The sequence below is a fragment of the Balaenoptera acutorostrata genome, chromosome 2, assembly GCF_949987535.1.
Source record: "Balaenoptera acutorostrata chromosome 2, mBalAcu1.1, whole genome shotgun sequence".
Taxonomy (NCBI): Eukaryota; Metazoa; Chordata; class Mammalia; order Artiodactyla; family Balaenopteridae; genus Balaenoptera; species Balaenoptera acutorostrata.
In genome coordinates this window covers 3263166-3377350 of record NC_080065.1, presented here as the reverse complement: position 1 = coordinate 3377350, position 114185 = coordinate 3263166, and the positions used below count along the sequence as shown (strand labels likewise).

The window sequence follows — 114185 nt, the reverse complement described above, 5'->3', positions numbered from 1 at the left end:
TGATGTGTGGATCTGCTCACCACGTGAGCCGCTCACTCAGCCGTCACCAGGACAGGAGTGACACACGGTTTGCAGTACTTGTGCCCACACTCGCAGCCACTGTGACCCACTCTGTGAGCACAAAAGCCAGCCATTGTCTGACCCACAGACCAAGGCACATGCTCCGTCCACTCACTGCAGGAGTGGTTTCATCCAGAGCAGGCTGGCCAGTCCAGACTCCACAGCCCAGCCAGCCCGGCATCTCCAGCTGCCTTAACAACTCCCCTGGACCGCTGGACCCAGATCTGATTCCCGGCTGCAGGGCCAGAGGCTGAGCCGGGGAGAGCAGCTCTGGACGGCCCCTCGACACAGTAGACAGTAAACCTGCAGGTGGCCAACCTCTCCTGGGCCGGCTCTGCAGCCGGTGTTTTCTGGGATTGGGAGGCAGGCTCTCTGTGACCGGCACAAGCTGAGCACAGCATCGTGAAGGTTCCAGGCCGGACATTTCAACCTGAAAGACTGTGTTTGGTCTGTGACACGGTGTTATAAACCCTAGTACTGTGGATACATTTCATAAATGAGAATCCTAGCTGTTCTTGTCATTGTAAAACAGAATGTAAACAGTCTTATGAATGTATTTCCTTAGGAAAACTTGTAAAAATTTTTATTAGGAAAGAATTCTTATTTATTTAATACCGAACTTTGGCCTACTTTGTGGTAGGCCATAAAGTACACAAATTTAGGGGTCACTCTCACTTCTGTATTTTCTTGAAAATAATTTTGTTACAGTGCTCACATACTGTGTACTATTGATCTCTATTGTTAAAGGAGATTTAGTGGAGAAATTTCACTGAAACTGGAATTGGAATGTATTTTAAGCTATGAGTGGTGAAGATTGTGAATGCTAATTTTGTGAATGTAGTCTAGTCAAGCTTTGTGTGACCCGAATCACAATCCGCGTGCCTTATCAAAGTCCCGCCCCATGTGCTGTCGGCAGCGTCTGGGCAGCGCCCACCACAGACCCTACAACAACTGCTTGATCAAGTCCATTAAAAACGTTTCAAGGCGTTTGGGAGAAAACTTTGTTGACAAGTGAGAGTTCATGTCAAGGAGGCTTTAAGGAGCCGTCTCTGGCAGGCGGACTGTGTCCTGGCCCTGAAGTTAACGCGGACGCGCCTGTGCGTGCGTGCGTGCGCACCCGCGTGCGCGTCGGGGTCAGGGGTAGCGCAGAGGCTGCGGCACAGCCTGGGCCCTGGGGGCCAGTCCCTCCTCAGCAGAGGCTGGACACGCGCCACTCTGGCTTCTGGGGCAGGGGCAGCCCACCCGGCCAGAGTGGGAGGACCGAGCACCTGTCCCAGGCGTGGGCCTGGGGCTGAAAAGAGGTGGGTGGGGACAGCAGGGTCCAGAGCCTGGGGGGCAAGGAGGCTGGTGGGGGAGGCAGCAAAGTGGGCGGACCCACCCCTACATGTCCTGGGGGACCCCGTCCCCCAGGTGGAGCGGCCCGGAGCTGTGGGTCATCTCCTGCAGGTCATCCTTGGGGCCTCCCTGCCAGAGACAGCCTTTGATTTTGATAGTTAAAATTTTTAGTTTTACTATATAAAAAGAAAACAGCAAGTCCAATGGAGTCCACAGACACTGTTTCCAAGAGGAGCCTACCCAGTAAACTTACAGCCCTTTCCATGTTGGGGGAAAGCGGACTCCAGCAAGGAGGGGGCTCTGTCCTGCGGCTCCCCTCGCTCCCCGGGGTCAGAAAGTATCACAAAGCACGTGGCTTCAAACAACACTTACCGCAGGGAGCCGGCGATCAGCTGAGGGCAGGGCTGCGCCGCCTCGGCCGCTTCAGCCTCCGGTGCTCCTAGGCGGGTAGCAGCTTCACCACAGCCCTGTCTCCACGTGGCGTCGCCTCGTCGGCACAGGCACGTCTGCTTAGGGCCCCCACCCCACTCTTCCACATCAGCTGCCCACGCAGGAGGGTGCGCGGGGCAGCTGGAAGCCCCCGGGTTGCCCCCCAGCCCCGACTGACTTCCTCGGGAAAGGAAGAAACCCCCTGCTTCCGGGCTCCGTCGTGGGGTGTCCTTGTTACGGCAGCGTGGACTGTACGTGGGCAGGTGCAGGGGGAGAGCACGCGTGGCAGTGCGACAGACACACAGGGCCAGGCGCCCCTCTCCCCTGCTTTTTGGAAACCCGCTGAGTAAAACTGAGAGTTGGAAATATCCTGACTTCAAAGACACTTTTCGACTGAATGGCAGTGTTTATATGGAAAACCACCCGAAGACTCGGTGAGTCTGCCACGGCCTGACAAGGTGAAGCTGCCTTCCGGCGTGGGCCGCAGGCTGTCCGTCCTGGTACACCCACTTCCCCCGCCGGGCACGTGGCAGCCTGATCAAGAGGCAGGCACTGGCCTCCGGTGTGGGTGCCTGCTAGCCTTTCGCCCAGTGACCTGGAGGTGACCCTCCCCTGGGTGCTGGTGTGGACGCCACCGCCCACCCACCGGGACGTGGCCCTCCCCACACCTCCCAGCACATCCTGGCCCCGCTGGAACACGGTGGCATCTGGCATTCAGCTCGGGGCCCACCATCGCACAGGTGTCCCCAGCAACCGAGGGCCCTGCCTGCCCTGTGGTGCCACTGTGTAATCAGAGCAAGGACAGCACAGGTCACTTGGGTCTGCAGCTGTGAAGAGTCACCCCGGGGATTTATTCCAGAAGTAACTCAGAGTGAAAACTCTCTCAGCCAGTGGAAAAATAAATGTATCTTCATTATCATAAGGGGCAATGACTAACGACTGTTAACACTCGACTTTATTAATTCAAAACCCGTGTACTGAGCACCGCTACCTATTAATTCAAAACCCGTGTACTGAGCACCGCTACCTACTAGACACTAAGTCTCGTCATGCAGGGAACTGGATTAACGTGTATGTTAAGACAGCACACTGGCAAGAAACCTGGAGGAAGGTCACGTCTCTTCTGAGCAACGCTAGTAAGAACACCCTAATGTCTCCATTTAGGTTTTGATTCTTCCAAGAAAAAAGTCCCACCTGTGAACTTTTCACCCCTCGTGAGGAGGAAATCAGAGCACAGCATCCACTCTTCCGTCCTGAAAGCCTGTGAGGAAGGAACTGGAACCCTCAGAGCAGCCCAGCACCGCACGCGCCACGTCCTGCACGGGAGGAGGAACGGGGCGAACGCTGGAGCCAGCCCCGTGGCCCCCTCAGAGCTCGGCTGCAAGAAACCTGTCCAGCGGGGCAGCAGCGGGGGTAGGGACCACACGGGGCTCACTGGTTACTCAGGGCGCGACTCTGCAATTCACTTGGTGGAGAAGTGAGATGGATTTGCAGGCAGCGGGGATTCACCCGCCACACCCAGCCGGTGGCAGGTGTGCCCCATGGGAGGGAGGAGGGGGGAGCAGTGCGCCCACCACACCCCAGCGGGCTGGCTCATCACCAGGAAGAGACCCTCATGGCGGGAAGCCCACATTTCCCAGCAGAAGTCCAGACTCTTTACTGAGCAGCAGTTTCAGAAGTGTGTACACAGCGCAGAGGCGAGGGGGAGCTTCTCCAGAGACAAGGCCGCCCCCAGGCACGCAGCTGACGCCCGGGGTGGGGGCGCCCCGCCGGCTACTTGAGGAGCTTGGCCACGTTCAGGCTGGGAACCGCGATATCCCTGAAGATGGGCACGTAGTCTGGACTCGCCTGGGCCGGGCCCTGCTCCAGCGTCTCGATGATGGTCTGCTTCATGTCCCGGCTGGCGTCCCCCCGCACGGCCAGCAGCGCGCCGATGTGGTCGTCCCTGGGCGGGTAGGGGGCATCAGGGTGCAGCCGCGGCCACCCAGCCTCCGAAGCAGACTCAAGCCCCCCGGCCCCCGACTGGGCGGCAGGGTTCCCGGAGGTTCACGAAGGCTGGGGGGTAGCCGGCACCGGGGGGCCCCTTCCCTTCCCCCACACGCAGGAGGGGCCCGGCTCCGTTCCTCGGCCCCACCTCGACGCGGCACAGAATCAGCCTCCAGCAACCAGTCTGCTCGGCCACCTTCCCATCGGCGCCCCGAGCGCCAAGTGTGGCCTGGTGACGCCCGGGAACCATGACCCGCGGTGGGGCCGGCAGGCACCGCTGTCGTCTCTGAAACCCACTCTGCCCGCATCGCCGTCCGCCCGGCGTCTGGGGTCCTCGCGGGAGCCCGGACCCACCACACTCACCCGGGAGGCTCCCACCTAACGCCCGGGGCCCTCCCTCTCCCCAGCGACCTCAGGAATGACCCTGCTGCTACCTGATGTCTGGGTATTTGCTGACCAGAGTCGAGACCTCCAGGTAGAGCAGAGAAGGGTCCGTGAGCTTAATGACTTCGGCAACGGCGACGATGGTGTCACAGTGCCCGTCCATCTCCTCACCAAACCCCTGCAGGACAGAGCACAGGGGCTGAGCGGGCCGCTCACCGGGGCCTCCGTCACGCCCTCTGCGGCAGAGGCCGCCAGGCCAGCAAACCCCTCCGGACTCACTCCCGGTGGCGAGCGGCCCCTCTCTGAGGGGCAGGGGCAGCGAGCGCTGGGGCTAGAGCTGCCACCGCCCCCCAGCCCCAAGGCCACGCAGGTCTACACACAGACCGGCTCACAGGAGACCAGCAGCGGGGCGCTCGGCTCCCGACGCGACTGGCCCCGGGGACCTGGCCCGGCCAGGCGCACTCACGGACGCCAGCTTGCAGAAGAGAAAGCGCAGCTGCTCGGCCTCACGCCCCATCCGCTCGGCGCCCTCCTTGCGCTCCTCGGCGCTCCGGAACGAGATGCGCTTCTGCAGGACGGCCCGCAGGTACTCCTGCACCACGCGCCGGTGCGCCTCGGTGATCATCCGCTACGGGGCACACGGAGAACGGGGTCAGCCTGGCACGCGGGCCCCAAGGCGAGCCCAGGTCCACCGTGCACGGGCCAGCGCGCTCCTCCCCCTTTCTCATCGATACAAATTTTAGAGTCAACAAAGGAAGCACACCTGAGCCTTTATTACAAATTCTATTTTAGAAAATTGTAGCAGGTTCACCGTGTTTCATGTCTGGGACACGGGCAGATGCAAAAGCCGGTACTGCCTGGACACCTCGGATGCTCAGTCCATTCCAGAAAGCCCCGAGAATAAAGCGCGCCGCGGGGACGCCCACCTGCAGCCCCGCCAGGCGTGTCGTGCTGGGCGCGGACCCGCTGCACAGCAGCGTCCCATCGGGGGCGAAGGGGCAGGTGCCAGCGCGGTGCCCGCTTCACTGAGACCCGTCCGGTGGCTCACGGGCCCCCCCGGGGGATCCGGGTCTATTTTCCTCGCCCTGCCCAACCTGCACGCGTCTCTCAGCTTCTCAGCCCAGCAGTGTGGGGGGTGGGTTCAGTGGGAGGACTGGGGACCCTGGGCCAGGCCCCTGCTCTGCCCCTCACAGGCTGAAGGGCTCCACACACATCACACCTCGTGCACAGAAGGCTAGTCAACGACCAGTCTCTGGAGATGGTGTGACGAGCTTCCGGGAAAAGAGGAGCCCCGAGTCCACACGTCTGGGGAAGTTTTGGAGAAGGCCGTGGTTTCCTCGGGAGCCCACCCTCAGGTAGAGGGACACCTGGCAGTCACCCAAGAACACGCGAGCACGACTCCGCTGACACAAGGCGCAGCCTGAGACCCAACAACAGACATCAGGAGCTCTGTGTACCAGGGAGGCCAGGCAGTGAGGGGGACCCCAAGGGCCCCAAACAAGACGAAGCGAGACGACACCGGCAGCTGCAGGGACCCAGGCGGAGGCTAGGCTCTTGGCAGAGCAAGTGAGACTGCGGGCTCCCGGCCGCTCCAGGAGGCGAGCCACCTGGACCAGGAGTGGCTGAGACACAAGCCCCGAGGACTTCACACACCCGCTATTAGATCAAAGGACAGAATGCTGAGAAACATAAAAGGTGGAACCAAGAACTGTACAAGCAACAAGAAATTCCAAATTGAACAGAGCTGGTCCCACCGACCTCTAACCACCAGAGGCTCCTGACAGCTGTGAAGCGACCAACCAGGTGGATTTAAAACACCTGGGTCCCCCTGCAAGCATCACCTTTAATGGCAGGGTTAGGAGAATGTAAACTTACGAATGAGACAGAGGTGCCCCCGTGCTGGGGGGTCCCAGCCAGGGCAGCGAGACAAAGAGAAGACATGAAGGTACAAGAACCAGAAATGAAATGACACACTGACGCTGCTCACCAATGAGACAAGCATCTACAGGGATGCCCGGAGGACCTGGAGACACGTCCTGAAGTGTCTGCACCTGAGCTCTGTGTGTCAAACCACTCACGCTTCCATAAACCAGAAACAGAAAGGCTGATTTTAAAGCAACAACAGCAAAAACCACCCAAGGCCCTGAGAATTCCCCCGCAGAAAGCTGCCTGAGCCCCAGATGGCAACTGGGGCATTTCACAGGGCCTGGAGGGGACTCCGACGGCCGGGGACCCTGGAGTCTCCCGTGGGCCCTGTGCTGAGAGCCGCCTGCTGGCCCCCGAGCGTGGACGTGAAGAGGGAACTGCCGTTCCTCTCCAGCCTCTCATCAGAGCCATGGCCACAGCCCCACCCGCCCTTTGAGGGGTCCCTGCTGAGGAAGTCCCCACCACCCACGGGGTTCTGGGTCTGCGGCCGTGTCAGCGTGGCCTTGGACAGCAAGGTGCATGCCCCATCACCTCCACCTCTGCCACCTTCAGAGCCTTCAACGTCTCCGACCTGCTTGGGTTCACAAAACCACCCGTGAACTTCCACCCAAGAACTGATGACACCAAATTCTACACAAGATGCCAGGGGACTCAGGCCACATGTGTGCCCCACACTCTTACCTTTCTATATGGCTTTTTAATTCTGGCAAAATCATTAAAATAGTCTTCCACGGTGACACAGATGATGTCTACAGCGTTTGATCCTAACAGCCACTTCTTTGTCATCAGCTCATTGAGATGTTGCTGAAAGCACAGACCACAGAAAACACCCTCATGACGGCCTGTCATCGGGAGAGAGGCACTTGGGGCCACCTTCCTACGCCCACCTGAGGTTCTGATCACAAGAGCGATGCTCACGCAGACACTCTGCAAATGTGCGCTTTGACCGTAAAGACTTCTACGGACGCAAGGGCGGATCTGTGCGCACACATCTCACCTGAACTGACTATACCTGTTTATTGTGTGTATGCTCTGTAATTTGTGTACCCAGTTCTGATGAACATTTAAAATGTCTCATTTTGCAATTATAAAGGATGCTGCACTGAATCTGTGTATTTTTGCAGGTGAAATTCCTAAAACTAAAAGTTATTAGTCAGAAAGTATGCAAACTACAACCTTGACGACTGTTGCCCTCCAAACCTTGTGCCAACTGCCTTCCCATAACTGTACTGATCCCCAGTTCCACACAGAATCCAGGAGTCTCATGCCCTCAGCATCACGTGGTAGCCATGCTCTTAATCCTTCCCGTCCTGGTAAGCAACAGAAATATTCAGTTTTAATTTGGTTTTCTTTGAAGAGCAGTTACGTCTGGGCACTCTGTTTCCTACTCAGGACACGTGACTCCTTTTTCTGTGAAATACTTATTCATGTTCTTTGTCTATTTCTCTATTATGCTGTCTTTTTAAATACACTTTGTTTTCTAAACCATTTCTGAGAAAATTACAGATGTCATGAAATGATACCACCCATCACCCCAGGAGCTCCTTCCCTGCAGGACCCAAGATGATCATGATTCTGTTTTTTAAATACATTCTGGTTTCTGCCAGTTCTATATGATGCTGAGCCATTTTCATACCTTCTGAAATAAACTTACTTGCTCATCACACACCTTGCCTTGGATGTGATCTGAATGCACTTTGTTTATGGCTGTGCTCTGTGCCTCTGCTCAAACCCGAGCCCGGCTGTGTGATGGGCGTGAAGGCCTGCTCGTGCCCTCAAGCAAGAATCTGCTAATGACCGTAACCAGTCTCCTCTCCAATACTAGCTTCTACCCTGTAACCTGTTGAGTGCTCTGGTCTCTAACACTACCCGGAAGGGTCTCTCCTCGACGCCACACCAGGGGACCCGGCCTGCGGCGCCCACCTCCAGGTCCAGGAAGACTTCCTCAAGCAGGCTGCTGCAGCCCTCCTCAGCGATGGCGTCCAGAAGCCCATCCATGCTCGGCTGGCTCAGAGACACGCCTTCTTCCGTGTCATGTTGCAAATACTTTCTTTTTAAACTGACTATGGATTCTCTGCGAGGAGACGGAGGAGGAGACAGAGGGGCCCGGTGAGGCGGCCCCAGGGCCCCCCCTGCCCCGCGGCCCCGGGGCCCCCTGCTCACTTGAGGGTCTGGCAGTTGTTGATGAGGGCGATCATGTACTGCACGTAGCAGTGCGGGTGCTGCCGCTTCCGCAGATGCTCCTCCCTGTACAGCTGCACCTCCTCCTTGTACCTGCGGGACACGCGGCCACGTCAGGGCAGCCTCGCGGCACGGCGCCAACGCGCAGCCCCACAATCACATTCTGCATCGCTAGCATCTGGCCAGACGAGTCTTCAAAAATAAAGGATTCTGGGGGGGGGGGGTGACCTAGGCTAATAGAAGTTGATCAACTAAAAAAGAGCATTAAAAATTAATTTCGTTATCAGGCTTTGAAATATGGCTCAGTGTTCTGATTTTACAAATATTCTGAAACATTTGTAATTGGGAAGGTATTATTTCATCTGACACGATTCACCTAGAAACTCATACAATAGTGTTTGGAACACAATCAAGTGTTAAGATAAAATGTCCTTTTCTGAGACTTTCCCTGAAAATATCAAACTAAAAATAGACTCTTTAACATGTCAAGGAAACAACTGAGATGGCTACACACTTCATTTTTGAATTTATCACGGAGATTCTCAAACATATACGGGAGTACAAGAAAAGCACAACACACTGTATAAATTTGTATGCGTTTTCAATAGACGTTAAGGAAGGAGCAAACTGAAAACGGGCAATTAAAGGGAAGTAATCAAGCATTTATTCCACCTTCTGTCCAATGCATGATTCGGGTAAGCACACAGCTGAGGCGGCTGAGGAAAACATCTACTTTACAGAACGATCCCCACGGGCTGACCAACTCAGGCCATGACCCACGGGTGGACAGCTGACGGGGTTCCCAGCAGGGGTCTGGCCGTCAGCACCCAAGCCACAGGAGCAGAAGCGTGGAGCGCACAGCCCGTGCCAGGTTACGGGCAAACAGGAAGGAAGCACGGAGGAGCCCCACGGCCTTCAGAGCCAGCCTGTGGTGCGTGGGCAGACGGCAGCGTGAGGCCAGGCTGGAGGGCACGGGACAGGAGGGTCTGTGCGTCTCCACGAGCCAGCGCCTGAGCGGGAGGGGTTGCCCTCCAGCGCCACACCGTGCAGGCCTTCTGCCTACCTGGTCTGAACACACAGCTATAACCAGGTGGGTCTGAGACCAGTGGGAAAACCCCAACCCAAATTTGGTGTCAGGCGGCCCCACGGAAGGCTCTTGACAGTTCCGTGTGGTTGACGGCACTGCAGTTAGGGTAGGGGATGCAGGGGATGAAATGCCACAACGTCTGGGGTTTGCTGTAAAGCACAGCTGACCCTTGAACAACGTGGGTTTGAAGTGTGCAGGTTCACTTACACGTGAATCTTTTCAGTCAGCACGCACTGCAGAGCCGCACGAGCCGAGGCTGGCTCATCTGTGGATGCGTGACCACGGCAGGAGGGCCGACCGCAAGCTCACATGTGGCTGTTCAGCCGCACCAGGGGGTCGGCCCCTCTAACCCCCATGTTGTTCAAGGGTCAAGCGTACTTCAGCAGAGCGAGGGGGAGGGGAGCCAGATGAGGCAAGGGGTGGCTTTAAAGGGCAGCTTTTGAACCTGGATGGTGGGCTAAACAGGTTTTTAGGCTGTTCTTTCTACTTCCGTATACGTTTGAAAATCTCCTTTGTGTACAACTTGGGGGGGAGCATCCCTGTGGAGGGCACCCCGGGAAATGGGACAACAGGAAGGCTGACTGAAGGAGGTCCCCAGCTCCAAGGCTGCAGTAGCACCAGCCCACTGCTGAGAACCCCACACCATCACACCCGGGACCCCGGGGGAATGCAACCCATTCAAAAGGCAGATAACAAGAAAGGGCTTGAGTTCTGACTAATAGAAAAAGGTGACTACAGTGAATCCAGGCTTGAATTCTTTTTTAATACTAGCCAGATTAGGATCAACACAGTTTTGCTCTCCATTAAAAAAACAAACAAACAAAAAACACTTTCTAAATTAGCACACTGGCGAGAATACATACCTACTTAAAAAAGAATTCATTTGCTGAAGACACAAAACGAGTACCTTTGTTTTCAAATCTTCACTTATCTGAGCAGCGACTTGAAGGTTCTGTTCGAACATCTAAAAATCGGAGAACTTATGAATTCTGATATAAACTCATGAGCGTGCAGATTTCCCATTATATAAACCCCCCACCTGTTAACTGGTAGTCAGGACAGTCCAAATTCAGAGGAAAAAATGAAGCCAGGTGAAAAGTAACAAAGTTACTCAAACACACAAAACTTTCTTACCAGGTAAAAAAACCCCAGGGAATCATTTCCTAATTACCTGCAAACAGACTGGTCTCCACAGGGGGACACGTATGTTCTCACGGGGAGACGGGGAGACGAGGGGTCCAGGGAGGTCGGGTGTGGCTGGGGTCACACGGGTACCAGGGGCTGGGCTGTGGTTTGTGATGTGGGTTTCTTAAGCACTAGGAGGATGGATACACACTGGAGCTGGGGGCGCCGGACGTGGGAAGGTGGAGAAGGGCCAGAAGGCAGAGCTCACCCCATGTGCTCACGGGATGTCAGTTTCCAAAATAAAGGAAAGGGTGAACCCCAGCATGTCACGGACTAATGGGATCACGCAGAGCCCAGCTGGAGCCCACGCTCCGCATCGGCAGAAGGAGAATGCTCTAGCACGGCTCGGCCCTCCTACCGTCAGCAGTGTTCCTCAAAGGAAGGGGACTAGGCAGGCCAGAGAAGGAGAGCAGACGAACTGTAAGAACACACGATGACCTAGAAACCTGGAAGACTCCTCCCAGAGCACCTCGGATCAGACTCGACTGTGTAGCCTTTACATGGGCATTACATCAGGAAATAAGCAAACTCAAATGTGAGCATCAGACACACATAACATATAATTAGCTTCTGCTTTGAGACCAAAAACCACTAGGAGAACAAAAAACATGAGGTTTTGCGACCGTGGGCAGAACTACTTGGCAAGTCTGACCCTCGGCTCCTCAGATCCAGAGAGAAGCAGGTTCTCTCCGCCGTCAGCACACAAGCGTGCGCACCTGTGAAGCCTGAGGCCCGGTACCTGGAAGACGATGGCGGGCAGTGTCGTCTGGTAGTAGCCGTCCTGGTCGGCCTCAGGTTCAGTCTCTTTCACCCAGTCCTTCTTGTCTGTTTCTAGGGCTTTCCGCAGCCAGGCAATGATGTTCGACTAAGCAGGAGGGAAGAACAACCAGCCTTGGAGTCAACGGGCCGCTCTTCAGCAGAGCAGCTGCAGAAGCAAACACCGCCCCCTGGGGGTCCCAGTCCCCACACAAGAGGACAAGCCACCTCCACGGGCGGGACCCCGCCAGCCTCCCTTGACTTAACCTTCTGGACGACGGTCATGCTGGAGGATGGGCCAGGTCAGTCAGGACAGGGAAGCACGAGACCTACATGCCTCTGGCAGGCCATTCACGGAGACCAGACCCCACGGCCGCTGCCCCAGCCACCCCTGCTTCCCAGCACAGCCTCGGCACCTCCGTCAGAGGCTGCCTGGTGTCAGGCTCCCCGCGTCCCAGGAGCAGACCTGACCGCCTCATCGCACCCTGGGACCCCCGAGGGCACTGGGCGGTATCCCCCCGCCGCCTGCCGCCCTCCCACTCCCGGGCTCGGCGCTGTGAGGCGGGCAGGCGCCACGGCACAGCCAGGACGTCTCCAGACCCAACTTCTCAGAAAGAGCCGCGCGTCCTCGGGAAGCCCGACGGCCAGACGGGTCCCGGCTGCAGCCCGACGCGGCCCACCTGGGACCACGTCCCTCCACTCACAGTCAGAGTTGACATGTAGGTGTCGAGCAGCTCGGAGACCACGTTTGGAGAAAGCAGAGGCTCCAGGACCCCGACGTCCACCTCTGGGGCCAGCTCCACGTTCCCCATCATCTCTGCACTGCGGGCACAGCCAGGAAGGGGAAAGAGGAACCCCTCAGGTGGGTGCTGCTACCCCCCGTCCCAGGGGCCTGCAGGGCAAGGTCTGTCTGCTCCACCCACGGTGCCCCCTGAGGAAGACCAGGGCCTGGCAGGTAGGAGGTCAGAGCTGAGCTGAGCTGGAGAACAACAGACAAGCACTGAATTTGGAAATGCAGGGCACAGGCGCTAACGCCGCTGGTCCAGCAGGAGGACAAGGACCAGAGCGGAGAACACCTGACGCCTGCGACCAAACGCGCGTCAGCAAGGAAAGCGTCCGTGCCTTCAGCCTATGGCGCTGAAGGAGGGAGGGGTGTGAACCAAGCTTCAGAAAACAGTTTTCATCAACAACAGACAAAAGCTAGGTGTGCGGCTGGCTGCCTACACGCCCGAGGCTGATTGCTCAGGTGACTCGCCAAGCGCGGATTCACACTGACAGTCCCGAGTATCAACAGCCTGCCCACCACTCCTGAGACATCCAAGGTCTTCCTGAGTGAAAGAGCACTTCAGGAGATTCTGCAAACATTAACAGACCATCTACAGCTTAGATTACTTCTGCCCAAGAACCTTAACTCCGCATGAAAACATTTCTAGTGTGAAAGCAGTCCAACTTTTCCCGTAAGAAACGCCAATACAATAGGACGTGGTGAGCAACAAGAAGCCGTCGGGCATCGCCAAGGGCAGAAAGATGCTTACAACGTGGTGAGTGAGAAACAGAACCAAGGCCTAAAACCATGCAGGTCACGCAAATGCACAAAGTCTGGTGGCTGGAGCACGGCGAGGGCCCACACCCCGGATGCAAGTCCTGCTCCCCACCCGAGGGCTGTGCGACCCTGGGCGTGGTCCTCCCTGTGCCTCAGAACGAAGGTGATGGTGAGCGGTCTTCCTCGAGGGTGACCCAACGACAGGATCAGGTGATGGCAATGGAGGGCGGCACACAGGAGGCGCCAAGGCCCAGGCCCAGCACAGGAAAGCAGAGAGAGCACCAGCCACAATGAACACGATGTTTTCTTTCTCTTTCTATCTTTCCGTGTTGAAATGTACATATTCTCTACTACAAGCAGCTACCAAAAAACAAACAAACACAGACCAAAAAAATCCTAAAACCTTACTGCTAAAACGGGAAGTTTAATTAATTTCTACACACTAGCGACAAGACAGGCTAGAATAAAACGTGCTTTCCTCTCGCTAGCTAGTCCTAAAAGAATTTCACAATACCCCACCCCTGGCTCGTTTTTCAAACCCTACCTCAAAGTAATGCCTGCACCAAGTGGCTCACAGCCCTTTTATGAAGTGACAAAACCTCAAGGCTGAAGTGCCAAAGGGTAGCTGATTTTCCTCTCATGCTGGTGAGAAGAAACCAGACTCGGGTGGTCAGAAGCCAGCAGGAGCGAGCTGGTGTCTCCTCAGCAGCACGTGACTCTGTGCAGGTCTCAGGACCTCCTGGGTCCACGTGTCCTCATCTGTCCAACAGGTGACAGCACCTGCTCTCTGTCACCGTGAGAAGGCGGGTCAGGACTGCAGGGAACGCAATGCCGAACTGCTCACTACGGACTGAAGAGCCAGGGCACAGGCACCACCCAAATGCAAGAGCGTCCACACGACCACAGGCCGGGCCCGACCTCGGGTCACAGATGGACCAAAAGGAGATGCGTCAGCCAGAAGGCGGCGCCCGTGGGTGCTGAGCACCCGCCCTGAGCAAGAGGACGCAGCAGACATTTAGAAACTGTCAGGATGCTTCACCCCCAGTGTCTATGAAACAGGAAACGCCAGGCATACAGGTGGAGTTACCTGGTGTAAGTGTTTAAGACCCACGTCAGCAGGCTCACGATCTCGTTCGCTTCCAGGTCCTCTGATGCGAGCTCCTGCATCCGTGTGCTCAGAGCCTGGTGGTACACGTTCAGGAGGCTCCTGAAAATCTGGTAACGGGGGGGAAAACACTGCACCATCAGGTTCCTGGCGACGATGAGGTCGTCCAGGACGCACTTCCTTATGATCTCCAGGTGGCGGACGAGCCACATCCTGTCAGACTCCCTGGTGTCCGCCTGTGTGCCCTCAATCCTGGTGGTCACGGTTCTCTCCAGGATGGCAAACATCTTCTCCTTCCAGTTCTTGGGCCTTCCAGGAGGAATAAAGCCAGTTTGTTTTTTTCGGTCAAGTATGCGCCTGTCAATTTTTTCCTCCCTCTCGATGATCCGGACAACTGAGACCAGCAAGGTGGGGTCACGGCGCACGGTGACCAGGGACCTCTGCAGCACCACCCACAGCTGCTTGGCCAGCTCGTCGGACAGCCCCTGCGTGCTCCCGAAGTAGCTGTGGATGAGGGTCATGTCACGCGCGTTCCCGCTGTCCATGCGGTACTGCTCGTACATCAGCCCGTCCCGGGAACACTCCAGGTCCATCAGCTTCCGGTGGGCCTGCAGCAGCTCCCCTTGCTCTATGAGGTCCTGGGTCTCCCTCACGATCTCAGGCACTGCGGGGAAAGGCACAGATGGCACCGTGAAAAACCACACAGAGGGCCATGCAGGACTCCCGGCAGATGGGGACAAGGGTGACCAGCCATCTGTCTCCCACTTGGACAACTGCTGCACTGACAGACTCCATCTGAGTACCTAATTTGGAACTCTGGAGTCTACTGAAGGCACACAACTTCCAGGGAAAGGTGTGAAAGTAAGTTGTGGTTAATACTGGTGCATTTCAGCTCTCAGCACCAGTAGAAAAGTAGCAATTGACTGCAAATGACCAGGAGAGGCACAGGCTCAGAAAGACCTGAGAAGACCTTGAGTTTACATCTCAGCCTGATCCTCAGCACAGACACAGCCTGCAACAGTCAAAACAACAGAAACAATAAACAAAATCAGCATACCCTGGCAAAGAGGAAAATCTGATTTCCAGAGTTACATGTTATTAGATTCTCATGTCCAACGTTCAACAACATCACAAGGCAAACGAAGATGTAGGAGAGAACAGAGATTCAAGGAAAAAATAAACCAACAGAAACCATCCCCGAGAAGGACTAGATGGTGGACTAGACAAAGACTCTAAAGTAAACTCTTAAACGCGCTCAAAGAACTAAAAGAAAACGTGGAGCAAAGAACAGTAACTGAATGAAAAATTTACTTCAGATTTTCAAAGCAGGTTTGATCAAGCAGAAGAAAGAATCAGCAAACTTGAAGACAGGACAAAGGAAATTATCAAGCATGAGGATAAGAGGAAAAACAGACTAGAGAAGAGTGAACAGAGCCTAAGGGGTTTGTGGGTGCACACTGTGGGAGTCCCAGAAAAAGAAAGAAAGATGGGCAGAGCAACTACAGGCATGCTGTGTTTTACCGTGCTTCGCTTTACTGTGCTTCACAGACACTGCATTTTTTACAAACCGAAGGTCTGTGGCAACCCTGCATCAAGCAAGTCTATCAGCACCATTTTTCCAACATCATTTGCTCACTTCATGTCTCTGTGTCACGGCTGGTTATTCTTTCAATATTTCAAACTTTTCACTATGATTATCAGTGTTATGGTGATCCGCGATCAGTGATCTCTGATGTTACTATTGTAATTGTTTTGGGACACCAAGAATCGTGCCCGTATAAGATGGCAAACGTAACTGACAAACGTGGTGTGTGTTCTCCCTGCTCCCCCTGCTCTCTCCCTCTCCTCAGGCCTCCCTATTCCGAGACACAAGAATACTGACATTAGGCCAATTAATAACCCTACAAAGGCTTCTAAATGGTCAAGTGAAAGGAAGAGTCGCACATCTCTCACTTTAAATCAAAAGCTAGAAATGATTAAGCTGAGTGAGGAAGGCCTGTTGAAAGCCAAGATAAGCTGAAAGCTGGGCCTCTTGTGCCAAACAGTTAGCCAAGCTGTGAACGCAAAGGACAGTTCTGGAAGGAAATTAAAAGTGCTACTTCAGTGAACACACAAATGGTAAGAAAGCAATACAGCCTTATTGCTGATATGGAGAAAGTTTTAGTGACTGGACAGAAGATCAAACCAGCCACAACATTCCCTTAAGCCAAAGCCTAACCAGAGCAAAGCCCTAACTCTTTAATTCTGTGAAGGCTGAGGGAGGTGAGGAAACTGCAGAAGGAAAGTTTGAAGCTGGCAGAGGCTGGTTCATGAGGTTGAAGGAAAGAAGCCGTCTCTATAACACAGAAGCACAAGATGAAGCAGCAAGTGCTGGTGTAGGAGCTGCAGCAAGTTCTCCAGAAGATCTAGCTAAGATAATTCATGAAGGTGGCTGCACGAAACAACAGATTTTCAATGCAGACAAAACAGCCTTCTATTGAAAGAAGATGCCATGTAGGACTTTCATAGCTGGAGAGGAGAAGTCGGTGCCCGTCTTCAAAGCTTCAGAGGACAGGCTGACTCTCTTGTTAGGGGCTAATGTAGGTGGTGACCCTAAGGTGAAACCAATCTTCATTTATCATTCCAAAAATCCTAGGGCCCTGAAGAATTATATTACATCTATTCCACTTGTGCTCTATAAATGGAACAGCAAAGCCTGGCTGACAGCACATCTCTTTACAACATCGTTTACTGAATATTTTAAGCCCACTGCTGAGACCTACTGCTCAGAAAAAAAGATTTCTTTCAAAACATTACTGCTCATTGATAATGCACGTGGCCACTCAAGAGCTCTGATGGAGATGTGCACCAAGATCCTTGTTGTTTTCATGCCTGCTAACACAACATCTATTCTGCAGCCCACGGATAGAGGAGTAACATCGACTTGCAAATCTTATTATTTAAGAAATACATTTCGTAAGGCTACAGCTGCCATAGATAGTGATTCCTCTCATAGATCAGGGCAGAGTCAATTGAAAACCTTCTGGAAAGGATTTACCGTTCTGGATGCCATTAAGAACACTCGTGATTCATGAGAAGAGGTCAAAATACCAACATTAACAGGGGTTTGGAAGAAGCTGATTCCAACCCTCGTGGATGGCTTTGAGGGGTTCACGACTTCAGTGGAGGAAGCAATGGCAGATGTGGTGGACACAGCAAGAGAACCAGAATTAGAAGTGGAGCCTGAAGATGTGACTGAACTGCCGTGATCTCATGATAAAACCTTAACACATGCAGAGTTGCTTCCTATGGATGAACAAAGAAAGTTCTTAAGATAGAAACTACTCCTGAAGTTTGAAGATGCTGTGAAAATTGTTGAAATAACAAAGGATTTAGAATATTACATACACTTAGTTGACAAAGCAGCAGCAGGGTTTAAGAGGACAGACTCCAATTTTAGAAGAAGTTCTCCTGTGGTAAAATGCTATCAAACAACATTGCTGCTACAGAGAAATCATTCTTGAAAGGAAGAGTCAGTCAACACAGCCAACGTCACTGCTGTCTTATTTTAAGAAACGGCCGCAGCCACTCCAGCCTTCAGCAACCACTGCCCTGATCAGTCAGCAGCCATCAACATTAAGGCAAGACCCTCCACCAGCAGAAAGATTATCACTCGCTGAAAGTTTGGATGACGGTTAGCATTTTTCAGCAATAAAGTATTTTTTATTTTAGGTATGTACATTGTTTTTTTTAGACATACTGGTATTGCACACTTAATAAACTACAGCACAATGTAAACATAACTTATATTCACTGGGAAACCAAAAAATTCGCGTGACTCGCTTTGCTGAGATAATTTGCTTTACTGAGGTAGTCTAAAAACGAACCTGCATTATCTCCAAGGTGTGCCTGTATTTTAAATAATGGTCAAAAACTTACTAAATTTGATGAAAGACATAAATATAAACATTCAAGAACTCAACAAACTCCAAACAGAAAAAACTCAGAGACCCAACACCGAGACACATTATAATCAAACCATGGAAAGCCAAACAGAGAGAGAGAAATCTTGAAAGCTGCAAGGGAAAAGCAGCTGATCACATACAAGGGATCCTCAATGGAATATCAGCAGATTTCTCTTCAGAGACTTTGGAGGACAAAAAGCAGCCTGCTGGTAATATTCAAAGTGCTAAAAGGAAAAAAAACTGTAACTCAAGAATCCTATATCTGGTAAAACTGTCCCCCAAAAGTGAAGGAGAAATTAAGACATTCCCAAACAAAAGCTGAAGGAGTTTGTGACCACTAGACCTACACTGTAAGAAATGCTAAAGAAGTCCTGCAGGTGAAATGACACCAGACAGCAACTTGAAGCTGTGGGAAGAAATGAAGGTCTCAGTAAAGGTAAATACATGGGCAACTGTAAAGCCAGTATTATTGTAACTTTGCTTTGTAACTCTTTTTGTTCTACATAATTCAAGAGACCAGTACATTTAGAGAAAAAAAAATATTAGTCCAAAGCTAGTACTAATAGAAAGCTAGAATTGCTGTAACTCTGGTTTATAATTCCACATTTTACTTTCTACGTAATTTGAAAGACTAATGCATTTCTTTAAAAAAAGCAACTAGTCTATGTTTTTGGATACACAATGTATAAAGATGTAGTTCTGTGACATCAATAACTGAAAGGAGATGGGAACAGTGTTGTATAGGAGCAGAGTTTCTGTATATTATTGAAGTTACGCTGGTATAAATTCAAATTAGTGTTATAACTTTAGGATGTTAAATGTAATCCCCATGGGAACAAAAAACGATAATAGCTATAGAATATACAAAAAAAAGGATTGAGAAAGGAATTAAAACACTTCACTACAAAAACAAAATCAACTAAAGTCTATAATGCAGAAAATGACAAAATAAGGGCATACAGAAAACATTTGGCAAATGACAGAATTAAGTCCCTCCTTACCAGTAATTACTTCAAATGTAAGTAGATTAAACTCTCCAATCAAAAGACAGAGACTGGCAGAATGGATCAAAATACATGATCCAACTTTACGCTGCCTACAAAAGAATCACTTGAGATCCAAAGACACAAATAGATTCAAAGTGAAAGGATGGGAAAAGTTATTCCATGCAAACAGTAACCGAAAGAGAGCAGGGGTGGCCGTCCTAACATCAGACAAAACAGACTCAAAGTCAAAAAAGGTTATAAGAGACAAAGAAGGAATTTTATATTAATAAGACGTTCAACCCAGTAAGAAGATAAAATTATAAACATTTACACACCTAATGACCATCAAAATATATGAAACAAAAATTGACAGAACTGGAAAAACAGACGGTTCTACAATAATGGCTGGAGACTTCAATACGCCGCTCACAATAATGAACACAACAACCAGACAGAAGATCAGTAGGGAAATGGGACTCAAACCTCATGACAAACTAACTAGATCTAACAGACGTATACAGAACACTTCACCCAACACAACAGCACACACAGTCAGTCCTCTCAAGTGCACATGGGACATTTTCTAGGGCAGACCATACCCTTAGGCATGAATTAAATTAAATCATTAGGCATGAATTCATTTAAACCATGAACTAAATCTCAATAGATTTTAAAAGATAAATATCATACAAAATATCTTCTCTGACTACAAATGGATAAAGTTAGAAATCTGTAATTGACAAAAATTTCACAAATTTGTGGAAATTAAGCAGCACACTCTTAATCAATGGGCCAAAGAAGAAATTACAAGGGAAATTGGAAAATACTTAGAGATGAATGAAAATGAAAACACAACATACCAGAACTTACAGAATGCAAGCAAAGCAGTGCTAAGGGCGAAGTACAGCTATAAACACTTCAGTTAAAAAAGAAGAACGATTTCAAATCAACAACCTAACTTTACAACTTAACTAGAAAAAGAATAAACTAAACCCTCAACTACAATGGAAAAGAATATGATAAAGAATATACCTACATATATGTGTATATATATGTGTATAACTAAACCACTTTGCTGTATACCAGAAACTAACATAAGTCAACTATACTAATTTTTTTTAAAAAGTTCTTAAAAAAAAAAGCTAAACCCAAAGCTACCAAAAGGAAGGAAATAATAAAGATTAGAGCAGGGATAAACAGAGAATCGAAAAACAAAACAGAAAATCAGCAAAACCAAAGGTAGTTCTTTGAAAAGATTAACAATTGACAAATCTTACCTAGATGAACTAAGAAAATAAGAAGACTCAAAAACTAAAATCAGAAATAAAAGTGAGGACATTACTACCAATTCTACAGAAATAAAAAGGATTATAAGAGTACTATGAACAACTGTACACCAGCAAACTGGATAACCCAGATGAAGTGCAGATTCCTAGAAACACAAAACCTAAACCACAAAGAAACAGAAAATCTAAATAGACCTATACCTAGTAAGGGACTTGGGGGGAGGGGGCATGGGGAGCTATCATTTAATGGCTGCAGATTTTTTTTTCTTTCAGTTTTACTGAGATAGAATTGACACAGAGCACTATATAATAAAGTTTCAATTTTGCAAGGTGAAAAGAGTTCTAGAGATGGACAGTGATGGTTTCACAACGATATGAAAGTACTTCATACTGCAGAACTGTGCAATTAAAAATGGTCAAGATGGTAAATTTTACATTATGCATATTTTATAATTTTTCTCCTGTGGAGAAAAAACAGGCTGTGTGCACAACACTACTGAATTACAGGCAATGAGAAGAGTCTGAAGGGAGCCAAACAAGCACAGTATCTTCCCAACAGAAACACACTCCTAACAAAAACCACATCTACATCACAGCCTCATTGTTCATCAAAGGAAGAAAATTATTTTCAACCTCTGTGGATGAACTGGTAACTTTTTGGTCATGTGGATCCAAATGTGGTCATGTGGATGAAAAGGTAACTTTTTGGTCATTTGGCATTAGCTTTACAAGACTGGAAGAAAATGTCAGTCAACAGGAAGTTATAAGAGGGAAATGAACTAAGAAGGCTGGTTGAATGTTATGACGGAGATTCTGGCAGGGAGACGGGACCAATTCCAGGTCGTCAACAGTCACCTAGAGGAGCTGCTTCCAGAGCACCCACCACAGTCGGCAGTGCCATGTCAGTCATGGGGGGACGGAGAAGGGCCTCGGAGCACGGCCCGAAGTATCAGGTCCCGGGAAGCAGAGCACGCACAGAGGGGTGGGGTCAAGTACTCAATAATGCTGCCATCAGACACGTAGGAGGAGGCCAGCGGGACAGGGCCAGGAGCAAGGCCACCCATGCTGCGGGTTTACACGTGGTGGGCGGAGGGGAAGAACTGCACCAGATTACACTCAGGGGTCGAGCAGAGTTCGGAGGAAGTGCAGAAAGAACTCGCCAAGACCAGAGACCAGACACCAGATAAAGGCAGGGAAGGGGTCAGACCATCCCAAGGCTTCCGGCTGGGATGCTGATGACCCCGACAGCGGCAAGGGGACGAGGGGAGGGACGAGCTCTAGGGGGTGGAGCACGAGGGGGCGTGCCGGACACAACAGGGCACCCTGTGCTGGTGACGGCTGACGGCTGACGCTGAGCCCAAACGGGCCCGGGGGCACTCTTCCTCCCGCCGGCGCGGTACCGGAACAGGGTTCTGAAAGGGCCCCTCCCGCGCCCACACCTTCCCCACCAGCCCCGAGGACCCCGCGGCCCGGCTCCCAGGCCCGGCTCCCACGGGGACTGAGACTCCAGGGTGTGCCCTATCCGCCCCCGCCCCGCCCCGCCCCGCCCCCTGCCCCGCCCCGCCCCCACGCACGCTCTTCCTGTCTGGGAACCGCGCCTGTCGTCCGGTTCACAGGGCTGCTCCGCCCCGCAGACCTCGAGCCGCTGCGGCGGGCGGCGCACCTTCATCCTCCAGCGCCTGGCCGGTCCCGCTGGGCCACACGGCAGCCGAGGGAACGGCGCTCACGCGGCGCTTGCTCAGTTACACGTTCCTGTGCCTGTCCTGGCAACTTCAGAACCACAAACGTCCTACTAGCCTTTATTTACTCAACTGACCATTCGCCCGTGTTCAAAATACGAACCTAACTGTGCAGGCGGGAATCACACCTCTGTGCAGGGCGCCGACAGCTGCAACTGCCCTGCAGCACCCACGGGGCAAGGAGACACACACGAGAGTGGTGGGCGCGCGGCCCGGCTACCTGAGAAGATGTTCTTGAGGTTCTCCACGGCGGCGGCGAGCTGGCTGTGCCGCACAACGGCGTCCTTCACGTCCCTGAGGCTCTCGATGGTGTTGATGCTCTGCCTCCAGTCCTTGCTGACGTCGGCCAGGGACCGCTGGATGTCCTGGACGTCGCTCAGCGCGGTGTGGAGCTGGCTGAGGCCCGTGCGCACCCCGTCCAGCTGCGACTGGATCGCGGCCTGGGGAAGACGCGGGGTGGGTGAGCAGAGCCGGGACGGCCACGAGCGGACCTTCCCAGGAGGCTCAGGGTGTAGACAAGAGGCGTTTCAATAGCAGAGAACAGCCAATGCCCACAGACAAGACAATGAAACGCAACAAGGGTTCCACTGATTCATAAGGTAACTGTTCCTTTTTTCCACTGCTGCCTTAGAACAAAACGTTTCTAAAGCTCTGTTGAGAGAACCTCACAACACCCCTCCTCCAGCCCCCTGACCTGAAAACGCGAGGCTCCGCCGCGGGGGCGCCCCGAGCCCCAGGGCCGCCCCTAGGCGGTGCCCTTAGAAGGACTCTCCACACCACCTCTCAGGCACCCCTCGGCTTCCTGACGGGCCCGCACTCGATGGAGACACGGTCAGGAACTGCTCATCAGCTTGAGCGGAGAGGGCTTTCCTGCCATTCGGCCAGAGCCAGACTGCGCTCCAGGACGGCCGGCCCCACGACGCAGAGCTGGTACACCTGAGATTCAGACTCACTCTGAGAGTGCGTGGCGATGCCCGCCAGCGAGCTGCACAGTCAGAACGGAGAGGGCATGAAGCAGCAGCAGCAGGTGGGCGGGAAAGGAAGGGAGAGACAGGGAGCACAGGGGTGGCCGGGGATCCCTTTCACCCACGAAACACTAAGTAGTGCTGAGAAATAATCGACGATTCCAACAAACCACAACAACTGTTAGCTAATCCCACAAGTTCCTAGAACAGATGAAAATTCTAAATAAGGGCTTCCCTGGTGGCGCAGTGGTTAACAATCCGCCTGCCAATGCAGGGGATAGGGGTTTGAGCCCTGGTCCGGGAAGATCCCACATGCTGCGGAGCAACTAAGCCCGTGCGCCACAACTACTGAAGCCCCCGCGCCTAGAGCCCGTGCTCCGTAATAAGAGAAGCCACCGCAATGAGAAGCCCACGCACCGCAAGGAAGAGTAGACCTCGCTCGCTGCAACTAGAGAAAGCCTGCGTGCAGCAACAAAGACCCAACGCAGCCAAAAATAAATTTAAAATAAAATAAAATTCTGAATAAAAACGTAGCGGATCTAAACTATTTTTTTTTCCTTTTTTTATTTTTGGCTGCATTGGGTCTTCGTTGCTGCATGTGGGCTTTCTTCTAGTTGCGGGGAGCGGGGGCTACTCTTCGTTGTGGTGCATGGGCTTCTCGTTGCGGTGTCTTCTCTTGTGGAGCACAGGTTCTAGGTGCACGGGCTTCAGTAGTTGTGGCTCGCGGGCTCTAGAGCGCAGGTTCAGTAGTTGTGGCGCACGGACTTAGTTGCTCTGCGGCACGTGGGATCTTCCTGGACTGGGGCTCGAACCCGTGTCCCCTGCATTGACAGGCAGATTCTTAACCACTGTGCCACCAGGGAAGCCCTAAACTATTTTTTAAATTGACATGAAACTGTTTCAAATTAGTCCAACAGGTCTTTGGCTGCTTCGCTGGTGCAAATGAATGACCCTCATCCTGTCTCAACAAACCTGCACTTACCTGACGCTAATGTTTTCGACTGGAGAGGTGACCTCACTACCGTGTCAGCATGAGAAGTAACCTTCCTCAAACGTGCTCTCGAGTCCTCAAGACCGTTGTGCTGTCAGTCAACTACAGCAGGCCTCGGTCTCGACGTTTTTATAACTACACCAAGTGTGCGTAATTTTAATAAAACCCCCTCCCTCCGTGTGAATTAAGTTGAAAGCCAATCCAAATCATAAAAGATCGATTTTCTTTCTTGCCTCACTCTCACACACTCTAATAAATGTGTTGAGCTCCCCTCCTTCCTGCCCCAGGGCCAGCAGCATGCCTGGTATGCAGTCACCCTACTACAGCATGTGCCAGAATGAGCCAAACAAAATGCTCTCTGGATACACTCTGTAGAAGAGCTTTTAATAAAGAAGAGAAGCTGTTACTCTTCTAGTGTTTTTTAAAAAGTTAAATGGACATTTCTGGGTGCTCAAAAAGGTTGTTCCTTTGGTGTTTTCAACATTCCCCCAGACTTGTCAATCTACTGATTGGCAGTATATTGTTGGAAGGAACGTGCTAAGTCAAGGTAACATTCAAGGCTGCCCCCTTCCACATCATCACAAAGTCCAGTTGTTAAGCAGGAGCCTGAAACTTGAGATAAAAGCCTCTGTCCCGTCTGGGAGGGAAGCAGGTGCCCGTGGCCACTCTGGCCTCATACCTTCAGTCTGGCCTCCACAGAGGCCTTCTTCCGGGCCTCTCTTCGGCGATACTGCTCCACTTTCTCCAGCTGGTCCGGGCGCTGAAGCATCCCAGCAACCCTCTGGACCGCTGTCGCAACAGCCTCCCGGTCCGTCTCCTTCATGGCTACGAAGCTGGCAGAATCTCTGTGCCTGTCATGCTAGAGCCATCCTGTGTCCATAGGCAGAGAGGGAACAGGAGGAGGAAGATGTGTTAGGGAGGTAGAAATGTTAGCAGCAAAACTTACCCCCCTCCACCAACAGTGCTGTTCACAGCGGGGCTCCAATGAGAGCATTCGAGATCATTAACCCAGTAAACCTGAAAGAAAGTTGAACTAGGATTATGAACTCCTCGATAAGCAATACAAACCTGCAGAACACAGTTCTACCTTTAGGCGGAGCAGGGGCGATTACAGGTATAAGATATTAACACACAGACGATGCCTCTATGTGGGCCCCAGACAACTCATCGTATCAGATGTCAGTCTCCAGGGCACTTCTCTCCCCCAGATAGGGCCAATTTCTCATTTCCAGAGCCCTCACACCACCCCTTTACACACGGGGGGCGGGGGCCGCGCCAGGACACCTCGTGAACACGTGGAGGCAGAGGGACAGCGCCTTACCCTCCCTAGCTGAGGTTCCAGCACCCGTCCTGCCATTCCCCTCAAAAACCACTGTCTGCAGTACCCCAAACTCCATTTCCTGCTGTTTAACAGCCCTAGTCAACAAAGGTGAGAGGGCAGAAGGCACTCTGCTCAGGTGCGGTGCACAGGGCACAGGTGCTTGGACACCAAGCACACCTGCCTTCAGCGCCAGCTCCACCAACACCCCAGCCACGGAGCTACGGACACCTGGTGAGCGTCTGGCAGAGGAGGACTGACTTCAGCTACTAGCCGCCCGTCTCCATGCGTGTTTTCTGTGCACAATTCTCAAAGACATTTCTCACCCCTCCCACACACTTTCAGAGCACCACCCAAGTCCGCGCAGACCCCCGAGGGCCCTGCACACGAGTGCCTTTCGTGCCCGCCCACGGAGCGGGGCTGCGGCGCCGTCCCTCCTCGCCCCCTTTCCTGATCACAGGCCCGCGCACAGGGCCGGACACCCCGGGGCGGCCGCGCGTCTCCCCGCCCGCCACCCGCGCGCGCAGCTCTGCACCTGCTTCCTCCCTCCTCGCGCGGCGCGTCGTCGGCCCCTCCGCGGACGCGAGCCTCGCGGCTCGACTCGGCCGCCCCCGGAACCCCACTGCCACCCGCACCGCCTCCCGGCCGCGCCCGCACCCGCCGGAGCCCGGGGAAGGGGCAGCGGGCGGCGACCGCCACCACCGACCTGGCGCCACCCTCCCGCAGCGGCCTCACCGTGCGCGCCGCCGCCGCCCGGAAGTGAGCGGCCGGCAAGCACTTCCGCTTCCGGCCTCGCCACTGGAAGGGTGGGGTCTGGGCGGTCCCGACGCTGCGTGCACGGCGCGCGCTGTGAGTGACCTGGAGGGCCGGCTGCCGACGGGTGCAGCCGAGACTGGGCGGGACCGCGCGACCAGGAGGCAGCAGAGCGGGGCCGCGGAGCGGCGCGGGCGGGCGCGAGCGGACACACACCAAACACACGTAAACTCACACCACAGGCACACGCCACAGACAGAGACAGACCACGCACGTGTAGGCACAGCAAACACATGCACACCACACCCAAGGACACGCACCACCCGTATAGACACAGCACACACAGCAGACACACACCGCACACAGACATGCCACACACATACGCACACGCCACGCACACACACCACCGTGAGCACACACGTGCACACGGGGGCAGGAGGGTGGCGCTGTGTGAGCTCCCCATTGCTGTGGCCACGTACACCAAAAACGACCAGTCAGCTCAGCGGGTCACGTTCCAAGGGCCGGGACTTCAGCACCGTACTGACTGACGGCTGATCCCTCTCTTATGTCATTTGCACCTAGTAATTTATGAAAATATAGCACCAAGCTGAGAAACGAAGAATGGAAACAAAAGTTAAAATTATATTTGAAATTCTAACTGTAAAGGCAGTTTGATCATCCTCAGTGCAAGAGTGGACCAGGGAAAACAAACGACAAAACCCCAAAAAGCCATACTTCCCAGGTACTGGGATCCCTGGGTCAGGAAAGGCCCCCCAAGAACACATAGCTAGGGGCCTGCGCTTCACTTGGGTTTGGTGTCCTCCTCAGCCTAGAAGCTCTCACTGAAACTCACTGCTCAGCAGAAGCAAACCAGGAGCGTTTTTAGAGAGGCCCTCCAACCTTGGCAGGAGTAAAGAAGGGAGCCAGGTGGTTTGCTTCTAAAGCGTCCTGAGAGAACAGAGGTCTTGATAAGCTCTAGCTTAGACTTTGTTAAATATGAAGAGAAAGTGCAAGCAATCCTACAGGGACACTAGGAAGAGAAAAGCCAAAGGATCATACCTAACTAGAAACACAAAGTAAAGAGTACAGATATGTTCAGATATATCAGTTATCAGAACACAAGCAAGTGGGGCTTCCCTGGTGGCGCAGTGGTTAAGAATCCGCCTGCCAGTGCAGGGGACACGGGTTCGAGCCCTGGTCCGGGAAGATCCCACATGCCGAGGAGCATCTAAGCCCTTGCGCCACAACTACTGAGCCTGTGCTCTAGAGCACATGAGCCACAACTACTGAAGCCCGTGCGCCTAGAAGCCACTGCAACGAGAAGCCTGCGCACCGCAACGAAGAGTAGCCCCCGCTCGCCGCAACTAGAGAAAAGCCCGCGTGCAGCATCGAAGACCCCACGCAGCCGGGAAAAAAGAAAAAAGAACACGAGTAAGTGGATTTTAAACCAACCAGTTATTTCTGAGAAAAATATCTAGAACATAAAGGAACAGGTGTGGAGGAGGTTTGCACACCGGCTGGTCCGGGCCGGAGAAAGCTGGTGTGGCAAGATTTAATACCAGGCAAAATGGGCTTTATATCAAAGGCACGGTCAGAGGGAGTCATTTTCTTAAGACACAAAACACATAAACCATAAAGAAAAAGATAGTTTGCCGTGCTAAGATTTTAAACCCTTGTATTTTTTTTTAATTCTTAAAAGACAAGCCATAGGCTGAGAGAAAATCTTTGACGAAGCACTACTATCCTGAATTTTAAAATGACGCCCACAATTCACCAAAGACGGCCAACAAGTGCAGGACAGACAGTAGAGGAGCAGCCAGCGGCGCTGGGGAAGAAACCAGGGCGGGGCTGCCTCCCGGCCCTGACACGGTCCTTAGGGGGGCCGTGGGGCCCCTCTCCTGCCCTGCAGCCGACACGGCCTCCAAACCGTGGCCCAGGGTCGCTTTCACCGGAAGCCCTGCCGTGCTCCCCTCCCTCAGACCTGCCTGTGACCCGCCGCCCCTGCCTGCCCTCATCCCAGCCTCTCGCTCCAGCCCGTAAGCCTCCTCCACCCCTACCCTGGACACTGTCCCTGTCAAGGCTTGGCTCGAAGTCTGCCTGGCCCACAAAACTGCCACCTGGGCTACAGGACGCCAGCTGACCCATCTGTGCAGCACCCGCCTTCCGATGCGTCACAGAGCTTACACGGTTCTTTGGTCCCTTGTCTGCACCCTGTCCACATGCACAGGGATGTCAGCTTCAGCAGCATGATTTCTGCATCTTTTCTTCCCTAATGTGTCCCCGGCACTGTCACAGGGCCTGGTATTCAGCAGGGGCTCAGCAACCAGCTGAGTGAAGGAGGGAAGGAAATGCCCATAAAACAGCTCACTGCCACCTCACCCCTCAGAGAGACGGAGCTAAAACGTCTGACGGTACCAAATCGGTGGGGAGGTGAGACCCCAGTGGGCGCCGGTGGGAGGCTGCTACGGCCTGAATGCTGTGTCCCCCCAGATCTCACATGCTAAACCGACCCCCAGGGTGATGGTGTTAGGAGGTGGGCCTTGGGGGCGGTGACTAGGCCATGAGAATGGGACCCGTTCCCTTCGGAGAGACCTCACAAAACTCCCGCGCCCCGCCACTGGCGAGGACACAGCGAGCAGTCAGCACCTGGGAGCTGGCCTGCGCCAGACCCCACTGCCACCGCAGCCGGGTCTCAGGCTGCCAGCCTCCAGAGCCGTGAGAAGTACGTGTCTGTTGTTGATAAGCCACCCAGCCTCTGGTATCTTCGTTCCAGCGGCCCGAACGGGCTGTGACAGCTGCCTGTGGCGGGACGCCTTTGGAGGACGCCTGGGCAGCCCCTGGTGAGGTGTGAGCAGTCAGCAGCCTCGGGTGTGTCCTCCGTCCCGCAGAGGCGCACTGGGCGGCGGGGGCGGGCAGCCGCTGGGCACGTAGAAGTCTGGGAAATCCACCGCAGATGGGATTTCTGCGGACTGGAAATCCACCCGCAAATCCACTGCAGCAGCAGGCTAGGTGGTGGGAGAGTCACGTGACGGCGTGAGTGTTGTCCAGCCCCAGGTCTCAACGCCGTGAGTCTGAAGAACACAGGTGGGGGGAGGGTGTGGGGACGGCAAGCTGGGCAGGTGGCCTCCAGGGACGGGGAGCAGCCGGCTTAGGCCCGGCTGGCGAGGGCAGCTTGGCCGGGTCTCCCCAGGAGGGACAGGGAGTCACAGAGTAGAGACGGGGGTGTGGCCTGCAGGACGCAGGTGGCGGCCGGCCGGGGCGCGACTGCTGCAGCACCGGCAGATCCAAGCTCTGCATGGGGCACTTGATGCCTGTGCAGGCTGGGGGTGTTCCTTGACCAAACAAAGGGAATGAAAACACGGCCCCCTGGGCCTTGGGAGGGGTCTCCGCCTGGGCCCTGGTGACCTCCCGGCCCTGCCCACACACACCTGTCACCAGGTCCTGGGCAGGGCGAGGCCGACCCCACCACACACGTGACACGGGGCCAGGTGTCTGCTCCTCGCAGGAGAGGTTGAGTCTGGGGTGTCCTGAAGACACCTGGGATGGTCCCCCCCAACCCTCAGTGACGGGCGGGAAAGGGAGGGAGCGCTGAGAAAGCGGCCACCGGCGCTCCTCCTTTGGCCCCGGGTGCACTTGTGCTTTTATTACCGCCTCGTATCTGGTGGTGAAGGACAGTCTTATAAATTAGCCTACACACGCTTTAAAGGAAATAAATTTGGAAAATCAAGTAGACGTTTCCATTTACAGTAAACATGTACTAATGTATGATTTATTTTACATCAATATTGCAAATTTAATACAAACCACAGTATCAGAAATGTATTTGAAAGCTTTCTAAAGGCACTGAGAAAACAGTACAAAAAGTTATATTATAGTGTATCCATTTTTAAAAATTCAACAAGTCAGTCTAGATATTGAAAACTTTTTTCATCCAGTAGAAACTGCAAAAATATAAAATATAATTTGTGTTTATTTCCTCCCTTCCACCCCATTCCTACATCATATTTGATTTTAATATTTTTTCAGCTATATAGACAAAAGCTACAGACAACAGAAAATACAAGCCCGTAATTAGCACTGGTAATGACATTTTAAAGCAGGAATGGCCACATCTGACCTTCTATATTCCATCCTCACCTTCCCCACACGGTTTTTCAGCAGGGGCATGGCTGGGAAATAACAAAGGTGCTGACTGAGGGACGTTTTGTTCCCACCGACCTAGCATGTCAGGACCTGGGCCCCAAGCATGATGGCCTCTCCAGAACGCAAGACCTGCAGCGCTGATGTCCAGATGCTGAATTCTGCATCGCAACGCACGACTTGTCCGCCCACCCACCGTGACCAATTTGGTGCACTTGGTCCTGGGAGAGTGGGTGCATCTGAAACGTTTGGGCACCGTGGCCCTCATGGGCGGGGACAGCTGAATGTCCTTCAGCCTGCAGCTCTTCTTTGGTTACACTGGGATCTGGCTACAGTGTGCAAACATGCAATGGTGTCTCTCAATTCCATCTTTTCGGTCCAGGGTTTTCCCGCTTACGTGTTACGCGCATGCAGCGCACCTGTCTGCTGTACCCTGAGACGGGAAGGGCAGGCGTCACGCTGAGGGGTGCCCCGGTGCATCCTAGCACCCACCCCTGTGCTGAGGGTGACATTGCACAGAGGGAGCTCCAGAGAGGCTGACAGTTACTTTTGAGAGACGGTGCAGGGCTGTCCGCGAGGAGCTGGGCACTTGGCTTGAATAGAAAGGAAGGAGGAAGTTTCCGAAATTCCACCCCTTGTCTTAGGGATGAAATCTGTCAGGTGTGCTGGGCTCAGCGTGAGAACTAAGTAGAGAGGGATGCTGAGCCAGCGGGCAGCGAGGGTGGGAAGAAGGTGGTCCTGACGGGCGCTGGGCTGCCATCGTGACGGGGAGGGGGAGACTCTCGTGAGGGAGGGGGGGGACAGCACAGCACCGATGTCACTTTTGCAAGGCCCCCGGGGGCTGGGCAGAGATGAACAGGCTGCTGGGCAGGGCTCGGGGACCCCAGGAGGCCACAAATTGATGACTCCCAAGCCTGGGCTCCAACGGGTAACCTCTGTCAGTCCAGGGAGGGACCTTCAGCTCCCCCCACGCCCCCCAGGGGAAGCCCCTCCACGAAGCAGGCAGCTGCCTAAGGGTCCAGAAGACCCAGTCCCGCCAGCCCAGTCCTGAGTCTGACAAGGTGACGATGCATTTAGCAGACAGCTTCAGCATTAACTCAGGAGCTGAACACTGACACCCCAAAGCCACAGATGCCGGACAGAAAGACCCTCCGCTGAATGTGGCGGGGCTGCAAGGGGCCCCTGCGCCTCCCGAGACTCCCGGGACGGATGACCACATCCGTAAGGAGGGTCTCCAACCCCAGCACAGGGGGATCTCCCACCAGCTTCCTCCTGCTCGGTGGTGATTTTGTCCCCTGGTGTCGTGTCCTGCACTAACTGCACCCGTGGCGTGGGGTCACCCCGGAAGGCGCGGTGAACTTCGCCCTGAGCCCCGAGCCACCCCTGGTGATTGCAGGTGACCTGCACTTTCCGATTTATTCTTTTGCATCCTAATTTCCTGCGTTCAGAATGTGTTACGTTCACAATTTTTTCTTTTTCTTTTCTTTTTTTTTTTTGGCTGCACCGCACAGCATGTAGGATCTCAGTTCCCCAACCAGGGATCGAACCTGCGCCCCCTGCATTTGAAGCACGGAGTCTTAACCACTGGACCGCCAGGGAAGTCCCCACAATTTTTTCGTTTTTATAAAGCATTACCTGTCTGTCTTGTCTCTAATAGTTCCTCCTGGGATGATGATTGGCGTCTCATTTAAAAACCTGTAGAGAGTCAGCAAGACAGCCGGACAACTGGACTAACTCGTTCCTCTCCCTACATCTTGTACTTCTCTAGACTTCCAAATCCAGACCCCGTAAACTAGGTTGCGTGATGCGGTGAGAGGCAGATGAGCATGAACCACCTTCAGGGCCCCCTGACCACACCAGAGACGCTCGCGGAAGGAGGAACAGGGTGGGATGCGGCCAATCGTCCCGCGGGCCGGCCTCAGCCTGCGCCAGCGCCTCAGGCACACGCTGCACGTCGTGGTCGTGAAGTGCCGGCCCGGTGCTGACAGCCTCTTCCTCCTGGAACTTCTGGACTCCTCCCAGGAACGGGCAAGTGGTCACCTGCCGCTCAATAAGCTTGATTCCCAACTTGCTGTCTCGGCAGTGGGACCCCCAGGGTGAGGCTGCTACCCGAGGTCCACTCGCCGGAGGCGGCGTCGGGGAAGCCGGGAATGGGGGTGGGCGCTGGACACTGCGGTCGGGCCAGGTCGCCAGTCGCCTGCCCTCACTTGCTGCACCTCTCAGAGCACCGAGTGCTGCCCCACCAGGCGGCCCAGCTCGCTCCGGCCTTTTTCTGAGAAGCCGTGTCCCCTTAGAGGGCAATACTGTCACACTTGAGCAGACCTAAGACCACTCTGCATTTAAGAACTTCAGTGGCGTCTGACGAGATACAGGATCTGCTATTGCACGCGCCTCCCTCAGCAAAGTCTCTGCCCCTGCACTGCTATCCCGGCCGGCCGAGGGACGGGCGTCAGCCTTTACGGACGCCTGCTCTACGGCAGGAATGTGCACTCGGGGTCTCTGGGTGGCATCCGTGTCGCCAAGGTGCTCCTGGGGAGTATCCCGGGCGCCCCGCCCTGGCTGTGAGCGGCCCACGGGGGCGAGTCCAGGGGCTCAAGCTTGACCACGGGCGCAGGCCCGGGAGCGTGGCAGTCACAGCCCAGGCTGGGGGGCTGGTGGCCCCCAGCACAGAGGCGGGGCGGAGGCTCCAGGCAGGCGCAGTGTGCGGGGTGCAACGGGGCCAGCTCCCTGCCGGGCCTGGGCTGGGCCCCCAGCAGGCCGGGCCCCAGGGGCGGGCTGTAGAGGGGGTGCCTGGAGTCCGGCTCCGTCTTCAGGTGCATCCTGGTCGGGAAAGTGACCAGCTGTCTCTTGGCCACGTCGCTGGCCCCCAGCCACGCCTGGCTCGGGGACACAGAGTAGCCGTCTGCCGCATCCTCGGACCCGGATTCGCTCTCCATCTTGATGGGCACATCGAGTGACAATACGGGGTTACACGGGGCTCCCGGGGGCATTGGGACGCCTCGAAGCTTGTCCTCGGTGGGATAGCACCCCGCAGGGAGACGCTGCCCTCCCGGCCGAGGAAGCCCGTCCTCCAGGCTCCCCTGAGGGAAGGGGCAGCTGGTGGGAGGGGCAGCCTGGCCCTGGGGGCCATCCCGCAAGGCTCTGCTGGTCCGGCCGGCGCAGGCCCCGGGGGGAGGCTTTGGCTGGTGAGAGCCAGGCGAACTTCTGACGGCGTGGACAGTGCCCTGTGTGCCCGGGTAGGGCAGGCAGGCGCCTCGGGCCGGCGCGGCGGGGAACGGGTCGCCCTTGCCGGGCTCCAGCTTCAGCTTGGTGCCGCCGTCCTGACCGTGTCTCCCCGGCGTCCAGTTCAGGTGCTTCGAGGGTCCCTGTGTCTCGAGGTGGCAGCTGTACGGAAGGACGTCCCTCCGCTCCCTTGGGCAGGAGGGGCCCCTCGGCACCCCCCCTAGTTCCTCTCCTCGCCCATCCCTGCGGGAAGAGACGCCCGTCAGACAGAGCAGGGGCAGCGGGGGCCCAAGGGGAGGCCCTGCCTCACGATGGTGCTGGCCACCTGCCGGGGCTGCTCTGCACTGCCTGTGGCCCTGTGACACGGGGCCAGCCTCCGCCCCTCCTGAACGGGCCTTCCCATGGCCTCCCGGCACCCAGAGGCGGGGTCAGGTGGGGCCTGGGAGGGGAGGGAGGGGAGAGGGTTTCTGAGCAAAGGTGAGCACGGAGGCCGGGTGTCACCCGGGGGTCCAAACCATGGGCAGAGCCACGGCCGTGGTCCCCAGTGTTCCCGGCCAGTCCCCACAGGGGTGACGACAACCTCCAGGGTGAGGAGCGGGTGTGGGCACCCTCTGCGCATCCCTGCATCCCACTGAGAGAGCTTCAGCCGCCGTGGTCGAGGCCGCCTGACGGGTGCCTCAGCCACTTACCCTGCGGCCCCCTCGGGCTGGAGGAGGAGGTCGTGGCCGCCCCGGAGGCACAGGCAGGGGGCCCGGGTTGCAAGCCGGCCCCAGTGGCAGGCGTCCGCGGGCATCCTGAACACGGACAGGCCATTTTCTCCGTTGCTCCTCCCTGTCAGGATTCGGGAAAGGGAGAGTGAGCAGCGCCGGGGCTGGGCGAGCACTCATCCTCAGCGCCAGCGACACATCGGTTCCCCCGAAATGCCCGAGGGGCCGGGCACCCGTCCGCCGCTCAGCCCTCCAGTCGGCATCGCCACAGAACACAGCACGTCTCCAGGGGCACAGTCATTTTACCCATTTCAAAAAGACGAGATGGAGAATTTAACAAGTACCTGCTAAGTAATTGGGTTTTCCGTGCAATTCTGGTTCACAGAGACTTGCGGCAGCTTTTGCTCTGCGAAGGACAGAAAACAGCAAAACAACATGCAGATTAAACGTGTGTCGAGGGCAGAAATTACAACATGACCCGTGTTGCTGTCACACCCAGGAGCAGAAGATACAATACCTCACACTTCTCAAGCCTGTACGGATTGTAAAGCCTTTTCCCAGTTACAGGTTTGCTGAAAATTCCAATTCTCATCACCTTTCAGGCCAATGAAGCACTAATGAATTTCCTTCAGAAAGCAGACATACGCCTAAGATGACTTTCGGTGCATTTGTTTTCTTCTGGATGGTCAGAATGGAAATACAGATTCCTCTGATTTGCAGTAGTTATTTGCGGTCGTTTACAAAGTCATCATGAGCACTAAATTAGCGATGCTGAGCCATCGCCCCAGGGGAGTGTGTGCACACACACACACACACACACACACACGTCTCACAGATCTTATAATCTTAGATCCTAAGGCAATGTGCAACTTATCCTGGGAGATCATATTTTCTTTATATTTCAAAAGAAAAAACAAGGCTCAGAAGCGTTAAGTGACTTGCCTAAAGCTGCCCCTATAGCAGGTACGAGAATGGGATTCAAACCCTGTCCAACTGGCACCACAGCCAGAGCTTCCTGCACTGCAGTGGCCGTACCTCTCCATCTTCTGGGCGTCTCTGTAGGAGCCAGAGACAGAGCCAGAGCCAGAGCCAGAGACAGAGACAGAGACAGAGACAGAGACAGACATGGAGACAGAGCCATGAGGTTGGAGCGTCACCCTTAGCGGGGAAGGTACCATCGGGTGACTCAAATATTTTCTACACGGTTCATGTCCATGAAGGACTAGTCAGGAGACAGATCACACACACAGAACCTGTGAACACTTAGGAGTGAGGGTGTATCACAAAGTCCTGTTCAGGAAAAGCTGTGAAGGACCTGAAATGCCTTCCAGCGACCACGACGTCCCTTCTGGAGCGACCCTCCTGGGCCTCGGGCTCCCGGGCTAGCGCCTCACAGCCTCTGAGCTCAGAAGGGAACGAACATGACGCAGGCACCGAGGCCGGTTCGGAATTCGGTTCAGAGCCGAATTCGGCTCCAGAAAACCTGAAGTCAAGAAAAGCTATTTGCTTCTTTCCTAAACGTTGGCTGGCTCTTCCTCTCTTCCAGTTGTAATGATGTTCTGCACAACGTGTGTCTAGTATTCGTTGCGCGGTCACTCTGGGGGCAGCATCCTAACCCTCACCGCACAGACCCTCGCCAGACCTCCGAGGGACGTGCAGGTGTCCACGCCGCCCAGGGCAGCGGCAGGTGAGCCGGGGAGCCCGCACCCACCGCCCCGGGCTCAGGGCTCCCGCGCGGCCCTGGCTGGGGGTGCCGTCCGCACACCTGCGCTTCCCCGCGTGGCCGCCGGGGGGCAGCAGGGCCTCTAGGAAAAGCGATGGGAGGGGACGATTTTCCCTCCATCCCGTTTGTAGGGCTGGGGAAACATATAGAAGAGGAGAGCTCGTCGTGTGGGGCTCAGTTACCATCATCACGCCAGAGAGCTCGAAAGCAGAGAACTCTGAGACGGCAAAGGCCGGTGGAGGGTATTTCTCCCCAGCGTTAGCCCAGGTGGTGGGGAGAAAGCAGGCGCGGCAGAGCCGTCTCGCCGGCAAGACACGCGTAGGTGTGGTCGAGCATAATCTACGTGCTTTGTCGCACCTCACGTTTTAGTTGCTTCATCAGTTACTTTTACAGTTTTTCCCCGCGGGCATTCTGTTTTTCCTCCCTCCTATTTTACAACATTTTCTACCTTTGAAAAAAGAAGGCATATGTATTTAATTTTTAAATGCTCCAGAAAACTGCTGCCTTAAGGAGCCGGCACGTGCGGGACCCAGAGGCCTTGAAGACATGGCTGCACCTGCAAACCCGGGGCAGGAATGGGGACGCAGGGGGCTCTGAGCCCGGCCATCTGAACGGGCGCTGAGGTCAAAGGGGAACCTGGGTACTGAGGAAGGACAAAGAAGCGGGTTGGAGACTCAGGTCTCCTGACATTCTGCCCCTGGTCGCGGCACAGGGGAGGGTATTGAGGAAGAAGAGAGGCGGACCTCAGACGCCTCTCCTCTCCCCCGGGGTCTCCCTCGCACCACGGGAAACACGGTTTGCACGCGCACAGCATCTTAATCTCTCCCAGAACCTGACCCATGCAACACAGACCTAACCCATTCCGAGAAATTATAGACAGGGATCTCCCAGAAAACCTAACTCTGAGGAGCCAAGAAGACGCGGGCGGGGCGCGATGTGTGCGGGACGCCTGTCTGCAGCGTGTGCCCCAGCGGCGAGCCTGGCGCTGAGGGAGGGCACGCGGAGCGAGGCAGGGAGGCTGCGGTCCGGCCTCCCGTCCCCCGCGGGGGACGCGGGCCCACGTAAGCGGAGGGCTGAGGCATGAAGAGATGCAGCTGCGTCTGGTGCATCAGTGAACAAACATCAGTGAACGGTTCTCTTTTCTCGAATAGTTGCTTCCTACGTGATGCAGTAACTTTAAAAACAACAAGCTTGTCATTGTGTTCCTTGCTGGAAATGAAGGAGGAATAGACAGAAAGCACTAAGTGTGGAGACGCTGTGTCTGGACTACCAGGATGGGACTGCGGCTGCCGGGGGCTCTTACTCACTTCGTGTCCGGCGTGGCCGAGACGTCTACCCTGTGCTTCGCCCTCAGACACACGCCCTGCATCTTCACCGCGGTAGGCAGGGGCGCCACGACGCAGAACAGGGAGAGCCGAGGGGGCAGGGCGGTGCCCGACGGGGCCCTCCTCTTCTGCCCGAACAGGAATTTTAGTTTCCCTTGAAACTGCATCGTCTGGTGTTTCAAAGACAGAAACGAAGGCATGTTCACAGAGTGAATCATCAACGTGGTCAAAGGCCGTGGAACTCACATTCCCGGGGACAGAAAGCCAGAGAGCTCTGATCCCGAGTCTCTAAGGAGCCGCGAACCAACGCATCTTCCACGCTGGCCCTTGGGACAGGCGCTCCCTACCGCCTTTGAATGACTCGGGGTTTCTCTGGCAGCCCCGTAACATCCTCTAACCTTCCAGCGTGTTCTCATGTGTGCACTCATGGGTGTGTGGGTGTGCGAGCCCTCACTCGGGGGCGTGAACGTGCATGGACTTGGCTGGAACCACCAGGCAGCCCCCCAGGAGGATTTGCTGGAGCACATCATCTCTGAGGACTGTTCTACATTAACCCTCCACTTCCAAATTGTCATTCATTGACAATTGTCGTTCATGGTGATAAAACTTAGGGGCAACTTGATTTGTTTATCTGGAGCACGTGGTGTGAGTTAAAAAGCCAGAAAGTAACTTTGGAGTTTGTGATAAAAGAAAATAAAAGATCTCCCTATTATGGAAGAGTTAGTTCACAGGTGACTTCAGGCTGCCCCAGCCCTGGATGGAGGAATAAGCCCACAGGGTGGCTGCACTCTTTCCCTATCCCTCGTCTGTCCATTCGCCCCTCCCTCCGTCCTTCCATCTGTCCATCCATCTCTCCCTCCTTCCACCATCCCTTCGTCTACCCATCCGTCTGTCCATCCCCCCATCTGTCTATGAGTTTACTGGGTGAACAAATGCTTGCAGAGCGCCTACTATGTGACGCGATCACATGACTGGTGGAGCAGTCAGGGCAGTGGTGCTGGGACAGCTTCAACATCCAGCTCTCCAGAGGGAAAAAGCCCTGATTTGTAGCTTTTGACAGTTTCTTCGGTGTAAAACTTCCCACCATGGCTGATTTCGAGCTGCCAACCTAATATCAACTGGATCTCTATATTCCTGAAGTTTCGACAACGGGCTCCCGTGGGCAGCCCCACCTGCCAGGTGTGGACAGGCTCTGCACAGGCGCAGGAGCGGCTATGGTGAGCCCGGAGGCCATGTGACGCCGCTGCCTGCTCCCCTGTCCTCGGCGCCGCCACTGTCCGTGCTGGACCCCTTTCCTGCACGTGCACGTGCAGTGACCAACCTCGCAGTAAAATATGATGAGACACTTTTTAAACTGATTTCTTTTGCTTGTTTCCTCTAATTGGTGCTTCTGACACAGCTTCACTTCAGTTTAGGTTTCGATCTCTGCCTCACTGTACAGTAAAATCTACCTACATTCACGTAGACGGAAAACTATCTTAGTTTCCCACAGAACTGAGAACAAAGTATGATCAAAACAAAAGACTTCCTGGACAACCAACTGACTGCCTGAATAAGAGATGAGCAGCGGGGTGCAGGGGGTTGCCAGTACTTCATCCGCCCCAGCGGATCTCCCACTTCATTCTCACCCACCCGCCGTCACTCAGCCTTGCCGCATCAAGGCTGGACCCTGCGTGCCGCCAGCACCCCCGGCCCCTGGCTTCTCCTGCCCAGCAGCCACTCACTCACCAGGAAGCCTGAGGTGCTGTCCAGCAAGCAGCGCACGCGGCAAATGAAGCATCGCGTCAGGAAGGCCGAGTACTCGGTGGGCCAGCCCGCGGCCCCCTCCTGGGCCCGGAGCAGCCTCCCCAGGACGGCGTCCTCTCCTGGCCGCGTTGGCACAGGCGGTGGTGGTCAGGGAGAAACCGGAAACACACTCTGATAAGCAAGTTCGTAATGTAACAGCAAGCTATCAGCACGTAACACACACGCCTGCCCCAAACTGACATCTGTCCCTGAGCATCCCTCCCGCCCCCACCCCCGTAGAGCCAGCCGCCCTGACAAAGTCAGGTCTTTGCCCTTGAAAACGGCGTTTTGGTACAACCACGTGTGTGACAACCACACGTGGGACTGTTGACCAGTTCAGGGTTTTTTGTTCTGAGCTCTATGAAACTGTGTGTCGGCACCTGGGGGTTGCGTTTTTCTCTAACTTTACAGGGTAAATCATGCTGCTGTGTGAAGGTGTGCTGGAAACTCCTCCTGAATCATGGACCACTTGTGGGGAGATGGGTGGGAGAACCAAGACTCTTCCTCCCCGGCACTGGACCCCAGGTGAGCGCCACCCTGCCCCTTGAGCTCCCGTTGGCTCTGCAATCTCTTGGGCACCTGGATGCCTGCCCTGTGTGTCCAGTGGGCAGGGGCCATGGATCCGGGACTTTGTAGGGGGTCTTGCTCACAGGGGGCAACGTCCCTGAACAGACAACAGTCTCTGGGGGATTTTTTCAGGTAAATCTAAAGTGGGTGAAAGGAATTTCCTGGAAGACATGCATCTGAGGGGGAGTTTGCAAAACCAGAGACAAGTACCGTGGCTTCTCAGCCTCACGCCCACGCCCTGGGGGGCACAGAGCAGCAGCCCAAGACGCAGAAGCACTCGGGAGCCAGAGGGCCACGTGGGGCGGGAGGAGGGTGGGGCGGGGCATGGGAGGAGGTCTCCAAGGGGGGGGCGTCGACACCACATCAACTGGACGGGAAGGAAAGGGGGCGATCCGTGGCTGAGTTAGACCAGGGCGCCCCCAAGACCCACCTGTCTCTGAGAGCAGGTTCTGCCCACACCCAGCCTGGGGAGGGTCCATGGCCCAGTGCAGCTGCCGGCAGAAGTCCTGGCGGTCGTCCACGTGGATGTAGTCGTAAATATTTTGGTGCATCACGTCCGTCTGGAACATGGCAACAGTCATTTTAGCCTTACCCTGAGTGAATTTCCATACTTTATTCCAGTGTTAATAACTGCGAAAATGTCTCATCCATCTGTCAAAGGCAAGTCTCACCTGTGAAGAGAAAGTCCCTCCCCGGAGGACATGACCACATGGCCTGGACACCAGGCATCCGGCTCACGAGGCGCAGAGCCGGGCACACTGCGGGTGCCCCCCAGGCCGGGCGGTGCCTTCAGGGGCAGGTCGGGGACTCAGAGACCAAACGTCACTTGGGGTCAAGATACCCACTTTTCCAAGTTGACTCCAACCTCATCAAGCTGTGCGTTTATGTTTGGTCACTTTCCAGCCTATCTGTTATACGTGAATCACAAAAGTGAATTAGGAAAGCATCCCTGTGAAGTGAGCTGGGGGCCACCAGGTGAGATGGGGGCCGGGCCAGCACCTCCAGGCCTGACCACCACCCCCGGTAGGACGCTGCAAGGACCCACCAGTCCACAGCCCTCTCTCTGGTCCTGGGTCCTCCCACCTGCTCGGGCCCCAAACGCAGAGGCCGACCCACAGGTCCACTCTGGGAAACTGCGGTCTGGGGCACAAAGGCCACTGTCACGGGCTACGAAGACTGGCTTCGGGCTTCCCTGGTGGCGCAGTGGTTGGGAGTCTGCCTGCTAATGCAGGGGATGCGGGTTCGAGCCCTGGTCTGGGAAGATCCCACATGCCGCAGAGCGGCTGGGCCCGTGAGCCACAATTACTGAGCCTGCGCGTCTGGAGCCTGTGCTCCGCAACAGGAGGGGCCGCGATGGTGAGAGGCCCGCGCACCGTGATGAGGAGTGGCCCCCGCTTGCCACAACTAGAGAAGGCCCTAGCACAGAAACGAAGACCCAACATAGCAATCAATCAATCAATCAATTAATCAATAAAAAAATAAATCTTTAAAAAAAAAAAAAAAAAGACTGGCTTCATTAGATTCAACGGTTGCTGTTGTCGGCAAAAACATCTGCGGAGTGTCGATAGATGACGAGCCTGGAGCACGTCTCCCCACTACCCTCTCTTAACTGAAGGGCATCACGCATTACCCGCCTGGGACCCCAGCCCGCCAGGTGCTGTCTGTGACCTCTTCAACTGGTCCATTTCTGAGTTTCAATCACATCTCAACTGGATCACTATACCAACTAGATGGAGGAAGAGTTCCTGAAGGATCAAGACTTCACAAGTGACGTTACCTCCTTAGAAGGTAACAGGTGGCCCCAACCAGAGCGGAAGAGGTGCACCATCTCTCCACAGGCCCCTCCTGTAGCTGTGGCCCCGAACATCTAACGGGCAGCCTCGGGAGGTAGAAAATGAGTATGCTCGTAAGTCGAAGGCTGGGCTCTCTCACCTGTGCGCCCCCCAAGCCCAGGACACTGTTTTCACAGAAAGAGGAGGACCCTGAGGTCAGAAGTGACTGTGGTCCTTGGTCAGTGCTGTCCAGGGTCAGGGAGTCTGGCGTGACGGGGGACCAACTCATGGTGGACGTGGGCACACCTGACTTTCCCTCCTGCTGAGACCTGGTGGCACCTGCCGCACCCTCTGGTTCTCTCCCACCTGGCAGCTCCCACCTCAGCTGGAGGCTCCCACCTCACCTGGCGGCTCCCTCCTCACCTGGCGGGTCTGTGGTTACAAGGTACATCCCATAGCGATGCTCTCCTAATGCGCTTTTGTGATTCAGGCATAACGCATAGTCTGAAAAGTGCCCAAATCATAAATACGCAGCTTCACCACCCAGTCAGGAATCAGGACCCCTACAGCATCTCAGAACCCCTTCCCTCCACCCTCCCCAGAGGCGGTCGTGGCGCAGAACCCCGCACTGCCGGCTGATACTGGATGCAAATGGAGCGCTGTGACCTCTGTGTCACATCACAGTTGTGACACGTCCCCTGGTGCGTGTGACGGCAGTGTTTCAGCCCCACCATCGTGTGGTACTCCACTGTAGGAACATACCACGACTGATTAATCCACTCACTGCTCGGCCCTCTGAGTTATTTCCCGTCTGAGTCTGTTACAGAGGCTGCTGCTGTGTCTTCGAGGGCGTTTCTGTTGGATGCACACCCAGGAGTGGAATGACTGGGTCATGGAGTGAGCAGAGCCTCAGCTTTAGTGGAAAAGGCCAAACAGCCATCCAAAGTGAGCACACGAATGCACACTTCCGTTGTGGCAGTGTGTGAAAGTCCAGTTGCTTTATGTTCTGGCCAACCTTTGGTATTTTCAACACTTTTTTTTTTTTTTTTGAGCTACGGTGGTGGATGCATCATGGTTTCTTTTGATGGCTTTAATTAGCACGTCATGAAGACCAATGAAATTGAACATCTTCTCACATGTTTATTGGTTTTTAGATGTGTGTGTGTGTGTGTGTGTGTGTGTGTGTGTGTGTGTGTGTTGCCCGCTTCTGTCTTTTTCATGAATTTCCATTGAGCTGTCTTGCTGCTTTGTCAGTGCTCTTCATCCTTCTGGACAGGAGTCCTTTCTCGAGTGGATTCCTTGGCAAAAATCTTCTCCACGCCCTGGCCTGCCCTGCTGCTCTCTTAATGGGTCTGACACAGCCTGATTCATCAATCTCTCCTCATGGAGAGGGTTTTAGAGGTTTTGTCCTGTCTATGTACTCTGTCCTCATATACCTCCTAACTCTGCCCTGTTATCTTCTAGAAGCTTCCACCACCCACCCGATATTGACTGTGCATGGTGTGAGGTAGGAGTCAAGACTCATGTTTTTCATGTGGATCCAGTTCACGAAGCACCGTTTACTGACGAGACCAGCGCCCGCCCACCTCTCGGCAGCGCCAGCTTCACTGTAAACCCGCGGCTGCTCTGAACCTCCGCTCTGTCCTATGCGTCCACCTGTTCATCTTCCACCGACCCCACACGTCTCAGCCACTGAGCTCGACACGCAGTCTCGTCTCCGGGATTGTATGTCCCAGGGAAAGTCACACCCCCCACCGCCCCGCGGATGGGATTGCTCGGCCCTCTGCATTCCCAATTAGCTTGTCAGTTTCCTCCCAGAGAAGCTGCTCAGTTTTTACGGCAGTGTTATTAATTAATGTTATTCTATAACTTGATCTGATGTCTTTGTGATAATGACATCGAGTCCTGCGGTCCAGGATATGGCATATCCTTCCAGTTATCTGGATCTTCTTTAATTTCTTTAAATAATGTTTTATATTTTCTGTGTGGAGATACTGCATATCATTTGCTTGACTCATTACTAGGAATTTGGTGTTTTTCCATCCTGCTTTGATGGATGGCATTTTCCCCTCCATGGTTTTGATTAAAGGAAAAAAATTGTGCTGACCTCTGAGTGTTGGATACTTCTCACCATAAACTGATATACAGGCACTGTGATCCAGGTTGTTCTCTGGTGAGTTTTAGCAGGTGACCCCAAGCTTCGCAGAACCCCAGGGCCTCCCTGCTGCCCCGTTTGCCATCTCCACACACCTCAGATGATTCACGAATGGGACGCAAGGTGTGGGTCTGTGGCTTAACGGGCACAGGAGGCAGGTTGACTTGGAGGAGACATCGCTGACTAAGGTGAATTTGAAGACCAGTTACCTGGGGTGGGGAAACCAAGTTGGTAGCAATTAGCGTGGCTGTCCTTCGTCTTTCCTAATCTCCTAGGGTCTGATTCCTACAAACGAGGTCAAGAAAAATAATTGGTGGGAAACGTGAGAAGGAGGGGAGAGAGTAGGTAACAATGATCAAACAGCACAAAACAGGCCCTGCTTTGGTTGGGTCAGGCGGTCTTCATCCTGCCTCTAAACCACCCTTTGCGGAGTTGAGGATAAAAGTATTGATACAACCATTTTCACAAACGGCTCGTTCCAGCAGTAACCATCTCTACTTTCTGTGCAGAGAGGTCGCATATCCACTCTCCATGCCTGTGGATTCCTAACTGCTTCCTTCCACAGGCCCTCACATCTGCCCCGGTTCACACGGGGACAAGCTGCCCCAACCGCTGACCTCCGAGAGAACGGACAACATCTTGAAGCAGCAAACGGCAACAGCAGCTAAAATATACATCGAAAGCCTATCCATTCATCTCAAAGAGTGCTGAAGTGCAGGATACTGAAACGCTGCACTCAGGTTGTGACAGGAAATACCTGGTTCCTGACTTTTTGTAAGGCGTTTTGCACAAGAAGCTTACAATAGCACAAAGCTATTCTAACATGTCCATGAAATATTTTGCATAAACTAGAGGCACGGCCTGATTTAATGGCATTTGGAAACAATTTCTTTATAATAAAAGGCAAAACTTTTTTTTGTTTTCGCTTCTAACGCTTCAGCGGAAATAACCAAGTTCCAAGAAAACAAAAGAGCCAATTAGCAAGTTCAGACCTGGAATCAGGCAGGTCTCCTCTGCAGGGATTTTCCCACGAAGGTCCTACCCGGTGGTAAGACCTTCGAATTACAGCCAAAGGCAGGTGGCTCTGGGTGTCTGGAGAATTCACAGAGCAACTCAGGCGACAGTGATTGGAACGAAAAGAAATTCTGAGCACGCAAAAGGCAGACCAAAGCACGTTTTTCTAGATCCAGATCCCGCACACGACCTCCAGGGGAGCACGTGGAAGACTTCGCTATTTGGGGCTGGAATCCCTCGTGCCCACGGCCTCGCGGAGTCACCAGCCGTCCTGGAGGGGCCGCTGCTCCACGGGACCCCGAGCCCGAGCCTGCACCGCGGCCACGGCCCCCGACCTCGTGCGAGCGCGGCCTCCGCGCAGAGACTGCACAGCGGCGGACCGGGTGGCCCAGCTCCCGCGTCAGGAGCGCCCCCAGCCCCCTGGGGGTCCCGGCCGCGGCCTCGCAGCCCCACCGCGCGGAGGAGGAAGTCGGGCGACCCCGACTCGAAGGGGCGGAGCCGGCTCCCCGAGGCCACACCCCCGAGCCCCCCGCGGGGGCCGCGCCTCCGCCCGCTGCTGGGCCACAGGCCGTGACCGCGCGATCGCTGCCCGCGAGGCCGCCCGGACGGTCCCGGGGCCAGGACAGGGCCTGGCGGTCACTCTGTGCGGGTCCGGTGGCGGGAAAGTCAACCTGGAAACGAGCGTGGGAGGAATCGAAAACGATTCGAACGAGGATTTTCATGGAAATTAGATCACGGGCCCCATCGGCCTCAGGGGCTCAGGCGGACCTCAGTTCTCAGCCTGTCGGGGACCGGGCTCTCAGACCTTGGCTTCCGCTGCCCTCGGCTTCGGGCACCCCCTTGGTGTTCGGCCCACCCGGGGAGATTTTCGTTGTTAACGCCAGTCTGGCCTCTCCCCGCTTCCTCGCTTGGCTCTGCAGATATTTCCCCTCTGCCGGCAGAGGCGCCCCGGCCCCGCGGGGCTGTCCACGGCCCCCAGGCCAGCACCCCTGCCCCAGTCTCGCCAGCGTCCCAGCGGGTGGGCGCCTCGGGGGACTCTCCACCCCCCAGGGGCCGCCGCCTCGCCCCAGCCAGCGGGGGGCGGGGCGGGGGGTGGGGCGGGGGCGTGGTCTCCGCAATGTGCTCCTCCTGGGCGCCGGGCTCAGCCCCGCGGGCGCTGCTCCCCCCGCACGCACTGTGCCTGCACCGCTTTCTCGCTCATCCCGTGTCACTAGGCGATGATCCTTTACACTAAACTTACACTAGTGTAAGTTTGTAAATTCTGTATATTAAGCCGTGCGAATCACTGCACAGGTTCTGCCTCCGGATGTGGCCCTAGGACAGACACTCTATTCGCCGTTCTTCCGGGTTCTGTTTTGTCCTCTCTCAAATCCACCTGTTTTTGTCTTGAATTCCTCAGGGAGGGTGCCAGTGCTGTTGGTCCGCGGCTTCCCCGAGTTGACAACTCTGCCCGGTGAGCTCCCTGCGGAGGGCTGCGTCTGGGGGTGGCCCGTGGCAGAGCAGCTGCGGCCAGTCTTGTGCCCGGCTTGTCCTCAGACCTCAGCTGTCGAAGTTCCAGAGCTGGGAGGCTGCACCACCAGGCTGGTGACTTTGGGTCGGGATTTCTCACGAGAGACTTCTTTTCCTTCCCAGAGGCCAAGCCAGGTCCTTCTTCCTTTCCTGGGACTTGTCATTGAGCCACGCTTCTAGGACCCAGTGTTGGATGGGACTCCATCTGGCTCTGCCCCAAGGTCTGGAATCATCCAAGCTAGGCTGGCCTGGGGCCACGTTCCAGATGAATTATCTGTACACCAACAAGAGCGTTTCCAGAACACACCACGTCCTGACTGTACCTCGTGTCTGGGCTTTGAGACACCAATGCACAGATGAGGACAGGTCCACTGCCCTGGCCCTGACCAGCCTCTCACGGCGAGGAACCCGGGAGGGCAGGCCTCAGTCAGCACAAGTTGCTGCCCTTTAGACAGGGGACACCCAGGGCACTGTCATGACTCTCGCTGTGACCCCGGGCCCTAGATAAAGCTAGGTGTGCAAATCCTCATCTGACAAAAGCTCCATGATTTTTTTTAAAAAAAAAAAAGAAGCTTGATTTTAGCAACATTTTAAACCTTGAAGACAACGCGTGCTTTCAAGGTAACAGAACCGAACCGCAGCAGATAGAGCAGCTGTGTTTACCTGGTGGAAGCCCAGATAGTCCACAATCGTTGCTGACGCGTAGAATATCATCCCTTCCGCGCTTACCACCAGAGCAAAGCCGTGGAGGGACTAGAAAAAACAAAAAATCGAGTTGGCTCCAAGATACATTTGTGAAATCATTCAAAATGAAAAAGTCAAGCATTGATTCTGTTCGGCTTTTCAACCATTTCTCCCCCGTTTTGTGGTCTGTATTCGTAACCTCCAGAAAGGCCCGCTTTTAATTTATTTATGACCATTTTGCAAAAGGTCCCAAGCTAGCAGGTGACACGGGAACTTGGTCACGGCTTATAAGGCTCAAGACTAGGGTTCTTCTTTTTCTAATGATTATCAAATTTATGTTTTATAAAATATACACCATGAGATGACACATCAGTACCTGAAACAGAACAGGGACCTTTATGCCACCTTGTGGATTTCCCCATTCATGCACCCTCCTCTATACCATGTTCTGATTTTTCTAAGAATTTTTATCATGAAAAAATGTTGAGCTCCATCAAGTGCTATTTCTATAGCTACTGAAATCATCACATAGATTTTCTTTAACCTATTAATGTGGTGAGTTACAGTGACAGATTTTCTGATGGTGAAATCATTCTTGCCTACGTAGGGTAAACCTTAATAAGATCATAATTTTTAATATGCTCTTGGAATTGATTCATTTCACTTACAAAATATTCATTTATATTTAAGGAAATCCAGCCTATAAGCTTCTCTCTTTATTTTGGTGTCAAGTATACCTAATCTTCCCTCTTTTTTCATTTTCTGGACCCACTTATTTATGATGAGAATGACATATTCCTTGAAAGTCTGGTTCACCTCACCTCTAAGATCCTCCAGTTTGGGTGCATTTTGGGAGAGATGGTGAGTGAAAGGGGGTGGATTTTAGTACCATGTCAGTTTACTTAATGGTTGTTAGTGTATTCAGGATTTTTTTCTTGTATCAGTTATGGCATTTAAAAATATTTTTTAGTAATGCACTCATTGCATCTTGATTTTAAATTTACTCATGTATGTTATTCACAATATTTTTATGATTATTAAATTTCAGTTATATCTGTAATTGTTGTGGCATGTGCTGTGTTGGGCTCGACTTAAAGTCTCTCTTTGTTCGAAAAGCAGGCCCTCCAGCCCCTCCTGCACAGGCTTCCCAGAACCATCACTAGTGGGGATGCACGAGGGACCACGGCCACTAGAGCGCGTGATCAACGCGCATTCTATCTACCTATCTGTATCTGTCTATCTATCTGGCATCGTCATCATCATTTTGATGAAGAAAACGGCAGCACACTCTGTGTAGGTCCTGCTGAGTGTCACGCACCATATGCGGAATAGCTCTTTCAGTTCTGCATCACCTCCATGAGGTAGGAACAGTCTGATTCTACTGGGCCAATACAGAAGCTGGCGGTAAGGGAGGTTCAGGCAACTGGATAGTGGAGTTCAAAATATTTCAATTTGAATCTTTAACATACAGACATTTAGAGACTCTTTTTTAAAAAGTTTTTTGGCCACGCGGCATGCAGGATCTTAGTTCCCTGACCAGGGATTGAACCTGCGCCCCCTGCAGTGGAAGTGAGGAGTCCTAACCACTGGACCGCCAGGGAAGTCCCCAGACATATAGAGACTTTAACTTCTGTGAAGTTTGTAGCTATCAGCAGTGTATTATAATACCCATTTCCCTTCATTCTTGACCATGCTGGATACCTTTTTCTTTTTTTTTCTAATCTTTGCCAATTTTATAAGTGATAAATTCTCTTACCATCATTATAATTATCATTTCTTTGATTATTAATGAGATTGAAAAAATTTCATACATTCATTGGTAACTTGTATTTCTTCTTTGGTAAATTGCCCGTGCATGTCATGTGCTGACTTTTCTATTAGGGTTTATACATATCAATATCCAAGAGCTTTTAAATTACTGATATTGAAGATTTCTAGGCAGCCACCTAAATTCAAATCCCCACACTTCTAAAAAATGATGGAGAACAATAAGAATAGGTAAAACTACACAAATCTGCACCCCCATCATAATGAGAACACAGAGAAGTGATGAACTTCAAGTTACATATAAGCAGAAAAGGCAACATAAAGTCCCAGTAAGCTTACGATGACTGTTTCAAAAGAACAAAGTGTGTAATCCCTCCTCAAGAAACTAGAGAAAGCAGAGACAATTAAATACAATGTAAGGAGAGGGAAAGAAAAATTTAAAATAAGAGAAAAAACAATGAAAATTGTTTAAACAGTTAAATGATAAAGATTGTCAACAAAGTGAAAAATTGCTTCTTTAAAAAGATTAATAAAATTGATAAACTCTTAGCAAGATTGATCAAGAAAAATACAAATTACTGACACCAGGAATTTTAAAGAATACGTCATTACAGATCCTACAGACATTAAAAAGATAGTAAGGAAATAATAAAAATGACACTCAAGAAATTAATTTATCAGAATTGACCCATTAGAGATAGAAACCTTAAAAGATCAATTTCTGTAGAAGAAAAAAAGTTATCAAGGAACTAACCCAGGATAACGCACCAGGCCCAGATGGTTTTAAAAAGGAATTCTACCAAATCTTTAAAAATCAGATAACACTAATGCCCCATAAATTGTCTCAGAAATAGAAAGTGAAGGAAATTTTCTAATTCTTTTTAAGAAGTATAACACTGACACTTGATTCTGATAAGGAAAATGCAATAAAAATAAAATTGCTTACTTTGACTATTGGTGCAAATATGCTAAATAAAATATTAGCAAACAGACTTCAATTTCACATTAAGAAAAGAATACATCATGACCAAATGAATTTATTCCAGGAATGCAAAGTTGGATATTAGGAAATATTAAGAAATTCATTAATATAATACACCACATTTATAGATCTAAGGAGAAAAATCTATGATTATCTTTTTTTTTTTTTTTTTTTGGCTGTGTTGGGTCTTTGTTGCTGCACGTGGGCTTTCTCTAGTTGTGGTGAGCGGGGGCAACTTTTCATTGCAATGCGTGGGCTTCTCATTGCGGTGGTTTCTCTTGTTGCAGAGCATGGGCTCTAAGCGTGCGGGTTTCAGTAGTTGTAGCACATGGGCTCAGTAGCTGTGGCTTGCGGGCTCTAGAGCACAGGCTCAGTAGTTGTGGTGCACGGGCTTAGCTGTTCCGCGGCATGTGGGATCTTCCCGGACCAGGCCTTGAACCCGTGTCCCCTGCATTGGCAGGAAGATTCTTATCCACTGGGCCACCAGGGAAGTCCCTATGGTTATCTTTATAGATGGCAAAAAGCTTTCAACAAAATTCAACACTCGTTCCTGATAAAAACACATAAGAAAATAGGAATTGTGGATACATCTTAACATGGTAACGTGTGTGTGTGCATGTTGTATGTGTGTGTGTGTGTCTGTCCATGTTATTCCTAAGGTAGCAACTTAATGGGGGAAAATTCTAAGTGTTTCCAGTATGATCTGGAAGCAGGGCAACGATGCCTATGACATCCCATACCGGGGTGTGTAAACTACACCCCCTGACATATAGCCTGCCACTAGTTTTGTAAATGAAATTTTACTAGAACACGGCCACACCTGTTCATTTACGTAGTGTCTCGAGCCACTTTTGCACTACAACAGCAAGACTGAGTAGTTATGACAGAGACAATACGGCCCAGGGGCCCCCAGTGCCCAGGCCGCACAGCAGGAGGTGAGCGCAGTGGGCAGGTGAGGGAAGCTTCATCTGCGCTCCCCATCGCCGCCCATCACTAGCATGACCGCCTGAATCATCCCCCCAGCCCCATCCGTGGAAAAACTGTCTTTCGTGAAACCGGTCGCTGGTGCCAAAAAAGTTGGGGACCGCTGATATGGCCCACAAAGCCTGAAATATTTCACCATCTGGCCATTTAAAGAAAAAGTTTGCTGACTCCCGTCCTGTAGTATCTGGGGGTGTTAAGTGTTGCAACTAGAAGAGAGAAATCAATGGGAGGTATAAGAATTGAGAAAGTAAAACGATCGCTATTTGCAGATGATACCATGGTTTACTCAGAAAACGCTAGAGAATCAATGATAAAATAACTCAAATAAAAGAACTCAGTAAGCAGCAAGGATATAAAATTAAATATATATATATATTCAATAACCTTTACATATGAGAAAAATGACCATATTAGAGGACATCATGGTGGATAAAACCCCATTTACAAAGAAGACCCAGGACTTGTAAACTCAACAAGTAATGTGCAAAATCGATGCAAAGAAAACGTCAAAACATCTCAAGAGACACAAAATTATATGTGAACAAATGGAAAGACATCCTTTGTTCTCGGACTGGGTGACTCACTGTCATAAAGATGCCCATTCTTCCTACGTGAATTTATCAGCAGAGTGCACTGTTGTCTATATCAAACTTTTTTATTGAACTATAGTTGATTTACAATATTGTGTTAGTACAGGTGTACAGATATATGTGTATCTGAATCACTATATTTTTATATATTCTTTTTCGGATTCCTTCCCATTATAGGTTATTACAAGATACTGAGTATAGTTCCCTGTGCTATGCAGTAGGCCCTTATGGTTTATCTATTTTATATATAGTGGAGTGTATATCAAATTGTTATGGAGCCAGCAAGTTGATACTAAGTATGGAAAGTAAACAGGCACTAATTGTTACAAAAACACTGAAAAAGAAAGTTAGGGAAGACTGTTATTTATTGTCAAAACATACCATCAGGCCTCCAAAACTAAAGCAGTTGGGTGCTGGCGCGTGAATAGACAAGTGCGTCCATCGCCTGGGATAGGAAGCCCAGAGCAGGTGCAGGTACAGGTGGAAAGGTGGTGTCATCCAAACTACTAGACAAAGACGGGCTTTTCAGTAAGTGGTTCTCCCCTGAGATTTTGTCTGTCTGTTGAATAGGCTGAGTGATCATCTACAGTTGACCAAGATGTCTTGTCGGGGAGCATCAGCCGTTCCAGATCCGTGCTCAGCCACCACACGCCTCATTCCTTCACGGCGATGACGGACTTTGTGTGCCGTGCTGCGCTCAGGATGCTTTCATCTAGTCTCGCAAGTAACACGGGCTGAATTTCTCCTGAGCGCCGTCTCTGCCTGGTTTTAGTACAGGGTTCCTGACCGCACAGAATCAGCTGCCCCTTCCCTCCTTTTCTGTGCTCTGGAATGGCTCTGGAATGGTATTTTCTGTCCCTTAGAGGTCTACCTAAAATTTTCTGTCCCTTAGAGGTCTACCCTGAGCTCCTGCAGCCGGAAGGCTGGAGACTCCGCCGTCCAGCCCTGCCCCACCGACCCGCGGCCCCGGAGGCTGCCGTGTGCTCAGGCTTCTGCCTTGTCTTCCTTGTTTTCTCCCTACATTCTTTCAGTTAATTTTGTTGCAGATTTTCTGCCTTCTTCGTTTCACATTAGGACGGCATTTTCGTTTCAGATGTGTGTGATTCTCTGTCGTTGGGTGTCGGGGGCAGGGGGGACACGGAGCTGCTGACTGGCGTCCGGCTTAAACGGAGGTCGTGTGTTCTGCCCAAAGTGACATCACACCACACACAATTCACGAGGAAACCCCCTGGAAAGGGACGCAGACTTGCAGCCTCAAATGAGACAAAGCCACAACTTAGCCATTAAAGTATAACTCAGAGAAGAAACATCACCGCACTCAGGAAAACATACAATAAACACTCGACAAAGATCTTATTCAAGAGGGAAGCACTGGGCTTCCCTGGTGGCGCAGTGGTTGAGAGTCTGCCTGCCAATGCAGGGGACACGGGTTCGAGCCCTGGTCTGGGAGGATCCCACATGCCGCGGAGCAACTGGGCCCGTGAGCCACAATTACTGAGCCTGCGCGTCTGGAGCCTGTGCTCCGCAACGGGAGAGGCCGCGATGGTGAGAGGCCCGCGCACCGCGATGAAGAGTGGCCCCCGCTCGCCGCAACTAGAGAAAGCCCTCGCACGGAAACAAAGACCCAACACAGCCATAAATAAATTAATAAATTAATAAATAAAATTTAAAAAAAAAGAGGGAAGCACTGAGATATTAAACCAGCCTAAGACGTGTCTGAGACACTAGGTGCTCACAGGCAGCTGGGATAAGACTGCGGCGTTAGATGCAAAATTAAACCCCCCCTGGATGATGCCTGAGCGGCCCTGTGCCCACATGACTCGAAAAGGAGGTGCCACCCAACTTTCCACTTTATTTCAAAATTCTGGACAACTTTCTGACACAGAGGTGCAAACACCAGGGTGGTGACTTTGCAATAGGATTTAGACTTTGTGCTGAGTTTTCTGAGCAAGACACAAACCCAAGCCTCACATAGCCCCCAGCTGCACCTCTGCCCTAAACAGTGTGGCACTGGTGACCACATCTCATCACAAAGCCCGTTATCGCTCACCCACCCCAAACCCCAGTGAACTGAAAATCGACCCTGGGTGACACGCATGTCCACTGGAACGTCTCCAGAACCAGACAGACTGCGTCATTTGTCACTGTAATTCCTGTGCGGCTCCCGGGAGAAGTGTTTGGTCCCACTGTCCTCACGTCTTTGAGCCGCAGATGGAAAGTCCAGTGTTTGCCTGGATCTTATCCCAGTGGGCTAGTCACGAGTCTGTGAATATGCCGACACCCAGTGTTTCTTGGTGGGGGGGTGGGGTGGGACCTATGAAACGTTTGGGCTGTTCTATGGTTAACAAAAGGCCCAATTTTCCTATATGTTGACTGGCTCTTTCCCTCCCAGTGTTTGGGTCAATCGCTAGGACACGAAGCAGACCCCGAAGGCAGGGTGTGAAGAGCCTCGTCTGTGGGTCCTTCCCACCCAGACTGGGTGCCAGCCCGGAGACGGCAAGTCTGGACAGCGCTTCTCACACTTTCTGCGCCACTTCAGAGATGCTTTACCTAAAAACAGAAAACCTTCGCATCCACTTCCATGGGTCGGGAGGATTTTCTGAAGCATTGTCAGTCTCAGAATCTCAGATGAGGCTGGGCCGCTGAGGCTCAGCTTCCTGTGCCCCTCAGACACTGACCCAACCAAGACACTGCACTTTGCAACGCCAGGTTGTCTTATATTGCGGTAAAATCTATGCAACAGAAAACTCACCATTTTAGCCACTTTAAGTGCACATTCACGTTGTTGTATGGCCATCACCACCATCTCCAGAACTTTCACATCTTCCCAAACTGACACTCTGCCCGCCCCAGCCCGGCCCCGCCATCTACTCCCTCCTCCAGGGACCTCCTAAGTGGACTCGCGCAGGACGGGTCCTTCTGTGACGGGCTTGTTTATTTAGCACCACACCCTCAGGTGCATCCGTGTCGGAGAACGTGTCAGAATTTCCTTCCTCTTTAAGGTTGACTAATATTCCATTGCATGTACAGACCACCTTTGCTTACCCATCATCGCCTGATGGGCATCTGGGCTGCTTTCAGCTCCTGGCTCCCGAGGCCGGTGCTGCTGCGAACAGGGCCTCCAACAAGACATGAGCACACTTCCGGGAAGGAAGGTGCCTAGAGCAAGGAGGAAAGCCCACAGCCTTCTCTCCCTGCAACACTGCCTGGGAGCAAGGAGGCGTGTGATGGGGCGGGCCTGCCGCCCGCTCAGAGCTGGGAGTCTTTCTAGAATAAGGGTGGTGCCTGTGTTCTCACTGGCCCTCCTGCGCTGGCTTCAAGCGCCTCACCTGGGAAACCCGGGGTTCCCGTGCTGCTGGGATTTGATCTGAATGGGCACCTGCCTCCCTCCCCGCCCCGTGCCCATGCCCAGCGGGGTCTGATGGCCGAGACCCCGGGGGCTGGTGCCGCCCATTGCGGCCGTGACTGTGACCCTCAGACAAGGAAAGCCAGCTCTGGCCTCCACAGGCCTCGCGTCTTATCAGGAGCTGGCAGCAGCGTCCCAGGAGGGGGCCCTGCAGGCTGCCGGTCCAACACCCTCCCTCGGGGCTCCACAGTCCCCCTCTGCCGGGGGTCTGGGCAGAAGCAGGGTGGGCGGTGCTGGGTCCACCTCGGGACTGTCAGGAGACGGCATCCATCCTTCTTACAGCCTCAGCTCAGCACTGACCAGTGAGAGGCGATGTCGCCAGTGGCCATGCGGCCCAGGTGGCTGAGCCCACACACCCCATGGGGCTGGGCAGTGGTGGCCACGAGGGCCTTGCGCCCTCCCCTGGGCAAGCTGCAGACTCGGTGCATTACCCCCGCCCCCTGGCAGCGGGAGGGGGCGAGGTGGGTGCTGGCTGTGCCACCAGCCCTCGCACAGTGTCTCCCATTTCAGAGGCTGCACAGACTCATGACATCCCACCAATAATAGTCCAAAGACCAAAGAAATGTTCAGGGTTTGAGTATATAAAATGCCGTCTCAAAAAAGATTTTACGAGATTAGTCACGTCCAAAAACAACCTTAATTTTAACTCCTAAGGCAGAAATTTTAAAAAGAAAAAAGACCATAAAATGCTGTTTGCCGAGTCATATGGATTCAATATCAGATTGACGTTCTGGTCCAGAACCATCACGCCAAATACTTTTGCACATGTGGGACCGTCTTTCAAATACGCGTCGCAAACATTTGTTTGTTTTCTCTCTCTCTCTTTTTAATCCTACAAGACTTTTGTGTTTTTTTAAACATGGTACATGGAAAATGAGATCACTTTTCCAAGTGGAAAAAAGAATTTGGCCCCAAGCGGAAGGCTGCACTTTTTTAAGGGGAGAAACAACCGCATCCACATTCAATTACTAGCAGTCACAGGACCTGCACCTGCCACTGCAGGGCCCGCCACTCGCTCTGCCCCCCGACGCCACTGCCCCAGCCCCTCTTCAGGGATCAAGGCAAACGGGTGAGAAAGCGGAACTTCCTTTTGCCAACCCTTGAATATCCTGATCTCTTCCAGCCCAGGCAGAAAAAATAGCCAGCATGTACTTCAAAGATTGCTTGTCAAGGTCACGGCAGAGGAAAAAGAAGAGGGAAAAAGGAACAATTCCAACGGCCCCTCTCATCGCCCCTCCCTGGAATGAAGGGAAGTTGGGAGCTGTGCCCTCCCCTGAGAGCCGTTGCCAGGGCTACACAGCAACACCGCAAGGCCAGGGCCGCCAGTCACGCGAGCGAGCGAGGGGCACTGGGCCTGTCGGGCAGCCGCTCGGCCCTGCTGGAGCCAGATCACTCGCGGGGCCTCGCAGTGGGGCCGGAGTGCGTGCGAGGCGCTCCTGCTGGGAGCGGATCGCTGGCTGTTTATAGATCCCACAAACAGTAAACTTGGCCTTGGGCTCCTGCCACGGAGCGGCTACGGCACTTGAAAGCAGTTCTCGAAAGATGCAGTTGGCTGACAGGGGCAGGACCGCAAGGGTGGAGGCAGGTGCGGACCCCCAGGCCCTGGGAGCTAGACCCTCGCGCTAGTGCAGCCCCTGCCCTGGCCATCCACTGCCCAGGGCCCTCCAGGTCTTTCTCTCCAGGTGAGCGACTTGGCTGTGGCACAGACACCTGGGCGGGGGAGGTGCCTGGACGGTGAGCTTGGCCCTGGGCCCTCCCAGCCTCCCTGTGGCTGGTGGGGGTGGAGCCCAGACCCGGACACAGAACGTGGCCACTGCAGACATCTCTCTTCCTTCCCTGGGGGGACGCAGCTATTCCAAAAGCACCTCAACCAAGTGCTGCCTTTTCAGCTGTGTGACCTTGGACAAGCCAAGGGGCAGAGCAGGGCCTGAGTGACCACAGCGATCGCTGACCAGTGAGCCCTGCACGGTCAGGGGCTCCTGGTGGACGGCTGGGGGGCTGTGGTGGACAGTCAGGGGTTTCACAGTGCAGAGTTCTGGGGGTCTAAAAGCCACGGAGAGGCCATGCCCAGCCAGGCCCCAGGCAGCTGAACTGCCTTCAGGGGTGGAGCCAGGAGCTGGGGGCTTCTGACCCCCAGGGAGACCGCTGAGTGGACAGAAAGCACACCCTTGCGGGCCACGGTGGGACACAGCCTGGGCGTGGCACTGCCCTCGGGCGGCGTGGTGTACGGTCAGGCTGGCGGGGACCGGGGCCGGCGGGAACGAGGCAGGGCGTGGGCTGGCGGCCGCCGGGGAGTGGGGAGCAGGCTGTCCTTCCCGGCTGCGCCCACCTGCGGGCCAGCTCCTGTGAAACCTCGTACACTTTTATTTATGTCTGTCGAACCCCTGAAAGAAAAGCCACATCAGAGAAGTTTGGGAACAGCAGTATCAGCGGTGACAACAGAAGGTGAGAAAGTGTGATTTCTCTGCGCACAGTGGGAAGTGGGAGACGGAGCGGCCCGTGCCGGCTCAGCGGAGGCCCCGGAAAAGCGTGGGTGCAGGCGTGAGGACATCAGGGAACTCTCCCCGGAGCGGTCGAGCTGGGGATCCTGGGGCCGCCCCCCCCGGATCCCCAGACATACGCCCGTCAACCTCGCCAGCGCCATTCTTCAACAGTCGGGGACCCAGGGGGTTGTGCAGCCCGCCGTCCCTTACAGCCACCCCGAGACCCTTGCTCCTGGGCCACCCGGCCCTCCCACCCTGCCGGCTCTGCTCTGCCCTTCCGGCCGACTCCTACTGTGCCTCACTTTCTATGCTGGGCGACTCCGTGATTCGGCCACACGTGCTCTGGGGTTTCACACCTGCGTTTCTGGAGGACGCGTGGGCCCTCATCTGTGCGCCTGGCACTAAGGGGCAGAAATCGCAGCAGGGAGCCCCCGTCCACGACCTGCCGGGAGCCAACACCCTCGGGCCCCCCGGCGACTTCTCCCAACCAGGGGAAGGGTATTCTAGTTCTTTCTTTAGAAGAGCGACAGCCTGAAGGTGAGAAAGTCTCCGCTCTTGTTCCCAGTGGGTCGCTTGTGGTTCCTGAGAACTTCCTGGCAATTGTGCTGGCTTTTCCAGAAACCACGCCAGCACGGGTTGGCATGGGTCGATGGCCTGCTGAGTGTCTGCGGGGCTCCCAGACACGCAAGGCTGTTCTCACACCATTTCCGTGGGGTCTGTGGGTGCCACTGGGTCCAGGCTGCGTGGGTCACCTTCACAGGCCCAAGGCTGGCGGTGGGAATGGGTGAAACCCCTTCACCTTGGCGAGTCAGCACATCTGCCCGTTGGCCACCCCCTCCACTGAGGATTTTTATTGTTTTAACCTTAGGGTCCTGCTCCAGCCTCGAACTCAGAAACCAAACACAATCCAATGAGTCTGAGCCTCCCCTCCGGCTCCTTTTAACTTCATTTGGCATCCAGCAAAGTTTATTCGATCAAGCACGGATGCAAGGCTTCTGTGTGGGCACAGGGCGAGCCAGCACGGGCTCTGTCCCCTCCCCAAAGTCAGCCCACGTTACCCAAACGGGAGGAGTGAGCCCCAGAAATGCCATGGGGACCCCAGGACGCGCAGGGCTGTCTGGGTCAGAATGAGGAGGAGCTGGGGTCTGCAGCCTGGTGCGGCGGCTCTGGGGGGGCAGAGAACAGGCAGAAGAAACCCTTTTTGTGCTCTGCTGCGGCCCCTCCCCCAGTTGCCTGGGGACAGTCTGCCTGGTGGGATGACAGAGGCAAGGGCGCAGGGCCCACAGCTGAGCTGCGCGTCGGGCACTCACCCCTCCCCGCCCACCGCCCACCACAGTCTCATGCAAACCCCAGGCCAGGGCTCCTTCCGAGGTGGCCCTTTCTAAAGGGGAGCCCTCACCAAGGAGGCAAACCCACCGGCCCAGTCCCTCCCCCCAACCCCTGCCCTCTGACCCTCCCTCCTGCCCCCAGCACACAGCTGCTCAGGGACAGAGCACACAGGGCCCAGGAGACAGCCTGGGAGATGCCCGGCAGGTGGGGCCGCACAGAAAAGAGACCAAGGATGAGACAAGCATGAATTTAAATAAATATATTTAAGGAGATAAGAAAATAGATTAGCAAAATGAAATAAGAAGAAGAAATAGTACAAGCAAATCAAGGGGAACTATTTATTAGGTATGAGAACGTAAGGAAGAAAGAAAACATTTGGGGGTGTGCTGTGATGGGTACAAACCTGGAAGATCAGTCCTGAAGACAGCAGAGAAGGGAAACCAGACAGAACACAGAAGTAAGACCAGTAGATGGGAGATATTGCCCAGGAACAGCTGGGTAAGGGCGGCTCCAGAGGCAGAACCAGTAACGGAGAGGGACAGTATTTGACGCAATGATGGAAAAAAAAATCCGGATTAAAGAAGAAAGACCTCAGATGGAAAGAACTTGGAGCACCAAGCAGGCAAAACAAGACGAAAGACACATTACAGTGAAATTCAAGAATATCAAAGCCAAAGACAGGCTCACAAAAGCTCAAGAGGGAGGCAGAGCAGAGCCACTGCAGAGAACGAGCCTCGGACCCCGTCAGCGGCACCCGTGCAGCAAACAGTGGGACAGTATTTTTGAAGGTTGAAGGAAAAACTTTGAACCTAAGATTCTATATCCCACCAAACTGCTATCCAAGCCTGAAGGCGCGGGTGAGATGCAGGAAGATTTCACATCAGGACCCTCGGTGAAAGCACTGAGCGGAGGCCCTCAAAGCAAGAAGCGCGTCTGGGGGCTGCAAGGAGGGTGGCCCACATCCCGGACCTCAGAGGGGCCTCGAGAAGCCAGGAACACAGACAAGATCCGTGCCGTGCAGGATTCAACTTCTGGACAAAGTCGCTGTGTCCGTGCGGGGTCTGGGGGCCTGGACGGATGCGGGCCTGCTGGGGAGACGCCAGCCCTGCTAAATCTAGGGGGTCAAAGAGAAACCTGCTTGGAAAGACTTGCTCTGAAGGTGATCCCCCAAGAACAAAAGCAGAGTGTGTGACTTAGACTAGCATGAGAAAGCTCAGTCAGAACGGGGAGCTAGAGAGAAGAAAAGGAAACCAAGGAAAGTGCCGTCAATAGAAAATACAAAATATGAGGGCAGAAATTAGCCCCCAAACAAGAGTAATTACGAGAAGAATAAATGGGCTAGGCTCGCCAACTAAACGATCCCGCCCCCCCACAAACATTGCAAGAGAGCCACTTCACAAGAAAGGAAACCTGACAATGAAAGCACGAGGAGGGGTCCCAGCTGCAAGGACACCAGAAAGCTGGGCAGCTTGAATGTCTGGACTCTAGCGGGATGGGGGTTAGAGTCAAACGTGCAGGATGTGAGAGCCACAAGGCCCCGGAGCCCCGGCCAGGCTTCCTGCTAGAGCGGCCGCCTGGAGCCGGGGTAGCGTGAGCTGCCAGCTGACGGCTCACAGAGCTGCTGCCCCCGGGTTTCCCCAGGTTTCAGGCGTCCGCGTGTCCCCGCCGCCACTGCAGCCCTCGCTTCCGCTCTGCCGGGGGATGGAGCTGCGTCATGGTTCTGCTGGAATCCACCCGGCGTCTGTGCTCGAAGACTCTTCTGGGGGGGTGCGGGGAATGCGCTGTCCTCAGTGGCCGCAGGCCTGGGCCTTATCTCCCTGGGGGACAAGCCTCCCCCCACATTGTCTGGTCCACCGCCTTCTCCCTCCACCCGTCCTGGAGGGGCCTTGGCCTCCAGGTCCCCACCTGCCAGTTGGTCACGGCCTGGTCCATGCGGAGGAAGTGGAACTGGGGAGGGCCAGGATGCCGGGGCTGTCCTCCCTCCCCGCCGCCACTCCAAGGGCAGGCAGGTACGTGTGGCCCCCCGGCTGGAAGCCCCTCCCCTGAGGCACCTCCTCGTGGCCTTCCAGTCTCCACCTCCTCGTCTCCAAGCCCGGACTCCCCTGTCCTGGGTGCAGAATTTCACAGAGGCGAACACCTGGTCCTTCTCATCGTCTGTGCTGGTCACCCAGCGGGGCCTTTCAGGCTGGAAACTCAGTCCTGGGCTCTGGGAAACCTTCTGGGTTGCTTCCTTGATGATTTCCTCCCCTGTGGTCTTTCTGGAGCTCCAATTATGCAGGTCCCACGGGGCCTGGCAATTTCCCTGACTTCCCGCTGATATTCTCCGCTGTCTTCACTTACGCGTGGGAGGACTCTGACTCCAGACCCTTCTACGGATTTCTAGGTGTTGCTCTCATGCTTTGAATTTTTGAGTTCTATTAAGATCTCTGAATGGTCGCTTTTACAGCTACCTGTGTCCCCGTGTCTGAGGGGCTCAAGGGCCGTATGGTCTGCCCGTCTGGTCATCTCCGCTTTGCACGTCTGTCTCCTCCAAGCTGACTTTCCTCCTGGATCCTGTGTTTTGCTCCATCAGCCTCTTTCCCGGAGGGCCCAGGATCCCTGTGTGCGCTGGATCTGAGGAGCGGGTTCGGGACGGCCGACAGGAGGCCCGCCACCACAAGCCTGTGCGGCCTCGGGGCCGCGTGTCCTGCAGGGGGAGCCCGGACGTCCGCACTTTTGGTCCCTTCTCCATATAAAGTAGCAAATTCACCGGCTCCGAGAACCAAGACGGCAGCACTGGAGGCCCTTACTCTGCTGAGCCCCCAACCCCGATTCCTGCACGTGCTCAGAACCAGAATGTGAGAGTCACGCTCAAGGGGAAGGCGAGAAACAGATGCCACCTCTGAGTCGACACGGACAGCGGAGTGATCAGGGAAGGGATGCAAAGCAGCTAATACGACCCTCCTCCAGGAGATAAAGGTAGCGCTTGGAAATGAACACAACGAAAAAGATGAAAAGTCTCAGAAGAGAAACAGACGCTATACGACCCTCCTCCGTGAGATCAAGGTAGCACTTGGAAATGAACACAACGAAAAAGATGAAAAGTCTCAGAAGAGAAACAGACGCTATACGACCCTCCTCCGTGAGATCAAGGTAGCACTTGGAAATGAACACAACGAAAAAGATGAAAAGTCTCAGAAGAGAAACAGACGCCATAAAAAAAAGAACCAAATGAGAATTTTGATCTGAGAAATAAAATATATGAAGTAAAATGTTCACTGGATGGGCTTAATGGCAGAATGGAGGTGACAGAGAAAAGGGTCAGTAAAGACAGATAATAGGAAGTATCCAGCCTGAGAGAGAAAATATTGGAAAAAAGTGAAGAGAGCCTCAAGGACCTGTGGGACAGTGTGAAAAGGCCTAACACCTGGGCCAGTGGAGTTTCTGAAATAAAAGAGAAAGAGGTTGGGGAAATAAAAATATTTGAAGAGTATGGCTGAAAACCTTCCAAATTTGGTGAAAGACATAAATGTATAGATTCAGAAAGCTCAGCAAACCCTAAACAGGACAATCTAATAAACCCACTCCCAAGCATATCAAAATTAAGCATCAGAAGTCAATAGAGATACTGAAATGGAATACTAATAAATATCACTAAAGTCAGAAAGAAGGCAGAAAAGATGGAAACAAAAAATAGAAAAATTATGAAATGGTAGACTGAAATCCAATAATATCAATGATTACCCTAATATAAATGGCCTCACACACCAATTAAAAAAAGAAGATACTGTCAGACTGGACTTAGAAAAACAAAAAACAAAAAACGGTCCAAATATGTACTGCCAACAAAAGAAAGATATACATTAAATACAATAATACAAATGGACTAAAAGTAAAAAGATGAAGCAAGACATGCCAAGGAAACATTAACTAAAAGAAAGCTGGAGTGGCAATGTTAGCGTTAGACAAAGCAGGCTTCAGAGCGAGGACGATTACCGGGAATAAAGAGGCATTTTATATAATGATAATGATAGAAAGGTCAATTCATGAAGAAAACATAATAATCCTAAGTGCGTTTGCAACATACAACAGAACTCCAAAACACATAGAGCAAAAACTGGTAGAACTTAAAGGAGAAATACAAAATTCCACAATTATACTAGAAGATGTCTTTCAGGTTAAGACTCGACAGAAAATCAACAAGGATATAAAAGCCGTCAACATTATCAACCAGCTTGATGTGACTGATGTTTACCGAACACGTCACCCAAGAGCAGCAATCTGGTGGGGGCCCCTTCCTGGCTCACAGATAGCCGTGTCCCACGTGGTAGAAGGGGCGGGGGACTCTCTGGGGTCTCTTTTATAAGAACACAGATCCCATTCATGAGGGCTCCACCCTCATGACCAAATCACCTCCCAAAGACCCCACCACCAAACACCATCACACTGGGGGTTAGGTCTCCAATCTAATATGAATTTGCATTATATTAATTTGGGGGGGATACAAGTATTTGGTCCATAGCAACAATCAATGAAACCAATAGCTGTGTCTTTGAAAAAGATGAATAAAATGAATACACCTCTAGCCCAACTGACTAAGAAAAAATAAGAGAAGATGCAAATTACCAATGAAATGAGAAAGGAGACATAGTCACAGAACCCACAGACATTAAGAAAGCAACATGGAGCCCATGGTGCTGGACTGCGGAGGCTGGGAGATGGCTGGGAGGCTCTGCGGGGCCTGGGAAGCCACAGTCTGCGGAGGGGAGGGGGCAATGGGAGAAGACTGAGCCCAGGTGCCCCAGGGGCCTTGTAGGGGGAGGGGGCGGCCTCCCAGCCTACCCAACAGCCCTGCGTGGGAGTGGGCTGGTAGAATGAGTAGCCCGGGCTGGTGGTGGGCCCGGCGGGGCCCTGAGGGACTGCCTGCGTGCTAGCGGCCCCTGCTGGGTACATGTGAGCTGGAGGGATAGAGGAAAGAGCTCACCACCCCGAGGCGGGGGGGACGGCGGGGACCCTCCTCTGACTTTTCCTTCTCCTTATGACTTTTGGAACCAAGTTTGTGTTTCACATTCTCACAAAAGGATAGTAAGTGAAATCAACAAAGATAGGAAAGGACCCCCGGAACATCACACTCTCGGAAGACCAGTCACACCCAAACTGAGGGGTTCTCTGCAAGACGACGGGCCAGTGCTCTTTGGGAAGTCAGTGTCACAGAGCCCCAGGGCAGGCCAAGGAACGTTATAGATTAAAGGAGGTGAGAGAGGCAGGACAGCTAAACACGTGACGGGTTTCCTCTTGACACAAACGGGGCACTGGGACCGTGTGGGAGCTGAGTCGGCTATGGACACAGTCACAACACGGCCTCAGAGCCCTTGGTCCGGCATCTGTGCCCAGGCCGTGGGGGGCGTCCTGGTTTAGCAAATGCACCGAGGCCTCTAGGGGTGAAGGGCATCACGCCTGCCACGCACCCTAAATCGGCTCAGAAGAGAAAATGAGCGTGGAGAGAGGGCAAGTGCTAACACGGAAACGTCTGGGAATCTGAAAAATTCTTTGTACCGCTCTGTCAACTGTTTCGTAAGTGTGAAATCACACCGAAATAGTAAAAGAAGAAAGAGGTTTAAAAAAAGCAAAAAAAAAGGGCAACTTGGGAAAACCATGAACAACTTTGTACCCATAAAATCAATAACATAGATGAAACAGACCAACTCTTTGAAAGATACAAACTACTAAAGTTCACACTAGAATAGATAACCTGAATAGTCCTGTATCAATTAACAAAACTGAATTCATAGTTTAATCTTCTATGATTAAAACTATGATTTGAATTATTAAACTTCTAAAGAAAACTCCCAGACCAGTTGTTTTCTCTGGTGAATTCTAATAAGCATTTCAGGAGGAAATAATACCAATTCTACACAATCTCTTTCAGAAAAGAAAAGAGAGGGGAACACTCTCAAATAGTTTTATGAAGCCTCCACTAGCATGACACCACAACCAGACAAGAAAAAAATAAAAATGTTTCTCATGAACATAAACACAAAAATCCCCACAAATATTACCAAATTTAATCTAGCAATATATAAATAAGATCTATCCTGGGCATGCAAGGTTGGGTCAGCATTTGAAAATCGATTAATGTAATTCACAATATTAACAGACTCAGGAAGAAAAATCATGATCATCTCAACAGACGCAGAAAAAGCATCTGACAAAACTAATCCATTCATGATAAGAACTCTCAGAAAACAAGGAATAGAGGGAAATTTCGTAATCTGATATAAGGCATCTATAAAAAGCAAAACGAGCAAAAGATTTAAGTTTTCTCCCTAAGGTTAGGGAAAGGCAGAGGTGTTCTCTCTCGCCTCGTCTACTCTACGTTGCACTCGAAGGCCTAGGAGTGCAATAAGGCAGGAAAAATAAAGCACGGAGCTTGAAAAGTAGATAAAAGCTGTCTCTATTCTCGGAAAACATGATGATCTATGTAAAAATTCCCACAGAATCTACAAAAAAGCTCCAAGAATTACTGATGAATTCAGAAGGGTCACAGACAAAAAGTCAACCTAGAAAAATAAATTGTATTTCTGTATACCAGTAATGAAAATAGAAATTAAACAACAGCTCCACATACAATAGCAATACAAATATTAATAGAAAATACTAAGGTATAAATCTAACAATATACACAGGCTCTTTAGGCTGAAAGCTATAAAACGCTGATGAAAGTTAATAAAAGACCTAAATTAATGGGAGACACTGTTCATAAATTGGGAGAGTAGTGCTGTCAGGCTGTCAATTCTCCCCAAACTGATCTGCTGCTGTAACACAATCCCAGTCAAAATTCCAGCCAGAATTTCTATAGCTGTCAACAAGCTAATTCTAAAATTTATGTGGAGGGACTTCCCTGGTGGTCCAGTGACTAAGACTCCGTGCTCCCAATGCAGGGGGCCCAGGTTTGATCCCTGGTCAGGGAACTGGACCCCACATGCTGCAACTAAGAGTTCGCGTGCCGCACTGAAGATCCCGCACGCGGCAACGAAGATGCCGAGTGCCACAACTAAGACCCAGAGCAGCCAAGAAATAAATTAGATAAATATTAAAAAGAATTAATAGGGCTTCCCTGGTGGCGCAGTGGTTAAGAATCCACCTGCCAATGCAGGGGACATGGGTTCGAGCCCTGGTCTGGGAGGATCCCACATGCCGTTGAGCAACTAAGCCCGTGAGCCACAACTACTGAGCCTGCATGCCACAACTACTGAAGCCTGTGCGCCTAGAGCCTGTGCTCTGCAATAAGAGAAGCCATCGCAATGAGAAGCCCGCGCACTGCAACAAAGAGTAGCCCCTGCTCGCCACAACTAGAGAAAGCCTGGGTGCAGCAACAAAGACCCAATGCAGCCAAAAATAAATTAATTAATTAAAAAATAATAATAATAAAATAAAATTTATGTGGAGAATTGGGAGATTAGGATTGACATACATACACTACTATGTATAGAATAGATAACTAATGAGAACCTACTGTATAGCACAGGGAACTCTACTCAGTGCTCTGTGGTGACCTAAATGGGAAGGAGATCTAAAAAAGAGGGGTTATATGTATACGTATGACTGATTCACTTTGCTGTACAGCAGAAACTAACACAACATTGTAAACCAACTATACTCCAATAAAAATTAATTAAAAAAATAAAAAATAAAAAAATAAAAGAAATAATACTTGAACTCTCAAAAAAATGAAATAAAATTTATGTGGAAAGACAGAGAAACCAGAATAGCCAAAACAATTCTGAAAAAGGACAACAAAAAACGGGCCAATTCACACTGATTTCAGGACTTATTATAAAGCTATATTAATTAAGACAGTGAGCGACTTATTTGTGAAAGGTCAGACACACAATCTATGCACCAGGACAGAGAGTCCAGAAACAGACACAAAAATGTGGCCAACTGATTTTTTACGAAGGTGTAAAGGCAATTCAGCGGAGAAAGGATCAACTTTCAAATAAATGGTTCTGAAAGAACTGGAATTCATATGCAAAAAAAGTAAATCTTGACCTATGCCTCCCACCTTACACCAAGTTAACTAAAAATGGATCACAGACTTCAGTGTAAAACTTAAAACTGAATGTAAGAGTATAAAACATTGGACTCAAACATAAAAGAAAAATCTTTGTAACCTTAGGGTAGGTAAAGAGTTGTTGCACGTGACACCAAAATCATGACCTATTAAAAAAAATGGATAGACTGGACTTTGTGAAAGTTAAATACTTTCACTCTCTGCAAGGCCTTGTCAAGAGAATGAAAAGACAAGCCAGGTTGGGAGCAAATACTACAGAAGCTACATGCAACAAGGACACTTGTCCAGAACATTTATATGAGCTCTAAACTCAACAAACAACCTGATTTTTTTTTCTTTCTTTTTTTTTTTTTAGTGGACAAAGCCTTGAACAGACAGTTCACAAGGAGGATCTGGGGCTTCCCTGGTGGCGCAGTGGTTAAGAATCTGCCTGCCAATGCAGGGGACACGGGTTCGAGCCCTGGTCTGGGAGGATCCCACATGCCGCGGAGCAACTAGGCCCGCGAGCCACAGCTACTGAGCCTGCGCGTCTGGAGCCTGTGCTCCCAACAAGAGAGGCCGCGATAGTGAGAGAGGCCCGCGCACCGCGATGAAGAGTGGCCCATGAAGAGTGGCCCCCGCTTGACGCAACTGGAGAAAGCCCTCGCACAGAAACGAAGACCCAACACAGCCAAAATAAATAAATAAATAAATTTAAAAAAAAAAACAAGGAGGATCTGTGGGTGGCAAATAGACACATGAAAAGATGCTCAGCACCATTAGTCATGAGGGAAATGCAAACTAAAACCATAGTGAGAGTCCAGCTATCAAAGCTGCTTTGTAATACTGTGCGAACCAGGGACTTGCCGCAGCTGGAGCTCCCGTTCCCTGCTGGCGGGGACGCATCGGCACAGCTACCTTGGAAAGCAGAGTGGCAATTTCTTACAAAGGTTAAGCACACACATATGTAGGTATCAGCCAAACAAAAGGAAAACCTATGTTCAGAGAAAAACCTGTGTGTGAATGTTTATCGCAGCTTTACTCATAGTCAGCACATCCTGGAAACAACCCCGATGGCCTCAGCCGTTGGGTGGGCAAGCGCTGTGAGACGCCCACAACATGGGTGATGGATACTCAGGTGGAGGACGTAGCAGCGGAGCCTGGGGGCGGGTGTGGCTGCAAATGGACAGCAGGAGGGAAACCCGGGGGTGGAGGAATTGCTCAGTGTTCTCACCCTACACTCCCCAAAAGAACTCAGTTAGGAAGTGTCCCATGCAGCACAGGACACCCGAACTCCAGCCAGGGTCAAGTGATCAGAGTGTCTTCCGGCCGGACAGGCCTGAACTCGACGGCCCTGCAGCCCAGCTTGGACGGAGGGTGAGCCCCGGGCGTGGCGCTGACCACACACCCAAGGTCGGTGCTTCCAGAACCACGTCGGCCCTCCTCCCCCACTCCCACGCCTCCTCCACCCCTCCCAGTGCCTGTACCAAGGTGCTCACTGGCGGCAGCTCTGCTGGGTCCTGGCTTCCCCGGGGGAGCTTCCAAACATGGACCAAGAGACTGGGCGTCCAGTCCCACCCCAACGGGGACCCTGAACAAGCCCCTAACGGCTCCAATTCTTGGTTGTTTCATGTTAAAATCACAGATGTTAGACCACAGTCACTCTTAATGTCTGTGTCAGCTCTAAATCTTATAGGAATTGATGACAGTTTATCTTCAAGAGGCTGAAGATTGGAAATAAAACCTAGGATTTTCTTGTTATTGTTGCTTGATTTGCTTATCTTGCTCTGTTTGGGAATATTTTTCACTTGCAAATTAGTCTCTAATCCCCAAGTTTGAGAATCACTGCTCTGGCACTGCTGTGAAGGGCCCTCGTCATATAACCAACACTGATTCCAATCAAAGGGAGCTTCCAGAAACATCCTGTGGCTACAGAGAACGTTGGATATGAAGGCGGCCACCTCAGGAGCCGCTGGACCTCATTCTCCAAAATGGAGCAGGCGGGTGGGCACCCTTCTGGCCTGGCCAGGGAGCCCGGTGGGCAGGGTGTGCACCAGGGCAGGCCGTGGTGCCCAGAGCAGATGGGCAGCAGACCCAGACCCCTCAGCCTCAGGACCTCTTCTTGAGAAAGTCCACCCGGCGGGTCGCTCCCCAGACGTCCCCAGGCCAGACACAGGACGCACCGCCTCCCCTGGCCCCAGGCCCCCAGGAGCTTGTGGGGACCTGGGAGTCAGGCCTGGTCATCACATCTTGGGCTTCAGCCTCAGCCAGGACGCAGGGCGGCCGTCCACATCCTGAGGCCCCAGGGACGACTTAATAGTCCAGGCTTCGAGGCACACCCACGAGCGAAAGGCCCGAGGCGCCCCCGGCCCGCGCCCGCCTCCCGAAGGCAGGACAGCCTTGCGGTGCCGCAGCTCTGCACCCGCTGGAGAAGCAGGAAGAGTGTGGCCCTGGGCACAGAGGTGAGGACAGTGCCCTAGCACTAACTGGGAGATCGGGCTGTGTGCATTGGCTTCTGTATTTATAGCTCAGAACAAAAGTTTAAAGAAGATTTTATGGCTAAGATGTCATTTTAATTTTGAACATGAATAAGAAAAAGAGCACTGCCAGCTATCTTTTGCCAAGAATACAATTCAAACTGGCAGGACATTTTCAGCTCCATGTTTACCAGCACCGACAGAAAAAAACAGTTGCGAAGGAAAAATAACAATATTTAAGATTTGCTTCCTAAAAACCTGATGAATAACAAATATGGAAACACTTCCTCTACCGAAAGCACGACATCTCCAAAAGCACGCTGCCCTTAGGCCCACTCTCCGCTCCCGCCGGGCTCCAGGGGTGGGAGGCCCGGGCTCCCCACACAGGAGACTCAAACGTGGACCCCGCTGCCTGCGAGAGCGTCAGTCCTCGCCCGTTCTCATCTCCTTAGAAAGCAAAAGGCCTCTAAGCTCATAGACCCTCAAAGCACATCCAGACCCCTCAGCAGGGGCCGAGAGCTTGGGGGGCCACGCTGGCTGGGCGGGTGGGAGAGCAGAGGGCAGGACGCAGCGCCCGCACGATGAGAAGGTGCGGCGTGAGGAGGGGACGCCAGGGCGAGCGGAGTCCGAGGAGACGCGGGCACAACTGGAGGAGCCGGGCGGCCACTGCTGACCGCAGCCAGAGCCCGGCCGCCAGTCCCGCCGCCTGGCAGCCCATCCTCTCTTCCCGGTCAGCGTCTGACGCTTCTAGTAAAAAGCTGCAGTAACGTGGAGAGAGGCTGCCGGCCTCCGAGGGGCTTGGCTGAGGTGGGACAGAGAGGGCGTCTCGTGGACGAGACGGAGGGGGCCGCGGGGGAAGCGGGGTGCTGCGGGCGCTGCCGTGCTCAGCCCTGTGTCCCCCGTGGGAGGCGCTGGCCCCGGGGCCCGGGGACGTGAACGGGAGCTGACCGCTGTGGTCATTCCCGTCGAGCTGGCGAGGGCGCCAAGCCCAGAGCCACAGGTGCGGGAGGGGCTCCGGCCGACGGAGCGGCCTGGGCTGCAGACCAGCGCCTGGAGGAAGCCGATGGGCTCCTGCCCGGCGGAGCTTCTCCCAGCGGAAGCGGCACCAATCCTGAGCCACGTCTGCCCCTCATCGGGTCAACCTAACAGACGCACCGAACGTCGGGGGTGCGGAGGGCATGGAGGACGCCGCTGGCCTCCCGTGGGGGGGGCAGAGCTGCCCGCCCAGCAGGGCTCTAGGGCCCGAGGTAGACAGGCAGGGAGACACGTGGGCCCGGCTCTCCTGGCACGGCCAGGGAGGCGCGGCTCCGGGGTCACCTCGACGGCCGGTTGAGGGGCAGCGGGCCACGGGCCCCTCTCCCGCAGCGCCCACACTGTCCTGCGCAGGGTCGGCCTGCATCCCCCCAGCCCCTTGGAGGAGGGGCAGACCAGGGCCTGAGTCTCTGTAGCGGAGGCCGCGGCACCCTCGCTCTGTGATTTGATCCAACCCAGGAAGCTCCACCTCCTCTTTTCTGGTTTAAGAAACGGACCCACGAGCAACGGGGTCAGGAAAGGCAGTTCAGGACCAGCCGGCGGGGTCTATCTCAGGTGAGAAGGCCAGCCCGGTGGGGGGGGGGGTGCCCAGCGTGTAGTACCGACAACAGGACAGCCGGCTCGCCTGCTGGACCTGGGACGCACAATGCACAGTCTTCTGTCCTCACTTTGAGGGGTAAAAAGCCCACTCAATTTTTCATTGGGTTCTCCCGTTGACAAGCAAAAGCAGAAAATGCAGAACAGAAAATGATTTTCAGATTTGAAACTCAGGGGCCTCGAGGTCACCGCCTGTGCCGCCCCCGGGGGTTCCTGGAGCGACACCCCGCAACCCTTCCTGAGGCTTAACTTCCCAGTGGCTGTAAGCGGTCACAACCGAGGCCCACGGGGACACGGCCGCACGCGACACGGGCAAGGGCTCACCTCCAGCAGCAGCCTTCCCTCCAGCACGGCAGACCCTCCACGCGGGTCCCTGTCTCCTGGTGAGGGGGCACCGGCCGCCGGCTGCTGCAGGGCTGTCGGAGGAGAGCACAGTTAGTGACGGGCCCCCAACGCTTCTCCAACTGCCACCCACCCTCCGCAGGCACGCTGACCTGTGGTCTCCTCGCTGCCCAGACACCCAGGGCGGTGGGCGGGGCAGCTGGGTGGGAGCCGGGTGACATTCGGGGGATCGGGACTTCACGGCTAGGCCGCACCTGAGGACCCCGCCCCACTCTGCTCCCCAGAAACTGCACTCCCCCTCCCCTCCTGCAACCCCCTTAACCCCCCTCCCCACCTCAGGGACTCTCCGGGGGTCCCCAAAGACCCAAGCATGGGTAGGTCCCCAAACTGGACACCACTGGTCTGGGTAAGCAATCACCGGCCTGGACCCCCACGTGCCCCTCACCCATCCCTCCCTCCTGGAGCCCCCGCCCCTCACACAGAGTGGAGCAGCCAATACCCACAGCGGGCGGGCATGCCCTGCAGGCTCACGCTGCCTCTTCCAACCCCCCCCCCCCCCGTCCGGCCTCACGTCCACTTGGGGCGAAAAGCTCAGACAGACAGATGTGCAGGTCAGACAGACAGACGTCATCCACATCCCAGCCCCTGGCACTTGGTGGGGGACCCCCAACTCCGTGCTCAGCATCATCGGCACCGGGGAATTATGGGGGCCGCTGGGGGCTGCTGAAGGCCCAGGCATTAAAGGGGGTCCCGGCCGGGAGCGGGCCTGGCGCTGGTGCCTCTGTGGAGGCTGGGAGGGCTGTGCCTACCGTTCCCCTCATTTAGGGGAAATGCCAGCGCCACCAAGGGCCCTGCAGGCGGTCCCTGCCTCGTCTGGTTTTGGGGTAAAATATAACCACAGCATGGGACTCTCCAGCATTTCTCTTTCAAAACCAGCAAGCTGTGCTGGACTTTCCCTCCAGGGCGTATCCGCTCCCCCAGGCGCTGGTCAGAAATGCAGGGTCCCAGGCCCCAGGACAGCAGGCCCCCAACGTGCTCTCCAGGTTGGGCCAGGACCCCTGTGGACCGAGACCCCTCACACACACACACAGACACACACACAGACACACACACACACACAGAGGCAGTGGCCAAGGTGGCCCTTCATTTACACCCCAGACGCCAGGCTCAGGGCATCCACAGGGGCAAAGTGCACGATGCAGAGGCCCTCAGAGAGGCCCCTGGACGGTGGCCCTTGGTGGCCCTGCCATGGCCTTCAGTCTCCGCTGGTCTCTCCGTCCCTCCCTCTCCCAGAAGCTTCGCTTCATCGCCTTCCTCTCCTGCACTAGATACAACAAGAAACGAACGCATTTCCTCGAGGGAAAACAGGTGTGTTCCGGGAAAGACGACAGGCACACCTGGGTCCCTGGGCAGAGATGCAGACGCCGTGTGTGCCGCAGACGCCCAGGCCTCCCTTCCCAACCGAAACCCGCCAGCAGCCAAGCTCCCCTCGAGGCTGCTGGTTTTCAAGGCAGTGAGACAGCTCTGAGCAGAGAAGCCAGAGGCGTTAACTGACGTTTAATCCATTTTGTGCTCCACTCTGCTCAGAAAGCTGAGAGGTGAGCGCATGAAACTCATAGAGCTCGGATTAGTCAGGCCCAGGAGGAGCCCGCCGAGAGGCGCCATGTCCCCGAGGGAACCTTCTGGCGTCAGAATGCTCCGAGCCTCTGACAGAGGGTCACACAGACCCCGTGCTCTGCTCTCAGGGGCTGAGAAAGCTCAAGGAGGGAAACGCCGACCGGACCGGCGGGGGCCCGGGTCCCACTCCCGCCCCTCCCCGCAGCCCCCTGACAGCACAAGGCCACGTCTCCCAGCTGGGTGGGCAGAGCCCAAGCGGGCCTGGGCGGACGTGGGGTCACAGCAGCGGGGCTGGGGGGCAGGACCCCGCCTCGGCGCGCCCAGGGGGACCGCCACAGTCCAGACCGCCAAGGCCTGCCCGCCACACACGCCGCTGCAGGGGCCGCCCCGGCTCCAGCCAGCTCCCCGCCCCCGTGCGCGCTGGGCTGGGGGCAAGGGGCCGTTGGGACGGGGCTTCCCTGCTCCCCGGGCCTGCGGACGCCGAGCGGGCTGTGCTGCCGCCCACGCCGGAGGCTGGGGAGCCCCAGGCGGTGACGTCACCGCGGCGGACGCGGTTCGCCGACCCCCGCCGGGACCCAGCCCCACTCCGCGACGCACAGACAGATGCGCTCGGTCGCCCCCCGACGTGCAGGGGCCACGGCCCGCACGGGGGCAGCCGTGGCGGGGGCGGGCGGGGGTCCTCTCCTAACCTCCCTCCCCTGCCGCCCCCCCGTGGCGCCCCAGCCTCGCGTGCGCCCCCGCCGGGCACCCGCACTTCCCTCCTCCGCAGCCACATTCCGCGGGGCACGCCCGGCGGGGGCCTCCTCGGGCTCCTGTCACGCGATGGAGCGTCAGCGCGGCAGTGACAGCCGCCTGGACCCCGGCCAGGGCCTCGCGTGCGAGCAGGGCCGCCAGCGCGCCCCACCCCCAGGCCTGTGGTGAGACTAGAAGAAACCGAATGTGATTCCGAGGCTGTCCCGGAGGCCCAGCCAGGGTGGGGGGCGCCTTCCCGAAAACTCATCTGAGCCGACAGCCTCGGCCCCCAGGTCAGGAGCGCCCGGAAGTTGACTCAGGGCAGCAAACTCCAGGCCCGCAGGCTGCGGGGGCCAGTCCTCTTCGGGGGGGGGGGACAGTCCGGAGGGGGGAGCAGCCCCGAGAGGGGAGCGCCCGCGGCGGTGGGGAGAGAGAGCCGCTGGGGGAAGAGCCCCGGGGCGGGGGAGCCGCCCGCGCTCCCAGCAGCTCTGCCGTCACCTGGGTCCGGTACTTCGTCCCAGCGTCTCTCTGCAGGGTGCCGCTTCCTCTCCTCTCCCTGCTACCACACGTCTCACCCGAGGGTCTGACCCGGAGGGAGCCCAGCTCCCGCTGAGCGGGGCCCTGGAGGGGAGGCAGGGCTCTGGGCAGGGGCCGCTGCAGGCGGACCCCGGCCCCATCGCCGGCGCCCTCTCCGCCCGGTCTCCCTCGTGACAAGGGGCAAGCCCGCCGCCACGGCTCGCCCCGCCCCCGCCTGCTCCTGGTCGCTCCTGGCAACAGGCCGGGGAGAAAAGCTGGCAGGGAGCAGGTGTGTGGGGCGGGGGTCCACGGGGAGTTGGTGAAAGTGTGCAGAGAAGGAGTCGCTGTGGCCCCCTAGGCCCCGCGAGAAGGGACGTTTGGGGACGGGGTTGTGGGGAGCAGTGCCCCAAGGCCCGGCGCTCGAGGCGTCCCCTGCGGTCCAGCCAGGGGCGGAAAGGCCTGTCACGTCGAAGGGCCTCGTGCCCCTGGTGAGCCGCTGTCCCCAGAAAGGGGGCCAAGCCACGTGAGACGGGACCCCCGGTGGCACCCGCGTCCCCTCAGCCCCACCCTGTGGGCAGCTGGCCCTCCTCCTGCCCAGCCTAGCCTGAGGGGCAGTGGCAGGTGGGAGCGGCCAAGAGCCCTGGTCCCACGGAAGCCGTCCTCCCGCAGCGCAGAGCCCGGGCCGCCTCTGGTCTGTAGACAGAGCTCAGGGTCTCGAGGCAGAAGGGGAGGCCCAGCCAGGGCCGCCCCTCCCGGAGATGAACGGGCTCCCAGGGGCTCGCGCAGCCCAGCCTGGACCCTGAGACCAGCCTGGACCCGCTGCTCCGCCTGGAGCCCTGGCTCCCTCCCCCACTCAGGCCCGAGCTCAGCCGCACTTGAGGTTCTCACTGCCCGGTCCAGGCTGTCCACCAACTGGCTGTAGAATCAACCGGAACCAGCCTTCCTCTCACTTCCTTGATTTCTCGCATACCTGAAAAGGCTCATTTGGAACAGAGAGAACGTGAGGGATCGTCGTGGAGACAGTGGACGTCCCCGTGAATATGCTGCACACACAGCCGTAGGGGGAGGGTAAGAATGGAAAGGCCACTGCCCTTTGGGGCTCAGACTGGGGCTGACTGCACCCCTCCGGCCCCACCCGGTACCCAGCTTCCTTCCGCATCCTTCCCACAGAGGAGACTCGGGGCAGTTACCACCCTGGGCCGAGCCCTGGGCCATGGACACCCCGCCCCCACCAGCAGCTTCTCAGGGGTCCTGTGCCTGGGTCTGGCCCCTGAGGGGTGCCAAGTGCTCCCGGTGGAGGAGAAACCAGAAGACGCCCCATCTCTGCCCCTAGATGGTGCGTGACACCCAGAAGCCACTTTGATCCCAGCCAGCTCCTCAGGGGACAGGACAGCTGAGCCCAGACTGTGGGGCACACTGAATTTGGGACGTGTAGGGCTGTCCCGGGATTGGGGTACAGGACTTCTGCCACCCGGGGTGATTGAGAGAGAAGCTGGGGACACCACAGGAAGCTGGGCTGAACCTCCGATTCTGACCAGCTGCAGCTCCTGGGGTGGACAGGTCCACGTCCACAGCCCAGCCCCTGCTTTGAACGAACACATGCCTGGTGAAACCTGGCATCATCTCAGCATCGAGGGAGCACCCTAGGCTCTGCACTGTGCTCTGTGCAGCACACATGGCCTTGGCACCTGGGTCGTTTCCCCTCCAGCCCTGGTCCAGCAGCACGCTGGCCCCTAGGCCCTCGAGTTCAGGGCTGACATCCACGCTTGTCCGCGTGTCCCTCTGGAGGCAGCTGGCATGACCACGGCTCTGCCCTGCTCTCCCCCACGCTGTGCCCAGAGGGCAGGGTGGAGGGAAACAGTGAGCATGGAGCTCCCGGGACCCCAAGGAGCAGGCATGCCTCCCACTTCTGACCACTTCCAGCCCAGACCCCCTCAAAGGCCTGCTTAGCAGAGGAGCTGGGGCTCCGAGCAGGTGTCCTGGGAGCCTCAGCGCTCCCATAAGACGGGCATGGGCTGTCGTGAGGATCCAGCAAGGACACACACCTGAGGAGCTCTGAGCGGCGTGGGGCAGCGGGTGCCCCGTAAATGTCCTGATGTTCTGCGTCCACATCTTGTTGCCGCCAACTCAGCGCCAACCTCCACGAGGCCTGTGGATGGATGCCTGTGTCCCCAGATTCCTGGCCCCCCAGGGTGATGGTGTTAGGAGGGGCCTTTGGGTCGCAAGGGTGGAGCCCCACGAATGGGATTAGTGTCCTCATAAGAGACCCCAGGGAGCTCCCTCACCCCTTCCGCCACGTGGGGACAACCCAGAAGCGGTCCTCACCAGAGCCCGACCATGGGGCACCTGACCTCGGACCTCCAGCCTCCAGGACTGTGAGAAGTAAAGGTCTGTGTATTTGTCACAGCAGCCGAGCTGAGTAACCGGCGGGGCAAGTCCCTGGCGGCCGTCCCCCTCGTACGGCTGAGACCAGGCCCGGGGGCTGGGCGCGCAGGACCTTCCGGCGGGCTCCCCTGTCACCACCTGCGGGGCCCGGCACGCCCTCCTGTGAGTCAGAGGTCCAGGACGTGGGGGAACGACCGCCTTCACAGGCTGGGCTGTTAACCGGCTCCACTCACCACTGCTCCCACCGCCAGGCCCCACTCTGGGTGACCCTGGCGACAAGTCTTGGGGCCCAGAGGCCACGTGAGTCCAGGAGTTGACAGGAACCCTGAAGAGCCCCGGCTCACCTCTCCTGACACCCGCTCTTCTCCGTGATGCGCGGGCGTGCGGGGGGCTCCCATGCAGTGCAATGCACCTGCCGGGGGAGACCGGTGACCAGGCCTGGTGTCCGGGACGGGGCCAGACGGAGGGCGTGGAGCTCCCCGCCGCACTGTGCCTTCAGACCCCGCTGCAATCCTGGCCTCAAATTAATGGACCACTTAAGTTTTCAGACATTCAAACTCTCCTCCCTTCACTTTTCAAGAACTAAACGATAAACTCCTTGTTTTGCCTTTGGAAGATGAACATGAATCATACAGGCTGGAAGAAAGTGCTGTCTGCAGAGGACACTGCTGACTCTCAGTCTCCTTCTGGACAGGTTTTCTGCACCTGGGCCGCCAGGAACGGACTTGCTCGCCGAGTTCTGTGCTCTCGCATCCAGGGGTCCGCCTACCCAGCACGGGGAAGGTGGCAGGAAGCACTTGGGAAGAAAACAGCAGGAGCCAGAGGCGCTCTTACCTAACCACGGCGGGAGGCGGGTTGGGGAGGGGGCGCCAGCAGGCGGTACGGGCAGGGGTGCCCGTCCTTCCAAACCCCACAGCTAGGCTGCGGGAGAGGAGGGATTCAAACTGCCAGTCAAAGCCCCAAGTTCAGTTAGGCGAGAAGAAACTTCAGGAGTGTGAATAAACGTGCTCATTTCACGCAGAGCCGTACTTAGAAAACAGAAGAGTCCACCCCAGGATTATACTGCATCAGCTTGTGGACTTTCCTATGGCCGGGTCACTCGCTTGCCCACGGTCATTCATTTCTCCAGCCCCCGCCTGGGGACACAGGCGAGCACTGAGGGTCCCAGTGTGGCTGGAGGAGGCCTCCAGAGGGGGTGACTCTGAGCAAGGCCTAGAGGAGAGAGACCAGGGGGCCGGGCTGTGAGGAGGCCGCAGGTGAGCTGGGTCAGCAGCCCCCAGGATCCCCTCCCCACCCTCGAGACACTTGTCCCCACAGGCTGCTCCCCACCTGCTCACCCACTAATCTTAGCGTCCATTGATGTTTCTGGCCTGAATTATTCCTGCAATGGTTACCAACTGGGGATTTTATAATTCACCTCTTCTCTCTACAGTCATCCATCTAGAATGGATGTATTGTTAGGAAGAACTTTCTCTTAGTATTTATTTGTTCATTCACTTATTTACATCAGTGTGGATTTATGGAATCCCATTTTATTCGCTGGATTATAATCCATCACCATCCTTATTCATCTTAACGCTGAAACTGTCCCAGACCCGGCCAGGGGAGCCCCTTCAGGATGACTTGCATCCCAGGGCATGTCTCCTCACGCTCTGAGCACGGCCTGCTGTCCAGCACGGACATTCTAAGCTCATCGTGTCCTTTCTCTGCTCCAACTCTAGACGGAGGCCAGAAAGCCTCCTTTTAATGGTGAACCATGTCTGGACACCGAGATCTGAATGTAAGTTGTGCTCCCTGCTACTGGTGTGGCCCTTTCAGCAGACAGAGCTAGAACACACACACACACACACACACACACACACACACTTATATGTGTGTGTGCGTGTGAGTTCACACCGATACCTCCAGTTCCAATTCTACACCACAGGATTCAGTACAGAGTGGACTTATTTTTCCTTTAATATTTGATAGAAATTGCTTTAATTCTATCTGGGCCTAGATTTTCTCTGTGGGAAGATTTTAACCACTGCTTCAAATAGTCATGTGACTATTCAGGTTTTCTATTTCTTCTTGAGTCAATTTTAATAAGCTATATTTCTAGGCATTTATTATGTTTTCAAATTTATTGGCATAAATTTGTTCATGATAACCTCAACCCATCTTTTAAATATCTGCAGCATCTATAATTGTGTTCCTTTTACATTCCTAATACTATTTGCTATTTTTCCTGGATCAGTCTCACCAGATGTTTGTGTTTTTTTCATTTTAAAGGAACTCTATTGTATGTTTCCTTTCTATTTCACTAATATCTTCCCCTTTACTTTTTCCTTTCTTTGACTCTCCTTTTGTTTATTTTACTTTTCTTTATCAAAACTACAAAACTGGGGCTTCCCTGGTGGTGCAGTGGTAGACAATCTGCCTGCTAATGCAGGGGACACGGGTTCGAGCCCTGGTCTGGGAAGATCCCACATGCTGCGGAGCAACTAGGCCCGTGATCCACAACTACTGAGCCTGCGCGTCTGGAGCCTGTGCTCCGCAACAAGAGAGGCCACGATAGTGAGAGGCCCACGCACCGCGATGAAGAGTGGCCCCCACTTGCCACAACTAGAGAAAGCCCTCGCACAGAAACAAAGACCCAACACAGCCAAAAATAAATAAATAAATTAATTAATTTTAAAAAATTGTCTAAAAAAACCTGCAAAACTGAATGCTTAGCTCATTAATTTCAGCCCTCCTTCTTTTACATATAGACACTCAAGGTTATTTATTTATAAGAATTACATTAGCTGCATCCCACGCATTTTGATTTATAAATATTTTCTCAGTTCCATCAAGCTTTCTTCTTTGATCTATTTTATTTATAAATATGTTTATTTCCAAATATATCAGGGTTTTCAAGTCATCTTTTTTATGGATTTCCAGCTTAACTGCCATAAGGGCTCACCATGCATTCTTCATGATTTTGTCTTTTGAAATTTATTGTGACTTGCTTTATTGACCAATATGTTTTCAATATATTTACAAGTTCCATGTAGGTTTGAAAAGATGTGAGTTCTGAGTTTCAGAGTATAGTGTTATGTAATGTCCATGAGATTAACCCTTTTTTGCATTGTTCAAATCTTCTATAATCATTACTGATTTTTATTTATTTGCTCTGTTAAGTACTGAGAGAACTATCTAAAATCTTTCTCTCTGATGATGAATTCATGTATTTTTCCTTGTAGTTCTATCAATATGTTTTATATTTTTGAGATTATGTTATTAAAGTTACACAAATTTAAAATAATTTTATTTGCTTGATGAAATAAAATGTTTAATCATTACTAAATGATTATTAAATGATACTCTCTCATGATCTCCAGTAGTGTTTTTCATCCCCAAATCAATTTTTTGATATTAATATAACTTCATCAGATTTATTTCAGTTCATTTCAGTTTCCAATACATCTTTTTCCATCCTTTTACTTTCACCCTTTCTGTGCCTTTTGTAAACAGATATAGTAAATCACTTTAATAATCCTTATCTGTTAGTTGGCATGTTTAGTCCATTTACATTTATTGTAACTAGTGACACATTTGGAATTTTATGCTTTCTATTTGTTCCACACTTTCACGTTTCTTTTTTCTCCCTTCTTGGCTTTTTTCTTTTGACTGTTTATATTTTCTCATTCCACTTTTCTCTCTCTATTAGTTTGAAAATTATACCTTTCTGTTATCTTGATGGTTATCCTGGAAATTTTATTATGAATTAGTTAATCAACCTCCAAAGTTAATTAATACAAGAACTGTTGAAACCTTTAACTCAAATCTCCCGCTCCAAATTTATATGCTATCACGGCTAGGGATTTATTTCTCTCTTTTTTTGTTCTTACAATACACCATTACTACTATTTTATACATCAGTGTTTGCTTTGATTGATACATGTAGTCACCACCTTCTTATCCATTCCTTCTCGAAGCCCAAACCTTCCTTTCCTTCTGCATGAAGTGCATCCTTTAAATTTTTTTTTTAATACGTTCTCTTTGGGTTCTCAGCTGCACTTAGTTTTTGATCTCTTTGAGTATTCCTTAATTTCCTGCTGGCTGATCAATATATTTTTAAAGGTTTCAGATATTTTATCTTAAATTTTGGATGTTATCTGCAGGACGGCTGATTGGTTACTTGCCACTGTATCTGCTGGAAATGGAAGAGGCTGTATGTCTGGTGGCAGATCTTCTCCACTCGACTCTAAATTCTAGGAGGCAGGGACCATGGCAGCTGTTCTGTTTACTTGCATTATGACTGGTTTTTAATGTGAAACTTTTCAGTCTGAATTTGGGCCAAGGCCCCGCAACTATACATGTGCCAACTATACCTGGGTTCCAAAGTGAGATCCCAGGTGACCTCGGCAAGGCTGCAAAGATGTCAGAGGTGAGAGATGTTTGAAGCTGGGAGACGGGCCTCCTTGGAGGGCTGTGCTGTTCATCCCACACCCCCACCTGCACCAGGAGATGGGTGGGGGCTCTCTCCTCGCCTGATGCCCAGTGAGAGGGGCTTCATGATGGCCCTGTGAGGGCCTGCCACGTGCCTCCAGGGGCTAGTGGGGCTGGAGTCTCTCTACACTCAAGAAATCCAAAGGAGGTTGGAGTGAAAGTGAGAAGTACCACGTGCCCACCAGCAGGTCAAAGATGTACGTTTTCTGGGGAGCAGGTGGGGCCACAATGTCCAAGCACTGGCCTAGGGTGTCTCAGCTCCTCCCAGGAGGGTGCCTGGAGACAAGAGAAGAGACTTCAGACCATCTGACACCCAGGCTAAGTAAGGAAACACAAAGAACCAGCTGGAGAGGATGGGTCGCCCATGTTGGCCATTGAGGCAAACAGACCCCCAGGTACATGGTCCTCAGAAGCCAAGAAAACACCAAGACCACCCAGCCTTGTGTGCCAGCTCAGGGCAGTGCCGGTCAGGCAGGAGCTCTCCCAATCCCAATCTTCACCTCTTCTTCCTGCTGCTACTCCAACCTGAAAGGGCCAGAAACCATGGCTCCCAGTGAGGCAGGACCTCAGGGAGGAGCTGCTGAGCTCACCGCCAGGCGCCCCCCACCCCTGCCTGCTGGAGCCTCTGTGCAGGCGGGGAGAAGGCTCACACTGGAAATACTTTTAGAGATTTAACTGTTTTGACTGAAAGGCACTAAATGACCCAGAAGGGACCAGGAAAGTCTGGGGCCACCCCCAGTCCATCCAGGGGCAGCAAGAGAAAAATCAAAGTTGTTTTCTGTGTCCTGGGGCCGGGGGGACACGTGTCCTGAGGAGGATGCAGGTACCAGGAGAAAGTGAACGAATGAGTGAATGAACCAAGAGCCTGCCCCTCCCCTGGGCCAGACTCACCTTTCAGAGGTAATTAAGAGATGATGGGGGAAATAAAACCAGCACAAAATGATCCAGGTGATCTTTCTGCACGATGGCTCTGCAGGGGCCTGCCTGGGGCCTGGGGTAAGAGGCAGGTGTGCACACAGCAGGGCCGGCTCCCTCCCCTGAAGGCCCTGACACAACCCAAGACAAGTGTATCTTTGCTGGAAATGCCCCGGGGAGGCTGTCTTCCAGAAAGTGTCAGTGATAGAGGGAAGGGGGCTCCGGCAGCTGAAGGGCTGGAAAGTAAATGCAGCAACGACGCAAATCCAATCCCTGGCGGGAAGGAATCCACCAAACACTCCACGTGAAGAGAGAAAAATCAGGTCCCAAACCTCCCTCCCCATCACATCATCACAGGGGTCTCGGCCGCTTTGACAAAACCCCACACTCAGCAAAGCTTTACTTCCTCACAGCTCTGAGGCCAGGAGCCCAAGCTCAGTGTCCAGCGAGGGCTCTTCTGCTTACAGACGGCTACCTCCTCACTCTGTCCCATGAGGCCTCGGCCGCAGGGGACAGGAGAGGAGAGGGCCCTCTGGTGCCTCCTCTTATGCGGACGCTAACCCTCCGGGATCAGGGCCCCACCTCGTGACCACTTCCTACCCTAATTACCTCCTCTGAGGCCCCATCTCCAACATGGCCACACTCGGGGTAGGGCTCAACATATGCCTTTGTGGGGGACGCAGACATTCTGTCCATGACAGGGCTCATCAGGGGAGGACAACTCTTCAGTGAAAGCTGAAAACCGGTACAATTTAGCTTAATAATCGCATACACTTTCCTCCTGGGTTACAGGATTGCTAAGTCTCAAGGAGCGTTTCACCTCTGACCTGCTAAGGAGCACTGCATCCTGTGTGGGGTCCCGGACACACCTCATGATGTGAGGGCTTCTGGACCTCCCCACTGGGTGGGGGTGAAGCTGACCCGCCCAGCCCAGGTGAGCCAGGGGCCAGGATCGACCCCATCACAGAGGGTGCAAGTGGACAGAGGCCCAGATCCAGGCCCAGGGTGCACAGTGAAGCGGGGGCAGCGGCCTTTCAGAGTGGAAATCTCCAGATTTTCATGGGAAGCTGGAATCGTGCTCTTCCTTCCCTTCTTGCCTGCTGAGACTGTCCCCTCCCTCTGTTGACCTCCCCGACAATCCTGCCTGCAGGCCACGCATCAGGCCTGGGTGAACCGCAGGCCCTTGGTCATCTCCACGCTGGTCCCCACTCCGGGCGCTTGAACCCCAGACCCAGCGAGTCTCGCAGCTGGGCCGACGCCACGGTGCAGACCGCTGCTGGGACCTCACATCCTGGGCCACATGTCCTGGAAGGAACCCATCTCTGGTCCCCCTCAGTGTCCTTCATATTCTCCACTCACCCACCCTCCCTCCCTTTTCTTTTATCGACCCCCAATTTCCCCTCTTTCGAATGGTGAAATTTGCAAGAATGGAAAATCCCTCTCTTTGGCACAAGCAGACGGTTTGTAACTTAGAAGCGCCAGCCCTCAGTCTATGCAAAACCCAAATAAATTAATTAAATAAGCCCACTGCTTTTTAAAAATTCATGAAAGTCAACACCAACACAAACATTACAAGCAAATTTTCAGGCCATTATTGCCCTTGGAGGTTGGAACTTTCCAGTTCATGTCCTTCCCGAAGGTGACTTTTTATGGAAGCTTTAATGAAATTAGTTTATCTGTTTCTGAGTCAGGAAGCACAGATTAAGATCCAATTTTTTTTTTTAAGATCCAATTTTTATATCTTGACTTTTTTCTAACTATGCAGAGGAAATGAATTCAGGAAAATATTTAGAATTTCCCCTAAAATGTACAGCTTCAGGGGGATTACAAACTTGGGAATCCTTGGGAGAAAGGTGTGATGGAGAAACCAAACTCATGAGCTCACCCCACTGTGACCGGCAGGGCTGCCCCCCTGCAGCTCGAGGGCTCAGCAGACCTGACAGGCATCCCCCTGCCTCAGGGGAGGGGGTGGGATTGGCTGTAATGTGGGAAAGGCACTCTGCTCCTGGTCAAGAAGAACCATGGGTTCAGGTGGACACCTGGACAGATGCCTGAACTCCTGGAAACAGCAAAACTGAAGCCTTTCCAAGACTACCAACCCTGGTGTGGCCGGGCACAGCTGGACCTGAGGAAGTGACCAGAGAGGAAGAGACCAGTCCCTACTAATGTGCCACATGCAGCTGGATGCTTCTGGGGGAGGAAGGTGACAGAACCCCCCCCCCGGGCAGCTCCAGAGCTGGCCTAAGCTGTCCAACAGGTCACTGTGAAAGCCCAGGGCATGGGGAACCCCAGGCACAGGGATGGAGACCCCAGCATGGAGATGGAGACCCCGTATGGAGATGGAGACCACAGCATGGAGATGGAGACCCCAGCATGGAGATGGAGACCCCAGTATGGGAGATGGAGACCCCAGTATGGGAGATGGAGACCCCAGCATGGAGATGGAGACCCCAGAATGGAGATGGAGACCCCAGTATGGGAGATGGAGACCCCAGAATGGGAGATGGAGACCCCAGTATGGAGATGGAGATCCCAGCATGGGGATGGAGACCCCAGTATGGAGATGGAGACCCAGGCACAGTGATGGGGACCCAGAATAGGAATGGGGCCCCCAGCATGGGAAATGGAGACCCCAGTATGGAGATGGGGAACCCAGTATGGGAGATGGAGACCCCAGCATGGGAGATGGAGACCCCAGCATGCAGATGGAGACCCTTGCATGGGGAGAGCTGGCATCAGGAGCCAGGGTCTGATAGTTTCCGAAGGCTGGGCTGTGAGTCCCCAGCACTTCCCGGGCTGTCCCAGAGCCCTCCTGCCATCCCTTCACGGAACTCTCTCAGCTTCATGAGCACAGCCCTCAGTACCCCAGCCTGGGCGCTGCCATCTCTACTTTTCTGATTTCAGAGGCGTCGGCTCCTCAAGAGATGGAATTCCTGCTGCTCCTTCAGCGTTTTCCAAAGCCGGCTCCCGGGGCCCCACAGGCTGCTCCCTGCCGACCACACGTTTTAGACTGTGTGTGTTTGCATGTCCTGCACTTATCTGGAAGCCAGTGATGCTTCAACAGTCACCTGAGCAACCTGCACCAGCGACCTGGCAGCACCGGCAGGGTCTGGGTTCCAGGATGAGGACCCTGGACTCCACACCAAGACCACAGCAGTGCTGAAATGATTGTCTTTGCTGTTTTACACATTTGAGTTTTTCCTACCTAAAAAATTGACGCATTTCAGTAAGACTTTGGAAACTTGGAAAGCAAAACACAACTCCTGTAACCACGTCTCAGAGATAAATGCTGCTAACGATTCTGTGTGTCAGTTCCAGTGGGGGCTCGGGCGGGGTCTGCGGATGTCCCCACTGCAGGGCTTCCTTTGGCAAGGTGCAGGGCCCTCCCCATTGCCCCCACAGCAGGGCCCCTGTAGGACAGAGACCCTCCCCCGGAGGGACACAAGGAGGGCCTGAGAGGCCTGAAGGCCTGACCCCAAGTCAGAAAGCTGGTCACAGCCCCTGGTCTCCTTGAAGCCCCCGAGGACACGGCGTCCAGCAGTCAGCCCACTGCTGACCTGGAATTACGTGCCCTGGACCCCACTCGGGAGATGCCACTGGCCGGTGGTATTGATTTTTAATTTTAAAGTAGTATGATTCAAAGCCACTTTAGGGACTGTCACTTTCAACTTCCACTCGGAACAGAGGAGCTGGGAAGAGCGGCTGCCCACCTCACACAAAGCACCACACAATCCGTGAACTTCCCCGTTTTCCTGAGCCCATCGGAGAGCCAAGTCCCGGGGCAACGGTAACCCGAAATCCAGGGAAATACAGGCGCTTTCGGGGAGGGACAGGACACCGTGGGAATGAGAAGGACTCAGACAAAATTCAGGCCCAGTCCTGAGCGTGGGCCAGTGGGATATGCAGGACCCCTGGAGGCTGCAGAGGTTTGGAGATGGGGTCTGCAGGGGCCTCGCAGCCGCCCACAGGGAAAAGGGGCCTGGCAGGGGGAGGGCGCCAAGCCCCAGCACCGAGGGCCTGATGAGGTCCCGGTGCCACTGGGGGAGGAAGAGAAAACCCCTCTGCCCCGGGGAGGGGCCCAGACCACAGCTGGGGAGGCTGGGGTGCCGAGGAGGCTCCACCCCAGATGCAGGAATGCAGCAGCAAGGGTCCCTTAGACGGCTCCTTGAGGGGGCTGCCTCTGTGTGGCCTGCAGACCACACCCGCCCCCTCGCCTCCTCCTGGAAGCCCACCAGCCTGCACAACCCTCCTGGTGACCCCCCGCGGCACCCATCATTCTCCGCCGTCTTCCAAACCTACTTTTCCAGAAATGTTTCATGAGCTTGGGCCTCCAGCCATGGGGGGTCTGGGTGATGGACACCCAGTAAAAGAGCACGATTTACCAGGGGGACGGACCTGGGCTGGGCACTGGGTGAACCCCAGGCCAGGCTGTCAAAGCTCAGCCCACGAACCTGTGGGGGGGATGGACACAGGCAGGTGTCACAGGGTGCAGGGACGCCGCCCGCCCCCAGGACCAAGCCCAGCTGTGCAGACACACAGCCCTGTGAGCTGGGCCTTCCCCCGGAGGCAGAATGGCTTTCCACGAGGGACAGCTTGACACACTCAGGTCTGCACCACCAACGAGGGTCCACGCCCCGGAGCAGAGCAGGACACAGGTGAGGGGCCCGGGGTCCCGCGTAGTCAGACAGAGGCTGCAGGGAGCCAAGACCCCTGTGCGGAGCTCTCACACAGAGGGGGCTCTCAGAGGCCAGCAGCGGCAGGAGGGTCTGCGGTTCCTGCTCCATGAGAGGAAGTGAAGGCCACGGTGGGCCCTTTGGAGGGGCTGGTCGGCGCTGGCCCAGCTGGAGGGCACAGCGGGTGCAGCTGCTGGCGGTCCCTGGAGGGTCAGGGTGGAAGGCAGGCTGAGTCCTTAGGAAAGCTGCCCCCCCTCTCCCGGGGCCGAGAAAGCCAGCAAGGCGCGTCAGACACGTCGGAGTCACACGGCATCCCGGGCCCAGCGGCAGGGCCGGGCAGCGGCACGGGCCCGGGTCCCCATGGTTGCAGGGCTGTAGCCTCACCAGCTGGCCACGCTCACCACACCCCAAGGTGGGTTTTGGCCGCGGGAGGCTGTCCCACCGCCTTGAGACAGAGCATGAACTCAGTAGCCCTACCACCGGCTACTGTCCACGCCTGCCCACCCTCAACACTTATCCTACCTGCTCCCAAAGACGTGTAACAAATTCAGGATTTTGTAAGAAGCTCAGACGTAACTGAGGGGTGATGGCAGCAGTCCCAGGTCTGAAGCAGAGTGGTGACAACCACGTTTCTTCCTCAGGAGCTCAGCTAGGCCACATGCAGCGTAAGGCTTGGCCTGGGGCACTGGATGTGGGCAAGTACCCAGAGCTACTGCAAGGGTCCGACACACCAGGCACCCCCGTGCAGAGGGGGGCCGGTGCCTGGCCAGAGCTCCCAGCATCCCCAGGGCCCTGGGGCAGGTGAGGCCAAGCAGGGCGAGGTCTGGCCCCAGCCCCTTCCCCCAGAGCCACTCGTGTCAGTCTGCATTCAGCGCTCCGCCTCTAAACGGTTCCCCAGGATGAGAGGCGCCAACCGGCTGATCCCAGCAAAGCCGGGTGGGACCCAGGTGAGGTCCAGGTGGGCACAGGTGAGAGTCCTACCTTGGAAGAAGCTCTTCACCCGGAGGTAACTGACGCTGAGGCGCAGGACCGAAAGCTTGTCCAGCTTAGAGATGATGTCGGGTGGCAGTGGCAGCAGGCTGGCTAGGTGGTCCAGCTCGGCGTTGAGGCGATCCCGGTGTCTCTTGGAAGGGTTCGACTTCTCGGCGCCCATGGCGGGCCTCCTGTGGGGAAAGATCGCCGTCAGACTGGGACTCCCAGGCTGAAAGCCGTCCCAGGTGGTGACCTCAGGAGGAGCAATCAGCCTCAAAATGCAGCCGCCAGGGGAAAACGTGCCCATCCCCGAAGATGCGCAAACTAAAGCATCGGCCGCGCCAACCACGCCAGCCACTGGACCGCAGTACTGGAAGGAAGCAGAGAGCCAGGGAGCAGGCAGCAGGAGAGCTGTGTGACCCCAGCATGCTTCCTGGCCTCTCTGTGCCAACTCCCCCGAGGTGGCAGAAGGACACTGGCTCTGGCCGCACTGCTCACCTCTCTTGGCGTGCCTCGAGGGCCCTCAGTCCAGGTGTAAGCGGCCCCTCCAGGCCTCAGTTTCCCACTGCACAGCAGGGCTGAGAGGTTCTGAGGCGAAGATGATCGAGGCGGCCTCCCGCCTGCCCCTCCGAGGCCCCGAAGTGCGGCGGCCAGGGCCCCGCCACAGGCCTGCTCCCCCCACAGAGGGAGCGGCCCCTGCCCAGGCTTCCCCGCCCACCACGACCCCACTCATCGACCCTCTCAACCCCAGGAGGATGGTGCCCTCGCCAGCCCTGCCCCCACCTCGCTCAAACTCGACTCCTAAGCCTCCTTCCTAGAAAGCAAAGCCAGGATGGCTGGGGAGGGGCCGCTGCGCCAGGGCCTGCCCCTCCCTGGGTCGGGGGCTGCCAGGCCGGAGGACTCCGCTGTTCTTGGGGGCTCGGTACTCTTTGGTCCGGAAGTTCCCATTTTTCTACCGTGTTCGCTCCTACGTACGTCGAAAGCTGCCTTACGCAACCCTTCCTGTCAGAAGCCCCAGGGCTCACCCCCAACCCATGCTGTCGGCACCGAGGCCACACAAAACCACACAAGAGCTGCAGCGCCAATCCCAGAAGCGACTTCTTTCTTTTAATGGAGATGTAATTCACATAACATAAAACTGTTTTAAAGTTTTGGCATTTACTACACTCACAGTGCTGTCAACTTCTATCAAGCTCCAAAATATTTTCTTCATCCCCAAGTCACCCCCCCGCCCGCCCCACTAAGCAGTTTCTCTCATCTTCCCCTCCTCTCAGCCCCTGGCGGCCACAATCGCTTTCTGTGTCCCCAGGTTTGCCCGTTCTAGACACTTTGTGTAAATGGAATCAGACTTTGCGTGCCTGGCCTCCTCCACTGGCCATCAGGCGTCAAGGTTCATCCACGGCACAGGCCGGGTGGAGCTTCACCCCTTTGCACGGCTGTGCTCTACAGCCTGGACCGACGCACCTGTTCAGCTGTTCACCAGCCCATGGGCGCTTGCCTTGCTTCCACTTTACGCGCATTGTAAAGCCTGCAGCCATGAACTTCGAGTCCACATTTCTGCTTGAACATGTGCTTTCGGTTCTCTTGGGTACACGCCTAAGAGCGGAACAACCGGCTTAACCCAGTGGTTCTAGGTGTAACTTTGAGAGGAGCTGCCAGACTGTCCTCCACAGCCACACTCCGCAGCCTCGCCAGCACTTGCTATTTTCCTTTTTTAAAACAAGAGCCATTCTCATAGGTGTAAAGCAGTATCTCATTGTGGTTTGATTGGCATTTCCTTAATGACCAGTAAAGTCAAGCATCTTTTCACGTGTTTGTCGGCCATCTCTTTATCTTCTTTGGAGAAATGTCTACTCAAGTCCTTTGCCCATTTTCGAATTGGGTTGTTTGTTTTTCTGTTCTTGAGTTGTAGGAAATCTTTATATATTCAGGATACTAGATCCTTAACAGACATACAATTTGCAATTATTTTCTCCCATTCTCTGGTTATCTTGCCACTTTCTGCTGTTTCTTTTTTATTTTTTTCCCCTCCGTGAGGCACCTACACCAACATTACTCATGCTGCTAGCCAAAATTTAAAGAGCCAGGAGGCCTGGGGAGACTGAGCAGTCCCCGTGTGGACCGGCACTTGACGGCCAGAGGAGAGGCCCACCCAGGAGTGAAAGACACTCAAAGTCGCCCCAGAAAACAAGGTAGCGCTGAGGGCAGGTGTGGGGGCCAGAGAAAGGGAGAGGGTGGCCCGGCTCAAATCTCACCTCTGGGTAGAGCTGTGGGGAGCAGTCGCCCCTCCCAGCCCACGTGTGCCTGGGATGGGACGAGCCGTGACTGTCCCCAGCCCGCACCCCCGAGGGGCACCTGGGGGGACACTCGCAACTGAAGAAACAGGTGCTGGAAAAGCTCTAGTCCTTCCAGCTTTCTCAGACCACCTGGCTGCTCCTCCACGCAGCCCCCCCTCCAGTTCCAGGTGGGTGAGAGGGGCCACGGGGAGGGAAACGCCCCCCTGAGCTGGCCTCTGGCTCAAGCCCGGGGCCACAGGGAGGAAGCCCCGACTCCCCAGGGTGGAGACGCAGCAGGAGGTGAGGGGACAAGGACCACCGCCACGGGAGGCGCCTGGCCACTCGCTGGCAGGAGGTTTACGAGGGAAGCCAGAAACATGAAACACCTGGGACAAGTCCAACAGAAGACATTCCAGACGCCTAAACTGAGACTATAAAACAGTGCTGAGAAAAACTTCAAGAGACATAAACAAACAGAAAGGCACACCATGTACATAGCCTGTAGGACTCAATATTGTTAAGACTGTGCTACTCCCCCAGACGGATCCATGGGCTCAACGGAGCCCCAACTGAAATTCCAACAGGACTTTTTACAGAAATGACAGGGAGTCTAGACTTTACATGGACACGCAGAGGACAGAGAATAGCCAATGAGAGGGCAAAGCTGGAGGACTTGCCTGACTGACTAGAAGCCTCTCTGAAGCTGCAATGTTCCGAATGGTTTGGTATTAGAGAAAAGATGGAAACAGATCAATGGAACAGAATAGAGAGCCGAGAAACAGACTCACATATTTTTGGTCAATTCATTTGACACAGATACTGAGGCAATTCAATAGGGAAAGAAAGTCTTTTCAATAAATGGTGCTAATCAACTGGACAGCCATGAAAACAAGGAAACATCAGCCCTTACCTCACACAATACCTGAAATGAGCTCAAAATAGATCATAGACCTAAGTCTAAAATGTACCATGAAAGTTTACAAGAAAATACGCGAGAAAATCTTTGAGACCTCAGAGTAGTCCTGGGACTCTTAGGACACACACTAAAAAAAAAAAAACTTGTGAAAGAAAAAAATGATAAATTGATCTTTTTCAAAAATTTTTAATTGTCTTTGAAAGTCACCATTAAGAAAATGAAAAGGGGAGGCATAGATTGGTTAAAAATATTCACAACAAGAGCCTGTATCCAGAATATGTAAAGAAGTTTTACAATTCAACAAGAAGACAAACAGCCCAATAAGAAGGTAGGCAAATTATTTAGAAAACTCTTCACCAAAGAAGCTGTATGGACGGCAAATAAGCACATGAAAGGATATCAACACCATTAGTCACTAGGGAAACGCAAATTAAAACCATGGTGAGCTACCACCACAACCCATCGGAGGGGCTGAAACCAAGACTGACACCCCAGGCATCGCTGAGAAAGTAGAGGAATCACACGCTCAGCTGCCAGGAATGTAAACGGTGCAGCTGCTTTCGAAAATGGTCTGGTGGTTTCTTAAAAACTCAAACCCTCCTCTGCTGTATATGTGACCCACAATCTTACTCCTAGGTGTTTACCCAAGAGAAATGAAAAGATTACATCCAAAGACCCGTATGTAAACATTCACAGCAGCTTTATTCGTGATACCCCAACCTGGGAACCACCCAAATGTCCACCTGAGATGACTAAACACACGTGGTTCATCCACACAACGGGCACCACTCGGCGTAAGAAGGACACACTCGGCACACAAACCACGGAGGAGCCGACATCATCTTGACAAGGGAGAGAAGCCCCACACAGTGTAGGGTCCCATTTATAGAAAATTCCAGGAAATGCAAACCAGCCTACCGGACAGGAGCGCAGGCAAGGTCGCCTGGGACGAGGCTACCGGAGGAGGGACAAGGGCACAAGGAACCTTCGGATGTGATGGGAGTGTCTGTGACCTCGGCTTCGGCAACGTTTCTCGGGTGATCACACGTCTCAAAACCAATCAGACTGTGCACTGTAAGTACGCACAGCTCTGCATGCTTCAGTCGCAGCCCAGGCAAGACCAAAAGTGCGAACGAGGGGGGAGCTGCGCTGCTCACACACCTCTGAGCTCAAGGTGCCGGTCCGCGGTGCAGGGACCCGCCGCTGCGGTCACGCCCCAGCCCTGCTTCCCTCCAGCGCAGGTCCAGCCCTGAGGGCCTGGCAGGGGGCAGGTTCTACCCTGGGGTTCTAGCAGTTTCCATGCATCACAGGCTCGCGGCTTTCACGGCCCATCCACGGAGGATGGGGCCAGACCACAGTCCACAGCCCTCGGCGAGGCGAGGGGGCAGTACTGCAGCTGGCCCGTGGGGCTCACACCCCAGGAGGGGCCGTGGGCCCGGGCACCCGCACATGTGCACACCGCCGGCAGCTCCTCTGGCCTTTGCGATGCACAGACGCTGGCACTCGGACAAGCCGGCACGACCACGTCCCCCAGAGGGTCCACAGGCACAGCCAGGGGAGTGGGTTCAAGTCACTGCACTGTCGTTCACTGCCCCTCAAATCACAAGTCTAGATGCCCAATGCCATTACAAATCGGCGAGGAAAACACTGATTATCGAATAGAAGTATTAGGAACAACCAGTGGCCACAGGGGAAAAGAGAGAGGTTCAGACCCCATACCTTACACCCGGAAAAATTCCAAGTGCTCAAAATTTAAATATATATATTAAGGAATCCAAAAAATTTAGATGAAATCCTGGGAAAATTCTCATAAACTTGAAGCAGGGAAGATCTTTCCAATTGTGACATAAAATTAATTAGCCACACAAAGTAAAAGATGAATAAATTCAACTTCATAAAAATTAAATGCTTTCTGCACTGCAAAGAACACCACACGTAAAATAAAAACTGGGGAAAGGTATGTGAAATACATTTAAGAATTAGTCTCCCCAATGTACAACAAGCTCTTACAAATCAAGAAGCAAAAACATAAACAATACAATAGAAAAATTATCAAAAGTTGTCAACACAGACAGTTCACAGAAAAGGAAATACAGTGGCTGCTAAGCCTCACGTATGAGAAGAACACGCAAATTCACCAAAGTCTGAGGCGCACTGTGTGCCCGGCAGGGCACGCCTCCAGTGCCGGCCAGTTTGGCAACACCTATGAAATCACAAATGCCACACTCTTGGCCTGAGCAATCCCACTTGCAAGAATGCATATGCCTGTTGGTCTGGCTTTGATTTACCTGCTTGCAAGCTAGTAACCTGCTGCTGTTCACGGGTCCTGGCAGAAGGCGTGAGCCTCCACGGTCAAAGACAGGAAACTTACTGCTCACAGCATGGCAGGCAGCGCGAGCCTCTGTATGCATCACTGACCCCAAGTCTGTGAGGGTGACACAGAAGGGGCCAGGCAGGGGCTGCGGACGCAGGGTTTGTGTCAAAGCCGAGGAATCCACCACTCTCACAGTAAACAGTTAACAAGCCTGCTCAGGCCCGCGAGGAAACGGCCAGCACACAGCCACGGCGGTGGCCTCTCCAACTACGAGCATGAGTCCGACACCAGGCACGAAGTCACTCAGCGCAGCGGCGCCTGTGAGCCAGTCGGAACGGACGCTGGCGGAGGGCTAGTGACAACAAAGCACGGCGTGCCCCGCACAGCTGGACAAGGAACCCATGAGGGACAGTGTCGAAGGTGCACGGCCGTGTGTGCGGACATGGCCCCTTGTGCACAGAGGCAGGGAGCTCCTGTGCTGCACACCGTGTTCGCTGACTTGTGCGTTAATGCTCTCAGCCCCCCAGATCCCGGTGTACACAGCACTCCCCAGATCCCAGTGTACACAGCCCCCCAGATCCCCGTGTACACAGCCCCCCAGATCCCGGTGTACACAGCCCCCCAGATCCCCGTGTACACAGCCACCCAGATCCCGGTGTACACAGCACTCCCCAGATCCCGGTGTACACAGCCCCCCAGATCCCCATGTACACAGCCCCCAGAACCCGGTGTACACAGCCCCCCAGATCCCCGTGTACACAGCCCCCAGATCCCGGTGTACACAGCCCCCCAGATCCCGGTGTACACAGCCCCTCAGATCCCTGTGTACACAGCCCCCAGATCCCGGTGTACACAGCCCCCCAGATCCCGTGTACACAGCCACCCAGATCCCCGTGTACACAGCCACCCAGATCCCAGTGTACACAGCCCCCAGATCCCGGTGTACACAGCCACCCAGATCCCAGTGTACACAGCCCCCCAGATCCCGGTGGACACAGCCCCCAGATCCCAGTGTACACAGCCCCCCAGATCCCAGTGTACACAGCCCCCCAGATCCCGGTGTACACAGCCCCCAGATCCCGGTGTACGCAGCCCCCCAGATCCCCGTGTACGCAGCCACCCAGATCCCGGTGTACACAGCCACCCAGATCCCGGTGTACACAGCCCCCCAGATCCCCGTGTACACAGCCACCCAGATCCCGGTGTACACAGCCCCCCAGGTCCCCGTGTACACAGCCCCCCAGGTCCCCGTGTACACAGCCACCCAGATCCCCGTGTACACAGCCCCCAGATCCCGGTGTACACAGCCCCCCAGATCCCCGTGTACACAGCCCCCAGATCCCGGTGTACACAGCCCCCCAGATCCCCGTGTACACAGCCACCCAGATCCCGGTGTACACAGCACTCCCCAGATCCCAGTGTACACAGCCACCCAGATCCCCGTGTACACAGCCCCCAGATCCCGGTGTACACAGCCCCCCAGATCCTGGTGTACGCAGCCCCTCAGATCCTGGTGTACACAGCTGCCTCTCCAGGTACTTCTTTCCTTATTTAAGGTGACAAATGTTCTCACCAGAACAAATGAGCTCAGGACATAGTCCCCCCGCACCACCTCCTCCTGGTGCATAGCTCTGCCCCCCGCACCTGCCCCCTCTCACCTGCAGACCAGGCTGAACAATTCCCCCAGCACCCTGGCTCCATCCCAAGGCCCACAGCGGCCACACAAGTGACTCAGGTGACAACCACTTTCCAAAGTCCAGCCTCACCAGCCTTTGACACCCATCCTTGGGACTGGAGGTGCCCGCATTCCTGTCGACCTCTCATGGGGTCCTGCAGCCCCTGGGGGCCCGGAGGGTGCCCTGGGTCCCAGAAACCCAGATCCCCACATAGACACTACTGCAGGTGCACACACACACACGCCCACACCCAGACAGGGCTGTGTTACACACATGAAGCTACATCACACATTCACACATCTGTATTACACACACACAGAGGCTCACACACACACACACACACACACACACACACACACACACACACAGCCCCAGCCACGGTGGACACACCACAGGACCTGTCCCAGGACGGACGCAGCCCTGGGCTCTGGGAGCCGCTCTCTGCAGACCAGTTCCGTGACTGCAGGCCACCCGCTTCATGGCCCCGAGCCCCAGTGGCCAGCCACGGGCAGGTGGGGGATGTGAGCGTGGTGCTGTGTCCCGGGGCTGGCGGGGGCCGTGCCTGGGGTTCCCTTCCCCCACCCCACTCCGCCCCCCGGACGCCCCAGGCCGAGAGGACGAGCCCCAGTCTCCTTTCGCTTGGGGTGAAGCCCAGAGGCACTGTGGTGCGTGCAGCCAAGGATGAGGACGGGGTCTTACGGGGGGGGGGGGGGGAGGGGCACCCTGGGCCAGACCTCAGCGTCCAATCAGGGCTGGGAAGGCGGCCCAGGGTCCCACCTGCGCTCCCAAGCACCAAGAGTGTCCCCTGCGCAGCCCGACCCCCGCTGGTCCTGCGGGTCCCCGCACCCTCAGGAAGGCTTGACCAAAACCTCGCCTCACTCACTTTGTTTCTAAAATTCACTTTTTTCAATGAAAACACAAATGCCTCCCCTCCATCAGTAACAGTCAGCAAAAACAGAAGACGGATACTTTACTGTTTCTGAATGGGCTTCCTTCTTTTCCTCCCGGCATACAGGCACTCCCCCGGCGGAATCATCGTCTCGGGCCCTAAGGAAAAAAGGGGCATCAAGTTGGTCACACTGAAGAGACCCCAGTGCCCTCCATACCCCCCCAAACCACCAAGGCGGCGGGAGCGGCAGCGGAGGCCCGGCGCCCTGTCCGCCCACAGCGCTGGCTGAGCGAGATGCCCGGGGGCACGACCGGCACCGGGGGGTGGGGGGTGCGGGGGGGTGAACCACCCCCTCCGCAGCCAAGATTGAAGCCGGCTCATGACCTCTCCCCTTTGATGGGCAGCCTTGCGGCCGCCAGCCTGGCCAGAGAACGCAGTCCTGTCACACGCTCCTGAGACGAACAGCCCTGTGCTGGGAAAGCTTCCGGCAGGTAAACACCCTGAGGCGCCAGGAAACAGGAGCCACTCCGCAGGGTGTCCGAGAGCAGGACACGTGGCCGTGGGCACCGAGGACCGTGTGCTGGGTCAGGGCTCCGGGCAGGCGGGCGATCCCAGCGCCGTCTGCGGCCGGTATTTCTAGGCACACAGGCTTCCTCTCTTCCACGTAAAATCTCCCTCCACTCCACAACGCTGGGCTTCCACTTTGGCCACTAACTCACAGCCGCACTGAGCCCAGCTGACCATGCCTGCTGGCCTCCACCAGCAGTGTGGACACGGACGCTGCAGTCGGTGTCTGTGCCCTGAGGCTGGTCAGCTCGCCCATCTCCTCAGGGAGTGCATCAGAATCTTGATTTTCCCGTGCAGTGAGGATGTCTGAGCCCTCACAAACATCCTGCAGACCGGTGACCCCTCAACACCAGGCTCTGGGCCAGCTGACCCAGAGAGGAGGTTAGGAGCCCTCCCCTGGCCTCAAGTGTGTACAACCTGGAAGAGGAAGCAGAGTCAGACCCACGATTTCCACCCTGTCCAGAAAGTGCAGTGAAAATATTGGAAACATGTCATGGATCCACTTTAAGTATAAGAAACACACTTTGACTATTGACATAAGTAGGTAAAGTAAATGGATCAAAAAAGATACACTAACCAAAAGTACAGCTGGAGTAGCTGTGTGAGTATCAGACAAAGCAGACTTCAGACAAAGGAATATTACCAGGGACAAAGAGGGATATTATAAAAGAATAAAGGGGCCAATTTTCCAAGAAGACATAGCAATCCTAAATGAGAATGCATCAGCCACAGCTTCGAAATACAGGAAGCAAAAACTAATAAAACTGAAAGGATAATTCATTAGTAACTTCAACATTCCTCTCTCAGTAATCAATAGAGCAAACAAACAGAAAATCACAAAGGATATAGAATATCCAAACAACAACAGATGTAGACTAATTGAAATATATAGACTACTCCAGCCAACAACAGCAGAATACATATTCTTTGTACATGGAACATTCATCAAGATAGACCATATTCTTGAACTTAGAACAATCCTTAACAAACTTAAAAGAATAAAAATACAAAGTATGTTCTCTAACAATAATGGAATTAAACTAGAAAGATATATGGAAAATTCCCAACTATTTGGTAAGCAACCCATTTCTAAATAACCATGGGTCAAAGAGAAAGTCTCAAAGAAATTTAGACATATTTTGAACTGAATGAAAATGAAAATACAGCATATCAAACTCTGCGGGATACAGCTGAGCAGTACTTTGATGGACACTGATAACATTAAATGTTTATATTAGAAAACAATTAAACATTTCAAATAAGTAATCTAAGCTTCCACTTTAAGTAATTAGAAGAAGAGAAAACAAATCCAAATCAAGCAGAAAGGTGGAAATAATAAAGAGGAAAAATCAATGAAACTTAAAATGGAAACACAGAAAAATCAACAAAACCAAGAGTTGGTTCTTTGAAAAGATCAACAAAATTGATAAACCTCTTGCCAGACTGATCAAGAAATAGAGAAGATATGGATTACTAATATCATGAATAAAAGAAGGGACATCACTACAGATCCCACAGACATTAGAAGGAAAATAAGAGAACACTGCCATGAACTTAGCTGTGTGCCCACCAAATTCATATGTTAAAGCCCTAATCCCCCATTTGACTTGTATTGGAGATGGACCTTTAAGGAGATGATTAAGGTGAAATGAGGTCATACAGGTGGAGCCCTGATCTGATAGAACTGTTGCCCTTATAAGAAGAGGAAGAGAGAGGAGAGCTGTGTCTTCACCATGTGCAAGCCAAGAAGAGCAGTCTCATCAGAAATCAAATCAGTAGGCACCTTGATCTTGGACTCCCCAGCCTCCAGAACTGTGAGAAATAGATTTTCATTGTTTTTAGGTGTTGATTAAGCCACCCAGTCTGTGGTATTTTGATACGGCAGCCCAAGCAGACTAAAACAAATACTATCCCCACAAATTCAACAATTTAGATGAAATGGACCAATTTCTTGCGTGACATAAACTACCAAGCTCACTCAAGAAAAAACAGATAAGCTGTTTAGCCCTGTATTTATTCCAACAACAACAAACAAAAGCAAAAGCCCAGATGGATTCACTGGTAAATTCTACCAATTTAAGGAAGAAATAATACCAATTGTTTGCAGAAAACTAAAAATTAAATGAAAAATTGCCAACTCATTTATAAGTTCAGCATTACCCCGATACCAAAACCAAAGACATTTTGAGAAAAGGATGGACGAAAATCCCTCATGAACATAGGCACAAAAATCTTCAATTAGATATTAGCAAATGGGATCCAACAGTATATAAAGAGCACAACACATCACAAATGGGGTTTGCTCAAGGAATTCAAGCCTGATTCGACACCCAGAAATTGACCAGTATAATTCACTTTATTAAAAAATAAAAGAAAAAAATATATATGGTCACCTCAACATACATAAAATGCATTTGACAAAATCCAAATCCATGCATAATAATAAAAAAAAAAAAACCTCTGATCAAACTAGGAATAGAAAGGAACTTAATTAACCTGATAAAGGACATCTACCAAAAAAACCTACAGCTGACATCACACCTAACAGTGAAAGACTGTATACATCCCCAGAGATCATGAATAAGACAAAGATGCCCTCTATCACCATTCCCCTTAATGTTCACAGACAACAGGATGGTACATACAGAAAATCCCAAAATTTGGCTAAGACAAATCTTTTATAACTTATAATAATTGAGTCCAGCAAGGTCACCAGGAAAAAGGACAATATAAAAAAGTCAATTGTGTTTCTATACACTAGCAATGAACAATTGGAATACAAATTTTTAAAAAACCATACCGTTTACAACAGCACCAAAATAAAAATTAAATATTTAGGTATTTCAATAGGTTTAATATGTGTAACTGGGGCCCTAAAGAATAGGAGGGTAAGAGAGGTGACAGAAAAAATTTAAGTAATAATAGCAGAAATTTGTCCAAACAATGAAAACTATAAACCTACAGATTCAAGACGTCAATGAACCCCAAGCACAAGAAACAGGAAGAAAACTACACCAGGCACGTCATAATCAAATGACTCAAAACCAGAGATAAATAGAATAATCTTAAAAGCCACCAGAGAAAATAGCATTGGGTACAAAGAAACAAAGATAAGTATGACAGCAGATGCCTCCTGAGAAACATGTACATGAGGAGACAGTGGGGCAGCAATTTTAAAGCACTGAAAGAAAAAACCTGAAACTAGAATTCTAAACTCTGTGAAAATATCTTTCAAAAATTAAGGCTAAATGAAGACTTTTTCAGACATAACAAAGCTGAAAGAATTCATTGCCAGCTGACCCACACTATGAGAAATGTGAAAGGGTGTCTTCAGGCCAAAGGAAAATGATACCAGATGGCAACGTGGATCCACAAAACGGAACAGAAAGCACAGGAAGTGGTAACTGCACGGGTAAGAATGCAAGACTCCTTGTTACTATCTAACTATCTCTGAAAGATAATTGACTGTTTAAACAGCAATGACAACGATGTGTTGTGGGGTTTATAACCTACGCAGATGTCAAGGTTTGGCAACCACAGCACGAAGGCCAGGAGTGGGAGGTAGTAGCACCCCACTGGGAAGCGGTGTATTGGTACCCTTCGGGCTTGCGCTGCACAGATGGGCTGGACCCTTCGAGCATTTCTCCTCTGTAGCGAGCGCAGAGTGAGGGGCTTCTGGTTCCCGTGCGTCCCCCGTGTCTTCTTGTTCCTGCTCACCTCTTACGGAGGCTGGGAAACTCAGCGAAACATCTCCGCCAGCCCAGAGCCTGAACCCCCAGGTACAGGCGAGCCCTCTCGGCACCTCCCTCAGCCCTGAGTACCCTTCCGAGCTCTCTTTCTGCTGTTGTTAATACTTCTTTATATGAATTAAAGTCTCTCAACTCAAACAAAAAGTTAAGTAAAAAACATAAAAAGCTGATTTTTAAAGTTCACACGTTTTAGAGATACACGCTAACACCTGTGAAAGGATGAGACGTCAGCGATTTGTTTCTGTGTAATCTGCGGAGCAGGGTGGGGTTTACATGACACTAAATCAGCCAATATTGCCAGCTGACCATCTATGATACTTGATGAATAAATTAGACTCGTTATAAAATTCTCTCCACTTTTGTAAAAGATTTGAAAATTTTCGTAATAAAAAGGTTTTTAAAAAGCATTGAGGGCTTCCCTGGTGGTGCAGTGATTAAGAATCTGCCTGCCAATGCAGGGGACACGGGTTAGAGCCCTGTTCCGTGAAGATCCCACATGCCACAGAGCAACTAAGCCCGTGCGCCACAACCACTGAGCCTGTGCTCTAGAGCCCGTGAGGCACAGCTACTGAGTGCCACAACTACTGAAGCCCATGCGCCTAGAGCCCATGCTCTGCAATGAGAGAAGCCACCCCAGTGAGAAGCCCATGCACCGCAATAAAGAGTAGCCCCTGCTCACTGCAACTAGAGAAAGCCCGCATGCAGCAATGAAGACCCAACGCAGCCAAAAATAAATAAATTAAATACATAAGTTTTTTTAAAAAGCATTGAAAAAAGAGAAATGTGGCACAAGAATAAACATAATGTGGTCAACTGATTTTCAACAAAGCCATTCAATGGGGAAAGAACAGTCTCTTCACCAAAAGGTGCTGGCACAAATGGACATCCAATACCAAAAAGTGAAGCTGGACCCCTACCTCACACCCTTTACAAAAATTAACCAAAGTTAGTTAAAGACCTAAGTGTAGGAGCTAAAAGAAAACATAGGGCTATATCTTCATGACCTTACATTTGGCAATGGATTCTTAGATATGTCACCAAAAGCACAGGTAAGAAAAGAAAAATGAGATAAATTGAACCCCATCAAAATTTAAAACTTGGGCTTCAAAGGACACTATCAAGAAAGTGAAGAGACAACTCACAGATGGGAGAAAATATCTGCAAATCATATATCTGATAAAGGTCTGGTATACAAACTACATAAAGAACTCTTAAAACTCAACAACAAAAAGACAAACAACCTAATTAAAAATGAGCAAAGGACTTGAATAGACCTTTCTCCCCCCAAAAACATACAAATGGTCAACAAGCACATGAAAAGATGCTCAACATCATTACTCACTAAAGAAATGTAAATCAAACCCACAATGAGATACCACTTCATACCCATGACAATGGCCATAATATTAAAAAAAAAAAAGGAAAATAACAAGTGTTGGTGAGATTCTGGAGAAATTGGGACCCTTGTGCCGTGCTGGTGGGGATGAAAAATGGCACAGCTCCTGTAGAAAACAGTTTAGTATTTCCTCAAAAAGTTAAACATAGGGTCACTATACGACCCAGCAATTCCACTCCTAGGTATATGCCCAAGAGAACTGAAAACATATGTTCAAGCAAAATCTGGCACACAAATACTCACAGCATCATTATTCACAAGAGCCAAAAAAGCAGAAACAACCTAAATGCCCACTGACTGACGAATGGATAAGCAAAATGTGGTCCCTCCACACAGTGGACTATTGCTCAGCCATGAGAAGGAACGAAGCTCTGAGGTCCCTACAGCACAGACGAAGCTTGGAAACACCATGCTATGTGAAAAAGAAGGCAGACACAGAAGGACACATATTGATTGCATTTATATGGAATGTCCAGAACAGGCAAACCCACAGAGACAGAAAGTAGGTGAATGGTTGCCAGGGGCTGGAGGAAAAAAGAATGGGGAGTGACTGCTTAAAGGGTATAGAGTTTCCGTTTGGGATGAAGAAAATGTTTTGGAATTGGAGGTGGTAGTTGCACAACTTTGGCAATATACTCAATAAATACCACTGAACTGTAAATTTTTAAATGGTTAATTTTATGTAGTGTGAATTTTACCTCACTAAAAACAAAGAACACAAATTTGTATATAAACATAAATAAAATGTCTGGAGTGGCCAGGAAGACGGGGCGCAGCAGGAGAGAACCGCGCAGCGGGGCTAGGAGCGCCTGTGGGGAATTCTGAGAGGAGAGGCAGGGATGGGTGGCAGCTGCGGGGGCTTGGGGGTCAAAAGCTGGTTTTTAAGCTGCTGGGGATGACGCGGCAGAGGAAACACTAGAGCTCTGGAGAGATGGGCTGGGGTGGGTGAGCGGGGATAGGGCCCCGGTGGCCGCAAGCTGGAGCAGGAACGGGTGGACGGATGCTTCGGAAGGGTCCAGCCTTCTCGGCTCACCCTGAGCCACGGCCACCAGGCCTGCGCTTCTCTGGGAAGCTGGAACCCGGCGGGCAAGGTCATCCCATCTGAACTGCAAGGGCTTTCAACTCAAGCAGGAGAGGCCAGAGCCGGACCCGGCCTGGCCCCAGCCTGGGGGGAAACCGGTCAGGGATGCTTCCGCACACACGAGAGGGGCCGGACGCCCCTCAAGATCAAAGGTGAGGGGGCTGGCTGACCTGCCTCGGCCCCAGGAGGCCCATCCCCAGCACCACCATTCCCTAAGTGAGTCCGAGCTCAGAGCAGGGGTGGTGCGGGCTGGAGGCAACAGGGAAGAGGAGCAGGGGCCACAGGACACTTCGGGGGGGCAGAGCCGGCCCCTCACTTTCCTCCAGCCAAAACCCCCTCCCCACAGCAGGAGCCGAGACAGGGTCCAGGCTCCCGGGTGCGGGCCCTCCCCAGCCGCGCACGTGGCCTGCCAGCTGGCCCACAAGGTCCGTCCTCCCTTGGTGGAAGGGGCCTAAAAACAGGGGCTATGGCAAAAAACACCAGGGCAGATAAAGACTCTCCAGGTACCCCTTCGGGGGTGAGGGAGAAATCAAGGGGGCCAGCCGTTGTCCCCTGGAATAGCCGTGGCTTGGGGTCCAGTTCCTGCCAATTCCTGCCCTAGGAATCCTAAATATGGGCTCCATTTTACTAAATACTGTGCACTTTCCTCAAAAAGATGAAGCCCTCATCGGATCGGACCAAACTCCCCACAGAAATGCGCCACTGAGGCAGCACGAGGGCCTGCCCCCCAGAAGCTCTGAGCTGTGTTTCTCAGAGAAATCTGAACTTTCATAAGAACCTTTTATGGTAAAAATAATAGCTGACCATTTCAGAAAATACACACAAGCGAAAAACAAAAATGAAAGATCCTCCCATGCCATGTAGCGGTGCCCTCGGCTCCCGCGCAGCATGTGTGCCCCGTCCACGGGGCCGCACCGCTCTGGGACTGAGCTAAGAGGGAGACACGCACGCGGTTCGAGTCCAGACTGCCCGGTACCCACCTGGAAGTCATCATCCGCAAACAGGGAGCCTGCAGCCACGGCTGCTGGAGGCAGCACAGGCCCCGTCAGGGCCACACTGCCCACCGGCTGCTCAGCTGACCACGAGTGTGTCCTGAGGCCTCCACCGGGATCGGGCTTGGGCCCAGGAGGCTGCAGAAGCCAGGCTCCAGGCCCTGATGGCGGACGCTGGGTGGAGGCCAGCCGGCTCAGAAGCCCGCCTCTGCCAGAGGCCCCTGGAGAGTGTCCTGGGTGGGCTGGGCTGCTGACCAGGCCGGGAGAAGTCCAGTTCACCACTGTTGAGTGCCCAGAGCAAGGGGACGGATGCCCAGGGCACACACTCACGCACCCCCTCTGCGCCCGGCCCCTCGAGGACCAGAGCCTCTGGCTGGTCACACAGAGGCCCGCGTGAGTCACAGGGCGGTCACAGCTGGAGACCCACTGGATGCTTCCAAGGGGGGCTGACGCCTCCGGCCCCAGCCCTTCAGACCAACCAGGAAATAGACGAGGAACCCAAGGGCAAACTGCCCAAGGCCTCTGAACTCTGACCCTGGCTGGTCACCTGCCCTGTGGGCAGCCCCCTCCCCAAGGGGGGAGGGTGGTCACAGCAGCAACACCGGGTCCCTGAAGTGTTGAGGGCCTGTGCCTCTCACAAAGTATCCACAATCTGGGATTTTCCGCCACTCAAAATAAGACTTTAGGGAAAAAAACTTTCTTGGTGCCACTAACTGAAACCCAGTGAATTCCTGGAACACACGCCTTCCGCCCTTCCAGAGTGTGAGAACCAAGGCTGGCGCTCCCGGCCCCGAAGGAGGGGGCTGAGCTGTGCACCCCCAGCTCTGGGACCCCCCCGGCTGGGGGCCTCCCCTCACCAGCTGCCCTGGAGAGGGCTCAGGAGTCCAATTCAGAGTCCCCCCCAGCCCCCCAGCATCTGCCCAAAACAGTTCCGAAAGAAACTGGGCCAAGAGCAAAGGGCAATTAGCCCAGCTCCCCCAGCGCGGGGGTCGGACGCTCCCAGGCCGGGAAACTGAGGGACCGCAAGCAGTGAAAGTGGACTGGCTTTCCTCAAAAGCCCTGTTTTTATTTTTAGGTGAGAAGCGGCCCGTTGGACCCCAGGGCCTGGCGACGTGAGGATGGGGTGAGTGGAGGGGGATGGGGGGGTCGAGGGTGCGGGAGCCTTGGGAAGACGGCCCTGCGCTAGGGTCTCCCTCGCGGAGTTGGACCTGCGGAGCACGTCCAGCGCACTTACCCGGCCGGCGGGGCGCGGAGGCTCAAGCGCGCCCGCGGGAGGTGTCCGCGGGGACAGGGAGCTGTGGCTGCGCCGCTGCCGGCGCTCGCATCTCGGGGACCAGGCGGCGGCTGTGGCCGCGGAAGGACAGCCCCACCCCGGCACGCGAGCCGCCCCGCCCCGGGGACGACCGAGCCCGGGAGGCGGCAGGGGGCGCGCGCGCGCATCTCCGCCCGGCCAACGGTCCCCGGGTCTGTGTGCACCACGGTGGGGTCCTGCCCTGCGCCCCTCGCGTCCCCGTGGTCCCCGGGATCTCTGTGCGCCACGGTGGGGTCCCGCCCTGCCCCCCCCCCCCGTCCCCATGGTCCTCCGGATCTGTGTGTGCCGCGGTGGGGTCGCGCTCTGCGCCTCTCGTGTCCTCGTGGTCTACCCAAGGGTCTGTCCGCTCCAGGGTGCCTGTGCCCCTCGAGGCCCCCGTGCTCCCCGCGGGAGCCCCAGACCCTCTATTCCTCGCCCGCAGTCGCGCGCCCCCTTCCACCTGCGCCCGCTGAGGCCGAGCGCGCACCTGCCCGCGGGGCGGAGGTGCGGGGCCCAGACTCCCCGAGCAGCTGGGTCCCGGCCTCCGGATCCGAATGTGTAACGTGAGCGTAGCATGTCCTGCTCCGCTTGCTCCAATTAGGTTGTTGCTAAAATCAAAGGGTTTTACAGTTTAAAAATATTCATGTAATACTTTTAACCCTGCACCTTCCTGGAGCCGCAGGGCAGTTCGTGTAAGTCTCGATCCCGACATTTCTGGTTCGAAGGAGCCAGGCCTCCAGCGGGGCCCTTCCCACCCCTCTGGCTGCTCCTTCCCCCTCCTCCACCCGGACCATCCGGCCCCTCCCCTCCTCCGTCCTGGCGGACACGTCCAGACTTTGAAAGCTCCCCTTCCCTCACTGGGCTCGGCCTGTGGGTCTGGTCCCGGAGCCCCCCGGGACACGCCGTGAGCCTGGCCTCACATCCTGGGCATTCTGCCCCAACGTCTGGGGGCCCCCCTCCCGGAAACCTCGGCCCCGACCGCTGCCACCGTCCTTGCCCCGGCGGGGGTTGGGTGGGGGCTTGTGTTGCCCCTGCACGCCCAGTCCCTTCGCGGTCCCCAGGCAACCCCTCAGCACCAACCATGTCCCCACCCAAGCCCCACCAACCACCGTCGCCTCAGCCAGCCCTGTGGGGTCTCCAGCGCTCGCACCCACCCCACAGTCAGTCGCAGCCAAGGGAGTCATTCCTGGCACCTGCCCGGCTCTGAGCAAAATCTCGCCCCCACCCAAGCCCCAGCTACCTTCCCCGGCCTCACAGACCAGCGTGTGTGCCTCAGGACCTTTGCACTTGCTCCCACTCTGAGAAAGCTCTTTTCCAGATACTCGCAGGGCTAGCTCTCTGATCCCGTGTCCTCAGAGAGAATATCTACCTCAAGTCAAAGGCCACCGCTGTCCATCTCTCCCTGCTCTGCCTTCTGTAGGGCATATTCCTGCCTGAAATTATAGCAGGTGTTTCTTTGCTCCTGTGTCTAACGGGTAAACTCACCAGGTCTGTTCTGTTCACCTCTATCCGAGGAAGAGCAGGGCATCTACTGCAGAACAGGGGCTCAAAAGTGTCAGCTGAGTGAATGGTCTTATATTATTTTTTGACGTGGAACAACATGCAGCTGTATTGCTGTATTTTTAAAGTAGTTAAAATCAGCAGTTGCATCTTGATCCAATAAAGGATCAAGATGCAACTGCTGATTTTAACTACTTTAAAAATACAGTAAATGTAAAGTGCATTATGCACAGAAAAAAATAATAATGCACTTTAAAGTGCATTATGCACAGAAAAAAATCTGGGTGAATAACTCAGGTTATAGGTGAACTTTAATTTCTTTTTACTTTTTAAAAATTTCCACCATTCCTGACCACTTTTTAAGAAGCATGGAGTGCTTTTGTACCATTTTTGTAGGTTTTTATTTTTTTCTTCTTTTTGTTAAAAAGAATAAGTAAGCATGTGTATGACGTTGGGAGGGCATATCTTGGAGTGGCAGAGGTAAGGTGGGTCCACCCTGTCAAGTCCAGGCCTGTAGGGGAACCCTCAGACCCAGGAATGCGGGCAGAGACACCTGGGTGGGTGCCCCGAGGATCTGAAGCTTTGTAGTCAGAGCCTGCATCCCCTGCGTGGGAAGACAGCGCCCACGTGTCTCAGGGAACCCCTTCTAGCCTGTTGTCTAGGCGTCAGTCACCTCCACCCACCCAGTCCCATCGGGAACCAGCCTGAGCGAGATGCCTCTGTGCTTCTTGCTGCCACTTCCCAGGGCAGGACAAGCGCAGGAGGAACCAGTGTCCCTCCCCCTCCTTCCCTCCATCCCACCTTGGCTGTGCCTGTCCCCAAAGCCTGTAGTCTCTGCAGACCCGGGGGCAGTCACCGGGACTGGACACGAACAGCATGACCCTTGCCAGGGAGGTGCCACCTGTGAAGTCCCAGGAATTCAGGGTGAGCCCCCTTTGTGGGAGACCTTGGGCGTTGTTCCCACCAGCACGCGGGTGACTCCAGGCCCCCCAGGCAGCATTCCCACGAGGTCAGCCGGACACGACTTCCCTCTGAACTTCCTGTTCGCACAGGTCCTGCAGACACACACCAGTTCGCAGAGTACGTGTGGGCGTCCCCTATTTTCTTCTCCACCGTGACCACCCTGACCCACCCCCGCACCGCAGCGCTTCCCCTCTGGGGCTGCAGCTCGGAGGCCTTCTCCTCAGGACCTCCCTCCTCTCTGCACTCGGACCTCCAGCTGCAAGTGGGCTCCGTGTGGCCGAGACCTCCCACTCCACCCAAACTTCCCACCACCTGGGGACAAATTCCTCTTTCCTGGATCGTTTGTCCTCCCAGGGTGGCAGGGTGGCCGACACCTGGCAGGAAAGAGAGCTTGGAAAAGAGGCAGCCCCCAAGGTGCCCCCTGGCCCTCACTGCCCACCGTGTCTCCATGTCTGTCTCTCAGACGTGGCCATCCTGGGAGCTCAGTGATGTGACAGCTACATGAGCTTGACTGCTATCTGGCTCTGCCCGCCTGTCCCCTCCCTTCCTCCTCCACACCCTCCCCCCGCCCCGACACACCAGCCGAGGGGTGTGCTGTCACCCTGCAGGTGCCTAGCGCAGGTGTCAGGCCGCACGGTTCCCGGGGGAACAGCTGTGTTGCTCGGGCAGTCCTTGTTCAGGTCTGTGCTCTCTCCCCCCCACCTCACTTCGCCTGGAGGCCACAGAAAGATCTGGAGCATTTTGTCGACAGCCGCCGCTGCCCTTGTCTCTGCGGGCCGTCCCTTGAGGGCCCCTCCCGTTGTGGGCACAGCCAGGCAGGGCTTCCCACTCCTGGGAAGGCTGCCATCATACAAGGTCTGTCAGCTTGGGGTGCCCGCCTGGCCTGCAGCAGGGTGGGGGCAGGGAGGTGTAGGACGAGGCCGCCAGGCGAGGGTGGCCGACATGCACCTGCACCCTTGAATCTGCAGGAGTGTCCGTGGGAGGCCCAGGGTCCCCGCCTGCGGGTGCAGAGGGGCCCAGCAGCGGGGGCTCCAGGTGCCTCCCCAGAGGCTCACTCCCAGGAGGCCCCAGGACAGAGGCCCCAGGAAAGGGCAAGGGCCACCCAGTGGATGTCCGTCCAGAAGGCCCGGGTGTGGCTGGGCGTCCAGGGCTGCATTAGAGCCAGGGGGTGCCTGGGACGCAGGCAAAGCAGAGAGTGAACCAGGAGCTGTGCTGGCACAGGGACATTTGAGTCAATAAATGCGATTCAGGGGTTGTTCCCGAACACCAGAAACATCGCTTGTGGCGGCTGGCAAGGGTCGTGGATGAAGTAGGAGAAGGTGAGGTGCCTCAGGGGATGGGCAGAGCCAGGGTTCCCACCCGGTCTGGCCCCACCCCGCACCTCCACCTCCCAGGGCCCCTGCCTGGTACCAGCAGTCACCCTGAGGCCCCTGCAGACCCCAGCCCGGCCACGCGGCCCCTGCTCCCGACACCTCCTCCTCTGAGGCTCCTGTCAGCAGGAAACAGGGAGCGGTGGGCAGGTCCCACCCCTCAGCAGACCCTCAGGGTCTCAGCCAACTCGAGGGTCCAGTGGGAAGCCAGCTGCCTGCACATTCACCGCTCACGCGGCACAGAGCAGGGGAGGGACGGTTCCCTCCTTCCAGGGAAGCAGCTGGCCCTGGGAGCCGTGGCCTGGAAGGGGAGCCCAGCATGGCCTGGGGCCACCCATGTGCTGAAGCTGAGCTACCTTCAGGGTCAGGATCCACAGGACCCCGTGCTTGCGGAGAGGGTGCAGCCAAGACCCTCCAGGCTCTGCCCTCTCCTCCGCCTGCTCCTGGGGCCTCGCAGGTGCTGTTCCTTCTGACTGGAACACTCTTCCCTGGATATCTGTCCTGTCATTTCCTTCAGCTTAAGGCAGAGGCCACCCCTACCGTCCCTGGCTATCTGACATTTGGGTTTATTGGGGGTGGGGGGAAGACGCAGGAACTTTCATCTCTAACCCTAACCTGCTACAGCCTCACAGCCCAGAACCAGCCATTGTGGGGGCAGAAGGGAGGAAGGAGAAAGAGGGGGAAGGGGAGGGGGAGGGGGGAGGGGAGGGAGGGGGAGGGGGAGGGGAGAGGGAGAGGGAGGGAGGAGAGGGAAGGGAGGGGGCCAACTTACTACAGTTATTTCCTTTCTTGCACAACTCCAGCCCCCACTGAACAATGACTCACTTGCCTGGTTTTCTTTGAACCTGCCTTGTCCTCCACATCCTTTGGCGGCCCCGTGGAATGAGCCTTCCGCAGGCTCTATGAGTCAGTCTTTCTCAGTCCCCCACCCCACCTGCATGGTCTGTCCAGGCACTGCCCACTCAGGACCCCAGCCTCCTCTAGGGTGACTCCCTCTGTGTTGCTGGAGCACATTCTCCAGGAACTTCCCAGCTAAAGGAACACGGGAGGAACGTTTCTCAGAAACCGTCTCCTGTTCAGCTGACCATGGCTCCACCAAGGACTTGCAGGGTGGAACCCACTTTGCCTGCTGTGTCTGAGGTCCACCCCAGCTCACCTGTGCTTCCTCCGTGTCCTGGGCTCCGGTGGTCCTCCGTGCACCCTGTCCTGCAAACCTCACCTCACCGACGTTAGCTCTGGAAAAGGTCCTTTTCAGTTTTGAATTTTTATTCCCTACGGTTTTTATTCTTCAACTTTTTCCCTTCCGGATATTCTATCTTTAATTTCTGAGTTACTTCCATTCTGCATTATTTCTTTTTTATAGAGTTGGCTCTTTTTTAATGGGTGCCTGTCTCTGGTCGTCTCTGAGACACTGGCTGTAGACTATAGGGGTTCTGAGATGTTCCTTGTAGTCCCTGCTTTGCCCCTTTTACAAATGTCAGGTGAACTTTCCTGAGCTTCACACAAGAGGGAGGCACTGCCCTAAATGGACAGAGTGGTGGGCTTGTTGGGCGGTGGGTACCTGTGGGCACGATCTCAGGTGGTGGGCTTCTCTGACCTCCTGCTCTGGGGTGATGGGGCTTGCTATGCAGGGGCCCCCAGCTCTCCTCCATGCCCCTGTGTAGGGTCCTCCCCAACCCCTTTCGCTGCCACTGCCTCCTGAGCCTTCCCTGGCTCTTAGGGGACTCTCAGCTTCTCCCTGGAATTTACCCTTTCTGGGTCTTGGGGGCAGGTATTTCCCTCTCTGGTTCTTTGCACTGTTTGAAGGCAAATTCAGTGGGACCTTTGCCATCTTAAAACTTCCCTGAATTGCTGGCAGCTAGTTTGAACCTATATAAACAAGGTGAGGCCCAGCGCAGCTGGTCTGGAGTGTCATCTGGTGGGAAGAGTGGGCGGGTCGGATGCGACCCCTGAGCTCCCCACCTCTGCACGGACAGTGCGAGGACCAGGGCGCCCTTCAGCTCCCCACCTCTGCACGGACAGGGCGAGGACCAGGGCGCCCTTCAGCTCCCCACCTCTGCACGGACAGGGCGAGGACCAGGGCGCCCTTCAGCTCCCCACCTCTGCACGGACAGGGCGAGGACCAGGGCGCCCTTCAGCTCCCCACCTCTGCACGGACAGGGTGAGGACCAGGGCGCCCTTCACCCGACTCCCAGCCTAACCACCACTTACCATGTGACTTCGGCCAAATTATGGGCCCTCTCTGGGCCTTCACTTTTTTATCTATAAACCGGGTAAGTATAGGCCAATGGAACAGAATAGAGAGCACAGAAATAAACCCTCACACATATGGTCAATGACGTTTGACAAGGGTGCCAAGATCGTTCAATGAGGAAAGGACAGTCTTTCCAACAAATGCTGGGGAAATGGACATCCACTTGGAAAAGAATGAAGTTGGACCCGTACTTAACACCATATATAAAAGTTACCTCAAGGGGCTTCCCTGGTGGTGCAGTGGTTGAGAGTCTGCCTGCCAGTGCAGGGGACGCGGGTTTGAGCCCTGGTCTGGGAAGATCCCACGTGCCGCGGAGCAACTGGGCCCGTGAGCCACAACTACTGAGCCTGCGCGTCTAGAGCCTGTGCTCCGCAACAAGAGAGGCCGCGATAGTGAGAGGCCCGCGCACCGCGATGAAGAGTGGCCCCTGCTCGCCGCAACTAGAGAAAGCCCTCACACAGAAATGAAGACCCAACACAGCCATAAATAAATAAATAAGTAAAATTAAAAATAAAATAAAATAAAAATTAAAAAAATTAAAGTTAACTAAAATTAAAAAAAAAAAAAAAGTTACCTCAAAAGGGATCAAGACCTAAAGTAGAGATAAAACTCTTAGAAGAAAACATAGGGGAAAAGCTTCATGGCTGAATCTGGCAAAGCTTTCTTGCATATAACACCAAAAGCACAGGCAAGAAAAGAAAAAAGACAAATTAAACTACATCAAAATTTAAAACCTGGGCTTCCCTGGTGGCGCAGTGGTTGAGAATCTGCCTGCCAATGCAGGGGACACGCGTTCGAGCCCTGGTCTGGGAAGATCCCACATGCCGCGGAGCAACTAGGCCCGTGAACCACAACTACTGAGCCTGCGCATCTGGAGCCTGTGCTCCGCAACAAGAGAGGCTGCAATAGTGAGAGGCCCACGCACCGCGATGAAGAGTGGCCCCCGCTCGCCGCAACTAGAGAAAGCCCTAGCACAGAAACGAAGACCCAACATAGCAATCAATCAATAAATCTTAAAAAAAAAAAAATTTAAAACCTTTGCGCATCAAAGGACACTATCAATAAAGTGAAAATGCAACCTATCATAGGAGAAAGTATTACAAATCATATATCTGATACGGGATTAATATCCAAAACATATGAACAGATCCTACAACTCAACAATTAAAGACGAACAACCAATTTAAAAATGGGCAAAGGATGCGAATAGACATTTCTCCAAAGACACAGGAATTGCCAATAAACACATGAAAAGATGCTCAACATCACTGATCACTAAGGAAATGCAAATATAAACCACAAATGAGGTACCACCTCATACCTGTTAGGACGGCTACTGTCAAGACATAACAAATGTTGGCAAGGATGTGGAAAAATAGGAATCCTTCCTTACACACTGTTGGTGGGAATGTAAAATGGTGCAGCCACTGTGGAAAACGGTATGGAAGTTCCTCAAAAAATTAAGCATAGAGCTACCATATAATCCACTACTTCTGGGGATATAACTGAAAGAATTGAAAGCAGGGTCTCGAGGAGATGTATGTCCACCCATGTTCACAGCAGCTTATTCACAATAGCCAAGAGGGGGAAGCAGCCCAAGTGTCCATCAGCAGATGAAGGATAAACACAAGGTGGTCCATTCATACAATGGAACGTTATTCAGCCTTAAAAAGGAAGGAAATTCCAACACAGGCTCCAACATGGATGGACCCTGAGGACATTGTGCTCAGTGACATACACCAGTCACAAAAGGACAAATCCTGTAGGATTCCACTCACGTAAGGGACCCAGAGGAGTCAGATTCCTGGAGACAGGAGGAGGATGGTGGGGCCGGGGGCCGGGGGAGGGGGAGGAATGTTTATGGGGACAGAGTTTCAGTTTTACAGGATGAAGAGTTACAGAGACGGATGGTGGTGATCGTTGCTAACACTGTCAGTGTACTTAATACCAGTGAACTGTACACTTAAAACTGGTTAAAATGTTAAGTTTTATGTTATGTATATTTTAACACATGCACAACAGGTAAGAATCTCCACCTTTACCCATTTTCCCACCAGGTACGTACATTCCCCATCTCAGGGGCAGACCTGGAGTCATGGGCTGGCTTCCTGGAGCCTCTAGTCTGGACACCGATCAAATACTCACATGCACCCTCGCACATGCACACGTGCTCTTAAACGGAGCCATGCGGTGAACTCCGAGCTGGCCTGGGCCCACCTCCGTCAGGTGGTGTGAGGTGAGGAGGGCACACGGTGCCCCAGCCCCTCTGGCCCTCGAGTTCCAGGGCAGCCGGGCGGCCCCTGTGGGCTGGGGGCCGTGGTCAGACGAATTCAGGAAGAGGACCCAGTGGGGACTCCATGGGGACTGACTCAGCCGCACTGCAAAGCGTGCATCTGACATCAGCTCCGCCCGCAGCCCCCGACCCTCCACAGGCGAGGGGTGACAGCCCCCACCGCCGCCCCGGACCTCCCACCTGGCCCGCCCTTGACCAGGCTCACCTGGACTGGGGAGGTGACCCTCCCAGCTGGCTGAGGTGACTGGAGGCGACCAGGGCGGTGGCCACAGGTAGTCCGTCCTGCCTGTCCTGGACTATTTCCCTCTTCATGAAGCACTGACTTTGAACCTGGGCCAGAATTCCAGTGTCTTGAGCACATGCCTCATGCCCCCAGAAGTCAAACGGGGAGCGGGGCCACCGGCACACGGCGCACGTGGAGAGACGGGGCGCGAGAGCAGGCGGTCGGGCGGAGTGCCGGGCGCAGATGAACAGGCACCACGGGCAGCGGCCTCTCTGTGAGCCTCCCCGAGGCCAGGCCGGCTTCCGGGCAGTACTTCCTCCGCCCTATCCCCGAACCCCGGCTCCCAGGGGATGGGGCACAGCCTGAGAATGGAGTTGCCACCCTCACTTGACCCCACTCCCTCTGGTTTCTCTGTCGCTTCTGTAAGTTCCACGCTGGCTGTCCCTCGAGGTCACCCCTCTGGATCCAGATGAAGCACCAGGGTCAGGCATCCCTGCAGGCGGGACAGCACTGCCCCCGTGTGGCCGACTGGCCGCTAGACCAATCAGGTGCGGCCTTGGAGGAAAGGAGCCCTCATCTTGCTGCACGCCCGCCTGGGCAGGGGCTTGGGGCTTGGGACGGAACCCCCACACCTTAAGCCCATCTGCTGCTCGTGCCTTCCAGGGACGCAGCCACGTCCCCACCCACTCCTCAACGTGCGTCCACTGGCTCAGACCACAGACTCCACTGAGGGTCTGTGCACGGTGTGTATCTGCACAACTGTGTTTGTACCACACATCTGTATCTCTACCACACACCTGACTGTACCTGTACCACCCACCTCTATCTGTGCCACACACCCGAGTATATTTGTACCACACACAATCAGACCTTTCTTTACATTCTGCATCTCCCCTTCCCCTCACTTCCCTGAATCAAGGAAGGCACCTAATCACACATGCACCATTCCCTGACCGAGGCTGACATGCGGTGCGAGAGCAGGCCTCTCAGTGTCTGCTCTGCCAGGCCCCCAGTGATCCTCGGAGATCAAACTGTGTACTGTGCAGGTTCCTCACTGAAGCCATGAATTGCCGTTGCCTGAGACCAGCTTGAGGGGTTCCAGCTTCCCGGGAATCTGGGATGAACCCAGAGCCCAAGGTGCCACAGGTGCAGGATGGGGGAAGAGGCGGACAGGAAAGCCAGCACGTGGAGGGCGGGGTTCCCACGTCACAGGGGGACAGAGTCCACAGAGGCTGGACGCCTGCTGCCCTCACCCTGAGCTTGGGGTGTTTGCAGGCCAGAGCTCAAGGGACAGATGACCACAGTGCCTCCCGGGGGGAGGAGGGGCCCCGCCGTCCATGCCTCCACCTAAAGGGGAACCTGTGGGGGAGGAGGGGCCCCCGCTATGTACACCTCCGTCTAGTGGGGGACAGGGAGACAGGCTAAGGGGCGGTTTGGGCTGCGGCAGTGGGGCACCAGCTGGAAGAGTCCACCTGAGCACCTGGAGGTCCCAGGCCTCACGGAGTCAGGAATTTGGGGACCGACCTCACCGGAGTACAACTTGGGATCGTGGGCTGGTGTCCTCACAAG

General features: G+C 54.0%; 2 protein-coding genes across 7 annotated transcripts; both read right to left on the bottom strand.

Moving 5' to 3' along the window:
• Nucleotides 1-2757: 2757 nt before the first annotated feature.
• Nucleotides 2758-26080, bottom strand: EXOC3 (exocyst complex component 3). 3 transcript variants are annotated; one of them, XM_057540097.1, is made up of 13 exons: nucleotides 25942-26080; nucleotides 24568-24758; nucleotides 22153-22372; nucleotides 13960-14641; nucleotides 12034-12151; nucleotides 11313-11438; nucleotides 10252-10352; nucleotides 8284-8394; nucleotides 8044-8194; nucleotides 6802-6924; nucleotides 4661-4822; nucleotides 4245-4372; nucleotides 2758-3769 (listed from the first exon to the last, which is right to left on the bottom strand). In XM_057540097.1, exons 2-13 carry the CDS (start codon nucleotides 24709-24711, stop codon nucleotides 3598-3600), a joined length of 2238 nt encoding a protein of 745 aa, XP_057396080.1. In that variant the 5' UTR covers nucleotides 24712-24758; nucleotides 25942-26080; the 3' UTR covers nucleotides 2758-3597. The 3 variants fall into 3 exon arrangements, with proteins under 3 accessions (XP_057396080.1, XP_057396081.1, XP_057396082.1); XM_057540098.1 differs by having other exon boundaries at nucleotides 25913-25993; XM_057540099.1 differs by lacking the exon at nucleotides 25942-26080 and adding an exon at nucleotides 25742-25902.
• Nucleotides 26081-29699: 3619 nt separating this feature from the next.
• On the bottom strand, nucleotides 29700-104097 carry AHRR (aryl hydrocarbon receptor repressor). 4 transcript variants are annotated; one of them, XM_057540286.1, is made up of 13 exons: nucleotides 86876-87014; nucleotides 86417-86579; nucleotides 80189-80582; nucleotides 75494-77045; nucleotides 73431-74418; nucleotides 70566-70657; nucleotides 46542-46631; nucleotides 39859-39988; nucleotides 38805-38941; nucleotides 37059-37246; nucleotides 34373-34434; nucleotides 34011-34152; nucleotides 29700-33564 (listed from the first exon to the last, which is right to left on the bottom strand). In XM_057540286.1, exons 7-13 carry the CDS (start codon nucleotides 46590-46592, stop codon nucleotides 32571-32573), a joined length of 1704 nt encoding a protein of 567 aa, XP_057396269.1. In that variant the 5' UTR covers nucleotides 46593-46631; nucleotides 70566-70657; nucleotides 73431-74418; nucleotides 75494-77045; nucleotides 80189-80582; nucleotides 86417-86579; nucleotides 86876-87014; the 3' UTR covers nucleotides 29700-32570. The 4 variants fall into 4 exon arrangements, with proteins under 4 accessions (XP_057396269.1, XP_057396267.1, XP_057396268.1 ...); XM_057540284.1 differs by lacking the exons at nucleotides 73431-74418; nucleotides 75494-77045; nucleotides 80189-80582; nucleotides 86417-86579 and adding exons at nucleotides 95023-95095; nucleotides 103957-104097 and having other exon boundaries at nucleotides 86876-87057; XM_057540285.1 differs by lacking the exons at nucleotides 73431-74418; nucleotides 75494-77045; nucleotides 80189-80582; nucleotides 86417-86579 and adding exons at nucleotides 95023-95095; nucleotides 102711-103064 and having other exon boundaries at nucleotides 86876-87057.
• Nucleotides 104098-114185: the final 10088 nt, after the last annotated feature.

Excerpts from the sequence above, each read along its gene's own strand:
- EXOC3 (XM_057540097.1), bottom strand. The coding sequence starts at position 24,711 with ATGAAGGAGACGGACCGGGAGGCTGTTGCGACAGCGGTCCAGAGGGTT. Across the intron at positions 14,642-22,152 it reads CCTCAAGAACATCTTCTCAG|TGCCTGAGATCGTGAGGGAG; the intron begins GTAGCCGGGCCG and ends CTTTCCCCGCAG. Across the intron at positions 10,353-11,312 it reads TGCCCGCCATCGTCTTCCAG|ATGTTCGAACAGAACCTTCA; the intron begins GTACCGGGCCTC and ends TCCGATTTTTAG.
- AHRR (XM_057540284.1), bottom strand. The coding sequence starts at position 95,084 with ATGATTCCGCCGGGGGAGTGCCTGTATGCCGGGAGGAAAAGAAGGAAG. Across the intron at positions 39,989-46,541 it reads ACTATCTGGGCTTCCACCAG|ACGGACGTGATGCACCAAAA; the intron begins GTAAACACAGCT and ends GCCATGTTCCAG. Across the intron at positions 38,942-39,858 it reads GAACCTGCTCTCAGAGACAG|GAGAGGACGCCGTCCTGGGG; the intron begins GTGGGTCTTGGG and ends CAACGCGGCCAG.